Raw genomic sequence first — 144179 nt, 5'->3', positions numbered from 1 at the left:
TATCATTACAGAATCAGGATGGTTAATAAAATCTGGAAACAGGACAGTGAATGTGGAAAGCTCACCTTATCACATAAAAGTCAGTGTTTTGGGTCCTACTTATTGTTAAAGATGGAAAAAAAACCAAAAAACAAAACACCTGATTTGACAGAGACTGAAATGCCAACTGCCTGACACTCTGTTGAGCTCTGACAAATGAGAAACAAACAAAGAAACAAACAAAACAATGACAATATCAACAACAGAAAAAGGATCATACAGAACAAACTGGTGGTTGCCAAAGGGAAGGGGGTAGGGGATGAGCAAAATAGGTGAAGGGGATTAAGAGGTACAAACTTCCAGTAAAATGCAGAAGTCATGGGGATGAAAAGTACAGCATAGGGAATATAGTCAATAATATTATAATACATTTATCATGGTGAGCATATTATAAAGTATATAATTGTTGAATTACTATGTTGTACATCTAAAACTAATTTAATATTATGTCAACTGTACTTAAATAAAAATTTTTAAAGACCTGAAGAAAAAAGATATCTCTTGAGTCACAACATCTGGTGTTGTGACTACCACTTGACTAAGTTTAGTAGAGCCCACAAATGTCATGATACATTTCCCCGTTAAGGATCAAATAGGTAAATGAATTAGAGAATAATAGTATCTACCTACCTCTGTCTTTTTTAACTTTGTGAAGATGGCATTAATTTTTGCAGCTCTTCCAAGGATAAAGCAGTACTTTGGATTCACTGTCTTGGCTGGGGCCTGGAATTTCAGGGGATTTCAATTGGCTCTTTCTCCTACTCTGACTCTTAACCTCAACTCCAGGTAACCAATATGAGGGTTTTTCATACGTTAAATGTATGTATGCTATTTATAATCTGAAAGACTTTGGGATGTTCTTGGGTGCTATTCATCATTTAGCATCCATAAATCGCCACTTTCACCCAGGGGGCAGTGATTGTGATTACATTTCAGGTACCCTGACATCAGAAGCAGCTTAGATCCTAAAGCTAAAAAATTCTTAACATTTGGATATTCCTTCTCTCCCAACAATTAATTATTATGGTAAATCATCATAGTCCCATAAGAGAAGAAGTGGAGAAATATTTATTGTGTATACTTGCCACACCCTTACTCGGTCTTTCTTTAAAGAGTCTCATTCTTCACTTTAACTGGTAAGATTTGGGGTTGTAAACTGGCTTAGGTTAATAAATTTTTGCACTGAGTATCTCTTGTCAGCCTTCCAGCTGTTAATCTATCCATTCTCTAGGAACATCATAATCCATTAGTAATTACCATAAACTCCTGAAGGTCAAGGTAACTTTGTTACCCCTCTGTTCCCATTATAGTAATTTTAACTCTTCCTCTGTATATAATCACTGCCACCAAGTATGTGCCTTTCTAAAATCTTGTGCCCATTGAGACCAGGGAACAAAGTTCTATGATAGCATCTCTTACAGTTAATCATATTTTACTGAGGACACCAACGTTAAACCTTCCAAAGAAGCAGGTGCCACCTTTCCTAGCACCTTTCTCATTGCCTTGATGAATTGATGGTCTTCTGTGCCTTCCAGAGAACATAGGTAGTAGAATCTCTGGTCTCAAAGTAAATCCCATTTTAACATTCCCATTTTTACGATCTTTCTCAATTTTTTCTCAGTAGTCTGTCAGGCACCACATCTCCACCCATTTATTCTAATTAACCATGTTTAAAACCTAAAGGGCCATTAGATAGGTTATTGGAATCAGTGCGAAATACTGTACTAGAATGTTAAGACTAAACCTGTGAGAGAATGCTATCTGTCAATAAATTCTCTCCTATCCAGCATTTTGTCATCTCTTGCTTACCACCCTTAGCGGACACTTTGACACTGTACCCTTAGTTTCATTATCACATACTAGCCAAGAATAGCGACCCTGGTTAATGATCTGAGGGAAATGAGAGCACCTTAAGGACAGCAAATGTTTCGATAACTTACTTCAGATGGTACCTACAGAAAGTTTGAGGAATTTGATTAGGAAAAAAAAGATACCACCACAAGGTGGCAGGAATACACACAAGTTTACTCAGTGACTTTTTTTTTTTTTTCAACTTTCCACAGGGTGGGAGGAGATGGAATTCCCTCAGAACAGGAGTCTTTCTACTGAGATTTTCTTTCTTGTGTTCACTTTCTCTCTCTCTCTCTCTCTCTCTCTCTTCCATCCTCCCTCCCTTTCTTCCTTCTTTTCCCTCTCTCTCTTTCAGCCCTCTTTCGCACAGTTTCTACCCAAATCCAGCTGCCTAAAAAACATTTTCATATGAGTGCATTCTAAATCTGCATTGCTGAAGACAAATCTCCTAAGCAGCAGTATAGTCTAAATGGATTTAACTGATGAATATTATTGTGCAAACATATTGTTGCCCCTTCCTGAGTCTTCTTTTTTCTCATTTAGGGCATAGCTACATCTGAGCCATTTATTTAGAATAATCTGGTTGATAATGTCCACCACTCAGGTATATAAAATTGAATGGATTTTTTTCTCTTATGTTTTAGTTTAGTCCTTAGTAATATTCAACATTATCTTAATAATAGCTTAATGATAATAACATGGAGCTATTACAGATCACTTAGAAAATATTATAAAAGAATAACAATAATTCATAGTTCTATCCCCCAGAGAGAAACAGGTTAAAAATTTAGTTTCCTTCTAGCTCTTTGTAAATTATGTTTAATATGTTTCTGTATATGTATGTATGTATGTAGGTAGGTATGTGTGTTTTATATGTGATGCATGTTTATGGTCTCTTCCACCAAAAATTTGTATATACAAATACAAGTAATCTTATTTTTGAATAATATAGACTGACAGAAGAGTTGCAAAGATTAAGAGTTCCCATATACCCTGCACCCAGATTTCCTTATTGTTAAAATGAAATATTACTATGGTAATCTGTCAGAACTACTGAACCAATATTGATACTTGATTATTAACTGGTCCATTATTATTAATATTCTCTAAGTTTTTACTTAATATATTGTTTACTGTTGTCATATCTCATCTATGAATAATACCACGTTACAGTTAGCTACCATGCCTCTGGAGGCTCCTCAACTCAGACTTTCTTTTCATTTGCTTGATCCTTTTCAAAAGTACTGTTCAGGTGTTTTATAGAGTATTCCCAACTCGGGGTTTGTCTAATGACAAGCAGAAGGGGATGATATATTTTGAAATACATATTTTATCATTATAAAAAATTTATATAGTTTTAAAATTTGTTTTACCTGAATTCTACCAGGATATTGCCTGTTCAGAAACTTCACCCTCTTTTCTTGTGTTTTTTTTTCCTGTGAATCATCTGTGTATATCCTTTACTCATTTTGTAATCATTTTGTTTACTTAAGTAAAATTTATAAAAGCCTTCTGAATAATTTTAGGTTCATAAAAAAGTTCCAAAGATAATATAGAAACTTTTGCCATTCTTTCACTCATTTCCACATGCTGCTGACATCTTACATACCAGGATATATTAATCAAAAGTAATAAACAAATGTTAGTATATCGTTACTAAATTCCAGACTTCATTCAGATGTCATCCAATTTTCCATTAATGCTCTGTTTTGCTTCAAGAATGCAATATGACATTGCATTTAGTCATCATGTCTCTGTATCCTCTGATCTATGACAGTTTCTGTGTGTTCTAGTTCTCTCTCTCTCTCTCGCTCTCTGCCTTTCTTTCTCTCTCCTCACTCTTGTCTCTCAAAGACTTTGGGTCAAATAATCATTTATAGATGGTGTTTCATTTGAATCTCTCTATGAGGAAGTGAGGAAGTATAACGTTCATTACAAGACCATTTTTCTTATGTTTAATTAACTTCATATTAGGTTGTTATGTTTTGTTTTAGCAGTTTCAACTTAGTAAATTATACCTATAATTAATTACAAGACCATTTTTCTTATGTTTAATTAACTTCATATTAGGTTGTTATGTTTTGTTTTAGCAGTTTCAACTTAGTAAATTATACCTAGGAGACGTTCACTTTTCTTTTATCACTGTTTCTATACATGTCCACGCTGACTCTCTCTGTCTAATCCATTAGTGGCACCTTAATGGTACCTTGAACAGATTCTGTATCTTGCCAGCCACTCTGTTTTTCAAACACAGTCTGGCCTAAAGTTCAGTTTCCATCCTCATTTGAAGCTTACATCCTTCTTTCATTCCTTCATGAAGACTTGATCTGGATCTCTGGGTGCTGGTGTTGGGAACCTTAGTGCTATAATCTGATTATAAATTTTCTTTTCACTCCCTCTCCAAAACATAGTTGTTTGAATGCAAAGAGCAGAATTGTATGTGGCTCTTCACCTAATTGGCCATTTAATGGTGTTCTTTCTTCAGTATTACTGATTCTCGGGTCAACAGTGACTGATCATCAGTGTACTTGGTGTGGCTCAAATCAGCTCAAATGCGGATTCCCTCATGGGGAAACCATATGTTTTTTAGATAATTTTGTGGGGTTACTTTCTCTGGTTTCCTATACTCTCTGCTTGTCCTTTTACCTCCTTACCTCATCTCCTTCCTCTGAGACTCTGACTCAAAATCACTTGCTCTTCTGATCATCTCTCCCTCTATTTTTGCAGGTGATGTGGTGGTTGGTGTTAATACAGCTAATTTAGACATAAAGATCAATCATTAGCCATTGCCTAAGTAGATGTTCAACTGGAGAATGACACAGCACTGCTCTGTCTTCCTTCCCTTCCTTCTTTCTCATTGCCATACAGGCATAGGGAAAAAAATGGGAAGCAGCTCTGGGATAAACGTCAGGCTTTTAAAATTGGAGCTGAATGCCATCATGAATAATACCAGTGTTCTCTTTGTAAAGAAAGATACCATGAGCATGGAGCAAATAAATAGTGTCTGTCACAGACATGAATCTGGCATGTGTTCATCTGTGATACTCTAGTCCATGATAGGGGAAATCAAAGATCATACAATATGTTAAAAACAACTAGACAGAATGGAGCCTACAATGTTTTGTGAGACAGTTCATAATTAATCTATACAATGAACTTAGAATTTGAATGGTATAACACAGTAACAAAATTCACAGAGAACAGAATTGGAAGAATTATGTTCTGCCCTATATATTATGATTAATCAGCTGTTTCTTTTTAATAAACCTAATTAAATTTTCCCTCTTTAATTTCCCCACCTGTCTGTTCAGTAGATAAGTATCATATTCCATGTATTATCTAAAACTGCAAAGAAATAACAATAATGATAATAATCATTGATGTCAATATCATCATTTATTGGGGACTTCCATTTGAGCGAACTCCCATTAAAACAAGGAAATGCTAAGTGTGAAAAAATACATAGTGTGCATGTGAGAATATTAATTCATATGCTCACCTGTTTTCTAGTAATAGCCACTCATTTATTTTCCTACAATATTTTAGAAAACATTGGTTTGTCTTGAATATCAGTATTGTAGGTAATTTTAATTATACTGGCACTATTACAACTCACAGTAAAAAATATGGACTCTGGACCTTTAAGTGTGAAGGAATAAACTACCCATAATGATCCTTGAGGTTCAAGATATTTATTACCTCTCCTTTACAAAATCACAGTGCAAGATGACAAATGAGCACCATGCAAAGAAAACATATATTTGAAATAAACTTTTTAATTGAATTACTTCACGGTTCCGAATAAACCATTTCATTTGAAATACAATCTCAATTACCACAGCACTCAGTTACTAATATATCAGCAAAGAGTCAAGTAAGACAGTACATAGTATGATACTGAAAGTACTTAATTATTTTCATTTAATGATACTTCTGTAATGGGACCCTGTGGAACCTATTCCTCTTATCTCTGCCAACTGTTATATTGGTTCTAAATGAATGCACCAAGTGATACTATTTGATTTAATTTGTCAGGGGTAGTGGTGAACCCAACAGCTAAAATTATGGAGATACTCTTTGACATACGTGATCTGAAGACAAGTTGGCTGTGACATCTAATATACAGCTTCGGCTGATTTGGCTGGCTAAGTGCCTCTTCTGCCATCACCACTCCATTTGCTTCTCTCATAAAATGAAGTATTTAATTTGACATGATCACCTCAGCTAGAAGAGGATCTAATTCCCCATTTAGTGTCTCCAAATAAAAGTTCCCTTTCTGACTTCAGAGAATCTTGACTATGACTTGTAAGACACTCTTCAAATTAAATCTGAGATGGAATTATCAGTGACATCCATTAAAAAAATACATAATTGGTTCTCATTTCATTTTATTCTTCCCTGTGTAATCAGGTATAAAGAAGAAACGTATTTCAAGCCTGATTGATGATGATGATGATGATATGCTTCAATTAGTGTTTTTTGTCCCCAAAGCACCATTTTGTACTTTTCCACACTTTAGCATATTCACAGATGTATCCATTAGCATTGAAAGCAAATATGAGGAAATCTATCTGTCTGGATTGAATATGAAATTTGGCAAATTTATTGCTGCCATTAAAGTCAGTTTTCTTAAGCTATACCATCAGAGTGCCAGAAAAAAAAAACCAGTGTGTTCAAAAGGCACCACACTTAGAGTTCCCTATTTGTGCTACCCTCCTTTCTTACCCTCAATACATCCTTCACCTTATTGTTTCTGATGCTATTATCATAATCATACGAGCAGGAATTTTCTGCAAAGCTCTTTGGTGCAAACTCCGACACACAGCAGGGATAATTAATTTACTCTTGGGAATAATGGGCACAGGTCTCTGCCTACCACTAATTATTGGAAATTCATCATCATTTGCAAGACGAATATTTCTCCTTTTATCTCCATATTCTAGTCCCTATTCTTCCTTCTACACTCTCTGAGAACAAGCAGATTCAACCTTCTTTTTCATACAAAACTCCTCAAATATTTGAATGCAGCCAAAATGTCAAGACAGCATTTTTAAAAATTTTTGTCTGCAAAATCACAAAAGCATCTAGCTCATCTTTCATAGTTCTTACTCTTACTGCAAATAAGTTATTATTTGACTTTTAGGTACAGGAGTTCATTTATCCAGACACAGGAGATGCATCTTCACTTCAAAACTCATAAAGCTTAATTTAAAAAAAAATTGAAATGAGATTATCTCAAGGTACTGAATTTATGTGCTTTTATAGGATATTTCAAAAGCACACAGAGAAAAATTACTTTTATTTGGTAATTACATCATATTCAGAGTTTAAAACTATGAAATATTTGTATTCCAGGTAGTTGTTATTTGCATCAATCACCTATCAAGAGATATTATACTTGAGTATTTATTCATCCATAAAATGTTAATTTGCATTTAATTTGATGGAATGGCTAAAGCACATATACATATTTTAAAGGATACTGTCACTGATCACAAGTGATGACTGAATTTTACTATGTGTAGAATATTATATCACCAATACATGTTTCTATAAGAAATTTATTAAACAAAATAAAATGTAGAAGTGTTCCAAATTATACACATTTAGATAGTTACAAGAGAATTAATAATCACTCTGAAGATTTTCTCAGAGAAGAAAATGTATAACAAAAGATAACTCTACATAAACTGATAGAAAATTATACAATGATTTCATTCTTCATTTTTGAATGTGAATATTTTGTGATATTACTAGAAAATGTAATATTTTTGTGGACGTAGACAAAAGTCCAGACATTACTTATGTACAACAACACAAAAATAACATCTCTATACTTACATTATATTGGTATGAGAAGGTAAATGACTAAGCTCAAAGGAAGAGACCTCTTGTGATAAGGAAGAAAGCTAAGCCTGTGATAATGTTGTATAGAGTCCAGTTTCTGAATCAAATTTCTCATGTTTCTAGCAACATATGTAAATTTGGAATATATGTTGGAAGCTTGTGTCATCCTAATAACTTTAATTCAGTCAACTGAAAAGAAAGGCAATTTCAAAGCAAGATGTGTGTGTGTGTGTGTGTGTGTGTGTGTGTGTGTGTCTGCGTGCAGACATAGATAGCAAGGTATGATATATATGTGACTGTGTATGTAGATATAGATACAGACATATAAATGTAGATATAGGTATAAATATGCTCATCCTATTTTCCTATATATTAGCATAATTTTAGTCTAAATACTAAATACCTAAAGATACAGACTGGTTATATGAAACATCCTGAATTCTTTGGAGGTTTGTTATCTTTATAGAATAATCTCATTTGGGTATTTCATTTTTACAATAAAATTCACATACACACATTTTCAGACAATTTTCTAACATGTTTAATATTATAATTGTAATCACTCTCTAGTGTAAATGAAGATTAATTAATCAAACACATTAAAATGTTTCTAAAGACATTATGCTTCTCATGACAGTAATTATTGTTGAATTGGTGATCTTCAAATATTGGTAATGTCTTAATTCCTATAATATATTTGTAGAAAACAGACTAAAAATATTCATAACCTGTGGTCCATTTTATTGGGTGATTTTAGTTATATTTTAACACTTGAAATATTTTTAAACGCATATGGCTTTATTCTCTTACTTTTTCTTTTTCATTCTATGGCTATCAAGAAAACAGTTATTTTTGCCATCATAATGAGGATGCATTGCTTCCAAAATTTGACCACATGCTTAGCATATGAAAACAATAAACTTTAGTGGGAATATACTACAATAATACATATAAGTATATATTATAGAAAAATAGTATATCCAATTATACGGACCTAGAAAAAATATATCTATTAGGTAAAAATAGCAATCTAAATTGTTAGATATGAGGAAACTATTCCTAATATGAACCATGAATGTCACCAAGTTACACATCAAGATAAATGTGGAAATTACTGACAGAGTAGCTACATAAACACACTTTATATCGCAAGCCAGATTATAAGTGCTAACTTTTGAATATTAAGATGACAAGACAAGTAATATTGACACGTTTTGAAGAACAGAAAACTGAGGCTAGGAGATGTTAAGTAACTTGTCCAATGGCTCACTACTAGCAAATGATGGAGTCAAAATTTGAATCTGGGACTTCATTACTGCAGTATACAGAACACATTTTCCAAGACAGAGAGTGTGTGGAAGGTCTTCAGGGATATCAATGATTTTTCCAAGTACTACTAGGACTTCAGACCTCAGAGAACACAAAGAAGTAGTAGTGTTGGGTGTGGAAGGATTATTCTTGATGAAGACAAAGTGTTTTGTTTGTGAAGGAGTGAAAGCATCCATTGCATATGTGAGAAGTTTAACAGCATTGATATTCCTCTAACACCTAGACGTATATTTTTCCAATTAATCACATGGCAAAGTATATATCAGGTAGTGATAACAGAGATTTGACAAGTGTGGCATATTGTAAAAACACATAAATTATTTTCCACAAATCCTTATTCTGTATATTAAATGCCACCTTAAACAAAAGAAATGTTCAGAATGTTACTTACAATTTGACGTTTTAACATATAGCCAATGATATTTGTCTAGATGTTACTGTTATTACTACTGTCAGGCAAAGTATTACAATTCGAACCATCAGTCAGGTAGCCACCACAGACAGCTGATATGCTCCAAGGGCTTTGCCAAAGAAATTACAGAAGTAGTAGGACAGAAAAGATGCTAAGTGACCACACAGTTTTATCTAATAAATACTAAACACTATTTTAAGGATTATCAAAACCATATCATCCAATATTTGAACTTTACAGAACAGAGCTATTTTTTTCTCTCCTATCCACACATAAGGGCTTTGTAGGTACATCAGCATTTTAATATGAAATAAATTTTGCAATTCTACTATATTGCACTATTTTTTAAGTTTATTTATTTATTTTGAGAGGGGGAAGGGACAGAGAGAGAGGGAGAGAGAATCCCAAGCAGGCTCCACACTGTCAGCGCAGAGCCCAATTCAGGATTCGATTTCAAGAACCATGAGATCATGACCTGAGCCAAAATCAAGACTTGGATTCAATTGAGTGGGCCACCCAGATGCCCCTATACTGCACTATTTGTAAAGTTTAAAGATAAAAAAATGAAATGGTGTTTTTAGAGGCTTTGACTACATATGGGAAACTGAAAATCATTACTACTAAAGTAGTTTCAAAAATATCTGTCTCTCTCCATTATGAAACATGATATAAATGTTAGTTCCATTTATTTCTGTTTTCTTACTCAGATACATGTTTCATGGTTTCTGGAGCTAATATGTGTCTTTATCATTACAACTACAAAAAGTGATATCTTACATTTTGTCATTGCAACTACAAAAAAATGGTATCTTACATTTTATATTACTAAATTTAGTCATTTACTAATAGAATTCATATTTCAAACTTGACTAAAGATGGTGGAAATTATCTTTTGTACTTCTTACATTTGTATATATGTTCTTAATTTAACCTGAGGAAAACTTACACAAACTCAAATTACAGTAGCATCAAAAATGTTTCATTAAAAAGAATGAAATCTTGCCATTTGCATCAACATGCAAGGAGCTAGAATATAATGCTAAGTGAAAAAAGCCAGTCAGAGAAAGACAAATACCATATGATTTCACTCAAATGTGAAATTTAAGAAACAAAGGAACAAAGTGGGGAAGTGGGGAGGGGGGGGGGGAGAAAAACCAAAAACAGGCTCTTAACTATAGAGGATAAACAGATGGTTAGGTGGCTAGGGGGATGGGTAAAATTGGTGAAGAGGGTTAAAAGTACATTTATCTTGAAAAACAATGAGTAATATATGGAATTGTTGAATTACTTTACTGCATACCAGAAATTAAAAACACTGTGTTTTTTTTATATTGATAAATTTATAAATTTATAAAATATATTTATATTGATGCCTCTAAGTTATATTCTTTCAGCGTCATTTTTACCAGACAAAATATGAGAAGACAAGAAAGTCTTTTCACTTTCATGTTTAATTTTAATATTTTTATAAGCAAACAAGAGTCATAGAAGTCATTTGTTAGCTTAAGATGAACACTACAGCAACCTTTATAAAATGTCAATGTTAGCAGGAGAAAGTCAACATATGATACAGTTAAAGTGTGTGTGTGCATGCATGTGTGTGTATGTGTGTGTTCTTTTCACTTGAAAAAATGTGCCATTGACTTTTATAATTTTAATCCAAGCATACAAATAAAGCAGGAAAAAAAATAATATATTTTGAAAACAAGTTTATATTTGACAAGTGTCTTTTATATAATTTATTTGATTTTATCAAAACTAGATTATGTTTTGAAATTATTATAAGTAAATACCTTCTGCCCAATGAAAATCTAGCTACAGATTGTTATATTTTAAAGGCAAAGAATTTTTGGTGATATTTTTCTTTTAGAAGGTACTGTCAAAACTTAGTATCAAATACTACATATGTACATACCTCATAACATTTGTATGTATAACACACACAGACAAACTTTTAAATGACTTATTTATAAGTTATGCAGCAGGTGATTACACCTAGAACCTGTTATATTTAAGGTGATTAAAAAGATATAAGTATTATATTTAAACTGTATATCAGATCAGATTACATAGTTTACTCATGATTATCTTTAAATATTCTAAATAGAGAAACTATTACCTTGGTTAACAAAAGGATGAAGAGGATTTTCAGGGCAGTGAAAATTTTCTGTATGATACGATAATAACGGATACATGTCATTGTACGTTTGTCCAAACCCATAGGATGTAGTACCTATGTATGAACCCTATGTAAACTATGGACTGTAGGTGTTAATGAGGAGTATAGGTTCATCAGTTGAAACAAATGCACCACTCTGGTTGGAGATTTTCTTTTTTTTTTTTTTTTTTTCAATATATGAAATTTATTGTCAAATTGGTTTCCATACAACACCCAGTGCTCATCCCAAAAGGTGCCCTCCTCAATACCCATCACCCACCCTCCCCTCCCTCCCACCCCCCATCAACCCTCAGTTTGTTCTCAGTTTTTAACAGTCTCCTATGCTTTGGCACTCTCCCACTCTAACCTCTTTTTTTTTTCTTTTTCCCCTTCCCCTCCCCCATGGGTTTCTGTTAAGTTTCTCAGGATCCACATAAGAGTGAAACCATATGGTATCTGTCTTTCTCTGTATGGCTTATTTCACTTAGCATCACACTCTCCAGTTCCATCCACGTTGCTACAAAAGGCCATATTTCATTCTTTCTCATTGCCACGTAGTATTCCATTGTGTATATAAACAACAATTTCTTTATCCACTCATCAGTTGATGACATTTCGGCTCTTTCCATAATTTGGCTATTGTTGAGAGTGCTGCTATAAACATTGGGGTACGAGTGCCCCTATGCATCAGTACTCCTGTATCCCTTGGGTAAATTCCTAGCAGTGCTATTGCTGGGTCATAGGGTAGGTCTAGTTTTAATTTTCTGAGGGACCTCCACACTGCTTTCCAGAGCGGCTGCACCAGTTTGCATTCCCACCAACAGTGCAAGAGGGTTCCCGTTTCTCCACATCCTCTCCAGCATCTATAGTCTCCTGATTTGTTCATTTTGGCCACTCTGACTGGCGTGAGGTGATATCTGAGTGTGGCTTTGATTTGTATTTCCCTGATAAGGAGCGACTGGTTGGAGATTTTCATACAGGAGGCTATTCATCTGTCTGAGCAGTATATGGGGAATCTTGTCATTTCCACTTTCTGTAAACCAAAAACTACTCTAAACAATAAAGTCTTTTAAAAATTTTAAAGTAAAATGATGACTAAATCACACCTGATTTAAAAATAATACACATCATATTTTTGAGAGTCAAGATAAATGCTACAAGTAAGAGTAAACTGAATATTGACTTATTTTTTAAAACTCAACCAGAGTTGGGGCACCAGGGTGTCTCAGTTGGTTAAGCATCCAACTTTTGACTTCAGCTTAGATCATGATCTCACAGTTAGTAATTTCAAGGCCCCCATCAGGCTCTGTGCTGACAGTGTGAGGCCTGCTTGGGATTCTCTCTCTCTGCCCCTCCCCTGCTTGTGTTCTCTCTCTCTCTCTCAAAATAAATAAACTTAAAATAAAAATAAAAACAAGAAATGGGCGCTTGGGTGGATCAGTTGGTTAAAAGTCCAACTCTTGGTTTTGGCTCAGGACATGATCTCACAGTTTCATGAGTTCAAGCCTCTCGTTGGGCTCTGTGATGACAATGCAGAACCTGCTTGAGATTTTCTCTCTCTCTCTCCCTCTCTCTCTGCCCACCCTCCCCACTCACACTATCTCTGTCTCTTCCAAAATAAATAAAGAATTTAAAAAAATAAAAACAATAAAAACCAGAGTTTATTTTATTTTCAATAATAAAGAATATTGTATAAATCATCATCAGATCCAATTCACTTCAGACAGAAGGGTCTTGGTAATATTAAATATATTGCTATGTCTTTTCTTAATGTTCATTATACTTTCAATCCAAGTTCCATCCCAAAAAGGACAAATCCCATTCACTGGCATTATGCAATGTATTTTTTCAAACATCAAACGTAATTTTGCAATATGGAGTTTGTCAAAAATTCCATAGGTATCTACAAATTTGTTATAATAAAATTTGTTCTGCAGGTTAACTTGTTAATATAACATGTTTTGAAATCTATCATTTTAAACAACCCAGATGCCAGCTGTCAGTTAAGCATGCAACTCTTGATTTCAGCTCAGGACATGATCTCACATTTGTGAGATCAAGTCCAGCCATGAGTTCTGTGCTGACACCATGGAGCCTGCTTAGGATTCACTCTCTTCCTCTCTTTCTGCCCCTTTCTTGCACACTTGTGCACATGCACTCTGTCTCAAGTAAAACAACAAAAATAAAAAATAAAGAAATAAAAACAAATAACCAATAGAAAATTTGACAGAATACAAGAATATTTCACATAAGTCATACCTAAATAATCAATAAGCATTGAAAAGCTGGATAATACCATTAGCCATTATCAACACTGAAATTAAGCCAAAACATTTTACCATCATATATCAAATAACAGTAGCAGAAAGCATGTAAATTATGAACAAATAATAGCTATTATTATTTTTATGTGTATAAATGTTTCTGTCTGTCTCTAAATAGTGTCAGTTGTCCTACTAACTTATATTTTATAGTCTTTCACCATGTTAGGCTTCTTGTTTATTTCTAGAAATAACCTTATAAACTCTCCCTGGATTATGGCAGTGATCTTCCAAATATTTGCCTGGTGTCTGATCAGTCAATTGTCCACTGATGTCAGATTAATATGTAAAAAATGTTTTCCAAAATATATTCCATTGAATCTTGGTCTTTTTTGATGCACTGTGGGAGAAAAATGTTATGTAGTATAATTTCAGAGAGTACATTATTTTATATGGTTTTCTTGAAGATAGTTCCATATGAATTTTAGCAAAATACAGCTCCTCAGGAATATTGCAATTAAACTTTTTAACTGATAATTTAACAAGTTTATCTTAGCACCAATATCTTTGTTCCAACTAAGATAAATTATTACTATTTTAACTACTTTTCTGAGGAGGATGTTATAAACACAATGCAATTGCTCTATCTTGAATTAGTAATTTTGTCTCAGAGTGTGAAGCAGTGGTTTCTAACATATTTATAGGATTTCAAGGCAATGGAGTTACTGCCAAGTAGCCACAAATACAGATGAATAATAAATATTGTCTGTGTAACTGAATAGATCATTGTTTGCATATATAAATTAATTTCCAAATATATACCTGCTTATATTATTAATAACACACCATTATAGCATGCTATTACATATATAGCATTTTAATATTACATAAATGTTAAAATATAATTAAAATCACATGATACTCCATAGTACATTTCATTGTTATAAAGAGTAAAAACTACTTATGAGAATAAAAGGGCTAAGTTTTGTACATCAACTAACCATAAACTGAATGTCTGTTCCTTTATTAAACCACAAGATAATCCACTATTTCCATGACTGTAGACAAATCATTGAACTTTTCTGAAACCTCATTTATAAGGCTACTATGAGCAGTACATTTGTTAACATGGGTGAATATTTCTGCAGAGTCCATAGCATCCAGGACATAACAAAATGTTAGTTCTCAGGGCACCTGGGTGGCTCGGTTAGTTAAGCATCTGAGTCTTGATTTTGGCTCAGGTCATTATCTCACAGTTTGTGGGGTTGAGCCTCACCTCAGGCTCTGTGAGGACAGCGTAGAGGGAGCCTACTTGGATTTCTCTCTCGCCCTCTCTGCCCCTCCCCACTAATTCTCTCTCTCTCTCTCTCTCTCTCTTTCTCTCTCTCTTTGTCTCTCTCAAAATAAACATTAAAAAAATAGTAAAATGTTAGTTTTCTCATTGTTTCTTTTTGTTTCCCAACTGTAATTTTATTAGGTTATACACTTGTCTTTTTCATCTCTACATTCACAGCATATATAATTCATAATTCACTATATACTTTGGAATATTTAGGATTTCTCCAATCAGTATTTGCTAAAGTGAGCTGATTGTAAAATTGGGATAGCAGAGTCACAAAAAGCCATTATAGAAACAAAATATATAGCCAATAATCATGTTACTAAGATGTATATTTATGGAATTTTAATTTTTGTTTATTAAATAAAGATACATATTTCTTCTACTTTCCTTTATTTTTCTATTTTTATCATTGCTGCTGATGGAGTCCCAGCTGGCAAGAAATGTGATGTTCCATGTGCATTTGTTAAGATATTAGAAACAGGTACAAACCTCACCTGAGCACTCATATTATTCACACCTCCAGATTGACTCAGAGTATTAACATTACATCTTCACACTCTTAGCAGGAATCTATCTTTTAGTCTAAGACAAATGAATTTGCCTCTCTGAGAAAGTGAACTACATATATTCACCCTTCTCTGCCTGAGCTGATGGAAAGTTGTTTGATACAAACTATCTACCCAAAGGAAATCTAGGAGTTATGGGAGTATCATATAGTACATACCCCCAAAAGCAGATTGTCTCAGATAGGCTGACTTTTCTATTGCAGCAGATGGGCTAAAAATTGAAGATTTCTGTGAAAGTTCATAGTTTATTATCTTTACCATCAAAAATAACTAAGAACAAACATGTACTGCTAACATCAGAGTGATTAGTGTTCAGGACTCCTGACTGCAAACAATGCAATCCTCTCTGAGCTACTTAAGCAGAAATAAAATTCATTAAAAGATATTTGGCAGCTTCCAGAAACTCTGGTAAGGTCAACAAGGCAGACAGAGGCAGCAGCAATGCCCCATGTTTATTTCTGTTCCAAAACCTGATCATCATTATCATTTGGCTTCTATGGCATTCAGTAATTGGTATCAGAAACTATTGTTGCCAAAGGATACTCTATCACAGTGGTTGCCAAAAGACTGATTTCCTTTCAGGTATCTAAGAGTGCTTGACTGCCTTTCACTGGCGTAACTTTAATTAAACAAATGTGTTCTACTTGAAAGGGATTCTGTGAATGTAGTCTCTCTCATTCCGTTTGAGGAGGTAAGACTCATAGTGTGGAAAATTATCAAGATGTAGAGAGAGTATGTAAAACATATTAGGTAGCTTTAAATAACAGATGACCTCAACAGAGTAAAAACAAAGATTGCATAGTATGGATTTGATTTCTAGGAATACACGCTCTTTTACAAAACAATGAATGTTTCTTTAGAATGATGAATAATTTACTTCAATATTATATCCAGCTATTAAGTAATTAAGTATTTATCAATTGTGACACTGTAATAACTATTAGTGGCACAAAGATATATAGATACCATTCTGAACTATTGTCAACATAGCACAGAAAGCAGACACACAGTTTTAAGTTTATAAAAATAAGACAAGTCTATAATGATAGTATACACATGGGCAATCACAGGGGAAATTTATATGTTCATGGGAATACCAGAATTATCTTCAAAAATAAAACACTGGGGACATGGGATCTTGTAACAATGAAAACATAAATGTTCTTGAGGGGGAAAAGGGGACAGAAACTATGTTTTTTGCTTTTGTTTTTCAGGAGAAAGATACAGTTGAATTTGGAAAGAATTGTACTGTATCTAGAATGTTTTTACTCTGAAATATTCTTTATCAGATATTAATATAGTCACTCTTGCTTTCCCATTTTTAAGTCAATATTTTCATGGTGTACACGTTTTCATTGTTTTATTTCAACTACTTATGCTGTTGAATTTGAATTGAGATGTTTGTAAGCAACATACAGTTGTCTTGGTATTTTTATTCATCCTGACAATCTTCATCATTAGATGGGCTCCAAACAACAGATGCAGAGATTTAGAGAACCATGATAGAAAAAGACACAGGCATGCTTTCACCTCAAAATTCCAGTTCCTAATACCTATTACACAGTAAGTAGTTTCCAATGTTGCTCTATTTTATAATTCCTCCTTCTTAAAGCTTGAGAATGGCAGGAAATGACACAGAGCAAGAATATATTATTCATCCATCAAATTATTGTCAATGGCTACCATATGAAAGAATGTGATAACTGTTGGGGTAAAAGTGATAAATAATAAAAACCTATACTGCTGTCAGAAGGCTTACAATCTAATGGGCTATACTCTCAGCACAAGTTCTACAATGTAGGACTCATTTAATTATTTTAAATATATACTTCTATTTTCAAGACTGGTCCTAATAATGAGCAAAGAGATTGGGGTAGGCTTATCAGTCATCTCAGCTAGAGAGATGAAGAACTCGGAAGTTCGAAATGAAGAAGATAAACCATTTACTATTACAGGATATATTTTCTTTTTATCTCACTTTTTGGTTGTCAAATAGTCAAATGTCAAGATATTTTTTACTTCTTAAGTACTCTGATAAAATTCTATTGAAAACTTCCCCTGATTTAAACCATATGAAGTTTTACATTAAATGAGTTAAAATTTCAAAACCAAAATATCAAATATCTCAGTCATATGCTTTAAATTATATATATATATATATATATATATATATATATATATATATATATATATAAACCTACTTATAAAAATGTGTGTCTATTTTTAGTGTTTGTACTGAGTCTATACCTATATTAAGATTCTGAAAATATATGACCCATCCTGATATTTATAACAATTAAAATTATAATTTGAATGTTTTTCTCTAGTGCTTAGGAATGTTTGAATATTGTTTAAAAAATAATTAAAGCATAGAAAATATAATTTATGATTTTGATATTCTGATGCATTTATTGGTAAAAAGCTCAGGGTCTTTTGCTAATACTCTGCTCTGACTGTCCTCCACATAACAGACTCCATACTAATTCCTGGTCTTTGAAGCTATTTGCATGGATGTAAATCAAAAGTTTGTGCCAAAGATCGAATCCATTTTAGAAAATAGATCAGGTCAAGGCTCATTTAAAGTTAGAAAAACAAAACAAAACAACAGCAACAACAACAACAACAACAACAACAAAACCCTCCCCAAAGTCAGGACCTTCATTCTGTTCCTGGATGCAACCCAAGCACTGGAAGAGTAGCTTGCAAAGAAATACTTGATTACTATTCTTTAAATTAAATAATTTAGACTTTTAGGCTGATGTCTCATGTTACAGAAATATTTATCAGAAAAGTCTTATATTACCAATTACACTGTATTTTACAATGGAATTTAATCTTGAAAAGAAAATCAACCTATTTTCTTTGCATTTATAGCAAATGGAAGCACTACAATTTGTATACTAAAAGTTACCTGAACGTCTAATACTTGAAGGCACCACAGAGATAATCAGTATCCAACTGAGGTCCATCAATGAATTTCATAATTTTGATGATCATCCAAATTATATTTATTAAAAAAAAAACGCATTTGGAAAAGTATTGTAATTAGTCATCCTCATTCATTGATTTATGAATATTTACATATAACACATTTTATCTACAAAATAATTAGCATTTATATGTTCTATTTTATCCCTAAGCATACTATATAATCTCAGGGAACATCAAAGACCAATGTTATAAAGAGTTATAGTATAAGCCAACTAATCTTATAATGATACTTATTTCCCTGATAGACTTGCTATTTGTTTGTTATATTTTAGCTTTGACCAACATGTAAATTTTGACAAGAAAATTTTATTTTTTACAAAAATTTTTTTAATGTTTATTTATTTTTGAGACAGAGAGAGACAGAGCATGAACAGGAGAGGGGCAGAGAGAGAGGGAGACACAGAATCAGAAGCAGGCTCCAGGCTCTGAGCCATAAGCCCAGAGCCCGACACGGGGCTCGAACTCACAGACCGCGAGATCGTGACCTGAGCTGAAGTCGGACGCTTAACCGACTGAGCCACCTAGGCACTCCAACAAGAAAATTTTAAAACAAAATCTATATTTAATATATTCTTTAAAAACACAGTTTAAATATATTAATGATAAAGTCACTTAGAGAATAAAAGACTCAAGTACTACAGAAGGACAACATGCTCTACAGCTAAGTGAACAGCAATGAGAACTTTTTTTGGATTTAGTCATGACACCAGGAGGCTGAATGACAGTTTAATGGCTTTGGGGACCAACAGCCTTGACAGAGCCTCTGAGATCTGTCAATCAGGGATGAATGGACAGTGTAAAGATCTAAAGGCCATGGGAATAAAGAAAACAAAGTAGAGAGAGACTTGTCTCAGGAGAATGACAAAGGTTTCTGAAACACACAAATCAGTAAAAGAAGCAGCAGGTAGATAACTATAACAATTGCCTCATAATGAAGGCAGGGATAACCAACTAGGTTATTAAATGGTCCTAATTTATAGAGAGTCATCTACCACCACAGGAGAAAGTTTGTGTTTAAAATTCAGCAGGCTAAATTCCTAGGGAGTGAGATGTTTTTATTTCTATAGTTGAAAGTTACCGGGTTTTTGTATCCACTTTCAGAACAATTGTTCTTTTCCATTTGATACTTCACATCACTGAAAACAGTAGCTTCAATTGTAATTACAAAAGGAAAAAAAATTCTCACTACCGATCAAAGCTGAAAGAGCTAAGTTGGTTTCAAATGAACATTTTCCATGTACTCCATTACAGCTAAGTACTTGAATCCGCCCTTTATTGAAACAAATTTTTTCCATGTTTAAAGTTTCATTAAAAATTCTAGATATTGCATATATTTAATTTTAGCATTTATCAAATTATATAAAGGAAAATATAGCACAGACATAATAGAGTTTAGAAATTTACACAAGCTGGAAGGATTGCCTCTCACTAAAATTCTTTCATGCAAAAATGTCACAACATGGGTCCATTTCTGGGTTCTCTATTCTGTTCCATGATTTGAGTGTTTTTGTGCCAGTACCATACTGTCTTGATGATTACAACTTTGTAATACAGCTTGAAGTCCGGTATTATGATACCTCCAGCTTTGGTTTTTGTTTTCAAGATTGCTTTGGCTATTTGGGGTCTTTTGTGGTACCATAAAAATTTTAGGATTGTTTGTTCTAGTTCTGTGAAGAAAGCTGGTGTTATTTTGATAGGTACTGCATTGAAAATGTAGATTGCTTTGGGTAGTATTGACATTTTAACAATACCTATTCTTCTTATCCAGGAGCATGGAATATTTTTTTTCCATTTTTTTGTGCCCTCTTCAATTTCTTTCATAAGCTTTCTATATTTTTCAGTGTATAGGTTTTTCACCTCTTTGGATAGATTTATTCCTAGGTATTTTATGGGTTTTGGTGCAATTATTAATGGGGCTGATTCTTTGATTTCTCTGTTGCTTCATTATTGGTGTATAGGAATGCCACCAATTTCTGTGCATTGATTTTATATCCTGAAACGTTGCTGAATTCATGGGTCAGTTCTAGCAGTCTTTTGAGTTTCCTATATAGAGTATCATGTCATCTGTGAAGAGTGACAGTTTGACCTTCTCTTGGCTGATTTGGATACCTTTTATTTCTTCCTGTTGTCTGACTGCTGAGGCTAAGACTTCCAATACTACGTTGAATAACAGTGGTGAGAGTGGATATCCCTATCTTGTTCCTGACCTTAGGGGGAAAGCTCTTGGTTTTTCCCCATTGAGGATAATATTAGCGTTGGGTCTTTCATATATGCTTTTTATGATCTCGAGGTATGATGCTTCTATACCTACTTTTTTGGGGGCTTTTATCAAGAAAGGATGCTGTATTTTGTCAAATGTTTTCTCTGCATCTATTGAGAGGATCATGTGGTTCTTGTCCTTTCTTTTAGTGATGTGATGTATCACACTGATTGTTTTGCAGATATTGAACTAGCCCTGCATCCCAGGTATAAATCCCACTTGGTCGTGGCGAATAATTTTTTTTAATGTATTGTTGGATCCGGTTGGCTAGTATCTTGTTGAGGATTTTTGCATCCTTGTTCATTAGGGAAACTGGTCCATAGTTCTCCTATTTAGTAGGGTCTTTGTCTGGTTTTGGAATCAAGGTAATGCTGGCTTCATAGAAAGAGTTTGGAAGTTTTCTTTCCATCTCTATTTTTTGGAACAGCTTCAAGAGAATAGATGTTAACTCTTCTTTAAATGTGTGGTATAATCCTCCTGGAAATCCATCTGGCCCTGGCCTTCAAAATAAGGAACAAAGGAATTCACCCCAAAAGAAAGAACAGGAAGAAATGACAGGCAGGGACTTATTCAACACAGATACAAAAGAGATGTCTGAACCAGAATTTAGAATCACGATAATAAGAATACTAGCTGGAGTTGAAAATAGATTAGAATCTCTTTCTGCAGAAATAAAAGAAATAAAAGCTAGTCAGGATGAAATTAAAAACACTATAACTGAGGCACAATCTCAAATGGATGCCACGGTGGCAAGTGTGGATGAAGCAGAGCAATGAATCACAGATACAGAGGACAAACTTATGGAGAATAATGAAGCAGAAAAAAAAAGAGGGAGACTAAGGCAAAAGAGCATGATTTAAGAACTAGAGAAGTCAGGGACTCATTAAAAAACAACATCAGAAGCATAGGGGTCCCAGAAGATGAAGAGAAAAAGGGGTAGAAGGCTTATGTGAGCAAATCATAGCAGAAAACTTTCCTAACCTGAGGAAAGACACACACATCAAAATCTAGGAAGCACAGAGGACTCCCATTAGATTCAACAAAAATCGATCATCAACAAGACAAATCATAGTCAAATTCACAAAATACTCAGGCAAGGAGAGAATCATGAAAGCAGCAAGGGAAAAAAAAGTCCTTAACCTACAGGGAAGACAGATGAGGTTTGCAGCAGACCTATCCACAGAACCTTGGCAGGCCAGAAAGGAGTGGCAGGATATATTCAATGTGCTGAATCAGAGAAATATGCAGCCAAGAATTCTTTAACCAGCAAGGCTGTCATTCAGAATAGAAGGAGCGATAAAAAGTTTCCCAGACAAACAAATATTAAAGGAGTTCATGACCACTAAACCAGCCATGGAAGAAATTTTAAGGGGGACTCTCTGAGGGGAGATACGATGAAAAAAAAAAAAGACCAAAAGCAACAAAGGACCAGAGAATACCATCATAAACTACAACTCTACAACAAACATAATGGCAATAAATTCATAGCTTTCAGTACTCACTCTAAACGTCAATGGACTAAATGCTCCAATTAAAAGACACAGGGTGACAGAATGGAAAAGAAAACAAGATCCATCTATATGTTGTTTACAAGAGACCCACTTTAGACCTAAAGACACCTTCAGATTGAAAGAAAGAGGGTGGAGAACCATCTATCGTGCTAATGGTCACCAAAAGAAAGCCAGAGTATCTATCATGTTAATGGTCACCAAAAGAAAGCCAGAGTAGCCATGTTTATATCAGACAATCTGGACTTTAAAATAAAGACAGTAACAAGAGATGAAGAAGGACATTATATCATATTTAAGGGGTCTATCCACCAAGAAGACATAACAATTGTAACATTTATGCTCCACATGTAAGAGCACCCAAATACATAAATCAATTAATCACAAACAAAGAAACTCATTGATAATAATACCAAAATAGTAGGGGACTTCAACACACCATTTACAGCAATAAATCATCTAAACAGAAAATCAACAAGGAAACAATGGCTTTGAATGACACACTGGACCAGATGAACTTAACAGATTTATTCAGAACATTTCATCCTAATGCAGTGGAATACACATTCTTTTCCAGTGCACATGGAATGTTCTCAAGAATAGATCACATAGGGACACAAATCAGCCCTCAACAAGTACAAAAAGATCAAGATCATACCTTGCATATTTTCAGACAACAACAGTATGAAATTCAAAATCAACCACAAGGAAAAATGTGGTAAGATAACAAATACTTGGACACTAAAGACCATCCTACTAAAGTATGAACAGACTAAACAAGAAGTTAAAGAGGAAATTAAAAAGTACATGGAAGCCAATGAAAATGATAACACCACAGCCCAAAACCTCTGGGACACAGGAAAGGCAGTCATAAGAGGGAAGTACATAGCAATCCAGGTCTTCCTAAAGAAGGAAGAAAGGTCTCAGATATACAACCTAACCTTACACTTTAAAGAGCTGGAAAAAGAACAGCAGAAACCAGCAGAAGACAGGAAATAATAAAGATTAGAGCTGAAATCAATGCAATCAAAACCAAAATAAAAACAAGTCAAAACAAAAACAAAACAAAACAAACAAAAACAGAACAGACCAATGAAACCAGAAGCTAGTTCTTTGAAAAAATTAACAAAATTGATAAACCCCTAGCCAGTTTGATCAAAAAGAAAAAGGAAAGGATCCAAATAAATAAAATCAAGAATGGAAGAGGAGAGATCACAATCAATATAGCAGAAATACAAACACTAATAAGAGAATATTACGAGCAATTATATGCCAATAAAATGGGCAATCTGGAAGAAATGGAAAAATTGCTAGAAAATTATAAACTACCAAAACTGAAACAGGAAGAAATAGAAAATTTAAGCAGACCCATAACCAGTACAGAAATCGAATTAGTAATTAAAAATCTCCCAAACACATGATAGAGTATTCTTGGCTACAGATTTTTCCCATTTAGCACATTGAGTATATTATGCCACTTCCTTGTGGCTTGCCAAGTTTCTTTTGAAAAATCTCCAGTTAGCCTTATGGGTTTTCCCTTTTAAGTTAAGGACTTCTTTTGTCTTCTTGTTTTTAATACTTTTTTCTTTATCATTGTAGTTTGCAAATTTAATTACAATATGTCTTGGTGTGGGCAATATGTCTTGGTGTGGGCCTGATTTTGTTGATTTTGATGGTAGTTCTCTGTGTCTCCTGGACCTGGATGTCTGTTTCCTTCCCCAGATTATGGAACTTTTCTTCTCTTATTTCTTAAAATAATTTTCTTCCCCCTTTTCTCTTTTTTTTCTTCTTCTGGGACTCCTACAGTATGGATGCCATTATGTTTGATGGAGTCACTGAGTTCTCTAAGTCTATTCTTGTATTGCATAATTCTTCTCTCTTTTATTCAGCTTCTTTGCTTTTGATTACTTTGTATTCTAGGTTATTAATGCATTCTTCTGCTTCTTCCAGCCTGCTGTTCCTTGCATCATGCCTGTTTCCAATCTCACTTATTGCATTCTTCATTATCTGATTGATTCTCTTTTGAATCTACTATCTCTGTGCAAGGGTCTCACTGATGTCTTCTATTCTTTTGTCAAGCCCAGTTAGTATCCTTATGATTGTTCCTTTAATTCTACATCAGGCATTTTACTTATACTGGTTTCACTTATTTCTCTGACTGTGGCCTTATCTTGTTCTTTTATTTGGGATAAATTCCTCCATCATGGCATTTTATATAAGTGTCTGCCTTCTGTTTGTTAGAAAAGCCAGTTATATCTCATGCTTATTCTTTGATGTGGGCTCTTCTCTCCCTTTAGTCGTGGAGTTTGTTCTGTCAGTCTTTAGATTGATTACTGGGGTTTTTAGGATAATTTGACAGTTATCTAGTTGTGTTTGTGGGGGAGGTGAGTCTAGGCTCCTCCTACTCTGCTGCTATATTCCTATTCCTATCAGCACCATTTTTCTAATAGCATTTATTCATTTTGTGTCTCTATCATATTTTTATAATGGTCACAATATTTCAAACTTTTTTATTAATTTTTTTGTTATGCTGATTTGTAATCACTGAACTTTGATATTACTATAGCAAATGTTTGAGGCACCATAAATAATACCCATATTATGTGGCAAACTTAATAAATATCATGTGTTCTGACTGCTCCACTGACCTGCTGTTCCTCCATGTCTCTCCCTCTCCTCAACACTCTCTATTTCCTATGATGAAAAATATTGAAATTGAAACACTATAATGGCTGCTAACTCTTCAAGTGAAAGGAAGAGTCACATGGCTCTCACTTTAAGTCAAAGGCTGGAAATGATTACGTTTAGTGAGGAAGGCAGGTCAAAAGCCAAAACAGACCAAAAGCTAGAGTGCCAGCTCTAACTGTGACAGCCAAGTTTTTAATGCAAAGTAAAAGTCCCTTAAAGAAACTGAAAGTGCTATCTAGTGAACACAAGAATGATAAGAAAGCAAAACAGCCTAATTGCTGATATGGAGAAACATTTAGTGTTCTGGATAGAAGATCAAACCAACCACAACCTTCTCTTAAGCTGTATCCTAATCCAAAGAAAAATCCTAATTCTCTTCAATGCTATGAAATTTAAGAGAGATGAGGAAACTGCAGAAGAAAAGTCTGAAGTTAGCAGAGGTTGGTTCATAAGGTTTAAGGAAAGAAGATGTCTCCAGAACACAGAATTGAAAAGTGAAGCAGCAAGTGCTGATACAGAAGCTGCAGCAAGTTATCCAGAAGATCTAGGTAAAGTAACTAATGAAGGTGGCTACACTAAATGACAAATTCTCAACGTAAATAAAACAGCCTTCTATTGGAAGAAGATGCCACTTAGGACTTCGTAGCTAGAAAACAGAGGTCAATGTTTGGCTTCAAAGCTTTATTTTTCTATTTTTAATTTTTTTAATGTTTATTTATTTTTGAGAGAGAGAGAGAGAGTGAGTGCAGGGGAGAGGCAGAAAGAGAGGTAGACACAGAATCTGAATCAGGCTCCAGGCTCTGAGCTTTCAGCACAGAGCCCAGCACAGGGCTTGAACCCACAAACCATGAAATCATGACCTGAGCCAAAGTCAGACCCTTAACCGACTGAGCCACCCAGGCGCCCCTGGCTTCAAAGCTTTAAAGGACAGACTACCTCTCTTACTAGGGGCAAACACCACTGGTGACAAAGTTGAAGCCAATGCTCATTGACCATTCTGGAAATCCGAGGGCCCTTAATAATTATGCTTTATCTCCTCTGTCTTTACTCTAGAAATGGAACGACAAAGTCTGAATGATAGCACATCATTTTACAACATGGTTTACTAAATCTTTTAAGCCCACTGTTGAGACCTACTGTTTAGAAAAAATATTCCTCGTAAAACATTACTTCTCATTGAATATGCCACTGGCAATCCAAGAGTTCTGATGGAGATGTATGACAAAACTAATATTGTTTTCATCCCTGCTAACACAACACCCATTCTATAGCCCAGGGATCAAGAAGGAATTTCAACTTTTAAGTCTTATTATTTAAGAATTACATCTTTTAGGGGTGCCTGGGTGGCTCAGTCGGTAAAGCGTCTGACTTTGGCTCAGGTCATGATCTCATGGCTTGTGAGTTCGATCCCTGCATCGGGCTCTGTGCTGACAGCTCAGAGTTTACAGCCTGCTTCTGATTCTGTGTCCCTGTCTCGCTCTGCTCCTCTCCTGCTCATGCACTTACTTTCTTTCTTTCTTTCTTTCTTTCTTTCTTTCTCTCTCAGAATAAATAAAACATTTAAAAAAAATTTTTTAAAAGAATTACATTGTTTAAGGCTCTGTCACCAAAGATAGTGATTTCCTCTGATGGATCCTGGAAAAGTCAATTGAAAGCCCCTAAAAAGTCTTCACTCTTCCAGATGCCATTAAAAGCATCTGTGATTCATGGGCAGAGGTCAAAATACCAACATTAACAAGAGCTGGAACACATTGATTCCAACCCTTATGGTAACCTTGAGGGGTTCAAGATTTCAGTGAAGGAAGTCACAGCAAATGTGGCAGCATTAGCAAGAGAACTAGAGTTAATGGATGAAGAGTTGCTTCTTATTAAGAATCTGCTCCTGGTGAAGATTCTATGAAAATTGTTGAAATGACAGCAGTGGTAGGGTTTATGATGACTGATTCCAATTTTGAAAGAAGTTCTACTTTGGGTAAAATGCCATCAAACAGGATCACATGCTATGAGACACTGTTAGTGAACTACAGAATCAATGCAGCAAACTTCACTCAGGTAATGGTTAGCATTTTTTAGCAATAGACTATTTTTTAACTAAGGATGTATTCTGGCTTTTTGGACAAAATGGTATTGCACACTTAATGTAATTACAGTTACAGTTTACACTTAACTTTTATATGCACTGAAAAAAAAAATATATATCATTTGACTCACTTTATTACAATGTATGCTTTATTGTGAGGGCCTGAGACCGAACCTGCCTTTTTTCTGAGGTGTGCCTATACAAAGCTTAATAGGAAACTCAGAAAGTAATAAACACATTAGTGTTTTGGCTACTTCAGCTATTTAAATAATTAATCCATTCACAAATAAAAGGGGCAAAAATAGCACTGATACATCATTTTCTTTTATGAATTACTTACATTAATCTAATATTTTATAATCTTGATGTGTTCCCTTTGTCCTAGAATTGGCAAATTTTAGACATGCTTCCTAATATTCTTAGAAGCTTTTGATGATTGATTTTGTAGTAATACAAAAATAAATGATGCAAGATCCTCATGCTTTCAACAACAACAACAACAAAAGCCTAGTATTTAAAGTTAAACTGCAATTATGGGGTGCCTGGGGTGGCTCAGTTGGTTAATTGTCGACTCTTGATTTGGACTCAGGTCATGATCTCAGGGCCAAGAGATCAAGCCCCGTGTTGGGGCTCTGCACTGAGATGAAGCCTGTTTCAGATCCTTTCTCTGTCCCTCTCCCACTTGCATTCTCTCTCAAAATAAAGAAAATAGATTAAAAAAAATAAATCAAATTAAACTGCAATTACATCAATAATAAAATCATAAGTTAAATTACTTTAAAAAATTAATGTTTCCAGTAAGCCAAATTTCATACCCATCTTTTGAGTTATTTTGGGGGAGGGTATTTTTTACAGATAAATTTCCTGAATAATTTCTGGGTCAAGATATATAAACATTTTTATAAAAACAAACAAACAAAAATGTAATGTTTTCCAGTAACCAGTCATGTCTTGACTATGTACTACCCATATCCATAGTATGGACTGCTATTTCTCAGTCTCTTATCCCTGTTCTTTTAATTTTGGTATCCATTCACTATGGATGATTTTAGTTTAATGTTTCCTTCCCTCTTCTTTTTTTCTTTTCTCACTCTTATTCTTAGTGGCTTTATCAAACCTCAGCTCTCCCAAATACATTCTGAAAAATATGGTGTTTTAATTCAACTCTGATCCTACCTACACTGATCAAGAGGGCTACAGAAAAACAAAACTATAGTAACTGTTCTCACTCTAAATTAATGATCATAAGCTGCAAATGGATTGTTGATGGGATGGAATGATTATGAAACTCTTCCTCAGTCCATGTACTTGTACTATCCCAAAACATCTCACATTTTCTCCCCAAATGTTACTCTCACCTGGTGATACTCATCTCTGTCTCCCTGAGACAAATCAATCAAAAGAGAGCTTTCAAAATCTCAAACCACTACCCATGTCTCACCAGATAGGTCACCAATCATTTTTATTAGACTACAACATCCTCATTCATGGCACTTTCCATCACCTTATCCTGCTTTTTTCCCCTTCCTCACAGCATTTTCATCACCTTCCACCATAGTGAATTTACCTATTCGTGCTGTTTCTGGTTTGTCCCCATCCGCTCTATCTTCCTACTACCCAGAGTAGTGCCTAGTTCATAGTAGACCCTCAATAAATTTTTGTTGAAGTAATCATTTGTATAAATAACTTCCATATCTACACTTTAAGAACTCACTTATGTTCTAATTCTCAAGTTAGGACAGGCCGCAAAGGCAGATGAATATGTAAGAATGCTGAAAGGAAGTGAGAGATTTTGCCATGGGGATATTAAAGAGAAAAAAATAAATAGAGGATAGAATTAATATAGAATACCTAAAACATACCAGGCATGTTAAGGAATCATTTGCAGACTTTTTCAAGTGTGATTCAGTATGTGGAAAAATGTACTATAGTTCAGGTACAAAAAATGAATCTAAATTAAATTAATTACATTGATATTGAATATAATCAAAACAAGTTTCCTGAAGAATAGTCATTAATCATTTAATTTAGATCAGTAAGTGAAATTACTTTAAAGCAACTTTTACTTATTGTTTACTTAATATTACCACATAAATTTCATAAAATGTTGGCTATATTTTGGGAAATGGATCAAGACATAGTATCAAATAATTTTTTCTCTTAAAATATAAGCTGGAATCTGTTAAACTCTAAAATCCCCAACAATATGTAAGGAAAAGGAAAAATAGACTGATCTATACTCCTGTCTTTGTTTTTCTTCCTACCTATTTATAATATCTCTTGGAATTCTGATTAAACAATGTATCTTAAATTATTCTTAGGTCTTAATAGTGAAGGTTTTTAAATTCAGAGATATATAAATTAATTATCGTATTGACAATTGCAATAATCGGTTCACCAAAAACACTCCTACGTTAATTATTAAACATATGGTCTGTTGATTATTTTACTTACAATAACCAATAACAAACTTTAATTTATCCAAAAATTATTAAGATTGATATTATCAAAACTACATATTCTGAATCAGTAGGTCTGAGATAGGACTTGAGATTCTGTATAGTTAGTAGCTCTTTCGGGACACATATGGTCCATGGGCCATATGTGAGTAGCAAAGGCCTGTTACACATTGGGAGATGTTTTTCATTTTTTTGTTTTTTGTTTTTGGGTCTTTTTTAGAGAGAAAGGGAGTGCATGAGCGGGAGAGAGGGGCAGAGGGAGAGACAGAGAGAGAGAGAGAATCTTAAGCAGGCTCCACTCGCAGCTCTGAGCCCTGTGCAGGGTTCAATCCCAAGACCCTGGGATCATGACCTGAGCCGCTGAAATAAAGAGACAGTTGCTCGACCCACTGAGCCACCCAGCCACACAGAAAGGTGATTTGATATATCAGAAATTCATGAATAAATTTAATATATATGCATTATATTAATAAAATATGATGTATCACGAAAATTCATATTCACAAGTAGCAATTACTTCCAACTTTGAGGATATAAAAATGACATCTTTCCAACAGACATCATTTAGCTTCACTGCAGAAATTGTGATTTTAAAAAGATGTGCGGAAAAAACATGGTAATTACTGCAAATATCTAATATCACAGTAGGGTAAAATGTATTTCTATGATTATTTTTAGTTGAAACTAATAATAGGAAATTTGTTTCTCTAATAGTAATATTGACATTCTCTAGAGATATTTGAAAAATGTGGAAAGAGAACAATAACAGCATATATTTTTATACCTTTAGAAATTCCTTTAACATCAAGTGTATTAATTACTTAATTAATGCAACCTACAAAATAACTTCTGATCTTACTGAAGGTTTCACCTAGGCCACAGAATGTTTGTCAGATTGGGACAAAAATAAATCATTTATGTAAATGCACACACAGGATATTCACTCAAGATAAGAAAAATAAGACAGCAATATAATAAACCTTTATTGTGTTTAAAATTGTACTATAGATGTCCATCTTATGCTAAATAGTAGCATCTTATATTAGAATTTACATAAAAGAGGATATAATAATGCAATCATTTGTCAATTATTTTGAGTAGCAGCTGTGAGTTCTTTTCAGGGCTTAATATATAAATGGCAACTTTTTTTATCAGCATATGTCTGGTTTTAATTAGGCATACCTTATTTATGGGAATAAACGCATTTCTTTAAAAATATGTTAAGATCTAGTTCACAGAATAGCTCAATAGTCTATAAGTAACCACAGTTATTTTATTTTGCCTTTACAACACAAATTTTATACCTCTGTTTTGTAATTTTTTAAATATTATGACAATAGACTGTAAATAAGTCAATAGGTTATAATCTCCTTTGCATAGAATGTTAACATGTATTTTTACTATTACCAGAAGTATAATTTTAGCCAATAGAAATATATCAATAAATGATTGTACATTGAATGATGTTAATTTTCACTTTCTCCCCCTTTATTGTACAATGTTTAATGTTACTATTTGCCTCCCTTTGGAGAATACTTTATTTCTCTAAGCCATCTCCCAATTTATTAAATAACTTATCTTCTCAATCACCATGGCATCTCAGACAGTGTGCTATGCAAATTTTCTTTCAGGGCAATGCTACATCTTCAGCAGAATAAAAGTGTACTATATGTATCCTTTAAATTATAAAGCCTGTAAAAAGTGTGTTTTCTTATGAAAAAAATCATTAGTTAAATAATGATAATAATTATTCTTTGGTATCTGGCATAATATAAGAATTACTTATGTATCTCATTTTAATCTCCAGTTCATACTTACTCAATCAAAAAATATGCAAGTCAAAAGAATGAATTCCTTTATATTATTATATCAAGAAATATGGGATTAAATGCATTATAATAATTTTTTCCAAGTTCAAAAAAAGTCCTAACTCTATTCTATGATCAAGATAAGTGTTCAGGCACTTATTACATTAAAATTAGAATATTTATCACTGAGAATGTGTTAATCATCTCTCTTTTTACCTTCATTTTACAAATACATTAGCTGAGACAGATGGCTGAATTGATTTAGTGAATAATCATTCATAGTTATAGCAAAGCTAAAATTATATTAAATTCCAGACCTCTATTTATGCACTTTTTTTCTCATTAAACTTTAGAAGATAGAAATACATAGTTTATACTTACAGAATTTAGTGCAAAATTCTAAAATAATGAGCACAGATTGTTTTTAATCCTAGATTTTATTAGCTATTTGTACACCTGATTAAATGGTTTTCAAACTGTATCTCTTTTTAAAAAACACAGCAGGTGTCTTGTCTATAAAAGTATGCAAAACCATTCTGATGTAATGCCCAATAAGAAATAAGCACGCTTTAAATACTTTGAACATAATGGCCTGACAGTAAATGTTTTTTCTTGTAAGAATTCATCTTCCAGAAACTGTAGAGTGTTAACAAATTTAAAAGGAAATACATTTCGTGCTTGTCCTTCACTTTAATGGTATACTATTCTTACTTAATCACCACTATAAAAGAAATTAAAGTCTAAATAAAGTCAGGAAATGAGTTAACTTTATAGTTTGGTTCAACTGGGAAAACAGTTATACTTAGCCTTGTAGATATTATTAGATACAATCTATGAGGACATTTTCAAAACCTTGAACTAATATTCCAGTACCATCCTAACTCAATTCCACATAAAACACATATTTTATGACTTATATTTGTATTGAAAACTCTTATAAATTATAAAAAGGGTTAACTTTTATGGAAGAGAAGTTGGATATCCTCTTATATAAAATCATCTAAAACTTCACTCTATTTAGGAAAACAAGTTTATTCTCCTTTGACTAAACCTAAATTATGAACTATATATCTTAATGGGAAAATACTGCTTTAATAGCATATTTACTCACATAGAAATAAAAGAGGGCACTGCTAGATTCTCATTAAATTATTACTAACAATAAATGTTACTTCCAGAGCTTAGATAAAATGAACAGAAAACCAAACCACAGGTGTAGTTAAAAGCTAAAAGTCCTGGATAAAAATAATTATGAAGACTTAATATCATACAGAATTCCTATCTGGGGCGTATTTAAGATTTTTCTTAGTCTTCCAAGCTCTCTATATCTTGCATTTCTTTTCTCTCATTTTGAAGTAATTGAATAATGAACTGCCTTCTCATTTCCTTCCTTTCTTCCTCTTTTTTTCCTTTCTTATCCTTTAAACACTGTTATTCATTTTAATTTGTTTTTGTTGTAATTTTTGTTTTTGGTTCTTGTTTTCTCTAAAACATGCAAGACTTACTTTTGAGGTTAGATCATATGTAATGTGTCAATACTTAAAACAGGTAAAGACATCTCCTTGGAACATATTTATTTTACATGCAAATTTGAAATAAACATTTCTCAAAAGGTTGATGAAATAGAAGATTAAACTGCTTCAGCTAACCTAATATTTGAAACTAAGTAACTCATCATTTTATGTCAGCCACTGGTCTAAATTAACCATTACTGGTTTGGTTAACATTGAAGAAAAAACTGATTCAGAGATATAAGTAGGCACAAATAGCATTTTATGCTTGATTTTTTTTTAATTTCCTTAATAATACTTACTATTAAATCTTAAGAAAAAAATAAATTACTGTATCTTATGTTTTCTGTTTGGCAACAGGCAGTCTCTGGCTAATTTTTTGTAAGATTTCATTTTTTTGGACACTTTCAAGTTCACAGCAAAATTGAAAAGTAGGTACAGAAAGTTTTCATATAGCCCTTGCTCTCACACACCCATAGCCTTTCCCACTGTCAACATCCTCACCAGAATGATGCATTTGTTACAACGTATGAACCTATATTGTCATATCTTAATCCTGACTTTTGGAAAGCAATCTTCATGTTGGTAAGTATATCTATCACATCTTTTTGACACTCCTAGGCTAAATAAGGCTGCTCTGGATCAGTGAAATTAAAAGCACTAATAGTTAAGAATGAAGACTCAACCAAGTGGTATAAATGAATCTGGATCTGGGAAGTGACATGTTTTATAGGCTGAGACACATAACTTGCCCAGGAGACTGAATGAGTAAAGCTTCTGAAGTTGCTCCTGCTAAAGAGAAAGCCTGGCCATGACTCCCTTTCTTTAGTTAATCTGTCCCTGCTTTCATTTGGGAAATGGTATTAGGCTTATTCTTTCCTTTACCTGAAGCAAGTTCACTATCTTTAGCTGACATGTTATTTTGCTAGTTTCTCACTATATTAGCACTTCCACATCAGCTGAAGGAAAAATGGGCCTTAATGGTTTTCCCTCATGGAGGGAAAAATGAAGATATCTTTCAGCCACCTCTAGCTCTGTACTTTAGGATGTCCCACTGCCATTAAACAACAACTACGACAAAGAAAAACAACAATAACAAAGATGTCCTGTGCTTGTATCATCTAGCTAGCTTTTTAGAGAATCTTAGTCAGGTTGGGATTACTGCTGTAGCTATAAAAAGTATATTATTTGCCATATATATAGGCATATGTATACATATAGTTGTGTGTGTACATGTATAGACACACACTTTTTTCTTCTTATTCTTCTCATTCCTTCTCCTCTTCTTCCTCCTTTCTTTATTATTTTAATAGTAATTTTTTGATGTTTATTTATTTTGAGGAAGAGAAAGAGAGAGAGAGAGAGCATATATGCACAGGGGAGGGACAGAGAGACAGGGAGAGAGAATTCCAAGCAGGCTCCACGAGGTCAGTGCAGAGGCTAATACAGGGCTTGATCCTTTGATTGTAAGATCATGACCTCAGCCTAGATCAAGAATCAGATGCTTAACTGACTGAGCCACCCAGGCACCCCTTCCTTCTTTTAATGTTGCTTTATATTGAGGGTACAGGTAGGCATTTCAAGATACTTATCAAGGATTCAAAATAGAGTTAACTTCTTCATTTCTTTGCATTTCTTTCAATTTCAAGCAAAAAGAGAAAAAATTATTTCTTTACCTGAAGTAGGTTAAAAATAACCAATTTTGCTTGTTTGTTTTACATAAATTGGTTTATAAGATCATGTTGGCTTATTCTTAAGAGAACCACAAAAAAAATTGTGAATACCAAAAACATTTTAACAATGTTTTGAGGTACTGATAGTGTATAAAAGTAAAGCATATACAGACAAAATTAATTGCAGGTACTATATAAAAATGAAATAAGTAAAAACATTTGAGAATTTCACATTTAAGAAATATTTAGTCATTAATAATTTCAATGCTTTACACAGAAGTACATATGCTAATAGGCCTTAAGCTCACAAATATACTGGGATATTGATAAAATGGGTGATTATTGCTTTATTTTTTAAATCTGAACTTTAATTCATTTTCCTTTTTTAATATTTAATTTTCCTGTCTAAAATTCTATTTGGTTCCTTTGCCTCTAATTAACATGTGATTATCAATTATTTATTTATATATTTTTGTTTTTACTTTATAGCCATTGTACTATGAGATAATTTATTCTGAAATGCTTCTCAGTAAATTACGCTAGGTACTTTGTCTTAGTCACAATGTCCTAGTTTAAAAAATTCTTACTTTCTTAAATATCCATGACAATATTTTATGGCTTTGAAAATATGATTTTGTTATATTTATACCAGTATTTCTATGAATATGAGACTTCTAAATAAAAAAAGAACGTAATTTAAGGTGTTACTCCCTATGAATCATGACTGAACTAAATAAAAGGAATATTATTTTACCTTTTAAAAACTTTTAAGATTTAAAATTTTTTTCAATGTTTATTTATTTTTGAGAGACAGAGCACAAGCAGGGAAGGGGCAGAGAGAGGGAGACACAGAGTCCGAAACAGACTCCAGGATCTGAGCTATCAGCACAGAGCCCGATGAAACTTTTAAGATTTTTAGAATATATAGTTGCCAAATATATCAAATAAACATATGAAATAAATAAAAGATTTAAAGAATAGATGCATATTATCATAATATAGATATCCTAAATGCATACTTTCTGTTAAAAAATATATCATGCTTTATTGATCTATTTGCTACTTTATAAAACTTTCATTAGCCCACACTGGTTTGTTAAGACACAAATAAATCTGGTTGTAATCATCTAGTTAGCAATATTAGTTTACATTTAATAAACAGATATAGCCAATTATATTATGTGTTAAATTATATTATGTGTTATACCATAACACATAATTACACAATTATCTTTATTCAGAAGCTATATATTTAATTGAAAATTACGTGTGTGTTTCACTATTTTTTAAATTCTGCTCAAACTTAAGTGTCCAAATTCATAAAAGGTAAGAGAATATCGATCAGTTTAGTCACTTTTAGTTGTTTTATTGGTAGCCACTGCTCAATCTGACTCTCCACAAAGCAGTAAATAGAACTCTACAAATATTTTATACATATGAACCCACTTCTGTGTCTTTCACTCACCTTAAATCTCTATTCTTACAGTCAATGACAGAGTCATAACCCAGATTCGAAATTCAAAATGAAATTCAACAAGGCAAAGAAAATATCCAAGATCAGTTAAGTACATACATGTAATCCTGCTTTGTTCCCAGACTTTTACTAGTTTCAGGTCTCCTCTAGGGTCAGGCTTAAGTTTGCAAATTTCTATCAAGAAAAAAACTGCAGGTCAGATATGGCCTTTATAGTATGCCATATGAATGAGTTTTTACAATTAGGCCCTGGAGGAGAGTACCTATGTCATTCTTAAAACTTTTTCTCTTAATTTCAGTGTAATCAGTGTTATTAGCAGTGTTACATTAGGTATATTAGTTTCAGGTGTATAATATAGTGAGTCAACAATTCTATACATTACACAGTACTGATTCAACAATTGTATACATTATTCAGTACTATTCATAGTAAGTACACTCTTAATCCCCCTCACCTATTTCGCCGTCCCCCCCCACCCATATCCTCTCTGGTAACCACCACTTTGTTTTCTATATTTAAGAGTCTGCTTTTGTTTGTTTGTCTCTTTTCTTTTTTAATTTGTTTCTAAATTCCACATATGAGTGAAATCATATGGTATTTGTCTTTCTCTGACTGATTTATTGCACTTAGCATTCTACCCCTAGATCCCTCCATGTTGTTGCAAATGACAAGATTTCATTTTCTTTGTGGCTGAGTAATATTCCACAATATGTATGTATGCATATGTGTGTGTGTATAATATATGTTACATATATATGTGTGCGTATGTATATACATTCTTGTATTAATTAATTGTATAATTGTATTAATTGTATAATTCTTATATTAAGAAAAAAGTTCTTATGTAAAAAACATTATACCACAAGGAACTAGAAAAAGAAGACAGTTATCTGAAATTTAGGAGAGGAAGGAAATAACAAAAAAAATGAGAAATATATAAAACAGAGGCCAGAATAAACAATAACGTAACATTGAAAATAATGACCAGTTTTTCTAAAAAAATAAAATTGGCAATGCTTTAACTATAATAACTAAAGAAAAAAGAAGATTCAAAAACCAAAATGAGAAATGGAAGAGAAAACAATAAAATGGGACCAAAGATATATATAATAACAGATTAGTATAATTATATACTAACAAATCAGATAACTTAGGGAAAAAAAAAACATAATTCTTAAAAATAGACAAGTTACCAAGATTGAATCATGAATACTGAATCCAAGAAACAGGAAATCTTAGACCAATAACAAGAATGAAAGTTGAATTAAGAATCAAAAATCTCCCAATACAGAAAAGCCCAAGACTATATGGTTTCATCAGTGAATTCTATGGAAGATTAAAAACAAAAGTTAATGATAATCTTTATCACAATCTTACAAATAATGGAACAGAGGGAACACATTCAAAATCATTCTATGAGGCCAGTATTATTACCCTGATACCAAAGCAGGATCAAAGTCCCAGTGCAGCAGGCCTGTCCCCCAGAAGTCCAGCACAAACAAACCCCTGAGTGCAAACGGAAGACAAAAAGTGACAAGAGACAATCTCCAGAAATAAACAAAAAACAAGTAATAAGACGGCAATACATACATATCTATCAATAATTACTTTGAATGTAAATGGACTAAATGCTCCAATCAAAAGACAGAATCAGAATGGAGGGGGGGAAAAAAAAGACCCAAATATATGCTGCCTACAAGACAGTCATTTTAGACCTAAAAACACCAGCAGATTGAAAGTGGCAAGGTGGAGAAATATTTATCACACAAATGGATGTCAAAAGAAAGTTGGAGTAGCAATACTTAGATCAGACAAACTAGACTTTTTTGTTTTAGGATTATTTTTATCCTGATTTGGTATCAGAATATCTATGTCTTATCCACAGTCTCCACAGGGCATTTTATACCCCACAACCCAGTCCTCATGCCTTGGATTCTTCCCACAGTATTCTACTTGTTATTGTTCAATCTCTTTTCACACTTTACTGCCTTTGCTCATTTATTTTCCTACGGGAAACTTCTCAAGGTTAATGAGCAAAACACATTAATTTAAATTCTGCAAAATCAATTGATCACTACCCACTTTTTCAATGACTCTAGGAAGGATATATAGTTTGTGGTAAATAAAACAGAAAGAAGAAGGATTTAAACCAAGCCAGGAAAGATTAAGTTTGTATCACCTTCACATGGTTAATTATTTTCTAGGAAATATTTTTTGGTTTCATCATAGAATAGTAATAGCAACACAACATGACTGATTCTATTTAGGGAAAGTCATTGTAACTATGTGATAATTATTTATTCCTCCTATCTTAAAACAGTTTAATTTTATCCTGCCATTGTCCTTCTTCTGTATATAGTTCAACCTATGTTAGTATGTGTGTAAATCAATAGGGAAACATGAAAAATAATTACTTCATGTTAATTCCACTTACTAAATATTTGCCGCACGTTGAGCTCTGTGTGAATCATGTTCCTCCTACATTAGGCTTCTGAAAAAGCCAAAATTATCCACCACCTGTACAAAAACCACAGAGTGCATTTAGAGTGTTAAATTCTTTGCTGAATTTCATTTCACATATTTATTTTGCTTTTACCCTCATTGATTAACCTAAAAAATTTCATTTGTGTTTATTTTTGCCATAGCATGCATTTTTGTAAGTCATTTTAAATTCAGTTGAAATATAATCACGAAGAAATAAATAATATTATGGTTCTCCTTTATTCCCAGGCAATGTATTTGTACAGAATCTCCTAAATCATAGTACCTTGAAATGAATTGAGGCTACAACAACATTTGCAGCAGAAAAATAACTACTACTATAAAGCCTTAATTAGCTAGAACCTATAATTAGCCAGCATTCATTAAAGATTATTTGAATTCACACAAATGGTGTATATATAAGTAGCCATGTGCACTTAGTTTAGGAGAATATTTCTGCAAGACTATTTACTATAAAAAGATGAATACACATGGATATAAGCAATTGTAATTGTATTTATATGTAAGTGAGCACATGGTAAATGTACATAGAGAGACCAAGCAGCTAAGCCATTTTGTTATAATGGAAGGACATCTATATTACATAAAACACTGTATTCGTCGTCTGCCAAACTGTTTTTTGTTTGTTTCAGTTTGTCTGTTTTGTCATTCTGTGACAAAATTACAGGACGGCAATAATGGCATAGCAACCAAAAGCTTAAAGCCTTTCTCAGGAGAAAGGAGACACTACTTTGTGATAACAAATGCTTGTTCTATTTGTGATTTACCAAGTAAGACTGATGTGAAAAAAAATTTTTTTCTCAAAGTGACAAATATCTAAATTCCCTAAAACTATTCAAATATATCAAATGTTTATTAAATATTTAGTAGCATGTTAAACATTTTTTTATCAAAAATTTAGTGATAGTTTATTAGCACTTCTAAAAATGTTGACTTATCTATAAATTGGAATAGAAATAAATGTGAAGCCCATTAATTTCATAGCTGAGCATTATTTGCACTGGTTTTAGAGTCATCAAACACTCAGTAAATTATCTTTTATGAGACTTCGTTACTTTATTTATCTGATATTTTTTTAAATATTTTTTTAACCTTTATTTATTTTTGAGAGACCAAGACAGAGCATGAGTGGGGGAGGGGCAGAGAGAGAGGGAAACACAGAAGCCAAAGCAGGCTCCAGGCTCTGAGCTGTCAGCACAGAGCCATGTGGGACTCAAACTCACAAACCGTGAGATCACGACCTGAGCTGAATCAGATGCTTAACTGACTGAGCCACCCAGGCACCCCATATTATCTGATGATATTTAATTCTTCCTCATAAGGGTTTTCACAAATCCTGGTACCTTGAGTTTTTTAATGACCTTAAATATAATACTATCTACAACAAATAATTTAGACATTATAAAATTCTTTATAACTACTTGTTTTTATATCAAGGCAACTTGCGTATTCATCTTGTACAAATTATGTATATTCCTTTGTAATTCTACAGCAGTAGTTTATTTACTCTGAACAACTTGCATAATGATATCTATAATCATATGGATTCATCCATTTGAATTACATGTTCTTACCTCCAAGGGGTGTGGTTGGAAATTAATCTGTGCAAGTGGAACAAAGAATGTGTAGTATGACTTGGTCTATGCTTTCTGTTCTTGACTGTACCCTGTGCTAGCCAACTGAGATGGTTAATCTTATGGTAACTTGGGTAGGCCATATTACATGGGTATCTGGTCAAAAAAAATCTCTGGCTGTTGCTATGCAGGTGTTTCTTTTAGATAAGATTAACATTTAAATCAATAGACTTTGAGTAAAGCAGATTACCTCTGTAACACAGATGGGCCTCATCCAGTTAAAGGCATTAAGAGAAAGCCTGACTTTCTCTTAGCAGGAAGGAATTCTGCCAGCAGTCGGCCTGTGGGCTCAAACTGCAATATCAAGTCTTCCCTGGGTCTCCAGCCTGCCACCCTACCTTGCAGATCTTGGACTTACCAGCCTCCTCAATCACATAAAGGAACGGCCTTAAAATCAATCAATCAATATCCCACCGCCCTCCCTATTTCCTATTCGTGCTCTGGAAAACCCTTTCTAAAACAACAACAAAACTACATATATTCATTTTGAAAACATCTTACAAGGGAAAATGTTTGTCATTAAGGTAAACTTTGTCCATCTACTACACGCTAGGTATTGTGTTAGGGGCAGCCAAAAAACAAACAAACAAACAAGTAAAATATGGGTCATACTATGAGATGACTAGAAAACTGTATGGGGAAAAATATATGAGAACAAAGTATTTAAAATAAATAGTACTATATTTAATCAGAGATGATGGAATAAAGGAGAAGAAGGAACCCTGAACTATAAAAAAAAAAGTTGTTAAACAATGAACCATAAGGTAGGAAACATCTGGAAAGATGGAAAGAAAAAGCATAAAGGTTTACGAACACCATACAAAGATATTGAATTTTATCCTATGAATTAGGGAATTCATTGAAAGCTTTTAAGCTTAGGTATCAAATGTGTGGGTTTAGATTTTTATTTTGATCACTCTGCTATTATAGGTGATGAATTTGCACAGGGTGGGAACAGAAGACAGAAAATTACCTGGGAAGATGGCGGCGTAGGAGGACACTGGGCTCACCACATCCTGCAGATAACTTAGATTCCACCCACACCTGCCTAAATAACCCAGAAAACTGCCAGAAGACTAGCAGAAAGGATTCTCTGGAGCCAAGCATAGACGAGAGGCCCACGGAAGAGGGCAGGAAGGGCAGAGAGGCAGTGCGCACTACAGGGACTGGTGGGAGGGAGCCAGGGCAGAGGGGCAGCCTGCCAGCAAAGCAGAGCCCCCGAGTCTGGCTTGCAAAAGTGGAGGGGCCGGACGGAGTGTGTTCAGACAGCAAGCAGGACTTAACATCTGGAAGGTTATAACCTAACAGCTCTGCTCGGAGAGCGGGAGGGCTGGAGGACAACAGAAGAGTTGTTGAGCCCCGGACAACAGAGCGCAGCTTGGTGGGGAACAAAGGTGCTCACCAGCGCCATCTCCCTCGCCCATTCCCCAGCCAGTTTGCTTGCACCGCGCAAACACCCAACACTGTGCTTCTGCGGATCCATCCCTCCAGCAGGTCTGACTCCCTCCCAGTGCCACAAGGCCCCTCCCAAAGCAGATCTCCAAAGGAGAAGCGAGCTGAGCCTGCCCCTCCCGCCCCTGTGCACCTTGCCCATCCACCCCAGCTAATACGCCAGATCCCCAGCACCACAAGCCTGGCAGTGTGCAAGTAGCCCAGACAGGCCACGCCACCCCACAGTGAATCCCGCACTTAGGAGAGGAGAAGAGAAGGTACACACCAGTCTGACTGTGGCCCCAGCGGTGGGCTGGGAGCAGACTTTGGGTCTGACCGTGGCCCCGCCCACCAACGCAAGTTATTCAAGATAGCACACGGGAAATGCCCTGCAGTCCTGCACCACTCCAGGGACTATCCAAAATGACGAAAGGGAAGAATTCCCCTCAAAAGAATCTCCAGGAAATAATGACAGCTAACGAACTGACCAAAAAGGATTTAAACAATATAACAGAAAGTGAATTTAGAATAATAGTCATAAAATTAATCGCTGGGCTTGAAAACAGTATAAAGGACAGCAGAGAATCTATTGCTACAGAGATCAAGGGACTAAGGAAGAGCCAAGAGGAGCTAAAAAATGCTATTAATGAGCTGCAAAATAAAATGGAGATGACCACAGCTCGGATTGAAGAGGCAGAGGAGAGAATAGGTGAACTAGAAGATAAAATTATGGAAAAAGAAGAAGCTGAGAAAAAGAGAGATAAAAAAATCCAGGAGTATGAGGGGAAAATTAGAGAACTAAGTGATGCACTAAAGAGAAATAATCTACGCATAATTGGTATTCCAGAGGAGGAAGAGAGAGGAAAAGGTGCTGAAGGTGTACTTGAAGAAATAATAGCTGAGAACTTCCCTGATCCGGTGAAGGAAAAAGGCAATGAAATCCAAGAGGAACAGAGAACTCCCTTCAGACATAACTTGAATCGATCTTCTGCATGACATATCATAGTGAAACTGGCAATATAGAAGGATAAAGAGAAAATTCTGAAAGTAGCTAGGGATAAATGTGCTCTAACATATAAAGGGAGACCGATAAGACTAGTGACGGATCTCTCTACTGAAACTTGGCAGGCCAGAAAGGAATGGCAGGAAATCTTCAATGTGATGAACAGAAAAAATATGCAGCCGAGAATCCCCTATCCAGTAAATCTGTCATTTAGAATAGAAGGAGAGATAAAAGTCTTCCCAAACAAAAACTGAAAAATTCATCACCACTAAACCAGCCCTACAAGAGATCCTAAGGGGAATCCTGTGAGGCAAAGTACCAGAGACATCGCTACAAGCATGAAACCTACAGACATCACAATGACTCTAAACCCGTATCTTTCTATAACAACACTGAATGTAAATGGACGAAATACGCCAACCAAAAGACATAGGGTATCAGAATGGATAAAAAATCAAGACCCATCTATTTGCTGTCTACAAGAGACTCATTTTAGACCTGAGGACACTTTCAGATTGAAAGTTAGGGGATGGAGAACTATTTATCATGCTACTGGAAGTCAAAAGAAAGCTGGAGTAGCCATACTTATATCAGACAAACTAGACTTCAAATTAAAGGCTGTAACAAGAGATGAAGAAGGGCATTATATAATAATTACAAGGTCTATCCATCAAGAAGAAGTAACAATTATAAATGTCTATACGCCGAATACCGGAGCCCCCAAATATATAAAACAATTACTCACAAACATAAGCAACCTTATTGACAAGAATGTGGTAATTGCAGGGGACTTTAACACTCCACTTACAGAAATGGATAGATCATCTAGACACACAGTCAATAAAGAAACAAGGGCCCTGAATGACACATTGGATCAGAAGGACTTGACAGATATATTTAGAACTCTGCATCCCAAAGCAACAGAATATACTTTCTTCTCGAGTGCACATGGAACATTCTCCAAGATAGATCATATACTGGGTCACAAAACAGCCCTTCATAAGTTTACAAGAATTGAGATCATACCATACATACTTTCAGACCACAATGCTATGAAGCTTGAAATCAACCACAGGGAAAAGTCTGGAAAACCCCCAAAAGCATGGAAACTAAAGAACACCCTACTAAAGAATGAATGGGTCAACCAGGCAATTCGAGAAGAAATTAAAAAATATATGGAAACAAACGAAAATGAAAATACAACAATCCAAACGCTTTGGGATGCAGCGAAGGCAGTCCTGAGAGGAAAATACATTGCAATCCAGGCCTATCTCAAGAAACAAGAAAAATCCCAAATACAAAATCTAACAGCACACCTAAAGGAAATAGAAGCAGAGCAGCAAAGACACCCCAAACCCAGCAGAAGAAGAGAAATAATAAACATCAGAGCAGAAATAAACAATATAGAATCTAAAAAAACTGTAGAGCAGATCAATGAAACCAAGAGTTGGTTTTTTTGAAAAAATAAACAAAATTGATAAACCCCTAGCCAGACTTCTCAAAAAGAAAAGGGAGATGACCCAAATAGATAAAATCATGAACAAAAATGGAATTATTACAACCAATCCCTCAGAGATACAAGCAGTTATCAGGGAATACTATGAAAAATTATATGCCAACAAACCGGACAACCTGGAAGAAATGGACAAATTCCTAAACACCCACACACTTCCAAAACTCAAACATGAGGAAATAGAAAAATTGAACAGACCCATAACCAGTGAAGAAATTGAATCAATTATCAAAAATCTCCCAACAAATAAGAGTCCACGACCAGATGGCTTCCCTGGGGAATTCTACCAGACATTTAAAGCAGAGGTAATACCTATCCTTCTCAAGCTATTCCAAAAAAATAGAAAGGGAAGGAAAACTTCCAGACTCATTCTATGAAGCCAGTATTACTTTGATTCCTAAACCAGACAGACCCAGTGAAAAAAGAGAACTACAGGCCAATATCCCTGATGAATATGGATGCAAAAATTCTCAATAAGATACTAGCAAATCGAATTCAACAGCTTATAAAAAGAATTATTCACCATGATCAAGTGGGGTTCATTCCTGGGATGCAGGGCTGGTTCAACATTCGCAAATCAATCAATATGATACATCACATTAATAAAAGAAAAGATTAGAACCATATGATCCTGTCAATCGATGCAGAAAAAGCATTTGAAAAATTCAGCATCCTTTCTTAATAAAAACCCTCGAGAAAGTCGGGATACAAGGAACATACTTAAAGATCATAAAAGCCATTTATGAAAAGCCCACAGCTAATATCATCCTCAATGGGGAAAAACTGAGAGCTTTCCCCCTGAGATCAGGAACACGACAGGGATGTCCACTCTCACCGCTGTTGTTTTACATAGTGTTGGAAGTGCTAGCATCAGTAATCAGACAACAAAAGGAAATCAAAGGCATCAAAATTGGCAATTCACTTTTTGCAGATGACATGATATTATACATGGAAAATCCGATAGATTCTACCAAAAGTCTGCTAGAACTGATACATGAATTTAGCAAAGTTGCAGGATACAAAATCAATGTACAGAAATCAGTTGCATTCTTATACACTAATAATGAAGCAACAGAAAGACAAATAAAGAAACTGATCCCATTCACAACCGCACCAAGAAGCATAAAATACCTAGGAATAAATCTAACCAAAGATGTAAAAGATCTGTATGCTGAAAACTATAGAAAGCTTATGAAGGAAATTGAAGAAGATATAAAGAAATGGAAAAACATTCCGTGCTCATGGGTTGGAAGAATAAATATTGTCAAAATGTCAATACTACCCAAAGCTATCTACACATTCAATGCAATCCCAATCAAAATTGCACCAGCATTCTTCTCGAAGCTAGAACAAGCAATCCTAAAATTCATATGGAACCACAAAAGGCCCCGAATAGCCAAAGTAATTTTGAAGAAGAAGACCAAAGCAGGAGGCATCACAATCCCAGACTTTAGCCTCTACTACAAACCTGTCATCATCAAGACAGCATGGTATTGGCACAAAAACAGACACATAGACCAATGGAATAGAATAGAAACTCCAGAACTAGACCCACAAACGTATGGCCAACTCATCTTTGACAAAGCAGGAAAGAACATCCAATGGAAAAAAGACAGTCTCTTTAACAAATGGTGCTGGGAGAACTGGACAGCAACATGCAGATGAATGAAACTAGACCACTTTCTTACACCATTCACAAAAACAAACTCAAAATGGATGAAGGACCTGAATGTGAGACAGGAAACCATCAAAACACTAGAGGAGAAAGCAGGAAAAGACCTCTCTGGCCTCAGCCGTAGCAATTTCTTACTTGACACATCCCCAAAGGCAAGGGAATTAAAAGCAAAAGTGAATTACTGGGACCTTATGAAGATAAAAAGCTTCTGCACAGCAAAGGAAACAACCAACAAAACTAAAAGGCAACCAACGGAATGGGAAAAGATATTTGCAAATGACATATCGGACAAAGGGCTAGTATCCAAAATCCATCAAGAGCTCACCAAATTCCACACCAAAAAAACAGATAATCCAGTGAAGAAATGGGCAGAAAACATGAATAGACACTTCTCTAAAGAAGACATCTAGATGGCCAACAGGCACATGAAAAGATGCTCAACATCGCTCCTCATCAGGGAAATACAAATCAAAACCACACTCAGATATCACCTCACGCCAGTCAGAGTGGCCAAAAGGAACAAATCAGGAGACTATAGATGCTGGAGAGGATGTGGAGAAACGGGAACCCTCTTGCACTGTTGGTGGGAATGCAAACTGGTGCAGCCGCTCTGGAAAGCAGTGTGGCGGTTCCTCAGAAATTTAAAAATAGACCTACCCTATGACCCAGCAATAGCACTGCTAGGAATTTACCCAAGGGATACAGGAGTACTGATGCATAGGGGCACTTGTACCCCAATGTTTATAGCAGCACTCTCAACAATAGCCAAATTATGGAAAGAGCCTAAATGTCCATCAACTGATGAATGGATAAAGAAATTGTGGTTTATATACACAATGGAGTACTACATGGCAATGAGAAAGAATGAAATATGGCCCTTTGTAGCAACATGGATGGAATTGGAGAGTGTTATGCTAAGTGAAATAAGCGGTACAGAGAAAGACAGATACCATATGTTTTCACTCTTATGTGGATCCTGAGAAACTTAACAGAAACCCATGGAGGAGGGGAAGGGAAAAAAAAAAAAAAAAAGAGGTTAGAGTGGGAGAGTGCCAAAGCATAAGAGACTCTTAAAAACTGAGAACAAACTAAGGGTTGATGGCGGGTGGGAGGGAGGGGGTAGGTGATGGGCATTGAAGAGGGCATCTTTTGGAATGAGCACTGGGTATTATATGGAAACCAATTTGACAATAAATTTCATATATAAAAAAAAACAAAAAAAAGAAAATTACCAACAAGGTTATTGTACTAAGCTAGGGAAGAAATGATAAAGACTTGAGCTAATAGAGGTGGAATTAAAGGTACACATTTACAAATATTAATGAGATTGATTTGGGTGTGGAGACCCTCAGAGACTTCTATTGAGATTTCTAGCTTGGGTCAACGGTGAATATGGCTCCCTAAATAAGACATACCAGAAAAAAGAACAAATGCACAGGACAATATAATGATACACATTAAATGTTGCATTGAAGACATTAATTAAATAATTATATGCTATAAATTAATTTAGTTTGTCCAATAAGCTGTTACTAAGTATGTACCTTGGTTTTTGCAGTTCAAAGAGTAGACAAAAGAGTTTTTCTAGTCATGGACAAATGAGGGGATTTCTGCTTTATTCTATGAATAAGAAGTAAACACATTGTCTCTTTCTAGTGCTGTTAGAATTAAAATCCTTTTAATCAAAGAGAATGTCCTTTTCTTGGATATTCCCTTGGGCTTCTCATATACTAGGATATTTCCAACATATTTCCTCTTAAAACAAACCATCTTCATGTTTCATTTATTTCCTCATACTGATTAAAGAGATACTCATTATTAGAGAAATTACAGGTATTTTCCTCAATAACCTTCTCCTTTCTTGTGTGTATGATTATTTGGGGGAATATATCACAAAGTTAGGAAGATTCTTCCTTTTTTTCTAGGATTTTATTGTTCTTATTTTGCTTCTCCCCTTTGGTGAAGATATATGTATAATATTTTAAAAACATTAGAAGAAACTGAACTAGAAATAAACACGTCATGTTCAAATTATGGCTCCATATAGCTCTAAATTATGTAATATTGAAGAGATTTAATGTGAGGAAATGTGAAATATGTATTTATAGCCTATCTCACTTATTTTTTTGTAGGAATAAAGTTTGATGTATATGAATACTTTTAGAAGATGGATTTATACTTTGTAAATATTGATTACAATTTAGTGAGTTAAAGCTCTTCTTTAGTTGTGAAAAAAATTTAGGTATAAATCCAAATTTCTGATTATAGAATTCCTGCCCCCTTTCTGTAAATGCTTTAATTTTTTTCTTCTAATAGAAATAAGTAAATTCAACTCCTTTTGTTTGCAAGAAGAAACATATGCAGATTACTATAGTTAAGAGTAGTTTATCTAAAGGGTGTGTAGGGAAGTTCTTACAGTTGGTTACTGATGTAGGGGTATCCTATGATTCCATCCGACTACCAAGAAAATTCTTCTTTGTTTCCACTTCTTATCTGCTCCACCTCTCTTATCACTCTAGTCTCTGTTTCTCAATTACAGATTCCACAAAAAGCAGGATTTGTTTTACTGGGTAATCACTACTGTACACAGACAAATCCTTCAAGCAAAGTGTTTTTCCTCATAAGTGACTCTAAGCAGACTAAAGATGGATGACACTGGGAGGGCACCAACTCTAATTTAATCAACTTGGAACAAGTTGACAGAATCACAGTAATGAAGTGCAGGTCATTCTGAGACTAACCACTCCTGGCGGCTTGTTGATCAGATATCTTTACACAATGAAGACTTTCAGACAACTACTAGAAAAACAGTTCAGGCTATATATATTTCACAATTTTATGATAAAAACTTGGGATTTTTTATGGATTAATGATTATATAAATGTACTCAAATAAACAAATATTTCTATGAAAATAATTTGACAAGAACAACAAATGGTGCTGGAGAGAATAAAGCAGGGAGACACAAAATAAGAATCAAGAAAGGAGAGGGGAGCCTGGGTGGCTCAGTCGGTTAAGCGTTCAACTTTGGCTCAGGTCATGATCTCGCGGTTCGTGAGTTCGAGCCTGACTTTGGGGTTCACTCTCCAGTTTGGAGCCTGGAGCCTGCTTTGGATTCTGTGTCTCCCTCTCTCTGCCTCTCCCCTGCTCATACTCGGTCTCTCTCTCCCTCAAAATAAATAAACATTAAATAAAATTTTTTTAAAAAGATAGGAGAAAGATTTTATAAAATTTAGTACATGAATTTAAATTTTATCAAAATAGTCTTAACATGATGTATAAGCATATTTGCAAACAGTTTACCTCATGATAACCCAGGTCAAGAAAACTATAGAGAAAGCACGCATCAGGAAGAAAATCATACGGGGAAAAAAAGATCATTTTGTCTTTTTAATTCTGAAAACTACTGTGCCAAACAACTATTTATACTTTCAGGTGTTGGTAACAACTATTTGGTAGGCAGAATAATGCCCCCCACCAAACAAACAAACAAAACGCAAATGTTCATATGCTAATCCTTAAAACCTGTGAATATGTGAGATACAACAGCAAAGAGGAATTACAGTTGCACATGGTCAACACTGCTAATCAGCTGACTTTAAAATGGGGAGATTATCCTGGATATTCCAGGTGGGCTTGATACAATCACAAAGGTTCATAAAAGTAAAAGTGGAGGATGGAAGGAGAGAATCAGAGAAAGAGATGTGTTGATAGAAGCTGAGGAAGAGGGAGAAGATATGAGAACTTGACCCATTGCTGACTTTTACAGAGAAAAGGGGCCACACACCAAATGCAGGCAGCCTCTAGATGCTAAAAGAGATTCTTCTTAGAGGAAATTAAGGTTGCTAATAAACTGACATTAAAATAGGGTATCTTGGGGGCACCTGGGTGGCTCAGTCGGTTAAGTGGCCAACTTCGGCTCAGGTCACAATCTCACGGTCCGTGAGTTCGAGCCCCGCGTCGGGCTCTGTGCTGACAGCTCAGAGCCTGGAGCCTGTTTCAGATTCTATGTCTCCCTCTCTCTCTGCCCCTCCCCTGTTCATGCTCTGTCTCTCTCTGTCTCAAAAATAAATAAACGTTAAAAAAAAAATTAAAAAAAAATAGGGTATCTTGGATTATTCGGATTGTCCAGTGTAATTACAAGGGGCCTAGTGAAATGGAGCTAGAAGGTTGAAGTAAGAGAGAGAGAAGGGGAGCAAAGGTCCATGAGGAGAGAGGACGCTCCACTGATGGCTTTGGCTATGGAGGAGGAGGCAGGTAACAAAGGAACTTCAGGTTATCCATGGAAGAAAGCAGAATGTGAAAGGAGATGGATTCTCCCCTAGAACATCCAAATGGCGTGCACCCTGGCCAACACCTTGATTTTAGCCCAGTAAAACCTGCATTTAATTGTCAAAAGCTTGAAAAATGGTAAGATAATAAATTTATAATGTCTAAAGCCACTAAGTTTGTGATATTTTATCCCAGCCATGAGAGAAAACTAAAATAAGTCTAGTTTTTTCTAACAATTTTTAAACTAAGCAAATCCACAATTAGACTAAGACATAGTACTTGCCCTAAAGCTTTTAATCAAGGAAGATCAAGCTGTAATAATGAATTTGGGATGTATAGACTATAATTAGTGACAAGAATCATTTTCCTAAAACATCGTCAATTTATGTTATATTTATTTAAAGCGGTGATATCAGTATTGGTAATAGTCTTTTCCAATACTCAGGGCAAACAACCTGATGTATTGACCCTGATGGAAAACTTATTTAAAGAACAAAAACAAATCAACAAAACCAATGACAAGAAAAACAAAACAAATAATAATAATAACAATAATAATAATAAAAACCAATGGGCTCACTCTCCAATAGCATGGAAACATAATCTGAGGAAATTCTCAGACCACAGATAGCCCAGGTCCCATGTTAAAAAACCAAAAATACAACAAAAACATAGACAAAAAGCACTGTGAATACTAGATGGTATAAAAGGAGTCACTGTGGTCCTTAAGACACTAAGGTTTGTGTGGGCCCAATATAGTGAACCGTACGATGCTTTTCCATGAAAGTGAGCATGTCACTGATGAATAAGTTCAAATAGTGAATAAAACAAATTATGGAATTAAAGATATAGAAATGTTTTGTTGTCCAAACATTAGAAAAAATACACACCACAGAAAGTTAAGAATAAATGGATAATCAGAGTTTTAAAAATATATCCTTCGGAAAAATTAGGTAATTTATAAACAAACTATTTACTGAGTACAGTGAAAAGAACAATTCGTTAAATAACTTTAGTATCACACACTATCTTCAGATCTATTTAAGCAAGAAGCCAATATTTTATAAAGTAAACTGGAGAGAAATAAAACATTCTGGAGCAACAAATGTAAATATAACTTACTTTCAAGACTGTTCGAGCAAATCAAACATCCCTGCGGAGACTGCAGAAACAGGGCTGACCCCAAATACCCTGGTTATAAATGAAAGCCCAGGGACACCCTATTGATGTTCCACTTTTTTTCATTTTTTGTTTTTTACATAGCATTTATCACTACCATTTACTATTATTATGTATAAAGTTTTTGAGTTGTCTCTTACCCCTGGGACATAAGCTCAACAAAGTAAAGGAGCTTTCTTCTATTTTGTTATCTAACGGATCATGAAATGCCCACAACAGGTTTTGATAAATAACAATTTCTAAATAAATTATTTCACATAAAATGAATGAAAACCATGTAGGGCAGAGACATTTAAAACTTACTACTAATAAATCAATACAAAACAACAATCCTCAACCAAATCTTTTGATTTTATAGACTTCCCAGTTAAAAAAAATTACAAAATTCTTAGAGTTAATGGACAGATTAGATAATATCTGAGGATTAAAGTCAAGATTCTAGTGCTTAGAAAGCTCAAAGCCAGATAAGGATAAATACTTGCTAATAGTCACAATTTATGTTTGTATTTGTATAGAATAACCAGGATTTATGACAAATAGGAACAGAAACTTACAAGCTTTATTTTAAAAGGTCAAAAACTGTGAATGCTATTTTCTCCTTCAAAGTCAAATTAGGAGGTCACTTTCTTTCTAACCATTGTATGAAGCTGTTATATCTTTCATTTCGAGCCTTAATGTATAGCAATCCCACTAACTGAACATTTTTCTTCCTCCACCTAATTATTTAGATTCCTCCCTTCTTTAATATGCCCCGGAAATTTATGTCACAGAGGAGTCACTAATAGTTTATTCCTTAGATTACCCTAACATCCACTCAGTATTTTTCCAGTATTCAATTTAAACATAAATTCCATATTAAAAAAATGTCTTCTTTACTAACTTAATTGGAATGAATTTTAGCTCTATTAATGGACTAAAACTCCTTCATGGTACAGACATAATTGTTCTGCCTCTCTTTAGTTTGTAGACTTCACTGCACATTCTACCTGCTTAATATTCATCTTATGATGGCTGGTAATTGGGATAGGCAACCAGATTTGCAGAAGCTTAATATTGGTTGACATGTAATATTTTTTCAGCTCTACTGAGGTATAATTACAAACAACATTTTAAGATATTTAAAGCGAACTTCACAATGATATTTGTATACTCTGTGAAAGGATTCTTCCCTTCTAATTAATTAACACATCCATCCACCACCTCCCGTGTATGCATGTGTGTGTGTGTGTGTGTGTGTGTATAGATGAAAACATTTAAGTCCTACTCTCTTGGCAAATTTCAATTACACAGTACAGTGTTTTCAACTACAGTCACTATGCTATATATTAGATCCTCAGACCTTATACATGTTTTGTTTGTTTTGGTTCAAAGCAGTTAACTTTTGTCTTAAAGTATACAGATTCATGATATCTATTAAAGTAAAAGATATTGGAAAACAGTATTGCTAAATCATAAGTTCTTAAGCTTTAAGGTCTTCCCCTGCTCCCATGATTATTTATCCCCACATAACTCCACTTGACTCTGGCTTTTCTTCTTATAGTTTATGCTTGTTTAGGATGTTCAATAGGCTTTCCTAAAAGGATAGAGCACAGACATCGAGTTCTGGAATCAAATTGTGGTTGAGCTGCTTAGTAGATATGTGACACGATGCAACTGATTCAATTCTGTCAAAGAGAAATAAATCCAGGTATGAGTTAGTGTAAGGACAGATCTTAATCAGTAAGATATCATTGCAACAGGGAAGTGGGTCTAGCTTGAACTGAACTCAACCTCAGTTGGTACAGAGGTGACTGGGTGTTTTAAAGGGAGAATAAATGAGTACTGAGGGGGGAAGAGGGACTTGAGTCAGGAAAGTGAAAAATTACAAAGGGTGTGTAAGTGTAAATGCTAATTAGCCCAGCTGTGTGGGCTACACAGAGCCTGGGAGACAGAGGCCCTATCATTTCTGATGATGACATTTTAAAGTTATGGCTCAGTTCCTTGAGAAAGACACACCCGAGTTGCAAAGATACATATAAATCTCAAATTGACAGAGAAAGGAATCCTTTCTGGTAAATGTTCAAGAAAGGGTGGTAAAGGTCCATCCTCAGACATCAGCTAGGACAAATAGATTCTTTTGGCAGCCTTAAGAAAGTAAGGGAGGCTATGGTCATTCTAGGGATGCTGCCTTGAGCTACTAGAAACTATGTTAGAGGGGCACCTAGGTGGCTCAGTTAAGTACTCAACGCTAGATTTTGGCTCAGGTCATGATCTCACAGTTTGTGAGTTTGAGACCCTCATCCAGCTCTGCACTGTCAATGTGGAGCCTGCTTGGGATTCTCTCTCTCTCTCTCTCTCTCTCTCTCTCTCTCTCTCCTTCTCTCTCACTGCCTTCCCCCCACTAGTGCATGCGCGCACACACGTGTGTGCTGTCTCTCAAAATAAATAAACTTAAAAAAAAGAAACTATGTTAACATCTTTTAACTTGGGAGGGGTATGGATGAAATCATTTATGTTGAGTCTGTGAGTTTTATAGGCCAAGGTTGAGGCCCATACTAGAAGAAGGATCAGGAAAGTCTGGCTACAATTTGGTCAAGGTGAAAATCTTTGTCAAGTCCCACTATTGGAATAACTTTCTAGGCCCAAGAAGGAGCTACTCCTACCTGGGATGCCACATCAGCAAACTAAAACTTAGATAACTTTCTTATCCCTGCAAATGTTCCACTTGACCAGAAATGCAATATATTTGAAGCCAGTTTCCAAATACCAAGCCAACTCTAAGCTCTCTACTTATTTCCTTCTTTTTTTTTCTCACCCCAAACAACGTTAACTATGTGACCCCAGTCTATCAGATATTTTACATTTTTCTCTTCCTTGTTCTTTATTATTTACCCTCTCAAAAGCTTCTTAACTCCTATCCCATTTTGCAGTTCTCCCAATTGAGGCTACACACTTTATTAAGTGTTAAATAAAGTTTGTATCACCTAAATTGCTTTCTTTAATCATTTTTAACACCACCTAGAAAGTGGCAGTATATATTATTTTCCTATCTCATAAATGTTAAACACCCATTTCATCTGCCCTTTTTCTCCTTGTTTTGAATGCAGTTCTCTGAGAACGTAATGCTGGAGCTACAACTATTTTGAGACCATGAGGAAACAAATTAAAAGATGAAAAGCCAACCCCCGTTAAAAAACATAGTACTGTGGAAAGTCAGAGAGAGACTTGATTTTGATGACGTCACTGAAACATGAGTCCAAATCTATAACCATCTATTTCCTGTCTCCCTTTTCTTTTCAATAAACTTTTATTTTTTGAAAAGTCTTAGATTTACTGAAAAGTTGCAAATGTAGTACAGAGAATTCCTACATACCAGTCATCAAATTCCCCTTATTAACAACTTACTACTATTGTACATTTGCTACAAGTAAGAAATCAACAATGGAACAATAATATTATCAAAGCACCATACTTTATTCGAATTTCTCTAGTTTTTTTTTCTCTAATATTCCTTTTTTACTATTACAGGATTTTATAAAGTAACTCTTGTGGGAAACAGAACACCACAATGACCATAGGCGCATTTTCTTCAGGTTCCAAGAGCTCTGAGAAAATTCGAGATAGAGATCCTAAGCTTAAAAATAACCTGAAAGGACTTGAGTGAATTGCCCTTGGGAACTGTGGTCTGTTCTTTAGTATGCAGATAGGGATATTTTGCTTAAAGGAAGCCAGCTGTATATAGCACAGTGCATACCTTCTTTGTCTTTGCTTCTATTGTAAAGATTCTTACCGGAACATATGTATCTGCAAGACTGCTCTTGTACACAACATAGGTACAATAGTTAAATCAGATGTACACTGCTGACATGCTTTGTTAAACTTTTGTTGTTAATCGTTGCTGATCTGTTTTTCCTAAAAATGTATATAAGAAGATGTACAATAAACCTTGGTACCTCGGGCTATTAGCTCAGGGTCCCCTGTGCCTCACTATACTGTCATCTCTTTTTCTCAGTTCCTTTGCCACCCCAGGTCCGCGGCACATTGAGGTCAACAAACTGTAAAGTTACTTCCTCCCCACCTTCCCACATTATACTCTTTGGAAACAAGTCATAACCAAGTCATAAGCTCACCTCATAACCAAGGAAAGAGTGGGTGGGACAGAATTTTAGCTCCATTTCCTGGAGGGAGGAACACTTATATAAATGATTAAATTCTCCTGTAAGGCTGGTCCTTGGACATCTAAGCCAGAGAGGGTGAAGTGGGGCTAGTCCAACAAAGATAGGGGACAGGTCCCTGTCCTGAAGAGGGAGGGATGAGGAAGGGCCCAGGCATAGCCTGCAGGTAGAGGGGCCAGCTCTGGTAGGCTTGGTAGGCTTGAGGGTGAGGCAGAGACTGGAGGACCAAGGGTCTGGGTGGGGATCTACTCTAGGGACCAGGCTTAAAACTCCATCCTAGGTGGTTCTTCACTCCAACTATGGTAGTAAAGGCTCTATAAGCCTGTTCTTCAGAGCAGAGGTTTTATGTCTGAGGGCCACCCAGTTTTCTTACCCCTGACTGGGGGTTGATGGTACTTTACCCCAGTAGGGCTAGGTTTGGCGCCCAAAGCACACTAGGAGGAAGTGACCCACGGTGAAGAGGGCTCTGTGCTGCGACTAAGGATTTGGGTTAGTGCAGATTCTGGGCAGACCTGAACATGCTCAGCCTTTCCCTCTCCCAGTGTGCTTTTTTAACTGACTTTCATCCGGGGTTCTGTTTTGAGTTTCCACCTGCCTTGGGACTACTATCACTGCCCCTTATTCATCTGAAAGCTGAAAGTACCTTTTTACCAACCTTTCCCTTTCTCTCACCTCCAGCTCCTCACTATGACTTTTCTGTTTCGACGAGTTTGACATTTTCTTTAAATTCCATATATACGTGACCATGCAGTATTTGTCTTTTTCTGTCTGGCTGATTTCAGTTAGCATAATGACCTCAAGGTCCATCCATGTTGTTGCAAATGTTAGGTTTTTCTTATTTTGTTATGACTGAATAAAAAACTGTGTATACTGCCATATCTTCTTTATGCATTCATCCACTGATAGACACACAGGGTGTTTCCATGACTTAGCTATTGTAAACAGTGAACATAGGAGTGAAGATGTTTCTTGGACATACTGATTTTGTTTCCTTTAGGTGTACACCCTGACACGGACTTAGAGGATCACACAGTATTCCTATTTTTAATTTTTTGAGGGACCTGTGTACTGTTTTCCAGAATGGCTGCACCAATTTACATTACCACCAACAGTGCACAAGGGTTCACTTTTTTCCATATCCTTGAAAACATCTGTTATTTCTTGTCTCTTTGATTACAGCCACTTGTATTTCCCTGATGATAATGATGCTGAGCACCTTTTCATGTCTTCAAGCCATTTGTATGTCTTCTTTGGTAAAATATCTATCCAGTCTCTCTGCCCACTTTTTAGATGGATTATTTGGAGGGTTTTTTTTATATTGATTTGTGTGAGTTCTGTATATATTTTGGATATTAACCCCTTATCAGATATATCATTTGCAAATACTTCCTCCCATTTTATGGGCTGCCTTTTCATTTTATCGATGATGTCCTTTGCCAAACAGAAATTTTTACTTTGATGTAGTCTCATTTATTTATTTTTGTTTTTGTTACCTTTTGGGTTCAAACAAACAAACAAAAAATCACTGCCAAGATCTGTGCCAAGGAGCTTAACACCTGTTTTCTTCTAGGAGTTTTACAGTTTCAGGTCTTAAATTTCAGTCTTTATTTTGAATTGGTTTCTGTGTATGGAGTAAGCCAGAGGTTCATCCTTGTACTTGCAGTGGTCCAATTTTCCCAACAATATTTATTTTCCTGTTGCATATTCCTGGCTCCTTTGTGGGAAATTGACATGTATGACTGGGTTTATTTCTGAGCTTTCTATTCTGTTCATTGGTCTGTATGTCTGTTGTTATGCAATACCATGCTTTTAAAATTACCATAGCTTTGTAATATATTTTGGAATTTGGGAGTGTGATGCCTCTAGCTTTGTTCCTCTTTCTCAGGACTGTTTTGGCTATTTGGAGTCTTTTGTGGTTCCATACAGAATTGTTTTCCATTTCTTTGAAAAATGCCATCAGGATTTTGACAAGGATTACACTGAATCTGTAGATGGCTTTGTGTTATATGAACATTTTAACAGTATTAATTCTTCTAATCCACGAGCACAGAATCTCTTTCCATTTATTTGTGTTTTCTTCAACTTATTTCATCAGTGTACTGTATAGTTCTCAGGGTACAGGTCTTCGATTTCCTTGGTTAAATTTGTTCCTAAGATTTTATTCTTCTTTTTTTTTTTTAGATTTTTTTTAGATTTTATTCTTTTTGATGCATTTGTAAACAGGAGTGTTTTTTTTTTTAATTTGTCTTTCTGATAGTTTGTTGTTAGTGTATATATACATAACTAATTTTTGCATATTGATTGTGTATCCTTCACTTTCACTGAATTTGTTTTCTAGTTCAAACAGTTTTTTGGTGGAATTTTGAGGGATTTCTATATATGTATACATGTAATCTGCAAGGAGATAGTTTTATTTCTTATTTTCCAATCTGGAAATATTTTCCATCTCGTCCTGGACTTTTATTTGTTGGGAGATTGAATTGATTACCGATTCAATCTCCTTACTAGTAATCAGTCTGTTCACATTTTCTAATATTCATGACTCATTCTTGGTAGTTTGTATGATTCTAGGAGTTTATCCATTTTTTTATTTTCTTACCTCATTTATATGGTTAGGACCCCCAGTACTATGTTAAATAAAAGTGGCAAGAAGGGGATTCCTTGTCTACTTCCTGATCTTAGAGGAAAAGTTCTCAGCTCTTTACCACTGAGTATGATATTAACTGAGAGCTTGTCCTATATGCCCTTTATTGTGTTGAGGTCTGTTCTCTCTATACGTAGTTTGTTGAGAGTTTTCATCATGAGTGGATGTTGAATATTGTCAAATGCTCTTCTGCATCAATTGAGATGATTATATACTTGTTATCCTTCATTTTGTTAAAGCAGTGTATCACATATACTGATTTGCAGATATTGTACAATTCTTGAATCTTTGGAATAAATCTCATTTGATCATGGTGTATGATCCTTTAATTTATTGTTTATACTGGTTTGCTAATATTTTGTTGAGTGCTTTGCATTTGTATCCTTCAAGGACACTGGCCTGTAATTTCCTTTTCTTGTAGTGTCCTCGCCTAGTTTTAGTATAAGGGTAATGCTGGCTTTGCAAAATGAGTTTGGAAGTGGTCCCCTTTTTTTTCTTTTTTCAGAAGAGTTTAAGAAGGATTGGTATTAATTCTTCTTTAAGTGTTTGGTAGAATTCACCAGGTAAGCCATCTCATCCTAGACTTTTATTTGTTGGGAGGTTTTGATTATTGATTCAATCTCCTTACTAGTAATCAGTCTGTTCAGATTTTCTAATTTTCATGACTCATTCTTGGTAGTTTGTATTATTCTAGGAGTTTATCCATTTCTTCTACGTTGTCCAGTTTGTTGGCATATAATTGTTCATAGCAGTCTCATGATCCTTTGCACTTGTGTGGTATCAGTTGTAATGTCTCCTGTTTTATTTATAATTTCATTAATTTTTGTCTTTCGTTTTCTTGGTGAGTCTAGCAAAAGGTTTGTCTATTTTGCTTATCATTTTAAATTGTTATATATATATATATATATATATATATATATATATATATATATATGTGATTTCTGAAACAGTGCTTGCAAGTTATTACCATTTAGAGTGAGTTAAGGGGTTTGGGTGCCTGAGTGGCTCAGTCAGGTGTTTGATGTCAACTCAGGCCATGATCTTGTGTTTATGAGTTCAAGCCCCCACGACATGCACTATGCTGACAGCTCAGACCCTGGAGCCTGCTTCAGATTCTGTGTCTTCCTCTCTCTGCCCCTCCCCTGCTCACACTGTGTCTCTGTCTCTCTCTCAAAAGCAAATAAACATTAATTTTTTTAAGAAAGGCTTTATGTTTTATCCTTTAAAACTTGCTTCAGATAAAGTTCTTCCAAGGGCTCATGGATGCACAGGAAGATTAAGAGTCATAGAAATATTCGGATCTCATAGGTAAACACAGAAGAAGGCCCCACAAGTCAGTAAGTAATAGTACATAGTGAATATGAATAAAACATTCTATGTTTTGTTTTGGGTTATTTTTCAAGTATACTATATAATTTTATGTAATTCAGTTTATATTTGTGTGAAATGGGAGAACTGAATGATATAGCAAAAGATTATTATACCTCTAACAGTTCTTATATCAACAATAAGATATCACCCATGCCATTTCATACTTAGATTAATTTACTCATGTAATTTGATTTTTGATACACAATTATGTTAACAATTTGCTTTTTATAATTCTGATAGGATTATCTCATTTCTGGAACAGAAGTTTTTATTTTATTCCCTTTGTTTTACCAGAAACTGTTTGTCTATTTGTCTGTTTCTATCATTTATCTATCTAAAACTGGAAAACTTACTTACTAATGCAATACTTCTAGAGCTATGAGTATCCATCATTACCTGATAATGCTTTTATAATTTCTTCATGGGAAATCTTCAATGCCACACATTCCTAAAGTTTATGCTAAGTTCCTTCCAAGTCTCTGGGATTTACCATTCCCACACAAAATGATGTTTTATTCATTGGTGCAGTGGTTCAACATGCTTGAAACTCTCAAGTTATTTGATCAGGTTGAACGAAAAAAAAAAAAATTGTTAAAGATTATCATCACTCTGTGTAGATTGCCTTTTCTATTGTTATTTTTCCAGAGAGTTATTTTGATGCCCATATTCATCTCCTCTTTTCAACAGTCTTTGAGTAAGTGTCCTTCTGTCTCTTTCTCTTGAATTTAACAACTCTTGTATTTTCTATATCAAACTATGTTCCTTCTATTTATTGAATATATTACAAAGAAAGTACACAGAAGTATATATTATAAGCATATTTGCACAATTTGTGAAAATAGCGAACAAGTTAACAATAGTCAGGCCAGATTTTTCTTACTAATATGTCACTTTTTAAAGCTATTCATCTTATGGAGTAAGTAAAATTCATTTTTAAATCTCCCAGTTAGAAGTACAATCCAGCCCATGAGCCAAAGAACTAAATTGGTAGAATATGTTCTGATATGGTAACGGGAAATCAGAATGAACTGCAGGTTCTTGACAGCACAGCAGCATTTACTCCTTAGGATGGGAAAGAAATGATCATCTGCCTACGAGTGGGCTGAAATCCACAGCCAGGCCACTCTGGTGCACTGACTAACTTTAGCTAATCTTTCACCCAGGGGTGATTTTTGATGCTGGACAGTTTTACTATGATAAACAAATCTGGTTACCAAATGATCAGAAGCTAAAGTAATATATTTCCTGAGTATTGTAAGATTTTTCCTTCATTAGAAGCTGACATTATCATAGTAATGTCTTTAATATAATTATAGTTAAAATAAGCATGGATTTTTGTCACTATTACTCATAATATACACACTTTCTACTCTCAAAACTTATTTAGTCTGAATTTCATGCCTACTTAAAGTAAGTATAATGATATTTTGGTGATGTAAAACAAAATTAATGTTAAACAATAGTAGTAATTTTAAAAATGCAATAATAACTGGAGCACCTGGTTAGTTCAGTTGGTTGAGTGTCCAGCTCTTGGTTTTGGCTCAGGTTGTGATCTCAGGGTTCGTGAGTTCAAGCCCTGTGCTGACAGTGTGGAGCCTGTTTGAGATTCTCCCTCTCCCTCTCCCTCTCCTTCTCTCTCTGCCCTCCCTTGCTCATCCTCTCTCTCTCTCTCAAAATAAATACATAAACTTAAAAATTAAAAAAAGAAAACACATAACTGAAAAAACTGACAATGTATAGTGGGTTCCATTGCAATTAAATCTGTCACAGAAAATACCATCCAGTTACTAATATATTTTCCCTTTGTGTGTTTGTGTGTGTTTATGTATATGAAACAAAATTCAAATATATAAAAATCATACATATTTAAGATATATTCATATGCATTTATATGAATCTAAGTATACACACACACACACACACACACACAGAAAAGATAATTATGTCAACCATTGTATCAGATATTCTGTCAGTATATGTTAAATTCATTTAGTTACCCATCATTTAACCACTATTCATATTTCCAGAATTGTTCACAGTGCTATTTACCAAAGAAATGAATGCATGTTTGTGAATGATTGAATAGTTACCTAGGTTAATGAAGTTAAGCTACTCTCTTGTTAACAATTTCATAGACTAACTTTTCTGAGAAGTCTCCCACAAAAAGAATACATTGTGATGATAAATATACTTTAGTACAAAAGGCATCAAAATTGGCAAAGATGAAGTCAAGCTTTCACTTTTTGCAGATGACATAATATTATACATGGAAACACCAACAGACTCCACCAAAAGTCTGCTAGAACTGATACATGAATTCAGCAAAGTCACAGGATACAAAATTAATGTACAGAAATCAGTTGCATTCTTATACACTAATAATGAAGCAACAGAAAGACAAATAAAGAAACTGATCCCATTCACAACTGCACCAAGAAGCATAAAATACCTAGGAAGAAACCTAACCAAAGATGTAAAAGATCTGTATGCTGAAAACTATAGAAAGCGTATGAAGGAAATTGAAGAAGATACAGAGAAATGGAAAAACATTCCGCGCTCATGGATTGGAAAAATAAATATTGTTAAAATGTCAATACTACCCAAAGCTATTACACATTCAATGCAATCCCAATCAAAATTGCACCAGCATTCTTCTTGAAGCTAGAACAAGCAATCCTAAAATTTGTATGGAACCACAAAAGACTCTGAGTAGCCAAAGTAATATTGAAGAAGAAGACCAAAGTGGGAAGCATCACAATCCCAGACTTTAACCTCTACTACAAAGCTGTCATCATCAAGACAACATGGTATTGGCACAAAAACAGACACATAGACCAATGGAATAGAATAGAAACCCCAGAACTAGACCCACAAACGTATGGCCAACTAATCTTCGACAAAGCAGGAAAGAATATACAATGGAATAAAGACAGTCTCTTCAGCAAGTGGTGCTGGGAAAACTGGACAGCAACGTGAAGAATGAAACTAGACCAGTTTCTTATACCATTCACAAAAATAAACTCAAAATGAATAAAGAACCCAAATGTGGGACAGGAAACCATCAAAACCCTAGAGGAGAAAGCAGGAAAAAAACCTCTCTGACCCCAGCCACAGAAATTTCTTACTTGACACATCCCCAAAGGCAAGGAAATTAAAAGCAAAATGAACTCTTGGGACCTCATGAAGATAAAAAGCTTCTGTACTGCAAAGGAAACAATCAACAAAACTAAAAGGCAACCAATGGAATGGGAAAGATACTTGCAAATGACATACTGGACAAAGGTCTAGTATCCACAATCTATAAAGAACTCATCAAACTCCACAACCAAAAAACAAATAACCCAGTGAAGAAATGGGCAGAAAACATGAATAGACACTTCTCTAAAGAAGACATCCAGACGGCCAACAGGCACATGAAAAGACGCTCAACGTCACTCCTCATCAGGGAAATACAAATCAAAACCACACTCAGATATCACCTCAGGCCAGTCAGAGTGGCTAAAATGAACAAATCAGGGGACTATAGATGCTGGAGAGGATGTGGAGAAATGGGAGCCCTCTTTCACTGTTAGTGGGAATGCAAACTGGTGCAGCCATTCTGGAAAACAGTGCAGAGGTTCCTCAAAAAATTAAAAATAGACCTACCCTATGACCCAGCAATAGCACTGCTAGGAATTTACCCAAGGGATACAGGAGTACTGATGCATAGGGGCACTTGTACCCCAATGTTTATAGCAACATTTTCAACAATAGCCAAATTGTGGAAAGAGCCTAAATGTCCATCAACTGACGAATGGATAAAGAAATTGTGGTTTATATACACAATGGAATACTACTTGGCAATGAGAAAGAATGAAATCTGGCCTTTTGTAGCATCATGGATGGAACTGGAAAGTGTTATGCTAAGTGAAATAAGTCATAAAGAGAAAGACAGATACCATATGTTTTCACTCTTATGTGGATCCTGAGAAACTTAACAGAAGACCATTGGGGAGGGGAAGGGAAAAAAAAAGTTAGAGAGGGAGAGAACCAAACCATAAGAGACTCAAAATCTGAGAATAAACTGAGGGTTGATGGGGAGTGGGAGGAAGGGTAGGAAGGGTGATGGGTATTAAGGAGGGCATCTGTTGGGAGGAGCACTGGGTGTTGCATGGAAACCAATTTGACAATAAATTTCATATACATATATATATATATATATATATATATATATATATATACACATACACACACATATACATATATACATATATACATATATATATATATATATATATATACACACACACACTTTAGTACAAAGCTTTATACTTTAGTACAAAGATATTAAGTCCTAGAGAAATAATGGATATACATATTTCTTTAAGGTATAAGACATAAGTAGCTCTATTAGTTGTTTAGAACCTTAAGGGATGCTTAAGGGATTCTTAAGCAAAGAGAATGGTGTATATTATTGGGCAGTTATATAAGAAAAACAAGAAGAGTATAGAGGGAGGGACTTTATGTCTTGAAAGAATATTGAGGTATCCTGGAAAAAAATAGGAAATTAGATTTATTATATATGTATTTCAATAAAATATGAGAAGAATGAGGAAATTTCAACAAGTGCCACCCAGTGCAGCACTGGGTGTTGCATGGAAACCAATTTGACAGTAAATTTCATATATATATATATACACATACTTTAGTACAAAGATGAAGTTGTAAGAATTTCAGAGAAATTCCCATGATCCAAAATTGAAAAGATAATTGCAGACCAGAAACATATACAGTATTTTTATCCTTGCCAATATGTGTAACCATGACCCTGTTCCTTAAGTATATGTAGAGGGATACAAAACTATGTCATTAATGAAAGTGAGAATCACAAAAATCCACTTACTTTCAATCAGGGAAACAGGAAAGCTTACTTGAGTTAAATAACAACTCTACATGAGATGCTCTACTCTGACTACATGAGATGCTCTGACTCTACTTTGACTTTAGGTGGTTTTTAGGTTTGAATTTTAAAAGAAATATGATTCAAATAACCACATGCAACAAAATACACATTAATGTCAATCTTTGCTCATAACACTTAAATGTTCCCACAAAATTTGAAAGTAAAATCTCTTTGATGGCATACATCCCCAACTCAGGCAACAATGATTCCCACAGACAAAGCTCCACTGAATATGAACTGCTGATTCTAAATTACAATGCACAAAAGGAAATAATTTATCATGAGAGCAAACAGAAAGAATTAGTATCAAGGGTACATTAGAAACTTAGGGTAGGTAGAAAATTAATTATTAAAAATACAGCAAAAAGGAATGCAAGCATGTTTACCATGATTAAAGAGGTAGAATGTCAAATAAACAAAGTACTATCAAAGTAGTCTAGAAATATTTAAGAAAGATCCAGTTAGAAATAGGAACTAGAAGAAATGTCAATATAATTAAAATATAAGCTTAGTGTTGTGTATAAAACAAATGAGAACAGCCACTTACAGAATTTGTGTACTGGAGAATATGTTTTAAATGACGTGTGTGTGTGTGTGTGTGTGTGTGTGTGTGTGTGTGTGTGTATACACCTGTAATATAAATATAGGTGAGATAATAGTTCAAAGAAATATACAGAAGAAATGAAGGAGCGTAAGAAATATGGAGAATACATTAAAATGACTGAACACAGGAATTAAGAAGGGAATAGAAAATAATTAAGAATTTGGGATATCAATCCTTTAATAATATATTCTAAGTTTAAAAGAATATTGCCATACTGATTAATAACAATATTTGAGGAATGGTATGTTATAAAAGAAGATATTAAGTCCTAGAGAAATAATGGATATACATATTTCTTTAAGGTATAAGACATAAGTAGCTCTATTAGTTGTTTAGAACCTTAAGGGATGCTTAAGGGATTCTTAAGCAAAGAGAATGGTGTATATTATTGGGCAGTTATATAAGAAAAACAAGAAGAGTATAGAGGGAGGGACTTTATGTCTTGAAAGAATATTGAGTTATCCTGGAAAAAAATAGGAAATTAGATTTATTATATATGTATTTCAATAAAATATGAGAAGAATGAGGAAATTTCAACAAGTGCCAATCCATTCAGCTCTTGAGCTTGTCTCTCATGGAAACTCCATAGGTTATAATAGGAGATACAATGTGTTTTCATTCCTGAATTAATTTCAATAACTAGTTATGTCTCAGGGGCATCCAAAGCCATTAATGGCTATGTTATTATATACTATTTAGAATAAACTGTAAGTTTATTCAAATTTTCTGTCTGGAATAATATTTGATCTTCAAAATTCTAATCAATTTACTATCAATCATGTACCTTTTAATTTGTCTTAAATACTGTGTTTATTCATTTCCTGTGAGAGAGAGTGTGTGAGCAGGGGAGGGGCAGAGAGAGAGGGAGACACAGACTCCAAAGCAGGCTCCAGGCTCTGAGCTGTCAGCACAGAACTCGATGCAGGGCTTGAACCCATGAACTGCGAAATCAAGACCTAAGCTGAAGTCGGATGCTTAACTAACTGAGCCACCAAGGTGCCCCTTAAATATACTGTATTTAAGTTTAAATACATCTCTTCTCTCTAACTAAATGGGACTAGGAAAATATTTCCTTCATTTGTACCATTCATGTGGGTCTTCATTTACATTAAGCCTTTAATTGTATCTGTCTTCCTGAGCACAAAATACTGAAGTGTATAGTCAGCAGTCATAAGTCATCCATTCTTAGCAAGTACCCATTAGTGTATAGGTACAGCTGCTTGATAAGGGCAAGATAGTAATGGTTCTTAGCATGTTCTTTGATTTTTGATCAAAGGCAGTAAGACTGTCCAAATATCCTGTGTCCTTATTTTGGCTCTTGACTTGCCATACAATATTTGTAATTCTACATTTTATACTTAAAAGTTAGGTATTGGGGCACCTGTGTAGCTCAGTTGGGTAAGTGTCCTACTCTTGATTTTGGCTCAGGTCATGATTTTACAGTCGTGATATTGAGCCCCATGTCAGCCTCTGTACTGGGAGTGGAGCCTGCTTAAGATTCTCTCTCTCTCTCTCTCTCTCTCTCTCTCTCTCTCTCAAAAAAAAAAACAAAAAAACCAGAATACAATAAAAGTTAGGTATTTAGTTCAATAGTATTATTTAGCTTGTCAGTGTTAGCCCTCCCTCAACAATTTTTCTAAATATTCACACAATCTTAAGTCATTATAAGAAAAGGCAGATATTATTTAATCTAGATTGGCAAAGGGGTGGCCATTTGCTTATTTTTCTATAGTTTACTAATGAGATACCATATGTGAGTTCTGGTTCCGCAATCTATTTCATCTCATTCTATTTATGTATATTTACTGGGTAAATTATTGAGGGACTTGTTAGATGACTGGGAACAAGTTAACCCTTTTTTAAAAAAAATATTAATTTTGAGAGAGAGAGAGAGAGAGAGAGAGAGAGAGATCAAGCAGTAGAGGGGCAGAGAGAGAGGGAGAGAGAGAATCCCAAGCAGGCTTTGTGCTGTCAGTGTAGAGCCAGATGTCGGGCTTCAACCCATAACTGTGAGATCACGACCTGAGCCAAAGCCAAGAGTCGAATGCTCAACTGCCTGTGCTACCCAGGTGCCCCAAGTTAACCCCTTCTTAAGGAGAGAAAAGAAGGAAAATAAAAAGTCTGAGGTACAACCTGAATTTTTTTTTTTTTAATTTGAGAGAGATAGCATGTAAGGTGGGCGGTGAGAGTAGTGGGGGGAGAGAGAGAGAGAGAGAGAGAGAGTGAGAGAGAGAGAGAGAGAAAGAGAGGTAATCTTAACCAGGCTTCATGCTCAATGCAGAGCCTGATGCAGGCTCATCCCAGGACCCTGGAATCAACCCTGGGCAGAAATCAAAAGTCAGATGCTTAACTGACTTGAGCCACCCAAGTACCACCAACCTAAAATTTTAGAGTTGTGTTTAATGAAATGTGTTTTTGCAATAAAATATGCTCATTAAAACTCTTCTCCTCTCCTTAATCCCATTGATCAAGCAAAGTGGTTCTGATTTTTTAATGTTAATTATTTATTCTTGTGAGAGAGATAGAGAACAAGGGAGGAAGGGGCAAAGAGAGAGGGAGACACAGAATCTGAAGCAGGCTCCAGCCTCTGAGCTGTCAGCACAGAGCCCAATGCGGGGCTCAAACTCGTCAACCACAAGATATGACCTGAGCCGAAGTCGGACACTCAACCAACTGAGCCACCCAGGCACCCCAGTTCTGATTTTATATAATCTATAAATTGGGCTTAACCAGGAGGAATTAAATTGACAAAAATGAAGTGTTCTCATATTGTAATCATGTTTGAAAACAACAGTCTATAAAAATTGCAGAGTATTTGCCATAAGATAGCTTAGCAGTCAGATTTGGTATTTGCAGAGCCAATGCACACAAAATTTGTTTACATACTGTGGAATGAGAGTAATAAACTCTTTAGTTGCTGTGTATGGCTAATTGTATGCTTATTATCAAATTGCATATAGAAGAGAAGCAACAGTATTTATTCACTTTACAAAGAATCCAGTCCTCAATTTTACTTGTCAGTTTGTATATATTTCAATTCTCTTCATCTATTATTTTGTCAATTGTCATGTGTTAGGCAAATGTATGTACTAAGAAAAATATTATGTTGATACATGTTTTATCACTGCCCAATATAACAGCTTTTGATCTGAGAAATATAGTCTATTTTGATACAAATATTTTACACACTGGTATCCAAAAATAATAAAACACATTAAATTCTTGACAGATTATTAATTACTTGGGCTTATCTTCCACCTAGTAAAATATTTGTAGCAAGAAAATATTTCTATATTTTACATAATAAGTGCTTCCCAATTTTCCACTTTGCTTTAATTACTCCTTCGAAGATAAGAGCTTTCAGAGAGTGCTTGACTTAGAGTAAAGCACATCAAGGGTAATGGAACCACAAAGATGGCTGAAGTTAAACCACAAAAACATTACAGGTTTAATTACATGGGTAGTTTGAAAGTATAATACAATGGAGGGTATTACACAATAAAACTGAGTTGAAGACAAGTAATTGAAAACTCAGATTGCAGCATTATCCTAAAATTTGTTCTTTCATTGTGCCTCCATCTAAAACACATCCCATGTCTCCATACCCTCTTTCATTCACCATCTTGAAATCTATCATCATCATATGCCACCATGTTTCCACACCATAAAAAGACTTTAGTTCTCTTGTAATCTCCATTTCCATTACTTCTTTCCACTTAATGTCCACTCTTCATTTTCTCATTGTACTTTCCCCCACTATGTGACTATGTGAGCCTACCTATATTCACACATGTTCATATGTTAAGTTTTACAAGTGATATATATGAAAAAATATAGTTTTCAATCATTTACGATTGAAAAATGAAACACCGAGAGAATAGCCTACACTTCTGACAGCAGAGGAAAAAATGACACTCAGTGCCTCTCAAGGAATAGACTTCAGGAATAGAAGAATAATATATATAATTTCCTAGGAATGAAGCCTATCATGGAAATGCAAACGAGATTTGAGAATGAGGCCTATTAAATCAGTTAGGACTAAGTCCCATGTGACCTGGATATTAAGAGTCATAGGAATAAAAGAATCAGAATTATCAGCTAGATTTTAGGTTGTGTGTGTGTGTGTGTGTGTGTACAATAATGTAATTCAAATTTAGTACCAGAATATATAATTGTAATTGGGAATTGCAGATCAGTAATTCTAGCATTAATCCACTCTTTCATAAAACATTTTCACTAAATTCATGTATACTTCTAATTAATCTATATGAATTGGAGGTAATTGTGAAACTTTTTAGTTACCTTAAATTTCTATATATTTTGAAAACCCTAATTCAAGACATAATTGATTACATTATAAGATGCCCCACATCTACTAAACTTGCACAGCAATTTTCATACAATTGAATGCATTGCATTTCTTCTTTAGGTTCTATACTGAGGAGGTGTAATCTGCTAATATATATCACATGGAAACACCCCCTCCAAAAGTAGGTCCCTTACATGACCTGCAAATATTTTATCAGTAAGTATTCCACTAGGTTCTATTCTTTAGTAACATTAAATATTTGGATCTAGGCAAATTATATACATGAACATAAAATAGATAATTTGAGAAAAGAGAAAAAACTGAGAGGAAAAAAGAGGAAGAAAGCATCATGGCCTTGAAGTCAAAAGAGAAATAAGGACAATTTAAGTCAGAACAGGAAAAAGGATTGGAATGGACATTTGGAAGGGTACCAAGATAAAAGCAAAGACTAGGCATAGAAAAGGAATGAGGCTGGAATGAGAAAGAGGTTTTTGTGCCAGAAGGAAAGCAGATATTGGGTTCTGAGCCAGATCAGGCTGTGAGGGTGATGGCGACTGTTACAGGATTGAGTTATGGCTGGAAGGGGGAACAGAATGTGCCTGGCCAGGAGCAGACGTTGGAACAAAACAGCAGCATGTGAAGTGAGAGGAATGTGTTCAGAGCTGTTGGAGGTTGTGGTTATTTAATCATAACTTTGTACCTTCTGCTGCCAGAAGACTGATGGAACTCCCTCCCACAGAGGTCAAACAAATGGTTTTTTCAACTCACTTAGTCAATTACCCACCCCGTGAATAGAAGGTCAGGATGCTGACTAACCACAATTTAAGACAAATGAGATGCATTAAATGTGCAGTTACTCACAAGGTTCCTGTGACCTAACTGTTTTAGGGATTTAGGGATATTCTTTGCTAAGATCAGACTAACAGTATGATTAGTATGTTAAAATACTTGTTTTAATATTCCTACATCCTTGCAAAGGATATTACACAAACTATTAAGAAATGCATAAACTACTAAATGATAAATACTTTAAGGAGATCAAATAGTTCATTATTAAGATATCTTAATAGAAATAGTTAACTAGTGTTTGAGTCCCAAAGATGTGAAACTGAATCCCAGGTCTGTTATTTACTATTTGAACTGAAAACTTAACGATTGTCTCAGAGCCTCAGTGTTCTACTATTAATATTTAAATACTAAAATGAACCCGACAGGGTGTGGGTAATGACAAACTGTGACCAAATATAGCTTAGCACAATACCTGGCCCACATAATAAACATCAGTTACAGAAAATATTTGATAAAGTCTCCTCATATGCACTCTCTTCCTAAAGCTCTCCAACTTTCCCACTTTTACCAAACACATTTTCTTTCCTTTTTCTTAATTTGAGTATAGTTGACACACAATATTGCATTAGTTTCAGTTTATGCATTATTCTATGTTCACTATAAGTATAGCTATTACAATAACATTGACTATATTCCTTATGCTGTGACTTCTATTCCTGTGACTTATTCATTCCATAACTGGAAGCCCCAAACACATTTTTCTCAAACTATGAAACCACCTACTTAAAAACCACCACCTTCTCCTGAATATAGATTTCTTTATTCTGCTGTTCAAAATGAGATACAATCAAACAGTGGTACTTACTGGTGAGTAAAGAACTGCTTCCTTCACAAGAATTTTCAAATCATGCTTGTGGCATTTTCTTACACAGGTCCCCTCTTCTGGACATACTCATTGTTCCTGTTTTCTGTAATTCTTTAAGTTTATTTATTTTGAGAGAGAGAGAAAGAGAGTATGAATGGGGTAGAGGCAGAGAGAGAGAGGGAGAGAGAATTTCAAGCAGGCTCTGCACTGACACAGTGCAGAGCCCAATGTAGGGCTTGAACTCATGAACTGTGAGAGTGTCACCTGAGCTGAAATGAAAAGTCACATGCTTAACTGACTGAGCCACTCAGGCACCCCTGTTTTCTGTGATTCTAATATGATAAAGCTTTCAAGTGTAAAAACAAATCATACTTTCTTTCTCACCATAGTTGATAGGTCTTATATTCAATAGCCTTTTATATTTAGTACTTCACTGATATGCATTATGCTTTGTTCCATACCTCATTTTGCCTTGTCTACCTAAATATCATATAAAAATCTTAATGAAATGTGTCCAGTCTTATAAGTCTTTGCATCATCCACTGAGAAGAAGAATGACTTATCAGTATTGGGAAGGTGAACTTTTCCCTCTACCCTCTTAGGGTTTTTTGTTGGGCCTGAGAATTAAATTGTAATAAAACAGATAAATAGCTTTTTCAGAAGTGGGAGTCTTGGAAGATGGTGGCGTAGGAGGACGCTGGGCTCACCGCACGTCCTGCTGATCACTTAGATTCCACCTACACCTGCCTAAATAACCCAGAAAACCGCCAGAGGATTAGCAGAACGGAGTCTCCAGAGTCAAGCGCAGACGAGAGGCCCACGGAAGAGGGTAGGAAGGGCGGCGAGGCGGTGCGCACTCCACGGACTGGCGGGAGGGAGCCGGGGCAGAGGGGCGGCTCGCTGGCCAAGGAGAGCCCCCGAGTCTGGCTGGCAAAAGCAGAGGGGCCGGAGGGCCTGTGTTCCAACAGCAAGCGCGACTTAGCTTCTGGGAGGTCATAAGTTAACAGCTCTGCTCAGAAAGCGGGAAGGCTGGAGGACAAAGGGAAGGAGAGCTGCTGAGCCCCCAGACGACAGAGCTCAGTTTGGTGGGGAACAAAGGCGCTCGCCAGCGCCATCTCCCCCGCCCATCCCCCAGCCAAAATCCCAAGGAGAACCAGTTCCTGCCAGGGAACTTGCTCTCTCCGAGCAAACACCCAACTCTGTGCTTCCACGGAGCCACCCCTCCGGCAGCGGGTCTGACTTCCTCCGGCTGCCACAGGGCCCCTCCTGAAGTGGATCACCTAAGGAGAAGCGAGCTAAGCCTGCCCCTCCTGCCCCCGTGCACCTTGCCTACCCACCCCAGCTAATACTCCAGATCCCCAGCACCACAAGCCTGGCAGTGTGCAAGTAGCCCAGACTGGCCACACCACCCCACAGTGAATCCCGCCCCTAGGAGAGGGGAAGAGAAGGCACACACCAGTCTGACTGTGGCCCCAGTGGTGGGCTGGGGGCAGACATCAGGTGGACTGCGGCCCCCCCCACCAACTCCAGTTATACACCACAGCACAGGGGAAGTGCCCTGCAGGTCCTCACCACTCCAGGGACTATCCAAAATGACCAAACGGAAGAATTCCCCTCAGAAGAATCTCCAGGAAATAACAACAGCTAATGAACTGATCAAAAAGGATTTAAATAATATAACAGAAAGTGAATTTAGAATAATAGTCATAAAATTAATCGCTGGGCTTGAAAACAGTATAGAGACAGCAGAGAATCTCTTGTTACAGAGATCAAGGGACTAAGGAACAGTCACGAGGAGCTGAAAAGTGCTTTAAATGAAATGCAAAACAAAATGGAAACAACGACAGCTCGGATTGAAGAGGCAGAGGAGAGAATAGGTGAACTAGAAGATAAAGTTATGGAAAAAGAGGAAGCTGAGAGAAAGAGAGATAAAAAAATCCAGGAGTATGAGGGGAAAATTAGAGAACTAAGTGATACACTAAAAAGAAATAATATATGCATAATTGGTATCCCAGAGGAGGAAGAGAGAGGGAAAGGTGCTGAAGGGGTACTTGAACAAATTATAGCTGAGAACTTCCCTGAACTGGGGAAGGAAAAAGGCATTGAAATCCAAGAGGCACAGAGAACCCCCTTCAGACGTAACTTGAATCGATCTTCTGCACGACATATCATAGTGCAACAGGCAAAATACAAGGATAAAGAGAAAATTCTGAAAGCAGCAAGGGATAAACGTGCCCTCACATATAAAGGGAGACCTATAAGACTCGTGACTGATCTCTCTTTTGACACTTGGCAGGCCAGAAAGGCTTGGCACGATATCTTCAGTGTGCTAAACAGAAAAAATATGCAGCCGAGAATCCTTTATCCAGCAAGTGTGTCATTTAGAATAGAAGGAGAGATAAAGGTCTTCCCAAACAAACAAAAACTGAAGGAATTTGTCACCACTAAACCAGCCCTACAAGAGATCCTAAGGGGGATCCTGTGAGACAAAGTACCAGAGACATCACTACAAGCATAAAACATACAGACATCGCAATGACTCTAAACCCGTATCTTTCTATAATAACACTGAATGTAAATGGATTAAATGCGCCAACCAAAAGACATAGGGTATCAGAATGGATAAAAAACAAGACCCATCTATTTGCTGTCTACAAGAGACTCATTTTAGACCTGAGGACACCTTTAGATTGAGAGTGAGGGGATGGAGAACTATTTATCATGCTACTGGAAGCCAAAAGAAAGCTGGAGTAGCCATACTTATATCAGACAAACCAGACTTCAAATTAAAGGCCGTAACAAGAGATGAAGAAGGGCATTATATAATAATTACAGGGTCTATCCATCAGGAAGAGCTAACAATTATAAATGTCTATACGCCGAATACCGGAGCCCCCAAATATATAAAAAAATTACTCATAAACATAAGCAACCTTATTGATAAGAATGTGGTCATTGCAGGGGACTTTAACACCCCACTTACAGAAATGGATAGATCATCTAGACACACGGTCAATAAAGAAACAAGGGCCCTGAATGATACATTGGATAAGATGGACTTGACGGTTATATTTAGAACTCTGCATCCCAAAGCAACAGAATATACTTTCTTCTCGAGTGCACATGGAACATTCTCCAAGATAGATCATATACTGGGTCACAAAACAGCCCTTCATAAGTTTACAAGAATTGAAATTATACCATGCATACTTTCAGACCACAATGCTATGAAGCTTGAAATCAACCACAGGAAAAAGTCTGGAAAACCTCCAAAAGCATGGAGGTTAAAGAACACCCTACTAACGAATGAGTGGGTCAACCAGGCAATTAGAGAAGAAATTAAAAAATACATGGAAACAAACGAAAATGAAAATACAACAATCCAAACACTTTGGGATGCAGCGAAGGCAGTCCTGAGAGGAAAATACATCGCAATCCAGGCCTATCTCAAGAAACAAGAAAAATCCCAAATACAAAATCTAACAGCACACCTAAAGGAAATAGAAGCAGAACAGCAAAGGAAGCCTAAACCCAGCAGAAGAAGAGAAATAATAAACATCAGAGCAGAAATAAACAATATAGAATCTAAAAAAACTGTCGAGCAGATCAACGAAACCAAGAGTTGGTTTTTTGAAAAAATAAACAAAATTGACAAACCTCTAGCCAGGCTTCTCAAAAAGAAAAGGGAGATGACCCAAATAGATAAAATCATGAATGAAAATGGAATGATTACAACCAATCCCTCAGAGATACAAACAATTATCAGGGAATACTATGAAAAATTATATGCCAGCAAATTGGACAACCTGGAAGAAATGGACAAATTCCTAAACACCCACACTCTTCCAAAACTCAATCAGGAGGAAATAGAAAGCTTGAACAGACCCATAACCAGCAAAGAAATTGAATCGGTTATCAAAAATCTCCCAACAAATAAGAGTCCAGGACCAGATGGCTTCCCAGGGGAGTTCTACCAGACGTTTAAAGCAGAGATAATACCTATCCTTCTCAAGCTATTCCAAGAAATAGAAAGGGAAGGAAAACTTCCAGACTCATTCTATGAAGCCAGTATGACTTTGATTCCTAAACCAGACAGAGACCCAGTACAAAAAGAGAACTACAGGCCAATATCCCTGATGAATATGGATGCAAAAATTCTCAATAAGATACTAGCAAATCGAATTCAACGGCATATAAAAAGAATTATTCACCATGATCAAGTGGGATTCATTCCTGGGATGCAGGGCTGGTTCAACATTCGCAAATCAATCAACATGATACATCACATTAACAAAAAAAAAGAGAAGAACCATATGATCGTGTCAATCGATGCAGAAAAGGCATTTGACAAAATCCAGCACCCTTTCTTAATAAAAACCCTTGAGAAAGTCGGGATAGAAGGAACATACTTAAACATCATAAAAGCCATTTATGAAAAGCCCACAGCTAACATCATCCTCAACGGGGAAAAACTGAGAGCTTTTTCCCTGAGATCAGGAACACGACAGGGATGCCCACTCTCACCGCTGTTGTTTAACATAGTGCTGGAAGTTCTAGCATCAGCAATCAGACAACAAAAGGAAATCAAAGGCATCAAAATTGGCAAAGATGAAGTCAAGCTTTCGCTTTTTGCAGAAGACATGATATTATACATGGAAAATCCGACAGACTCCACCAAAAGTCTGCTAGAACTGTTACATGAATTCAGCAAAGTTGCAGGATACAAAATCAATGTACAGAAATCAGTTGCATTCTTATACACTAACAATGAAGCAACAGAAAGACAAATAAAGAAACTGATCCCATTCACAATTGCACCAAGAAGCATAAAATACCTAGGAATAAATCTAACCAAAGATGTAAAAGATCTGTATGCTGAAAACTACAGAAAGCTTATGAAGGAAATTGAAGAAGATATAAAGAAATGGAAAGACATTCCCTGCTCATGGATTAGAAGAATAAATATTGTCAAAATGTCAATACTACCCAAAGCTATCTACACATTCAATGCAATCCCAATCAAAATTGCACCAGCATTCTTCTTGAAACTAGAACAAGCAATCCTAAAATTCATATGGAACCACAAAAGGCCCCGAATAGCCAAAGTAATTTTGAAGAAGAAGACCAAAGCAGGAGGCATCACAATCCCAGACTTTAGCCTCTACTACAAAGCTGTCATCATCAAGACAGCATGGTATTGGCACAAAAACAGACACATAGACCAATGGAATAGAATAGAAACCCCAGAACTAGACCCACAAACGTATGGCCAACTCATCTTTGACAAAGCAGGAAAGAACATCCAATGGAAAAAAGACAGTCTCTTTAACAAATGGTGCTGGGAGAACTGGACAGCAACATGCAGAAGGTTGAAACTAGACCACTTTCTCACACCATTCACAAAAATAAACTCAAAATGGATAAGGACCTGAATGTGAGACAGGAAACCATCAAAACACTAGAGGAGAAAGCAGGAAAAGACCTCTCTGACCTCAGCCGTAGCAATCTCTTACTCGACACATCCCCAAAGGCAAGGGAATTAAATGCAAAAGTGAATTACTGGGACCTTATGAAGATAAAAAGCTTCTGCACAGCAAAGGAAACAACCAACAAAACTAAAAGGCAACCAACGGAATGGGAAAAGATATGTGCAAATGACCTATCGGACAAAGGGCTAGTATCCAAAATCTATAAAGAGCTCACCAAACTCCACACCTGAAAAACAAATAATCCAGTGAAGAAATGGGCAGAAAACATGAATAGACACTTCTCTAAAGAAGACATCCGGATGGCCAATAGGCACATGAAAAGATGTTCAACGTCGCTCCTCATCAGGGAAATACAAATCAAAACCACACTCAGATATCACCTCACGCCAGTCAGAGTGGCCAAAATGAAGAAATCACGAGACTATAGATGCTGGAGAGGATGTGGAGAAACGGGAACCCTCTTGCACTGTTGGTGGGAATGCAAATTGGTACAGCCGCTCTGGAAAGCAGTGTGGAGGTTCCTCAGAAAATTAAAAATAGACCTACCCTATGACCCAGCAATAGCACTGCTAGGAATTTATCCAAGGGATACAGGAGTACTGATGCATAGGGGCACTTGTACCCCAATGTTTATAGCAGCACTCTCAACAATAGCCAAATTATGGAAAGAGCCTAAATGTCCATCAACTGATGAATGGATAAAGAAATTGTGGTTTATATACACAATGGAATACTATGTGGCAATGAGAAAAAATGAAATATGGCCTTTTGTAGCAACGTGGATGGAACTGGAGAGTGTGATGCTAAGTGAAATAAGCCATACAGAGAAAGACAGATACCATATGGTTTCACTCTTATGTGGATCCTGAGAAATGTAACAGAAGCCCATGGGGGAGGGGAAGGAAAAAAAAAAAAGAGGTTAGAGTGGGAGAGAGCCAAAGCATAAGAGACTGTTAAAAACTGAGAACAAACTGAGGGTTGATGGGGGGTGGGAGGGAGGGTAGGGTGGGTGATGGGTATTGAGGAGGGCACCTTTTGGGATGAGCACTGGGTGTTGTATGGAAACCAATTTGACAATAAATTTCATATATTAAAAAAAACAGATAAATAGAAGGAAAGCAAGGAAATGTATGTAAATTTATGTGACAAGGGAGCCTTTCTAAGGAATGAAGACCCAAGGTGAAGACTACAAGCTTTTACATTATGTTGAACAAAGAGAGGCAACTGCAGAAAAGTCACCGAATTAGGTGGAGAAACTAAAGGAAAATAAGAATTATTTTAGCAAGTTCTATTTGTACAGGATTTTCTTGGTCTCAACTTCTTGTCCTTGAGGAGAAAGTTACTTTCCTTCTGGTATAGGGAGGCCATTTTTCACTACAAAATTCCATCTGTGTTTAAGAAACAGAAGGAGAGCTACAGTGTTTTTCTTGCATTTACTGTTTTTTAAAAGCTTTTAACTCAAAATAGTCAACATACCAGAACAGCATATTTGGGGGTGGTATATTCTGCAATCTTTCACATGTAAAGTAAGTCCAATAAAAACTGAATGGTTGTTTAATTTGAGAAATATATATTACAAGATCATAGCACCATAAATTACTTTTTAATTTTGAGGTGCTCTGATGAGTGAAGAAAATACAAAACAAATACCATCCAGTCATTATTATTAGTCAAGGTGGTCTCCATGATATCGATACAACTTTCTTTGGACAAAGCCAGATTGTAGTAGCTCTGCATCTTGTTCTAGATCTTGTTGACAATGAATCTACAAAGACTGAGAGGAAGGAAAAAAAAAGCTTACTGAAATATATCAAATTTACTTATTACATCATTACTGAGAAATATCTCAGTTCAAAAATCCCAAATAGTTTTGTTTCTTACCTCCTTGTTCTTGAATCTCAGGGAATACTTGCAGTACAAATTAGTACAAGAACAGGTAGTTAAAATAAAAAGAAAAGACAGATAAATGGAACCAGATGAACTGCAAGAAACATCAAGATACCTTCCCAAGTTTAGCACTCTCAAGTTTAGGCCAATGCTCCAGAACCTCTATGTGTCCCAAGACTCCCAACATTCAGGGTACCATTTGCACAAGAGAGAGATGAGGGAGATGGATGATTCTCTACTATAATGGTATCTACCAGAAAATGGAAGAGGAAATAAGATGTATCAACTTGATCTTTAAGATAATCAGCTATGAGGTAACAGATGAGGTAACAGCTATGAGGTATGAGATTCAAAGGCCAATAATTACATGGCAGCTCATATTCCAAGACCAAAATCAGATATGAGAACAGAATTTGTGGTGAGAATATTCTGCTCCATAAGAGAAGGTAAAAGTATCAACCCACTATTTAGTACTTCACTTGATAGCTCTACTGAAATACTGATAAATGCTCAGATAATTTTTCTTAGGTAAACTTTCAGTCTTACAGAATTTTCCCAGTCTGAACTCATAATCTACCATACTCAAACCTACCATACTCAAAACATGATGGTTCATGGTAGTTTTTGTTTTCTTCCTCCTGCAAGAACATATTTTCTGAAATTTTCTGCAATAACAATGTATGCCATGTCTTTTGAAAACAGATTTATCAATAATTTGAGCTGACTGTATTCCTCAATATTAAACATCAAACAAACACATTTGCTTCTTCATGAGGGCCCACACATTAAGATCAGGAAAAACAATCATCCTCCTGGTAACATTCCAGTGGCTACATGGTGATAACGAACACATTCCTGAGCATAAGTGCTGAACACATGGAGGAAACCCACCTTAGGCACTGGTAAGTTGAGGAGAAATCACAGACTCTCTGTTCATCTTTTTTTGTCATCGCTTCTATTGTTTATATTCCTGAACTGTATTCCATTTTATATTCCTAATCTATTGCTCTTCTTCAAACTATAAATTAATAGACCCTCAGAGTAGCTGATCCAATCGTTGTATAAAGAAGACTTAAATAATTTTTTCTTAGCTCTGATTTTTTTAATTTATTTGAGAGAGAGACAGAGAGAGAGGGAGAGAGAGAATCCCAAGCAGTCTCTACAGATGCTTAACAAACTGAGCCACCTAGGTGCCCCATCTTAGCTCTGTTTTTTGTATCTTGCCAAAATTTGAAACAATGTTGGATGCATAAAGGGATTATTTGATAAGCAGTAAATTAAATAAATGCATGAAAAGCATCATAGATGGCAATTCAACAGTGAGCAGAATGAACAGAATATAACACACATTAAGCCAGTAAATATATACATACATAATATTTCATATAGAGATGTGCTATGAAGAAAATAATCAGGGTCAAGAGCAGTGGGAGTAAATGGAATTGGATGGGACTGTTTTGGAAGAGGATTTAGAGACTTCTCAAGGAATATCTTTGAACAGAGACCAACTGGATGAGGAGTGACCCATATGAAGATATAGGGAGAGAAGTCCAGGAAAAAATACAACCACCATGCTTAAAGACACTGCGGCAGGAAGGAATTAGCATACTTGAAGGACAAAAAGGAGACTGTGGCTGAACTGTAATTAACAAGGACAATGTTATGGGATGACGCTGTAGAAGAAGACAGCAGGTAGACCACCAAAAATAAACAAACAAATAAATACATAGATAAATAAAGGCAGAACCTGGTAGGGAGACTGGCTTTCACTTTAGATGTGATGGAAATCTACTGAGGGATTTCAGAAATGGAGGAGATGTGATCTGGATTACCTTGAGGGAGGAGGAAGGAACAAGCATCTTGTTCTAATTGCAAGAGTGGTTGCAAGCTGAACAATTAGGATGTTACATTATTAACAGAGATGAAAGATTACGATTCCTTGAAACCAGTGTTTGTGGTAGAAATGTCAAGAAGTGTCTGACTTTTGGATACGCTTTTTTTTTCTATTATTTTCATTTCAAGTTTTTATTTAAATTCCAGAGAGTTAACATATAGTGTAATAATAGTTTCAGGAATAGAATTTAGTGAATATCACTTACATATAATACCCAGTGCTCGTCACATGTGCCCTCCTTAACACCTATCACCCATTTAACCCATTGTCTGCCTATCTGCCTTCCAGCCACCCTGCTTGTTTTCTATAATTAAAAGTCTATTACTCAGTTTGCTTCTCTCTTTTTTTTCCCCTTCCTCTATGTTCATCTGTTTTGTTTCTTAAATTCCACATTTGATTGAAATCATATGGTATTTGTATTTCTCTAGCTTATTTTGCTTAGCATAATATACTCTAATTCCATCGATGTCCTTGTAATGGCAAGACTTCATGATTTTTGATGGCTGAGTAATATTCCATTGTGTGTGTGTGTGTGTGTGTATATGTGTGTGTGTGTGTGTGTGTGTGTGTGTGTACATTCACACACCACACCTTTATCCATTCATCAGTAGATGGACATTTAGGCTCTTTCCATAATTTGGCTTTTGTTGATAGTGCTGGTATAAACATCCAGGTGCATATATCCCTTAGGATTAGTATTTTTGTATCCTTTGGGTAATTACCAAGTAGTGCTGATCACAGGGGAGTTCTATTTTTAACTTCTTGAGGCACCTCAATACTGTTTTCCAGACTGGCTGCACCAATTTGTATTTCCACCGACAGTGTAAGAGGGTTCCCCTTTCTCTGCATCCTCTCCAACACCTGTTGTTTTTTGTGTTGTTAACTTTAGTCATTCAGACAGGTGTGAAGTGATATCTTATTGTAGTTTTGATCTGTATTTCCCTGATGATGAGTGATGTTGAGCATCTTTTTATGTGTCTGTTAGCCAGGCATATATATGCAATTATCCAAATAGATACCTCAACTCACAATGTTCTAACCTGAACTTTCCCTGGAAACATGCCTTCCTTCCTATTTCTCTTAATTAATCATACTACCATTCTGTAAATTCCTAAATCTCAAATCTATGGATGCATTTGATTCTCTACCAGTATACTACCAAACTAGTTATGAAAGTTATAGTGATAAAATCTCAAAATAGTTTTATGAAATTTTTTAATTGCCACATTTACTGCTTTTGCAAAAACACATGTCATTTCTTCCCTGGAATATTCCTTTAGCCCTCGCTCGGTGCCCATACCTGTTCTCCAACTTGCTAACTGAATGGTCCTACTAAAACTCAAATATTTTGATTTGTGTCATTCATAATGTTTTCAACAGTTTCTTAATACTATCTAGGTCTAACTATCTTTCATTTGCACATAAAACTCGTTATTTTCAGGTTTTGCTAACATACTTCATGATCACATGTCATCATACACACATGCCCAATCTTAGCATAAGCGCACACGTACGTGCGCGCGTGCACACACACACACACCCACACACACACACATCTCACATTGAAATCCAGTGGAAATACAGTTGATTCTTGAACAGCATGGGCTGGAACTGCACAGGTCCACTTATACACAGATTTTCTTGATAGAATATAGTACCATAAATGTATTTTTCTTCCTTATGATTTTAATAACATTTTCTTTTCTCTAGTTTACTTTATTATAAGAATATGGTAAATAATACCTATAACATACAAAAAATGTGTTAATGGACTATTTATGCTATCAGTAAGTCTTTGGTTGACAGAAGACTATTACTAGTTAAGCTTTTAGTGACTGAAAACTTATACACAGATTTTCCACTATGTGGGGAAGTCCGTGCCTCTAACCCCCACATTGTTTAAGGGTCAATTATAGTTACATTAAATTTTATGCATATACAGCACAGTTTGTAACCACTACTTGTTTTGATCCCTCTTGCATAGACCACTTTTTTTAAATCACTTCCTCTAAACACTTAATTGGCTCAAGACTCGCTTTGTATGAAATTGTACTTTGTACAGTTAGAATTATCTCCTATATTCTTATTGACTCAAAATCAATCCACACTTCTTTATTTATACTTCTAGCCCTGTCTTATAAATAATAGTTTTATTTCTCTCTCTTCCAATTAAAAAGAAAACAGTTTCTTTCCCAATACCCTGGCTATTAATTATTAGGCTCATTGCCTCAACAAATCAAATACTCCATTCTCAAACTATAAAATTAGGTGATGTAAAAAAAATGAACAGTTAGTTATTCAGCGTTTTGGTTGTTACAAGTTTCACAGTTGGCGGTACTGGTTCTACAGCAGCATGGGCTTATTGAGCAGTGAGCACAGCACCAGGTCTAGGACAAGGCATTCCATTCCACACTCCTCAAACTCAAATAAATGGTTTTTTTTGGTTACTTCCTATAATATGTGGCATTTCATGTGCTTTCAAACATTTTGGTCTATTTTACATACGTTCATATGTTTTTCTAGGTAATTTAGCTAAATTTTACCTAGGGAAAAAAAAAAAAAAAAAGAACCTTGACTGAAATGCTTTTATATACTCAGCACCTAATAATATGTTTACATCATTGAAGCTTAATTTCTGTTTGTTGGCTGTGTAAATGAAAAAATACTTTTCTTCCTTAAAGATGAACATTGTAATAAACATCCATCAAGTGCTTATTTTGTGTGAAGCTCTTTACAACATACTTTGTGTAAATGAATGTATCCAGTCCTATCCATCCCTGTGAGGCAGATATTGCTTCTGCTTTACTGTGAAGAATATTGCAGTACAGAAAAGTCAGTTACGTGGTCAGAGTCACACCTACTATGTAGGATTTGTACTTGGACATCTGTCTCCAAAACCCAAATCCATTCCATTGTCTTATTTTCCCCTTAAGGCAGGATAAGAAGTATGTTTTGTTTGTATTTATCGAGATCATTATTAGTTTAAACAAAAAGAAAGGAGTACTCTGAATTTTTAACATTAGAATACATTTTTTCCTACTGCCTTTTGCCCAAGCTAAAAGGAAATATAAAATATATAATGGTTTCTCCATATTTAGCAGCGAAGTGAAAATAATTTTAATGAAAGTCTTCCCAACTGTGTGGTTTGCTTGTTAATCAGCATGATCTGTAAATGAATCAGTTTGTATTAATAACAACATTAGAGAGAATATATGCCTTCAATTTTAAAAGTCTAGAATCCTATCAACCCCAGTGAAATGAGCATGTTTTGTAACTTTGCATGTTATACTAGAAGTATAAATATTTAAGCATATCATAGTTTATTATATAAAAATATGTACATTTGATACATACTTATACATGTGTATATACATAAACTAGTATAAATGGATATATATTTTATTTCCACATGCATTAGATTTTTAGATCCTGTATCTTTATATAGCCAAAGTTGAAGCCAAAATAAGAATTATGTTGGCTTGGTAGATGCAGAATACTGATGAAGAACTATCTTTTGAATTTTTTCCTAAATGCTCTTATATTAAGCCTTAGAACTGCAAGAACAGAGAGTTCCAAAGCTTTGGAACCATGACAAAGACATCTTCCCCTGAATTTTACATCATTTATTTCAGCTAACTACAAAATGTCAGAAATGAAAAGGACACCACCAGAAATTTCTTCAGATCTTAACTTTTCACCCCAATTATGGCCTTGAGAATAAAGTGTAAAAAATTTCAAAGAGCACAAAACTAAAAGTAAAAAGAAACTGGCCAATTTACAAAAGACTCGCTTTCAATTGTATATATTAGAGAAAGCATTATCTTCTAAAAATCAATATTCTACAACCATAACTTTTTCTTGACCTATCAAAAAGTTGAGGCTACAGAGGTTATAACTCTGTGAAATAAACACCCAATATTTATCCTACATATTGTTAAGTATACCTCCCTGAGTATAAGCATGCAATGTTTACCCACCTATCCACATATATTTATTCATTATTAAAGAACTGTTGAGGTAATATCAGATCTTGAAGTCTGTGGTGGGCAAAAACTTTGAATATTATGCATATGAACATGTATGTATATTATCTAAAACATACATATTACTGGGTGTCAATGATCTACACTGAAGTCATTGGCAATGACGGAGATAAATCATTTCTTGAATGAACCATTAAAAATATATGTTCAGAACTTAATGTGCATTAGACGCTAATAATTTTGAAATATTTTTTATTCACATGTGAAGAACAATGAATTTTGGTGGCTCCAAAGGAGAGGCAGGATTCAATTTGGTAGCTTTCTTTTCTAAGTCTACTGGAAGGAACAGAAAGCTGGAAAGGGAAGAGGTATTGCATGGGAGAACAATGCAATAAAATAGAATACAAATGTAATAGTAACGGTAAATAAAATAGGAATGAAATTAATATCTGAATTAATTTAACCCAAATTCTTTATCATACTAATAGTTACATAGAATGCTTTTGTTTTTCTCAAACACATTTTCTTCTATATTCTCTGGGTTTCTGCTCTGATTTATTCCTTTGCTTTTCAGGTCTACTGCCTAGCTTTCACTCTGAGATTTCATTCCCTGTCTTCATTGGTCATCTATTCTCTGAAATCCAGGTATTCTAACACTTTGATTTTTTTTTTTAAAAAAAAATCTTGGAGCATTAAAGAGTTCTCCAAGAGAAAGAAAAGGAAGGTACTCATGGAAAATAAATAAAAATCTAAAAATAGATATCTATGACATCCTCATCCTTGATTGATAATCTGGCAGAAATATTTGTAAAAAAATGAAAACTTGGATTCTCCAAGACTTAATATTAAAAACATATAAAGCATCAGCTCAAAAGGGTAACTAGAGTGTCAAATAGAATACAGAAACAGGAAATCCAACTAAAGACTTGGTATAGTACATTTTTAAAGCATCGAGAGACAGTTTTGAAGACTTGTAGAAATGAAAAATAATTTATTAATAATTAAGAATTGCCCTTTTTAAGAGCAACACTGGATATATGAACAATCAGTGGGTTAATATTTACCATGTTTTGAAGGTAAATCATTTATTACTTTTGATATGGAATAGTCACAATAAAATGAACATACACGGGGCATAAAACATCCTGCAATTATTAAACAATGAACATCACTTAGAGTATATGGCCTATTTAGAATAAAATGAAATTGCAACTCACAAAAAAACGGACATATTAAAAATATATTATTTCTGAAAATAGTAATAATCACCCCAATGTTAAAGAAAAAAAAACTTAGAAGAGAAAGGCTTATAGATCACTTAGAACTCAATTAGTGTAATAGAACATGTAGGAAACAGCTAAAGGGAAAAAATTAACTTGGAAGACACTTTTCAGAAATAAAGTTTGAAAACTATGATCTGTCTTTAACTCCAAAAGATTAACTCCAAAAATATTTAACTGCAAAATATTAAGACTATACTCCTCAAAATAAGAAATAATAAACAGACATAAATGAATGAAAGAACTAACAATTGAAAGTAAACCACAAAATCTTCTTAAATGGTTCATCTAAGATATAGTACTTCCCAAAGAGATTTCATTTTAATCAAAATTAACATACTGTTTCATCAAAAAATTTTTTTCGGAAAAATTCATATACTAAAAATTTCTCATATACCATGAGTGAACACACTATAACTTTTACTCAATTGCAAAATATTTTGGTATTTAACTAACAAAATTAACAGTAATCTGAAAAACATTGACCCTTCTCTTATTTCAAAGCTTTAGCTACTCTAATGAAGTATCTATTTATCCATCCATCCATTTATTATCTATGTTTTCCACCCAGTTGAGGAAAACTCAATTAAATCCTTAAAATGCAAACATAAAACAAAAACCAAACAAATGGAATTGATAAGAACTCAACTAGAAACTGGGCAGCTCATCATAAGTTTCAAAATGAGGTTCAAATAATATTCCAGTTTTCTAAATCTAATACTTTAGTTGCAAATTTACTGTGTAGACCTTAGTTATAACTCTAATCTTTTGTATTAACATTCTCCTCACTATATTTCTCCCCGTAACAGAAACAAACACATATGTGTTGGCAAAATCTTCAACATATAATTTAGTACACACTGGAGCAATTATTTGTCTGAAATTCTTTCATCCACATGTCAGAATGTTGTCTGTATTATTTTATTTTGTTAAATTCCAGACTTGCTATTACTCCTGAGTAATAAAAGGAGGAAAAAGGTTAACTTAACTTGAAAATAAATTTCTAGAAGAATAAAAGAAAAACATATTAATTTAAAATCAGAAATATATATGTGGGAAAATTTGTTATATTGCAACATGAGTGTATTTACATATTTTAATAATTAATTTTCATATTTGACCATTAGATTTCTAGGGATATATATATTTGTGTTTGAATATATACTGTATTTATGGGAGGTAAAAATACATATTTATTCACAAATATGTATGTTCAAACACACACACAAATATGTTTTATATATATGTATATATATGTCATATATACACAGGAGTAAAAAATGTTTCCAGGAAGAATAAAACAAAAATTAATATATGGACTAATGACCTTGTACTAGTATTTGTTATTTACTGCATTTGAAAAAAAATACAAATCCATATGTATTATCTGGCAATCAAACATCTATCTCAGTAATTACATATTAGCCATGACAGCCCTATTTCCATTGACATTAAGGTATATATATTTTCCAACATAGTCAATTTACCTTAGATCAATTTAACTAATTCTTTTTAAAATAACCATCCTAACTCATGATTTTGGAATTCCTCATTTGCTTTAACTAGTATCAAGCCTGTTATTCAGATCCCCAGAACTTCACCATCATGGCTCATATGGGATCACGTGACTCATGAGGGAGGTGGACGGCCATTCAATTTTTGATAGATTAGAACTAATTCTGTCTACTTCAAAGGCATTTCTATGGTTTATTTCCTTATTATCTTCATCTTACCTACAGCTTCTACTTGGTCTAGGGAACTGTACTCTATTTTCTTTTGATAGACTTGTTATTTTTAAGTCTTCCTTCAAGAAATGATCTACACTTACAATCTTACACACTTCAGTCTACTGAGCACTATTGCTTTCATTCCTCCACCAGTTGATAATACCCTAACTCTAACATGTGCACAACTGAGCCAATAAAAACACAATTTTTATAGGCATGCATATAAAATATTAAATTCAATAGACAACAGGCAATATTGGAAGATCAATTTGGTTATAAACAAGTAGAAAAATAATTTGTTTAGCACAATATATTTAAAAATTGCCAAGATTTTTTAACAGATTATAAAGCTATTTTTAAATGGCATCCTATTAGTGAAATTATTTGAGGGTATATTGAGAAAAATAACTTTCAAAAATCACCAAGTGCCATAGAATGAATTAAAATGTACAGTTTTATTCCCTAAAGGTCAGCTGTGACATTAAATTTTCAAACTTTTGGATATGAGTCACTTTCTATTAGCATTCATCTGGAATTCTTTCATTGATTTTATTTTGCTATGGCATGGCACCCTGTGTCTGCTGGTGCTAACGCTTATCTAAGATCAGCATTTTTAATATGGGCTTTTTTAGTGTTTGCTTGTATTTTTTTTAATTTTCTTAGTGCTGCAACACAATTGTTTATAATTTAATTTATTCATATTGTCTTCTTTAACTTACTATAGATTTAACCCTTCATTGTGCAAATAATGCCATAGGGTTCTTTTGAAAGAGTTTACATTTTATTACTTTTAATAGAAAATCATGCATGTTATCATCAACTTATTGGAAGATGTGAAATTGAAGAATCCTGGATCTTGCTCTGCAATGTAGTTTAATTTTTACTGAATTTTCATGATGTACTTATATATATATCTATAATGATCCATTATAGACAGATAAAAATTAAAAAATTGTAATTTAACAAGCCATTAAATACCATAAGAGAAATTATGGAAAATAACCAGCTCCTCTGATACATTTAGTAAAATATCTTTTTTTTCTTATAACATACCAACATTGGATACATTTCAATGTTAATATTTAAGATAACACATAGTATGCCTATAAATGCTAAAAAACAGTGGTCTATTTTTGTTTCTACGATCTCTTTTGCACCTTCCAGTGTTATATATACTTTTAGAATACACCAAGAGGTCCAATAAAGGTTCCAGGAGAATTGTTACAAGTCTAAGGTGAATGATTAGGAACATCCACGGCATATGTGATGAAGTATGCTCACATGCACTGTTTCAAAGATTGAAAAGTGTCTTTCGGCTCTTACACTGCCTCACCCCAAACAATACCCTCAATCCATAACAGAAACCTAAAAGTAGGGGATGGGAATGGGGAGGCAGCATTCTATGTTACCAAAGGAAACAGATATTAAAATTTTATTAAATCAGTACATGCATTTTATAAGTAATTCTAAGCCAATTTTACATTAGTTTATATCATATTGTTCTTCCACATTAAACAATAGTTACGAGATTTATTGTTCATATGCTACTGTGACAAAACTAAAAAAAAAACCTGACAAATGGATTAGCAAAATGTTGCCTATTGATTATTTTAAAAATTATTGTTGAATTAATATTACAATAAACAAATTATTCAAAAGTTGCCTTTAAAGACATATACTGATTAAGTTGAATTTACTGTGATTACTGCCAAAATATCATTTTATTTTACGTAAAGTTTTTTTTTTTTTTTGAGGGAAAGAGCGTGAGAGGGGGAGGGGCAGAGACAGAGTGGGGGCAGAAGATCTTGCTGTTGTCAGTGTGAGCCCAACGGCAACATGGAACTCGAACTCACAAACCATGAGATCATGACCTGAGCCGAAGTCAGATGCTCAACATTCTGAACCATACAGGTGCCCGACAAAATGTCATTTTAAATAAATCTCACCTTCACTTGGCATTCATCATCCCTTTACTCAGCAGATATTTACTACATACATTTAAGTGTACAGTGATACTACAGGCACTCTTTGATTATTTGCTTATATGCAAATATTTTTATTAAATATTTTCAGAATAAGAATACCCTGATGACTGTCTAAGGTGTTCAGAATTCTAGGTTTTCAAAATTCAGAAGGAAAATGATCACTGTAATTTTATATATTTTCACCTTAAACATCTAGGTACCTACCAGCCTAGCAGATCTCACTAGTGTCTGAAAATAATCTATAATAGTTGTAAGAAGAAATTCCTACGAAGTTTTGAACAAATATATGAATTTAAATCTCTTAGAGTAATACTGTAATATAGTAAAAGCTTGTTAGGAGAAAAAAGACAACATTAGTCTGCATAAGATATTCTATCTTGGTCCTCTCTCCTGCAAATCTCAATATTTACTCCAACCAAACCTAAAGCTATCATCGAGAATCAGTATAGATACCTCTGTCTTGTCTCTTCTTTCTATGATGAGTCCTAAATTGGAACGCATTTCAGATAATTAAGTAATGTGTAATTCAACCTTCCCTAGTCTTTTGCTTCTCAGTAATTTCCATGTCTTGCCTCAAATAACCTTAACAATATGTATATTTTTTGTCATCATTTAGGACATTCTTTGATTGGAGGTGATCTGTGATATATGTATGTGTGTGTGTGTGTGTATGTATATATATACACACACACACACACATATACATACATATATATATATATGTATGTATATATATAAAATTATAATAATTAATAACATTGAGTTAGGCACCAAATCCATGCTTAATAAAGAGTTGGATGAATGATATTTTAAAAATAGTTAATTGTAATTAATTTGACAATGAACACCTTTTAAGATTCATACTGGAATTATAATAATACAATAACCCATTAATTTGAGAATATCACAATCTAAAATAAAGGCAGTAAAAAATATCATGAAATTTACTGTTGTTATGGATCGAATTGTGTTGCCCCACCTCAAAAATTCATATGTTGAAATCCTAATGTCTAGTACCTCAAATGTGGTTGTATTTGTAGATAGAGCCTCTAAAGAGGTAATTAGGTTAAATGAGGTCTTAGGAATGGGGCCCTAGCCAATGGGACTGGTGTTCTAATAAGAGGAAGGGACACCAGGGATGCAAATGCACAGAAAAAAGACGATGGTCAGACCTGGCAAGAAGACTGTCATCTACAAGCCAAGGAGAGACCACCTAAGAGAAACTGAACCTGCTAACACCTTTATACTGGACTCCAGCCTCCAAAGCTGTGAGAAAATAAGCTTCTGGTGTTTAATTCACTCAGTCTGCGGTATTTAATTATGAGAACACTAGCAAAAAAAATACAACTGTCAATATACAATATCTTCTATGCAGTCTGGCTTCTGTGAACATGAATGATTATTATTTCTTTAATGAAAATATAACAAAGTCTGTGTTGTCTAATTACTACCACTTTATGTTATTTTACAATAGCACAACAAACATTTTCTAATTCCATATTAGAACTACTACAGTGCTTTCCTAATTAATGCAAAATCTCTTATTACTTAAGAGTATGCTGTGTTATGGAGAAGTTAATACAACATTTCTTCTATGAAATTGCTAAATGGAGAAATAATAAACTCATCTGAATTTCAGTTTAAGAGATTAAACAATAAGAGAAATTTTTAAAGGAAAACTGAAGCATGCCCCACTTTGAAATCAAGAAGATAATATCTCAAAATGTTAGCAAGAAAAAATATTAGCAGTAGTTAACTATAATTTTTAAATTCAAAACTCAAAGGGCATTCGCAGTTCTAACTACTACGTATCTTAATAAAATTCATATCCTCCCTGGCAATCAAATATCTTTTATTTCTTACTAAATAGTCAATCATTTCCACATCATATAACATTTGTTAAAATTTCATATTGCAAGTTTCAATTTTATCTTGTTATGAGTATCTGAAAATTTTGATGGCCTATTAAAAATTTGTATTATATATATATATATATATATATATATATATATGATTTTTTTTCCATTTCAAATTTTCATGTTTAAAGAAGTTGTGTTTATAAAACATTTGGTCTATGATCTAGCGAATAGGAAATTGGACCAACAACTACTGGAGTTGATACGTAGGCCCACCTCTTATACTTACTAGCTTTGTAGGTTAGAACAAGTCATTTAACATCTTTGAGGCCATTTATTCTTCTATAAAGTACCCTAGCTGTGTCTAAAGAACACTTGATTACACTAGATGTACTAGACAGGTGTTAGTAAAATCTATCATTGAAATACAAGCTATTTTAGAGTGATTAAAATATTTTTGAATTAAAGTGAAAGGAACAACACACATATACTTCTATTGATTTGATAAGGATTTCTGTAGCACTTTTATTATATTCTTAAATGTTCCAAGATAAAAAATTCTTTCTTTGCCTGATATGCCCTAGGTGAAATAGTTTAGCTATTCATAGCATGGTCCCCGTTTTAAAAAGATAACAGCAGATCACTACATGCATGCTTGTCCTAAAGTCGCAGGTCTTTATTCAGGATAACTTGAGTAGTCATAGCATAAACTCTTCATGAGGCTCACTCTCCAAAAAAGTGAGCTACTGAAAAAAAGCTTCTCATCTATTTCATGTGAGATATAAAAAGTCACACACACACACACATACACACACACACACACACACACACAGCAAATAAGCACATCCATAGTCCCAAAGTGAGGTGCTAGATAACCAACAGAAGACTTACAAAGAGGAATATGAAAAATTGATTATGTGATCCTTAGCTTACAGAACTGTGAAACAGAATATATTGAATATTGATTGTTCAATAGATTAATAATCTTTTCTTGTCTTTTTTCTTTTTATAACATGTTTTTTTAATCCTGTGAGGTTTTTGCTTCTCTTTTATTGAGATATAATTAAGATATAATATTCTATTACTTTGAAGTATACAATGCAATTATTTGGTATTATTTGGTATATGTGTATATCATCAAATTATTAGAGACTTGTCCTGGTACCATTGCATATTCTTAAGTCCTTTATCATAAGTAAATCAACCATTAATGTGTGACTTAATTTTGGAGTCCATTCTTTTCAAGTAAGATTGTCACTATTCTGTATATCTCCTTACTTCCCCTTGAGGGAGAAGGTATAGGGGTGCTGTAATCATTAATTTTATGTGCCAACTTGTCGGGGATAGGGGATGACCAGACAGCTGATAAAAAAATATTTCTGGGTGTGTGAATGGGGGTGTTTCTAGAAAAGATTAACATTTGAATAGGTAGATGGAATAAAGAAGATTGCCCTCACCAATACAGGTGGCCATTATCCAATCCACTGAGGGCCTCAATAGAACAGAAAATCATAAGCAGGTCAAATATGCTCTCTGCTTGAGCTAAGACATCCATCATGCTGCCCTCAGAGTTCAGTGCTCCTGGCCCTTCAACTCAGGCTAGAATTTACATCATTGGCTACTCTGCTTCTCAGGCCTTCAAGTTTGTACTGGATCGATACCATTGGCTTTCCTGAGCCACCAGCTTGCAGAAAGCATATCATGGGATGGCTCAGCCTCCATAATTGTGAGATATAATCATTCATTATAAATATATTTTTATATATGTATATACATATATATGCAAATATTGGTTCTGCTTCTCTGGAGAACTTTAGCACAAGTGCTTTCTACTTATTGACAATCAAATGAAAGGACTTTCAAGGAACCGCCGGAAAATTTATGTCAGGCCCACAGTTTTAGTGGATGTTGCCTTGAAAATCTACAGGCAGGGGCGCCTAGGTGGCGCAGTTGGTTAAGCGTCTGACTTCAGCTCAGGTCACGATCTCGCGGTCTGTGAGTTCGAGCCCCGCGTCAGGCTCTGGGCTGATGGCTCGGAGCCTGGAGCCTGTTTCCGATTCTGTGTCTCCCTCTCTCTCTGCCCCTCCCCCGTTCATGCTCTGTCTCTCTCTGTCCCAAAAATAAATAAAAAACGTTGAAAAAAAAAAAAAAAAAAAAAAAAAGAAAATCTACAGGCAAACAGTGGACTCAAATGATCCAGGAAGGCTTACTTAGTAGGTAAGACTCAAACTGTACCTTGACCTCTGACTGGGAAAAGCTAAAGATGCCATAAAAGAATACAACTGAAGTTTCCTTAGATCTTATTAAAACACCAGACATAAGTGGGTTTATAACACCAGCGTAAGGTGGACTACTGGATATCCAGAAGTTGAATGAGGAATCATAAGCTCCCAACTAGTTGAGAGACATTGCTCATATCAAATTGCAATTGGGAGACCTGAGTTAGAGACATTTGACAAACCCAAAAAAGTATCCTAAGGGACTAAGATTGATTGAGATGCAATTCAGAAGGAAGTATCACATGTGTCCTTGCACAAAGAAATTTTCTACACTTATATCTCTGTTCTTCTTTTTGTGCCATATCTGTAGAGACCAGGGGCAGCCTCATGAAGGAAGAGGAGAAATACATAAAGCTGAAGAAAACAGAGTGAAATCCACTATCCAAGTTCAGTTTCATTCCTTCTACTCCAGTTTCAGTGCAGCTTTTCCAGTGGAGCCATGAGGGGGAAAAGCTTTTCATTGGCTATGATTGTGACATTGTAATGTTAACTAATTGCTTATTTTTTTACATGTTTATTTTTGAGAGAGAGAGAGAGACAGACAGACAGAGAGAGAGCGAGAGCACACAAGCAGGGAAGGGGCAGAGAGAGAGAGAGGGTAACAGAGGACCCCAAGTGGGCTCCATGCTGACAGCAGAGAGCCCAATGTGGGGCTCAAACTCACAAACCGCGAGATCATGACCTGAGCTGAAGCTCCAGGCTTACCCACTTAACCGACTGAATCCCCAAGGCCCCCCCAGTAACTAATTGTTTAATGAGCATACAATTGGAGCTCAAATGCCTGGAAGTTATTCTATAACTTAAGAGAGTCAGTGGAAAAGATTACATAACTCCATCTAGTGGCAAGGAAAAAACTGGCTCAGAGAGTAACTTTTTTTTTTTTTTTTAACGTTTATTTATTATTTTTGAGACAGGGAGAGACAGCATGAACAGGGGAGGGTCAGAGAGACAGACACAGAATCCGAAACAGGCTCCAGGTTCTGAGCTGTCAGCACAGACACCGACACGGGGCTCGAACTCACGGACCACGAGATCATGACCTGAGCCGAAATCAGATGCTTAACTGACTGAGCCACCCAGGCACCCCTCAGAGAGTAACTTTAAAAGCAAAGTTAAAATTTTCATGTGTCAATAGAGTCCTTTTAATGACTTTGTTATATTTATACTAAACCATGGTGCCGTAAGTTCTTTCTTTTCTCTTAAAAATTATTTTTTTTAAATTTTGTTTTATTTGCTTGTTTGTCTTCTGGTTCCTGCAGAGAATAAGGAAGTTGGACTAAGAGAAAGCTATGGAAGAAAAGTAAGGCAACTTGCAGTGCATTTGCCTACTTTGGTTGCAACCTTAACAAGGTCTAAAAAGACGCCAGCAATTATTTGGGGGAACCACTACTAGCAGTAGGAGGAAAAAAAAGGAGATGTAGATACTTTAATAGTTTTTCTTTCTCATTTGTCTAACCAGTTTTTCTATTGAAATAAGTGTAACAATAAATTACAACAAAAGCAAACTCATCCATTGGAAGAGTACACCTCAATAAATTTTAATGTATATTTACATCCAGGTAACTATCACCACAGTAAAGATACACAATGTAGCCATCTGTTACTGGTGGTGATTCTCTCGTGCCCACCCATGGCTAACTAGCTCTGTGTTACTATAAATGAGACTTGCCTTTGTAAGTGTATATGGAAAAGATACAGTAGATACTTTTGTATTTGGTGTTTGTCACTCAGCCTCATGATTTTGAGAGTCATTTTGTAATTTCACCTATTGATAGATCATTCTTTTTATTGGTATTATTATATTACATATAGACCAACATTTGACCATTTACATGTCGATAGGCATTTTTGCTGTTTATAATTTTCAGCTATTATGAAAAAAAACTGCAACAAAATGTTTGTACAGTTATTTGAAAGAATATATATTTCCATTTATCTTAGGTAAATATTCAAGAGTAGAATTACTAGACTTGTTGTAAGTATATGTTTAATTTTATAAGGAAATGCCAAAACATTTTTCAAAGTGGCTATCCTGTTTTAGATTTCCAACAGCAATGTATGAGAGTTTTAGTTAATGTACATGCTTACCAACATTTGGTTTTCTGCCTTTTTAAATTTTAGCTATTCTACCAGTGTAGAGCAGTATCTAATTGTGGTTTTAATTTGCATTTCCCTAAGGACTAATTATGGTAGGCAGCGTTCCAGTACTTACTTGCCATTAGCATATGTTCTTTGGTGTACAAATTCTTTGCCCATTTTAAATTGGGTAGTTTGTCTTCTTATTATAGAGTTATAAGAGTTCCTTACATATTTCAGATATAAGTCATTTGTCAGAAATCAGTATTGAAAATATTCTTTCCCAGTCTATGCTTTTCTTTTCATTTTTAATGGCATTTATTAAAAAAAAGTTTTTAATTTTGTGAAAGCCCAACTTATCATTTTTTCCCCAACTGGTCATATGTTTTGCCTATCTTCAGATCACAGACTTTCTTGTATTATCACAGACTTTCTATGTATTAATCTAGAAATATCATAGATTTAGCTTTCATTTTCCAGGTTTATAAGCCATTTCAATTCAATTTTTGTTCATAATGTGAAGTAACAAAGTTTTTTTTTCTCCCATATGGATATCAAGTTGCTCATCAACATGGTTGAAAAAATTAGCTATTCCCTCCATTGAATTACCATGGCAACATATTATTCATACATGATGAGTCCATCTGTGGACTCTCTAATCCATCCTATTGATCTACATGTATATCCTCAAGCTATATCACAGTGTCTTAATTGGTATAGCTCTATTATAAGTTTTAATCACATAGTGTAAATCTTCCAGCTATGTTCTTTTCCACATTGTTCTGGATATTCCAAGTCCTTTACAATTCCATATATATTTTAGAATCAGCTTGCATACTTCTACAAAAAGATAGTCTGTTGGGGTTGTAATTAGAACAATGCTGAATTCATTCAGCAATTCAGGATGAATTAACATCTTAACAATATCAAGTTGGCCAACCCATGAATAACTCATATCTTTCCAAATATTAATCTGGGGGCTTTTAAATGTCTCATAGCCATGTTTTGTAGTTATCAGTGCCAAGGTCATACACTCATTTTGTTAAAATTCATCCCTAAGCATTTAATTTTTGGGATGCTAGTTTGAATGGTATTTTTTATTTTGATTCCATTTCCTAATTGTTTCCAATCATTATTTTCTAGTATATAAAAATACAAATAATTTATAAATGACTTTTCTAGTCGCACTTATTAGTTCTATTAATAGTTTTAGGTTACTCAGGATTTGGCTTATATACAATACCACATGCAGATAAAGAAGTGTTTATTTCTTATTTTTTGTCCAGTGTGTATTTTATTTATTTCATTGCCTTGTTGCTCTAGGGAGAATCTCTAGGATCATGTTGAATTGGAGTGGTGACAGAGTGCATTCTTGCCTTGTACCCAGTTTTTTCAGTTTTCTCACCCTTCCTTCCTCCTTCCATACCTCTTGTTTTCTTCTACCCTTCTTTCCTTTCCTCATTCCTCCCTTCTTCTCCTTCCTTTTTCTTTCTCCCTCCTTTGCCACTCCCCTATATTTCTCTTTCTTTCTCCTTCCCTGTGATATTCATTGTTAGATTGAAAATTTCCCTTTATTGCTGGTTGTATGACAGTTTCCATCAGGATTAGGTGATAAATTTACTCAAACTTATTTTTGTCTCTGGTAATCTTATTTTCTCTTTTGTTCTATTTATTGGTGAATTATATTGATAGAGTTTTGAATGCTGAAACAGTGATCCATTACTGGAGTAAATTCCATACGATTATGATGTTTTTGAATATATTCTAAATATGTTTTATTTAAATTATTTTCTAAATATGTTTTCGGATTCTTTTTCTTCATATACACACATATGTACAGAGAGAGAAAGAGAGTCATGTTTTGTTGTGGAAAGGCATCTTTTGGTATCAATGCTAAAATGCATAGTGGTATATAGTTTTGTTTTATTTTTCCCACAATGCCCTTATCTGATCTTGTTATCAGGAAAACGTCAACTTCAGAAAATGAGTGGTAATGCCATTTTAAATCCTTTATTTCTAAAAACATTTGTGTAACACCTGTCAAAGTGGCTAAAAATAAAAACACAAAAAACATGTGTTGGTGGGGATGTGGAGAAAAGGAACACTCCCACACTGTTGGTGTGAATGCAAACTGGTATTGTCACTGTGGAAGACTGTGGAAGTTCCCCAAAAAATTAAAAATAGAACTACCCTATAATCCAGTAATTACACTACCGGGTATTTACCTAAAAAATACAAAACCACTAATTTGAAATGACATATACACCCCTATGTTTGTCACAGCAATATTTACAATGGCCAAATTATGGAAGCAGCCCAAGTGTCCATCAATAGATGAATGGATAAAGACATTATTCAGCTGTAAAAAAGAATGAAATTTTGCCATTTGCAACAACATGGATAGAGCTAGAGATATAATGCTAAGTAAAATCGGTTAATCAGAGAAAGACACATACCATATGATTTCACTCATACATGGAATTTAAGAAATAAATGAACAAAGGAAAAAGAAAGAGAGACAGAGAAACCAAGGAACAGACAACTATAGAGAACAATCTAATGGCTACCAGAGGGGAGGTGGGCAGGGGAATGGCTGAAGTAGGTGATGGGGATGAAAGAGTACACTCATCATGATAAGCACTGAGCATTGTACACAATTGTTGAATGACTATATTGCACACCTGAAACTAATATAACACTGGATGTTAACTATACTGGAATTAAAATAAAAAAAACTGAATGAATGAATGAATCACTTAATGACTGAATAACAGAAAGCAAGCAAGCAAGCAAGCAAACACTTAGAACATGCTAAGGAGTCAGTAGATGCAGGCTACTGTCATTGCTCTCATTAAAGAATTATTGACTTACATTATGACCTAATAAAAAATAAGTTACAGTGAAAAAAGTTTTTTAATATAAAAAATTTAAAAAAAAAGTCTGTGTAGAATTGATATTACTCTTTTCCCTAAAATTCTGAAAGGATTTGACAGAGAAGCCATTTGAATCAGGGGTTTTCTGGTTGGGAAGGTTTTTAAATACAAATTTATTTTCTTTAATAGATATAGCCTATTCAGATATTTTATTTCTTTTTAAGTCAGTTTCAGTAATTTGTAATCTTTAAAGAAACCATATTTCATCTCCAAATTGAATGTATCACATAAAATTGTTCATATTTTCTTTCTTTCCTAAAATGGCTTTAACTCTGTAGTAATGTGCCCACCTTTATCCAAGATATGGGCCATTTGAATAATCTTTTTTTTTAATTGCATAATCAACCTAGGTAGGTGTTCATCAACTTATGAAACTTTTCATAAAACCACTTTTGATTCACTGATTTTCTCTTTTGTTCGCCTATTTTCTATCTGATTGTTTGTTATATTCATCTTCATTGTATCTGTCTCCCTACATGTTTTGGGTTTAATTTGCACTTCTTTGCTGGGACCTTTTGATGAAAATTTAGGTAAAATATTTTAGACATTTTTAATATAAATATTTAAAACTATACACTAAACTCAAAGTATTGTTTTAGCTACATCCCCCAAATTTGGATGAGATATGGTTTATTCACTCATTCATTTGTTTACATTTATTTACTTATTTATTTAATTTCCTGCCAAAGCACAGCATGTTTTGTTGTGAAAAGGCATCTTTTGGTAGCAATGCTAAAAGTGGCTGCTGTTTAAGAGCCCTTTACCAAGATGAGGTCTAAGACAAAAGGATATGTTTTATTTAAATTTTGTAAATTTCCCATTTTGTTGTTGTTTTTTTTTAATCTGGAGATATTTAATAGGGTTTTATTGAATTAATTTCAAATGTGGTCACAGAACATGCTTTATAGGATTTCATTTCTTCAATATTAAAAAAAAATGTTTGGGGCGCCTGGGTGGCTCGGTTGGTTAAGCGTCCGACTTCGGCTCAGGTCATGATCTCACGGTCTGTGAGTTCGAGCCCCGCATCGGGCTCTGTGCTGACAGCTCAGAGCCTGGAGCCCGTTTCAGATTCTGTGTCTCCCTCTCTCTCTGCCCCTCCCCTGTTCATGCTCTGTCTCCCTCCGTCTCAAAAATAAATAAACGTTAAAAAAATTTTTTTTAAATAAAAAAAAATGTTTATAGGGGTTAATATAATATTGATTACATTTCCTCAGCCATTAAAAAATATAGTTTTGACATCTTTTGTATCCTTTGTTTTAGTTGATATTGTTGTTATCAGTAAAATTTAATTTTCCCCCATGTCCAAACATTTATCAGTCTCACTTAGGAACTGGTAAATGCAGTTATTTAAAAATTAATTCACATCAGCTAAAAAAAAAAGTCATCAAAGAAATCTAACATACACAGATCTTTTTCTCTTGATTTTTGATCTTATATGGCATTATTTCCCCCTAAATTGTTACAAGGTAAAGAATGTGTACAGTATGGCAGAAGTATATTTGAGTTCTCTTCTCTAAGTCCTTACAGTCAATACTAAGTGACAAGGTAATTAATAAATAATCTTGAATGTCAACTAGTAAATATATACTATTTTATAAATCTCAATTGAGTAATTGCATTATCATATCAGGATGTAAATAAGTTTCTCACCTTTAAGGCTTTGACTCCCTCTGCTTGTCTACATTAGTTTGTTCAACATTCTACCATGTTTTAAATTTGCATGTAATATGCATTTCTGAAGACATCAAAATTATATTTTAGAAGAATTTACTGCACTGTAGATGAAATTCTTTTCCAAAACATTTCTATGAGATGGTCATAAAATTGTTTCTAAACATTTACTTAAACAAAAATAGCAACATATAGCAAAACACAGAAGTGGTATGCAAATGATGTTAATTCAAAATGAAAAGTAAAATGATTTATGATATAGATATTCTTTTTCTCCAATAACACAAATGATTGGTTATACATAAGACAAATATATTCTGCATCAATTAATGATTATAAAAACTTGGTCATAGTATACTTATAGAGTAAGTATGTAAACTTAGTAAAATTCTATTACAAGTCAAATAAACAAAAAGACAGTTTCTTCAATAAATGGTGCTGGGAAAACTGGATACCTATATACAAAAAAAAAGAAAAGAAAAGAAAAGAAACTGGATTATTCACTCACACCATCCACAAAAATAAGCTCAGAAAAGATCAAATACCTAAATGTGGGACTGAAACCATAAAACTCCTAGAAGAAAACACAGGCAGCAATCTCTGACAGAAGCCTTAGCAACCTATTTCTAGATATTTCTCCTCAGGCAAGGGAAACAAAAGCAAAAATAAACTACTGAACTATATCAAAATAAAAAGCTTTTGCACATCAAAGGAAACCATCAAAAAAATAAAAAGGCAACATACTGAATAGGAGAAGATATTTGCAAATGATAGGACTAATAAGTTAATATCTAAAATATATTTAAAAACATACAACTCAATATGAAAAAACAATCTATTTAAAAATGGGCAGAGGAACTGAATTGACATTTCTTCAAAGAAAACATATAGATGGCCAACAGATACATGAAAAGACGCTTAACATCATTTTCTTTGTTTGTTTATTTATTTAGAGAGCTCACATGTGTGAGCAGGGGAGGGGCAGAACAAGAGGGAGAAAGAGAGTCCTAAGCAGGCTCAGTGCTGTCAGCATGGGGCCAACACCAGACTAAATCTCACCAACTGTGAGGTCATGACCTGAGCCTAAATCAAGAGTCAGCCACTTAACTCATTGAGCCACTCAGATGCCTGCTCAACATCATTAATCATCAGGGCAATTCATATCAAAACCACTTCACACCTGTCAGAATGGCTAGAATCAAAAAGACAAGAATTACAACTGTTGGCAAGGATGTAGAGAAAAAGAAACCTTCATATTCCGTTGGTGGAAATGTAAATTGGTACACCCACTGTGGAAAATAGTATGGAGGTTTCTAAAAAATTAAAAATAGAAATACTGTATAATACAGTAATTCCACTACTAGGCATTTACCCAAAGAAAACAAAAACACTAATTTGAAATGACACATGGACACCAATATTTACTGCAGCATTATTTACAAATAGCCAAGATATGGAGCCGTCCAAGTGTCCATTGATAGATTAAAGGACAAAGAAGATGTGACACACACACACACACACACACACACATTGGGATATTACTCAGCCATAAGAAAATATGAGATCTAGCCATTTGTGACAACACTGATGGACCTAGATGGTATTATGCTAAGTGAAAGAAGTTAAGTCCAAGAAAAAGAAGTATCATATGATTTCACTTATACGTGGAATCTAAAAAGGAAAAGACCAAACAAAAAACACAGAAACACAAAATAGCTTAAATATTATCAACATACTATGCAGTTTAGAAAAATGATTACTTTTTCATTATTCTTCCTCTTATTTTCATGGTTAACATGTCTTCATTGAGAATCACACAGCTGATGCAACCTAAATCAGTAAAATAAGTATTCTTTAAGGGGTCAAAAACAAAAATACATTTTTTTCTAAGTCAAATTCACATTAGGGATTTTCTGTGAAAATGCTGCTAATAAACTCAAAGAGAAGTTAAAAAAATAAATCAGAAACAGACCCATAAATATAGAGACCCATAAATACAGACCCATAAATACTAGTAGTTTCGAGAGGGGAGGGGGTAAGGGGACGAGTAAAATAAGTGAAGGGGTATGGGAAGTACAGGCTTCCAGTTACTAAGTCATAGGAATGAAAGGTACAACATAGGGAAGGTAATCAATGATACTGCAGTATTGTTGTATGATCACAGACGGTAGCAGCACTTGTGGTGAACACAGCATAACATATAGAATTGCTATATCACTGTATTGTACACATGAAACTAATATAACATTGTGTTTAAGCTATACTTCAATTTGAAAAAAAAAAAGATAATCTGGGGGGGGGATCATATTTGCAAAATCCTTGCTGCCATGTAAGGTAACATATCCATGGCTTTTAGGGGTTAGAGATGGGCATCTTTAAAAGGGCCAGTATTCTCCCCACCACAGCAGTCTCTTTACTTTCCACATGAACTTCATCTCTTTGGCTGTTTACTTTGTTTTCTGACAGAATTCATTATCTTACTTTCTCAGATCTCAGAAATACACATACATTTTATTTATACAAAGGTATTTTTAATTTTCAACTCTGATTCATCTTTTTTTATAACTGCAAGGAAACACAATTATTTCTGAAGATACTAATTTTACTTGCTTTAATTTTTTTCCTATTTTCTGCATTAACTCATTTCCAAGGAATTTGTCTGTTTATCCTATGACTTACTTTCAGACTACTAATTTTCATTCAATATTAGTAATTAGGTTCCATATTCATATTTCTAATTCAGGACACAGATGAACAGAATTGGTATCTTGAGTTTGGCATTCTAATCACATTCAAAAATCCCTGTTTCTAACTTGGGTACAGATTCTGATGACAAAAGCCCCAGCACCATTCAGGGGGTGGGGACTAGTAATTGGGAAGACTTTTTCTTAAGGAGGTGTGGGGATTTACCTGTTAGTGGCTCACTGTGATAACCTAAGTTACTTGTGAGCATAGTGCAGCATCTTTTTGGAATCCCAATGCCCACTGTGGTGCCCCTCATAGATCATTCACCCTATTCAGGGAGCCATTCTTTCAGTTTTAATCAAGGGGGAAAATGCTGCATCAGACTTTTGAATGGTATAGTGTTTTCAGGGTTCTTCATTCACTTAAACTTTACTTTCCCTGCTTCCAGATCTTGGATTCCCCTCCAGTTTTGCTGGGAAAATTCATATTTTCTTGGTTCTTTACTTTTTCCATTTTAGGCTATGGGTTAGTTGGCTTTGCAGAATCGTAGTCAATGATATGTGCCACCATTTGCCTTACATCCTTCAGAAATTCCTAAGTATTCTAATCTGCTGATGGCAAACTCCCTATACTTACCCCGCAATGTTATAATTTTTATCTGCATATAAAAATAAACAAAGTGAACAGATAGACAAGAGGTTGACGTAATTGTGAGAACTCTAAATAATACAGCTCAATGAAAAGTAAACACTGTAAAAACAGTATGGCTACAGTTAATTTTTGAATCTTTGAAAAGGAATACTTAGAAAATTCTAATTAGCAAAGAAAATTAAACATGCAATGTATTGGCAAAATTATGTGCCCTAGGAAAGTAAAATCTATCCTATAAAATTATTCAACAGAATAATCCAAAAGTTAAGACATCACTTTTAAAGTAAGTGCTCTGATGAATTAGTCAAACAGTTTTGGAAAATTTCATTTAAAATTCTAATATGAAGTTGGCAAATTTAAAAATTATTATTTTTTACTAGTCTGAAATTCAATACCTTATTTTAAATATTTTATATTTCTTGCATGTATATAATTATAATGAACATTAAGAAGAAATTAGATACTGTAAAATCATTAAGTTGATTTTGTTTAATTCTATCCCATCTTCTAAAAGAAGTCTAATATTTTTTTAACTTGATTCTAGCATCCATCAAAAGAAGTTGTTCAATGCTAGAATAAGAAGAAACAATTCTATTTCATAACTGAGTGCTTCTGTGCAATAGTCAGTGTATACCTCAGTCTCGTACAAAAATGGTAACTCATTCCTTTCTCATTAGTCTTTTTGTGGAGCATGGAACACTGATTTTGTGGAATTAGGTATCTGTTTCCATCTGTAAAAAATGACAATTTAAATTCATATTTTCTTTGATAACTAATTCTAAAATTACCTTCTTGATATAGACATGCAATACTTCTTTTATTTCTAAATGCACATAAGGGACATGAGAATACAATGAGTTCAACTTCATAGTAAAATCTAGTGTCTTTTGGCTCAAGTACATATTGGTGCCTTGGGGATAGTAGGTATTCAAGACACATTTACTGTTGTTAATTCTTTAATCCTTGATGACAGTATGTCTGGTTAAAGTAAAAATTATATTGCAGAATTAAATGAAAAGATGCATTTAATGCTTGTAAAAGAGAAATAACTTAGACTGATTAGTTTGACGTAGTGAAAAAGAAGCCATCTGGATTCAAAACTACGTATGACACAACCTTTCCTCTAATAGAACAAGAAGGGCTAGAGAAATGTAATGACTACCTTAAAACAATGTGACTACTTATTGCAAAAATTAGGACTTTTTAATTAGTTCCAAGATTTTGAAACCAGACCTTCTGAGTTCTAATTTTACTTCTACCAACTGCTAATTTGTGATCATGGGTGTGTGATTTAACCTCATTATAACTCAGGTTCCTCATTTGTAAAACAAAAGTAAACTAACACATAAGACTGTTGTAAAGATGAAGGACATTAATGTTAAATCACTGTGACAATGCTTAAAACATACTATAGGAGTATTTTTTTTCAAATTAACATATATGCATACCATTTTTTCAAATTAATTAATTGATCTTCTATTCACCTGTGTAAAATGCTAGATAGTACTAAGTTTTTATTTTAATTTCAGTTAGTTAACATACAGTGCTATATTAGTTGCAGGTGTATAATACAGTGATTCAACAATTTCATGCAACACCCAGTGCTCATCATGAGTACAGCCCTTAATACCCATCACCTACTTTACCTATATCCTGCCCACCTCCATCCAATTCAGCAACCCTTAGTTTGTTCTCTATAGTTAAGAGTCTGTTTCTTGGTTGGTCTCTCCCTCTCTTTTTTTTTTTTTTCCTTTGCTCATTTGTTTTGTTTCTTAAATTCCATATATGAGTGAAATTATATGGTATATTTCTTTTTCTCACTGACTTATTTCACTTATTTGAGATGTATTTAAATATATATTTGGTATCCAAATGTATAGAATTCATGAAGACATGAAGACGTTAAAAAGTCTTTATGTACTATAATAAAATACGTATATTCTATAAAACTGGTATTTGGAATTTTGACTTTCAGATATATGAAAAATATATGTATGGTGTAAGCATGAAAGTTTAAGGCAGAAGGGAGAAAGAAGAAAGAAGGAGACTAAATTATGATCTATGGTGAATCAAAAATACTTAATGCCTCTGTAGCTTAAGGGTTAAATTTTAAATTGTTCCACAGAGACTTTTGCTATAATATTTGTTCCAATGCAATATATTGTCTCATACTTAATTTTTAAAAGCAAACGCTTTGTAAAGAGATTGTCAATATTATCTGATATTAGTATAGCCACTCCGGCTTTCTTATGGTTTCTGTTTGCATATGTTAACCTTAAAAAATAAAACTTCCAGGGAGTTAAGGTGGCAGGGAGGACCCTGGCCTCATTTCATCCCTCAAACACAGCTAGATCAACATCAAATCATTCTGAACACCTAGGAAATCAGTCTGAGGATTAAGAGAACACTCTGTATAATTTGAGGAAAATAACTGTCAGGCTTATTTTTAACAAACAAATCAAAGAACACCTAGTTAAAGGTCCAAGCACTCCCCACAGCAAGCAGAGAGAAACTCTGCAGAGGACTGACCTAGGGGAAAGAGCAGCCAAATCACAACAGCATAGTGCATACAGCATACACCAGAAATACTTCCTGAAGCACCAGGCTGTGGAGAGTGTACAACCCCTTCTTAATATAGCATTACTCTCAGGAGCAGAAAACATAACAAGCTTTCATAACACACAAAAGACAGAAACCTAGACAAGATAACAAGATGGAGAAATTCTCCCCCAAAGAAAGATCAAGAAGAAACTACACTCAAGGATTTGTTCAAAACAGATATAAGTAATATATCTGAACAAGAATTTAGAACAACAGTCATAATAATACTATCTGGACCTGGAAAAAGTATAGAAAACACCAGAGAAAGCATTGCTGTAGAGATATGAGACCTGAAAACTAGTCAGATCAAAATAAAAAATATTATAACTGAGACACAAAACCTACAGGGTTGTAATCAAATGAGGATGGAAGAATCAGAGGACTGAATAGGTGGTATAAAAAAATAAAATTATGGAAAATAATGAAGCTGAAAAGGATAGGGAAAGAAAACTATTAGATCGTGAATATAGACTTAGGACCTCAGCAATTCTATAAAGTTCAATAATATCCACACCATGGGCATCTCAGAAGAAGAATGGGAAAAAGGGATAGAAGGTTTATTTGAACAAATTATAGCTGAGAACTTCCCTAATCTAGGGAAGGAAACAGGCATTCATTCCAGTCCAGAAGGCACAGAGACTCTCCTAAAAATCAACAAAAACAGGTCAAAACCAAGATATATCATAATAAAACTTGCAAAATACAAACATAAAGAGAGACTTCTGAAAGCAGCTAGGGACAAAATGTCCTTAACCTACAAGGGTAGACACATAAGGTTAGTAGCAGACCTGTCCACAAAAAATTGCAGGCCAGAAGTGGCATGATATATTCAACATGCTAAATGGGAAAAATATGCAACCAAAAATACTTTATCCAGCAAGGCTGTCATTTTAGAATAGAAGGAAAGATAAAGAGTTTTCAAGACAAGCAAAAACTAAAGTAGTTCATGAACAATTCTGCAAGAATTATTAAAGGGGAGCCTTTGAACGGGAAAGAGAGACGAAAAGTAACAAAGACTAGAAAGGAACAGAGACAATCTTTAGGAACACTGACTTTATAGGTAATACAATGGCACTAAATTCATATCCTTCAATAATTATTCTGAATGTAAATGGACTAAATTCTGCCATCAAAAGACACAAGGTATAGGAATGGATACAAACAAACCAACAAACAAACACCAAAATTCATTGACATGCTACTTATAAGAGATTCATTTGAGACCCAAAGACACCTCCAGATTGAAATGGAGGGGGAGGAAAACCATTTATCATGCTAATGGATGTCAAAAGACAGTGCAAGTAGCCATTCTTATATCAGACAAACCAGATTTTTTTTTGAAGGAGAGAGAGAGGGCAAAAGTGAGCAATGGGCAGAGACAGAGAGAAAATCCCATGGTGGGGGGGGGGGGGGTGGTGGTGCAGAGAGAGAATGAGAGAGAGAAGGTAAGAGAGAGAAGCAGGGCTTACCTGAAGTAGGGCTTGAGCTCACCCAAAGTGGGGCTCAAGCTCACCCAATGCAGGGCTTGAATTCATGACCTGAGGTCATGAGATCATGACCTGAGCCAAAGCCGAATGCTTAACTGACTGAGCCACTCAGGTGCCCCAAGAAAAACTAGATTTAAACCAAAGAGATGAGAGATGAAGAAGGGCATTATATCATAATAAAGGGGTCTATCCAACAAGAAGATCTAATAATTGTAAATAATTATGCCTCCAACTTGAGAACAGCCAAGTATATAAATCATTTAACAGCAAACCTAAAGAAACTCATTGATCATAATACAATAATAGCAGGGGACTTTAACAGCCCACTTACAACAATAGACAGATCACCTAAGCAGAAGATCAACAAGAAAATGATGGCTCTGAATGATACACTGGACCAGATGGACTTAACAGATATATTCACCACACTTTACCCTAAAGCAGCAGAATACACATTATTTTCAAGTGTACATGGAACATTCTAGGGAATAGATCACATACTGGGTCACAAATCAGTCCTCAATCAATACAAAAAGACTGAGATCATATCATGAATATTTTCAGAACACAACACTATGAAACTTGAAATCAACCACAAGAAAAAATATGAAAAGATCACAAATACTTGGAGTTTGAAGAACATCCTACTAAATAATTAATGGGTTAACCAGGAAATTAAAGAAGAAATAAAAAAAAAATACATGGAAGCCAATGAAAATGAAAACATGACAGTTCAAAACCTTTAGGATACAGCAAAGGTGGTCATAAGAAGGAAGTATAGAGCATTACAGGACTTCTTCAAGAAGGAAGAAAAGTCTCAAATATAAAACCTAAACTTACACCAAGAGGAGCTGGAGAAAGAACAATTGCAATCCAAAACCAGAAGAAGGAGGGAAATAATAAAGATTAGAGCAGAATTCAATGACATTGAAATTTAAAAAAAACAAACTAGGAGTTCAATGAAATGGAGCAAGTTCTTTGAAAGAATTAACAAAATGGATAACCCCCTAGCCAAACTTACCTCAAAGAAAAAAGGAAAGGAAAGCACCCAAATGAATAAAATCACAAATGAAAAAGGAGACATCTCAACCAACACCAAAGAAATACAAACAATTTTAAGAGAATACTGTGAGCAATTATATGCCAACAAATTTGGCAATCAGGAAGAAATGGATAAATTCCTAGAAACATATAAACTACCAAAACTGAAACAGGAAGAAACAGAAAATTTGAACAGGCCCATAACCAGTAAAGGAAGTGGATTAGCAATAAAAAAAAAAATCTCCCAACAAACAAGAGTCCAGGGCTGAATGGGTTCTCAGGGTAAATCAGGTAAACATATAAAGAAGAATTAATACCTGTTATTTCGAAACAGTTAAAAAAAATGGAAGGAAGATTTCCAAACTCATCCTATGAGCCAGCATTACCTTGATTCCAAAACCAGACTCCACTAAAACTATTTGTGATGAACACAGATTCAAAAATTCTCAACAAAATACTAGCAAATCAAATCCAACAGTACATTAAAAGAATTATTCACTGGGGCATGTGGGTGGCTCACTTAAGCATCTGACTTCAGCTCAGGTCATGATCTTCCAGTTTGTGAGTTCAAGCCCCACACTGGGCTCTCTGCTGTCCACGCAGAGCCTGCTTGGAATTCTCTGTCTCCCTCTCTCTCTTCTACCCCACTCATGCTCTAGCTCTCAAAAACAAAAACAAAAACAAAAACAAAAAACATAAAATTTTTCGAAGAATTATTCACCATTATCAAGTGAGATTTATTCCTTGGCTGCAGGGTGGTTTAAGATCCACAAATCAATCAACATGATACACATTAATAAAAGAACAATATGATCCTCTCAATATATTCAGAAAAAACATCTGACAAAATACAGAATCCATTCTTGATAAAAACCCTCAAGAAAGTAGAGATAGAAGGAACATACTCAACATCATAAAGACTATATAGGAAAGAACCACAGCTATTATCATCCTCAATGGAGAAAGCTAGGGAGAAAAGGTAAAGAACACAACAGGAGTGTCCACTTTCACCACTGTTGTTCAACCTAGTACTAGAAGTCCTAACCTGAGTAGACAACAAAAATAAATAAAAGGCATCCAATTGTCAAGGAAGAAGTAAAACTTTCACTCTTTGCAGGCAACATGATAGTCTATGTGGAAAACCCAAAAGACTCCACCAAAAAATTGCTAGAACTAATACCTGAGTTCAGCAAAGTTGTGGGATATAAAATCAATATACAGAAATATGTTGCATTTCAATACACCAATAATGAAGGAGCAGGAAGAAAAATTAAGAAACCGGTCCCATTTATAATTGCATCAAAAACCTAAGACACTAGGAAAAAAACCTAGCCAAAGTGGTAATAGATCTATACTCTGAAAATTATAGAACACTTATAAAATAAATTGAATAATACACAAAGAAATGGGAAAAAAAAACATTCTATCCTCATAGATTGGAAGAACAAATACTGTTAAACATTCTATACTACCCAAAGCAACCTACACATTCAAAGCAATTCCTATCAAAATACCTCCAGCATTTTTCACAGGGATAGAATAATCCTAAAATTTGTATGGAACCAGAAAAGACCCTGAATAGCTAAAGTAATGTTGGAAAAGAAAAAAAAAGCAGGAGGCTTTTTCCACACTCAAGCTGTATTACAAAGCTATAATCATTAAGACAGTGTGGTACTGGCAAAAAACAAAAAACAAAAAACAAAAACACAACAACAACAAACAAACAAAAAAACACCAGGTACTCAGATCAATGGAACAGAATAGAGAACCCAGAAATGGACCCACAAACATATGGCCAACTAATCTTTGACAAAGAAGGAGAGAATATCCAATGGAAAAAAAGACAGTCTCTTCAACAAATGGTGTTGGGAAAACTGGACAGCATGCATACAAGAATGAAACTGGACCACTTTCTTACACCACAAAAATAAATTCAAAATGGATGAAAGACCTAAATGTGAGACAGGAAACCATCAAAATCCTAGAGAAAAATACAGACAGCAACCTCTTTGAGCTCATATGTAGCAACTTTTTACAAGACACGTCTCTGGAGGCAATGGAAACAAAAGCAAACATGAACGACTGGGACTTCATCAAGATAAAAAGCTTCTGCACAGTGAAGGAAACAAAACTAAAAGACAATCGACAGGATGGGAGAAGATATTTGCAAATGACATATAGGATAAAGGGCTAGTATCCAAAATCTATAAAGAACTTATCAAACTCAACACCCCCAAAATATATAATCCAGTGAAGAAATGGGCAGAAGACATGAATAGACATTTCTCCAAAGAAGACATCCAGATGGCCAACCGACACATGAATAAATGCTCAACATCATTCATCTTCAGGAAAATACAAATCAAAACCACAATGAGTACCACCTGACATCTCAGGAAACCACAAATGCTGGCAAGGATGCGAAGAAAGGAGAACCCTCTTACACTGTCAGTGGTAACGCAAACTGATGCAGCCACTCTGGAAAATAGTGTGGAAATCACTCAGAAAGTTAAATATAAAGCTACCCTATGACCCAGCAACTGCACTACTAGCTATTCACCCAAAGGATACAAAAATACTGATTAGAAGGGGTACATGCAACCTGATGTTTACAGCAGCACTGTCCGCAATAGCCAAAGATATGGAAAGAGCACAAATTTCCATTGACTGATGAATGGGTAGAGTAGAATTGGTATATATTATACTGCTTGGCAATCAAAAAGAATGAAATCTTGCCATTTGCAATGATGTGAATGGAACTAGAGTGTATTATGCTAAGTGAAATAAGTCAGAGAAAGACAAAAACCATATGATTTCACTGGAAATTTAAGGTGGAATTTAAGAAACAAAACATATGAACATAGGGAAGGAAAGGGAGGTAAAAATAAAATAAGATAAAAACAGGGAGGCAAACCATAAGTGACTTTTAACTAGAGAAAATAAACTGAGGGTTGTTGGTGGGGAGCTGGGCAGGGGATGGGCTAAATGGGTGATGGGTATTAAAGAAGACACTTGTGTTGAGCACTGAGTATCGTATATAATTGATGAAACACTAAATTCTGCTCCTGAAACCAATACTACACTATATGTTACCTAACTTTAGATAAAATATTGGAAGAAAAATATAAACTGCCAGTTATTTTACCAGAAAAAAATGGGCTTATTTGGGAATAGCAGAGATTTGCAATTTTGGACAAGTAAGCTACAACAAAACTATAGGCAGGTCTGGAAAACAAAGAAGACAAACACTCTTATAGAGAAAAAGGAGACACTGGAAAGGGAGTTATAAACAAAAAGTTTGTTGGCATAAATTGGGAGTTTAAAGTATAGTGGCTTTTCATTGGCTGAATTATGACATTCTCTCATTGGCTGGGCATTGCTGGGGAGGAGGAAACCTTTCTTCCTACTGGTGAGATGGTAAAGTAGCTAAGTAGTATGGACTTGCAAGGTGCATTTCTTCCTGTTGGATCTGCAATTGACAATGAGTAGTAGAATGTGAGAACTTTCTTGCTGGCCTCTTAACTCCATTCTAAATGAGGTTTCCCTTTATTAATTTTCACACATGATATATATTTATATATTGTCACTTTAAACCTAATTGTACATTTGAATTTAAAGTGCGTGTCCTGTGGAGAGCCTGTAGTTGGATCTTGTAGTTGGATGTATTCAGTCTGAATATCTGCCTTTAATTAGATTGTTTTATTCATTCAAAGTGTGATTTCTATTGATATAGTTGTATATGTCTGCCATATACTGTAACAGCTATTATTTTATATAATTGTAGGTTGTTTACAAAACTTACATAAAAATTGAGAACTGGGTCTTATTTATAGTTTATTATATTAACCTGCTTATGTATCACTTTTTATTCTTTTCCTTTGTTTCTGTGGATTTGAGTTACCATCTGGTATCACTTCCTCATTCCAAAACAGTTTTGCACCTACCTATGTCCTTCATGCTTCTGTTGACAAATATATTTCTATATATTGTACATCCAACAATATAATCATATACACAATGCTGCACATAATTGCTTTTTAAATAAGGTAAAAGAGGGAAAAAGAAACAGGCATATTACATTTTATTTTAAATTACATAATTACTTTTACTGGTGTTCACTGTTTGGTATGGATTTGAATTTCCCTCTGTGTTTATTTCTTCAGCCTGAAAAGTTTCCTGTAATATGCACTTTAAGGGACCTCTGGAGCTCACTAAGTTTGCTATTGTTTGCTTGTTCATTTGTTTGGTGAATTGGCTGGACTATTTTTGTTGCATCTGTTTCCTCTGTCTTGCAAATCTTCTGATGTTGCTTCTCAGCGGACACACGCCTGAGCATACCCAATGTCCTCTGTGTTGATAATGGTTTTAACTGAGCTTTATTTGAAAGTCTCATTCCCTAATCTCTGTTAGGCTGTCTGCCTGTGTTGGCATCACACTCTGCTGTTAGGCTCCACTAACTGCTGGCTGACTGTTCTATTGTTTTTGATAATAATTTAGAGCATAAATTATTACACAGTCTGATCCAACTCCACTTGGGCTTCTTTGCAGAAACTGTTTTTGAAGCTTTCTTTGACAGTTTTTTTTTCCTCACGCCAGGAAGGATCGTCTTAGCTCTCTTTACCTTGATATTTTTGGTAAATTAAACTGATTTAAAGAATATTCTCATGAAGATATCCACCTTCCTTAATTGCTCATCATTAACATTTCTCTTGTTTTTAAGAGATTCTAGGCTGAAGCCACCCCATACTCTGTTCAAAATAAAGTCAGTTTTTTGGAGGAGAGAACTTTGGTGTTCTCTGTTCTAATGGCTTAAATCTTTCACTGGGGAAAATTTTTGAGCCACTGCTCTAGCGACGGAGTTAGGGACACATGACTGCTTCTCTTATAATAGCATACCTGGGATAGGAAAAGTTCCTTTTAATACTTCCTTTAAGGCACCTCTGGGGCTCACAGTTTTGCTCTTGTTTGCTTGTTCATTTGTTTACTGAATTGGCTGGACTATTTCTGTGTTATCTGTTTCCTCTGTCTTGGAAATCCTCTGATGTTGCTTCTCAGTGGACACAGGACTGAACATACCCAATGTCCTCTGTGTTAACAGCCTCTTCTCTTCTCAGCTGGACACCCCCTGTTGTGGTACACCCATCCTACGAATGAGCTGGAGTGAGGGCAATTAAAGAAGTCTTGTCATCTTTCCTCCCCTGGTGTACAGTGGCAGGCTTTTGCATTGGGGCAAGTTGAAGAAGGAGCCCTCTTCACTTTTCCTGGGATTTGGCTGAAGCAACAAGGAGCTGGTGGGGATGGGAAATGCTCCCTACTTCTGGGGAGATTGTACAGCCTTCAACAGGGGTTCAGCATGAAGTCAAAGACCAGACCACAGCTCAGGTCCTGTGGTATTTCCTTTTTCTCCATGACAGTTATATTTTCCTGAATAAGTGTTTGTTTATTTGCTTTATGTGCTTAGAATAATTACCAGAGATTTTAATTTTTTTCATATTAGTTTCTTCAGTTGAGTTTATTCTACTGAGAAGTGATTCCACAGACCTCCTCACAGCACCATTCAGGAAATGGAATGTGATTTGTATATAACTAATTCTAGCCATCACATAAAAGCATAACATGAAACAAAGGCCAATAAAAAATGTAGATAATTCTAGGCAAACTCATTACAAAATAAGCAAATAAACTAAATCTTTTTGTGACCTACAAGATAATTCTGAAAATTGTTTTTGTGACTCACAATGACAGTAAGAGGACTGACAGCTTCTTCTTTTAGGGTTTTATCCTCTCCATTTTCCCTTTACTTACACTACATACAGCATTTAAAATCTTGTTGCCATAGTTACTGATATTAAAGCACATACACAAAAGAATCAGACCTGGAACTTTGTCTAAGATAACCAAATATATTATACTCAAAATAAAAGGAAAATCATTATAGTGAAGGATACTTATATAGAACAGTTTTCCCCTCTGACATTGTACTGTATTTCTTCCCTGAGAAGGTACATGGTTGAACGATGTAGTGCCCCTAAGGTTGCAAGATTTGAAGAAATTTTAAATGTTTTCTTAAGTAATTTTTAGAAACCAAAAATGGCATGATATTTACAAATGCATGGTGTATAAGGTAAATGATGAGGACATGAGAAATATATTGCATGATAATGTGAAGTTTATTTCTCCCAAACACTAATTATAATATGTTCTTTTTCTCATTAATATGTGAAGATAACATCCTGATGAGTATTTTTGTTAGTAATCACATTTACTTGTCAACTCAATGGTATGCGATTTACATTGCACTAAAGAAAAATAAAATAAAATATATAAACAGCATTTTAAAAGCTAGATTACTGTATGAGATTTTGCCCAGTATGAGAGTCATTCCATAAGGTCATTTTGAATTAAATGAAAAGGTAATAGCTGACCTGATATGGGATTTGATGCTACTCTTAACAGTACGATGCCACATATTATATTGCCGTAGATGCATCATTTAAAGGGTTTTAAATTGCTCTCTTTTCATTTTTATTTTGTCAAAAGAGCATACAAAGTAGAAATGGTTTTTAAAAAAACAACTTGAGCACTTTTACTTTTTTATAGAACCAATTCCACAGCAATAAGCCACATCACAGAACACATTAAGGCTTTGCAGCTGAATCAGCCCATTTAATTTTCTTCCACGTGAACCCCACACATTAAATATAAAAGGTTTGAGTTTATCATATTTTCAATACACTGGTAATTCATCAATATCTTTATAAATATAGATACAGATATCACACACCAACACACACATACATACATACACAGGAGAGTGGTGCCAAATCTGGGAAACCGGAGATAATACTTTATATCTTGGACTCTCACTACTCTCTGGTTCTTTTTATACATAATATTTACCATGTGGCTTAAATGTTAATTAATTTGTCAAAGGAAATTTGGAAATTTTAGCAATTTAACATGCTTACTATTTAGGACCAAAACTAATAATTGAAGAATAAAGAAAACCGCTTTAAATTTTCAGATTATCTGGAACTAGCACTGACTTATTTCCAACAATGCTCAATTTTAGATCTTTTATCCTGCCTGCTCTACCAAATCCTTTTCTCAAGCCAATTGGTTATCAATAGAAATACAAAGGCTTCAACTACTTCATGAGACATGTTTGATTTTCTCCTGCCCATCCCCTGCCGCACACACATACATGTGGGAAACAGTCCAAATCTCAGCAAGAGTACTCTCCACACAGGCACTCATACCAAAAATTTAAGAGTGACTTTCTCTCCCTCTCCCTTTCCCTCTTCTCCTCCAATCAATCACCAATTGCTTGATTACACCCCTGAAATATTTTTCAAATCTATTATTCATCTAGAGGGCCATGACACTAGTAAGCCAATATTTTCTCACACTAAACCTCAGCCACTATGGAAAACAATATGGAGTGTTCTAAAAAAATTAGAACTACCATAAGATCCAGCCATTCCACTTGTAAGAATATATCCAAAGGAAAGAAAAGCAAGTTATCTAAGAGATATTTGCACTCACATGTTTTTCAGCATTATTCAGAGTAGCGAAGATGTGGAAACTACCTAAGTGCCCATCAATGGAAGAAAGGATAAAAAAGATTATCCATATATATGTGTATACACACACACACACACACACACACACACACACACACACGTACAATATTCTTCAGCCATGAGAAATGACATTATGCCATTTGTGACAACATAGTTGGACCTTGAGGGTATTAGATTAAATGAGATAATTCAGACAAAGAAAGTCAAATACTGCATGGTATCACTTATATGTGAAAAAAAAATGAACTAAACTAAAAACTAAAATCAAACAAACAAAAAAACTCATAAAAATAGAGAATACAATAGTGGTTACCAGAGGCTGGGAGGTGGAAGAATAGGAGAGATGCCAAGGGTATATTACTTGCTACTCGTAGATAAGTAAGTCCTGCAGATCTAACACACAGTAGAGTGATTATAGGTAACAATATTGCATTATAAACATCAAACTTGCTAAGAGACTTCATCTTAATTATTCCCATCACAAAACAGAATAATTATGTGACCTGATAGAGGTGCCAACACTATAATAGCAATCATGCTGCAATATATAAATGTATCAAATCAACACACTTTAACCCTGTAAGATGTCAAATATATTTTTTTTAAAAGAACACTTCTGTAATAGCCTGTTATCACCTGCTCTGCCCTCTCTTGAAAACTTTCATTTTATTGATCACTAAATATCAGATTTATTTTTTAAAATGTTATTTGGATAATGACAATTTCCTATTTAAAACTTTACAATGGCTTTTCTCTTGGACTATAAAACCTTGCATGAACTGGCTTATGGACTTCATATACAAACTTATTTCACTCTGTTTCCATAGCCAGCTACTTTCATTTCCTCAAAAATATAGGCTTTTTCATGTCCCCAGGATTACAACATCTCTGCCAAAGCATGCTTTCTGCTCTTCTTTTCATGGATTAATTTCTCCTCCTCTTCACTCCTTAAAATCACTTTCCCAGAAAGTCTTTCATTAACCCCACATTAAGGAAAGTCACCTTGTCAAAGCTAAAATCTAATGATACCACTTCTAAAATAAATCCTTGTTTGCTGTTCTAAAAGACTCCCAACTTCTTAAAGCCAGGATTAAGTCTCTCCTATTAATCATTTAATCCCCAGCAACCTAGCTAACTACCTGACAATGAATAAAATTCAATAGTTTCTAGAATAAATAAGTCAATCAATCAATTAATAGCAGATTAGTGGGGGATACAAGTGGTATTAGAAATGAAATAAAAATTTTACAGAATGGATATATAGAGTTCTTCCAATGCCCATCCATCAAAATTACTATTATTTAAACATTGTTTTCATTAATCTACTTTGCTGAGAGCACTAATGTTGAATACAAGTAACAGGGAATACAAAGCTCTTTTGTTAGATTTCATGAGAAACAGATGAACCGATATTAGGACAAACAACTTAAAGCGAGGTAAATAACCTCCATCCCACCACTATCAACCTCATTGATATTTCATTCTGAAGAACCTCTAGAGGTTCTGGGATAAAGAAGTATAAGCAGTGTTGACAACTTAATTGGAATTTCAAACACAGCAAATCAATTCAGGGAGCATTTTATTGAACACCTGGATAAGCAAAGTCCTGTGATCGTATGTGTGAAGGCAGAAAGGTGAATCAAGCACGCCTATGGCTGATTGTCAAGGCAGCTATAATGGGGTTCTCTGATTCAATCAACAGTGCTTCTCATTGTGGCTCTTTTTTGCTATATGTTGATTCTCTTAGAACTTCCTCCATCATTGGTATACTTGACTATATCATTTTAAATATCCCTATGAGAAGTCACTACGGAGTGATGGAGGGACTACAGTATAGCAGAGTCCATTTAGTCCTAGGGCTCTTACACGCAAGGCTTATGATTTCTAAACTGAATTTTTAAATTTTTATTTATTTATTTTTGAGAGAGCAAAAGCATACATGCGAGAGGGGCAGGGGTAGAGGGAGAGGGTGAGGGAGAGAGGGAATAATAAGCAGGCTCCACACCCAGCATGGAACCCAATGTGGGGCTCGATCCCATGACTGTGAGATCATTATCTGAGCCAAAATCAAGAGCTGGAGGCTCAACTGACTTAGCCACCCAGACGCCCCCCTGAATTGAATTTTCTTAATGTACACAATGAAGACTACTACTTATCTTTAAGGTCACACTTAGCAACATAATCCAAAGTTTTTTTCATGCTGTTGTTACATTTAATCCATGTAAGAATCTCTGGCTATTCAATCCTAACTACCTTGTCCCTAATATTGTGCCTAAGCTGACAGAAGGAGAATACAGCATTATGTACTGTCCTCTTCTACCCCAAATCCCATGGATTTTCATTAGTCCTGAAACACTGTAGACACTGGAACTGTGTGAAGATTAAACAGTAAGGGAAACTACATTTTTATTTATTTTGGGAGACACAACTCCATTCTTTTATATTTTATATTTCACTTCTTCTGAATTCTAAGCAAGACACATGTTCCAGAAGTTTTCTTGCCCTGAATAATTCATTTTCAGTTCCCTGTTATACTCTTTCATGGGTGATTTTTGATGAAACTAATTTTGATTAGGCAGTTGAAACAAGATGTGTTCTTTTCTATTCTCAGAAATTTTACTATCCTCTTCTCCAAATATATAGAAATATCAGTACAGTATATTTCTCATCCTTACAAGTTTTTCTCTAGCTTCTGTAAGTATTATTTACATTTTATGATATTCATTTGTTTTATTTTTTCTCAGAGTTGTTTACCCAAGGTTATTCCTTTGTTCTTTAAAATAATAACAATGCTAATTATGGTAGTACCTCCTATTTAAGAAATGGATAGAATCTCTCCAGAATAACTCTATGTTTTTACTATACATAAACTCGAATATCACAAGAAAGTCTTTATTAAGTGCAAACCCTGTTTTACAAAGGGACAACATGACACTCAGAAAAATTAGGAAAATTGTCTAAGAATACAGAGCTAGTAAAGAGTAGTGGGTTAAATCCAATGGAATATAATTTCAGTGATTGGGATATTAATTATGATGACATGAGTACATTATCACTGCTACTTAGAGAAATTGTTCTTATAATTTTTATAGTGAGAATACTCTTAGATCATGTAGCCAATTACATTTATGAAGTTTTAGTAATGTGTGTATAACAAAACTACAATTAAAGTGACTTATTAGCCTTAGGGAAGTGACTTTCTTAAGAAAGCAACCATCTTAAGTGATGAGAGCAGATCAAAGGGCAATTACAAATGAAGAAGCCTTGACTGGAACATTTTCCTACCTTCATCCCAGTGCTGTTCCCCTGACTTCATAAAACACAATCTCCCAAGTGTCATAATTGGTTACTTTTTTCCTCACTATTTACCACTCTCTGTACATAACTGGACTCCATGAAAAATTTCCTCTACTAAACTGTTTTCGCTACTCCCATCTTTAAAACGTGTTCTCGGGGCGCCTGGGTGGCGCAGTCGGTTAAGCGTCCGACTTCGGCCAGGTCACGATCTCGCGGTCCGTGAGTTCGAGCCCCGCGTCGGGCTCTGGGCTGATGGCTCGGAGCCTGGAGCCTGTTTCCGATTCTGTGTCTCCCTCTCTCTGCCCCTCCCCCGTTCATGCTCTGTCTCTCTCTGTCCCAAAAATAAATAAAAAATGTTGGAAAAAAAAAAAAAAATTTAAAACGTGTTCTCAGTTCAGAACCACATAAAAGATAAAATGATACTAATGAACATTAGTATGCTAATATTAGGCACGAGTTTGCTGAATTATATTAATTTTTAACAAAATATTCCATCTTTAAAGGATTAATAATTTAAAGCAATTTTAAGGGTGTAGTCAATATATTTTTAATAATTGATTCATTTATGAGAGAATTCCAAGGACTGGCACTGGCAACCCCAGATGGATTTTTGACCAAGCCCTACCTCCACTGCCATCTCTATTAATTCATAGAATACAATCAACTGCCTTTTTGTTGTTCCTGTTCATGATGTCTCTCACATTTCAGGAACACCTGCAAGTAGAGACAATGACAGGTAGAAACAGTGACAACTTTTAAATTTCTTTTTTCCTGGATTACTTTTCAAGGGTGTGGAATAGTGAATAGCCCTGGAAGTGTCTCCTTCCAGAGCAGAAGGCAGAATTGTCTGCTCCTGAGTTTAATAAAGATAAGGTCTCCATTTATGGAATATATTGGACAGTTTGCTTGCAGTTCATTATGAAAGATTAAAGTTTCATAATCTTGAACTTTCCCATCTGGGACACAAACCTGCTATGTGTGTACTGCATCATGAGCTGGGAAGGTAGATTGGGAGATATGGAAAGGAACTGATATGATTATTATTATTCTTGCTATATCTAAATAACAAAGTCTATTCTCTCTGATACAGATGTCTCATGTTTTCTGTCAGCAGACATAAAACTGTGGTAGGCTAACTTGCAAGTCTGCAATTAGGTTAATCTCAGATCCTTCATCATTCTTGACATCATTCTGTTTAGTAATCAATCCCATGATTATGACAAAGCCTAGAGGATGGCTACACCTGCAGCTTCCATCTGTGTGTTTCCTTTACTTCAGTTTTCTGTATAAGTAACACTCCAATTAGAATGAAAAGTTAGCTATTTCTTATGACTGTTACATTATAAAGAAATTTAATTAGCAATGGTGGAAGATTAATGAAATTAACTCATACAATTGAAAACCTTGCCAAATTTAAACTGAGAAGTTGATATTACACAATTGATGCATTCCTTTTTATATTTTGAATGTAAGACTTTTTCAAATAAATTATCTTAATCTATAGTAATGACTTTCAAATTATCTTCTATATTTGCCAAAGTACCTTGGCAATACTTACAGGTATAGTATTACAAGTATACATTACAGTATAGTTATAATACTTACAGGTGCAAGTTTTCAAAGTGAAAATCTAAGCAGACTACAGGGAACAAGTTATTCTCCACTTATATACCATTTACCATTATTTCCACTAAAATGGAAGATACACTGGGGGTAGAAATAATTTGCTCCTATTTAAATTACAAAAGCCTTCAAAGTTTCTTCCAGTTGGACTCATACAGGAAAATACTGAAGCAAAACCTAAAGACCCATCTTCATGGCACTCTTTGACTGTGCAATGTGTCATAAAAGTAACAGGAGACTGTGACAAAACTCCATTCCACTCCTGAATTTGGCATAAAAGTAGAAGAAAGCTAATCCAGTGAATGAGTTGCTGATTTTTTTTTTCTTCTATCAAGGCAAAGCATTTGCAATCACTAATGAATATTGGTGCCACAGGATCTACTCTTATCAGTGGTGGACACATGGCATTCAACTGGTAAAAACAAATGTTTATCTCTGATACAACAGTTACTTGGAGAGACTGTTACCTATTAGAAAATCCAGCCTGACTCTGTGGCCAGTAGCCTGAAACAGATGGTCAGATACTGCTACAGCCTCAATGTGAACATATGTTAAACTATGTTTCTGACTTCCTTTTGTTATTTTCATTTATGTGCTTTCTACCCTCTTGCATTCCTGTGTTTTACTAATGCTCTGAATGCTGACTCTTCTTGCTCGTCAGGTTCAATTATACTATAATTTTAGTGAACTAGTGTAATTTTCTGTGGAATATCTTGCTAAAAGTCAAAGACAAGAAATTAATGCAAAGTTGGGCCTAAAATCCACACATTTCTGTCTTTACAAATCCGTATGTTTAACAGATTAGAGTCTGTTAACATAATCCTAATATTAAAAAGACAATAATTTGAAATCTGAAAGACTATGGTCAATCATTCACTTGCTCATTCTATCATGAATTTAATTGAAAAGAAACTGAACTGGGCCTGAGGATGAAGAAATACATAATACAGAAAAATGTGACTGCTTTCATGATCTTAAGTCTAAGACAAATAAAAATGTGATATGTGAGAGTTAAACAAGGCATTTCTATCAAATCCTTTAAATCCATGTTAAAAGTCTGACTTTCACCTGAGAGCAAGTAGCGAGTAAAAAAAAAAAAAATATAAGCAGATGTTTATTTTTAAAACACTTCCACTGCTATGTCAAAAATGGATATTCTTCATGTAGCTGGTATAGCAATTTATTTGAAAATTGACAGCATTTTAAACTGAGGTATAAACACTAGTTATAAAACAGATTCCAGACATGTTTAAAAGTAGAATAAAATAAATTTAACTTTTAAAAATCAGATGGTAGATTCACGAGAGTGGGAGATGCTAAGAATGACTTAATCTGAAACAGTATCATGGGAAACTGGTTTGAAAAAGTATCATCTCATGAATTAAGGTTTAAGAGACAGAATGAATTTGCGGGGGTGGGGGAGATAATGAGTTTATTTTTTATATTGGTTATTATAGTTCCTAAGAAGTGTCATATGTGGATATAAAATGAGAATTTTGAAATATGGATATAAATTTCAGTAGGCATCATAGGTGTGTAATTTGAATTTTAGTTTATCAGTAAATTGATGAGAAATGAATCCACGGGGATGAATAAGTTAGCCCACAACCTGTATATGAGGTATTGATTACTGTATAACAAATTACCTCAAGGTTTAGTGGCTTAAAACATTTATTATTTCACAATTTTTGTGGACTAGGAATGTGAAATGGCTTAGCTGATGCATATGGTTCTGGATGTCTCACAAGCATACATTTTTCCCAAGTCTCCACTGGGAAGGATTGACTTCCTAACTCATTCACGTGGGTGTTGGCAGGATCCAGCTACTCATACGCTGTTGAACCAAATCCTCAGTTCTTCATGAGATGTTGACTGTAAGTGTCTCTCAGTTTCCTGACACATTTTCCTCTATATGCCATATATCACAACATGGCAGCTTGCTTCATCAGAGTGGTCAAATGAGATGGCAAGAGAGAATACCAGCAAGAGAGAAAGAAAGTGTGCAAACAAGATAGGAGTCACTGTTACTTCTAAATTCCTACTAGAAGAGATAACCCATTAATTTCTATATTCTATTCATTAGAACCAAGTCACTAGGCCCAGCTTACATATAATAGGAGGAGCTTATGCAATGGCATGAATACTAAGAGGAATTATCATTGGGAGTGATGTCCCACACTGTCTGCCACAGCCCCAAGGAGTGGGAAGGAGAAAGAGTAGGAGACTCATAGCAGACTTGAGAAACATATTTAATGTTACAATTTTAAAATTAACTGGTACAAAGCTAAAGTAACATCTGAAGGATATCTCAGCAATATTTAACTTTAACTTTTATTTATTTAACTTCATATTTCTTAATTTATCCCAAATATATGGAAATTCCATATCCCTTTACTCAGACCTCATTTTACTGATTCATGTTCAGCAAATATCTGTTTATTAACATATTTATGAAAAATGCTACAATTTATATTGATTCAATTTATATCCAGAATAGGAAATACCACTCTACAATTAATAACAAAAAGTTATATTTCTGGTGACTATTAAACCACTCGTTTCTTATCTCTTCTCCAGTTGAATATTTTGAATATAATTTGATATTTAAATTTTTTGACTTATTAGAATACAGAGTTGTAAATATAAGTTTCTAAAGGCTCTTTCCTTAGTCTATTATAGTTTTATTTCAACATTATTTACAGTTTTATTTCTTTATGCTATTACAGTTTTATTTCAAACTTATATAGCTAATATTGATGAATTAAATCCAATGACATATAAATCACAAAGCACTGCCGGATGACTGACACCATGTATAAGAAACCTACCAGGGAACCACAGGCTAAGGACACAGATTGAACTGGAAAAAATAACACTTAACTATAAGAAGTATGTCTAATTATATACAATGATTAATGTGATTCACTCAGTTGTACGATTTATTTCTTGTTCATGATTTTGTGGCCTGAAAGCAGTACTGTTCTGCTACAGTATCAGGCAATCATAGCAAAAATTGCCTAGCACAACACTGATTAGCAAATATTAACAATGTATTCTTAAGTACATTTATAACAATTCAGTTTAATGGGCAATTGATTTCTCAGTATTAATGTGATATTTTGAAATGATCTCTTAATTTCCTTTTCAGTTACCCTATTGTTATGGAAACACAATAGATTTTGGCATGTTGGTTTTAGTATCCTGCAACTTTAGTGGATTCAGTTATTAGTACTAACAGCTGTCCTGTAGAGTCTTTTGGGTTTTCTACGTATAAAATCATGCCCTATGCAAGCAGAGATAAATTTATTTCTTCCTTTCCAATTTCGGTGCATTTATTTCTTTTTCTTGCTTACTGTTCTAGCTAGTGCCTCCATTATTATGTTGAATAGAAGTGGTAAAAGTGCGCATCCATGTAACTCTGGATCTCAAAGGAAAAGATTTCAGTTTTTCACGGCTGAATATGCTGTTAGCTAGGAGACTGTCATATGTGGAGGTAAATTCCTTCACGTAATTTGTTAACAGTTTTTTTTTAGCATGAAAGGATGCTGAATTTTCTCAAATGTGTTTTTCAGCATCTACTGAAATGATCATATGATTTTATTGTTTCTGTTAATGTGGTGTATCATATTAATTTATTTGCACATATTGAACCATCCCTGCCTCCCAGGAATAAATCCACTTGGTCATGGTATATGATCTTTCTAATGTACTGCTGAATATGGTTTGTCAATATTTTATTAAGGATTTTTACATGTCTGTTCATTTTGGGCACTGGCCTATAGTTTTCTTTTCTTGTAGTGTCTTTTTCAAGCTTTGGTTTCAAGGTAATGCTGGCATCATAAAATCAGTTTGAGAGTAGCCCTTCCTCTTCAGATTTTTGGAATAGTTTGACCAGTATTGTTATTATTTCTTTAAAGATTGGTAGAAATCACCAGTGAAGCTTTTTGGTGTTGGGATTTCCTTTGTTGCAAGTATTTAATTACAAATCCAATCTCCTTACTCACTATTGGTCTGTTCAGGATCCCGTTTAAAAGAGCACCAAAAGAGCTGTGCACTCTGGTCCCACAGCCGGGCCATGTGCGCAGCTGCACTCCCTGCCACCAACCTGCAGTTGCAGCCCCCAGCGCTCCAGGAATGCCTTTCCCAAGGGCCTGCTGGCCAGGGACGAGCCTGTGAGCCTGGGTTCCTGGGGGCCAACATGCTGCTGACCAAAAATGCGGTGTCGCTCCGAGGTACAACTATCCAGGACTATGCCCAGAACAAGCATCAGCAGCACCCCTGCCAGGGGCCTGGTCAATATTTGCTTCCCATGCAAGCGGTGCTGGCATCAGGAAATGCCAGGAAGGAAGAGATCCTGAATTCCTTCAAGTTCCTCAGACCTCAGAACAGGTTCGAGCCCAAATTCATGCTTTCTGAGAAGTGCGAGGAGAGTGGTGCACAAGGGCACCCCCTCTTCAACTTCCTACAAGAGGCTCTTCCGGCCCCCAGTAATGATGCCACTGCTCATGACCAGCCCCAAGTTCATCACCTGGTTTCCAGTGTGATGTAATGATGTCACCTGGAACTTGGAGAAGTTCTGCTGTCCCACAGACTCAGCTGTGCCTAGGGAGCCCCCCCCCATCCCTGCTGCTTTCAGTCACAGCGCTCTCCCCTCTGAGGATTTCATCCATGAATGTGTTTACTTGAAATATGCATGGAGGAATGCCTGATGTCCAGGAAAATTCCTTAAGATGGGCGCTTCTTGTCCATCCTAGCTCCCCACTCCTCAAACCAAGGCTCCTCACTAATAAAGCACTGGTTGTCAGGAAAAATAAAAAAGAATAAGATACTTGGGGAACCTTAACCAAGGAGTAACCAAGGAGTTGAAAAAACCTCTAAACTTGGAAGGACAAAGCACCAATAAACAAACAAACAAACAAAAAACTTAAAGAGACATAATAAATGGAAAGACATCCTGTATTTATGGATTGACAGACTTAATATTATTATAATGTCCATATTACCCAAGGCAATCTATAGAGTCAATGCTATCAAATGCCTATTCAAAATCTCAATGGCATTTTTCAAAGATAGTCCTAAAATTGATATGGAATCACAAAAGACCCCAAGTAGCCAATGAAATCTTGACAAAAACAAAGCTGGAGGCATCATATTCCCTGATTTCAAAATATATTACAAAACTACAGTAATTTTAAAAAGTGTGGTACTGGCATAGATAAATATGTACATCAATGGAACAGAATAGAGAGTCCAGCAATAACCAATACATATGCAGTCACCTGATCTTTGACAAGGCTGCCAAAAATACACAGTGGTTAAAAACACAGTTTCTTCAACCAATATTCTTGGGAAAACTGGACATTCACACACACAAAAATGAAATCAGACCCTTATTTACACCATAAACAGAAATCAATCAATATAAAGACTACCATGTAAGATCTGAAACTATAAAACTCTTAAAAGGAAACATAAGAGAAAATCTTGACATTAGTCTTGGCAATCATTTCTTAGATCTGACACCAAAGTGTTAGGTAGAAGCTGGATGTGAACAGTGGAAGGAACACCCCAGGCAGAGTCTCAAGTCCTTGAATGGGAATGAGACAGAAGGTAGAGGGAAGGACAGTGATGGAAGAAAAAAAAAAAAAAAAAAAAAAAGCTACACACTAGAAGCCCAGCATAGCTCCTACCAGCCCAGAGAGAACCAATAATATCCAATCCCAAAACAACCTTGGGTCTGGTTCCACCGTGGGGAACCTGCCTGCTCTCCCACCTTGAGATTGTACTTTTGCTTTAATAAAGTGTTTCGTGCTTACTAATTTCCTTCTGGCTGTCTTTATTCTGAGCACGGATACCCCACCTGAATCTTCTCGTGGGGAATCCAAAGACCAAGACCTCCATTCACAACACAGACACTCCCCAGTTCCTGAAAAAAGCATAGGCAATGAAAGCAAAAACAGACAAGTAAAACTACAGCAAAATAAAAAGCTCTGTACCACAAAGGAGACAACAAAATAAAAAGGCATCCTATGGAATGGAAGACAGTATCTGCAAACCATACATCTGACAGGGTATTAATATCTAAAATATATAAGCAACTTAGACAACTCGATATCAAAAACAAATAAGAAAATAAATAACAAAATAACAAAATAGAAAAATGGACAAAGACCTGAACAGATATTTCACCAAAGGCAAACAAGTGGCCAAATAGCTGACAGGAGTACGAAAAGATGCTCAGCATCAGTCATCAGGGAAATGTAAATCAGAACCACAATGAGATATCACCTCACAACTGTCAGTCGTGCTATTATCCAAAAGACAAAAGATAAACAATGTTGACTAGGATGTGGAGAAACTGGAACTCTTATTCACTGTTGTCAGGAATGTAAATTGGTGCAGCTGCTATGAAAAACAGTATGGGGGTTCCTCCAAAAATTAAAAATAGAACTACCAAATGATCCAGCACTCCCACTTCTGAGTATGTATCTAAATGAAATAAAATCAGGATTTTGAAGAGATATCTGCACTGTCATGTTAACTGCAGTATTATTCACAATATCAAAATTAGGAAACAATTTTAGCATCCACTGATAAATGCATGGATAAAGAAAATGTGGTATAAACAATGGAATAGTATTCAGCCTTGAAAAAAGAAGGAAATCCTGCCATTTTTGGCAACATAGATGAATCTAGAGGATATTATGCTAAGTGAAGTAAGCTAGTCACAAAAAGAGGAGAAAATGCTACATAATTCCACTTAAATGAGTTATCTAAAGTAGTCAAACTCATAGAGAGTAGAATAGTGGCTTCCAGGGGGTGGGGCAGAGGGAAATGGAGTTGCTGCTCAATGGATATAAAGTTTTAGTTATACAAATGGATAAGTTCTGAAAATCTATGTAAAACTCAGTGCCTATATATAGCTAACAATATTGCATCGTGCACTGAAAAATTCTGTTAAGAGGATAGATCTCACAGTAAGTGTTTGTAGTACACACACATACACAAAGGGCATAAGAAAACATTGAGAGGCAATGGATATATTTATTACCTTTATTATAACGATTGTCTCAAGGATGTATGCATGTAACAAGCTCATTAAGCTAGATACATTAAATATGTATAGTTTTTGGTATATCAACTATACCACAACAGAACTTTTTTTAAGTAATGATATCTTAGCAAATTTTTGACAGTACACAGAAAAATTTATCAATTAAAATATTATTTTAAAGTCATGTAGCTGGAAAGATTTCAAGAACAATTGAAAGATTATCATTACATATTTGGTACCTAAATGAGTTTAAAATTCCTGTCAAGTAAATAAGCATTTTTAAAAAATCTTATATGCAGGGCGCCTGTGTGGCTCAGTCAGTTAAGTGTCCAACTTCGGCTCAGGTCATGACCTCATGATTTGTGAGTTCGAACCCCATACTGAGCTCTGTGCTGACAGCTCAGAGCCTGTCTGGAGTCTGCTTCAGATTCTGTGTCTCTCCCTCTCTCTCTTATCAAATAAGATATAATAAATAAATACCATGTGGCAAGAGGGCTTTCATGAGAAATACAAACTAAATATGATGAAAAATAATAAAAATTTATGCTAAAAAAGAAACCAATAATTCAGTAGCATAGTTCAAACTTTAAAAATATAAAGACACTATATGAAATCTCTTTTATGTAATCCATTAAAAATGTATTCAATAACTATACTGGTGATTAGTCAAATTCGTAGAAAATATGAAAAGGACAGAAAAATAGGCTAATGGAGCACACTCTCAATAAAGCAGCTCTTGGGAGACAGTAAATTTATACTATGTTCTATTTCATTTTGGTTACTTAAAAAATTTTTTTTAATGTTTATTCATTTTTGAAACACAGAGAGAGACAGAGCACAAGCAGGGGTGGGCCGGAGGGGGATGGGCACAGAATCTGAAGCAGGTTCCAGGCTCTGAGCTGTCAGCGCAGAGCCCAACATGGGGCTCAAACTCACAAACTGTGAGATCGTGACCTGAACTGAAGTCAGACACTTAACCAACTGAGCCACCCAGGCACCCCTCATTTTAGTTATTTTAAAATAATCAAAACAATTTCAAGTATAAAGGAAGTCATATATGAAATAACTCAAAGAAAAGTCATTCAGTATAGTTGCTGCTATAAAATGGTTATTCTATAGAATAATCCATCTCAGATTTGGTATTCAAATTATTTTACTGTTATTTGAACTATATTTTAAGGGCAATATACATTATGAAGATCATTTTGGTTATGTAATATGTAGTCACTCTTGGATGCTTGAAAACATTAAGAAAACATTAAATAAGCCCTTAATAAACACTGGATCTAAAATCAAATTTTATTTTATTTTTTTCAATATATGAAGTTTATTGTCAAATTGGTTTCCATACAACACCCAGTGCTCATCCCAAAAGGTGCCCTCCTCAATACCCATCACCCACCCTCCCCTCCCTCCCACCCCCCATCAACCCTCAGCTTGTTCTCAGTTTTTAAGAGTCTCTTATGCTTTGGCTCTCTCCCACTCTAATTCTTTTAAAATTTGATTTTATTTAGAGTGGATAAAATCAAATTTTAAAAGAATGGAGTCAATTATATGCAAAAATATTTGCAAATATATGCAAAAATATATGATAAAAATATATGCAAAAATATTAATAGAATGGTTTTACCTATGAATAAAAAAAAAAAATACTAGAACAGTTTGAAACCCTTCAGTGACCCACCTAGATACCTCAAGTCCTGTGCCTTAGTTGTGCTTGGCAACATCAACAGCTCTTTGCCTAGAAGCATTCTCCAAAGCCTTAAGTCCTCTGCCCACATGCACTGCACATAGGTAGTAGTGTTGAAAAAAATCACACCTTCAAGAGCATCTCTCAATTTATGTCTGATAGGAGTTTTTATGTACATACACCAGCTCCCTTAAGAAAATTTTGAGGCACGTGTTTTTACATCATTTTCCAGAATTTCTCTCTCGAAATGAAGTTCCAGACACTAAAGCTAGTAACAAGTTGGAGAGTATATCCTCTCCTTATTAAGTTCTCCACTCCCACACTGATGTTCCCTGCACCTCCCAAATAACTACTTCCATTCAGTTTCTTTGCTCTGGACCTGATTCTGGGAGAAGCCACATCTACATACAAATAACGTAAGTATGATTGTACTCAATCATACAACTTTCAATAATAAAGAATCTATATTAAGCAGCTCTGGGTTGTATATGAATATATTTTGACAAAAGGCAAAGTTTGATGAGTGGGACTAGTGCACGTCATAACTATATAGAATAACACTGATATAAACAGCAGAAGCCATCAGATAAAAATATCTTCCATTCCTATGAACAAGGTGGCATTCCTCACTCTGTGTAAATTCAATCTTCACTCATGCTACAGAGCCTATTTTCTGTTCTCATCTCTAGAGCCTCCAGGTCCACTTTATTCTACACATTCTCTCTGATTTATTTCTATGCCATCAGTTATCACTTACGGGCTTTCAGATGTCTATCTCCAGTCCCTAGATCTTGGCCAATATTCAGATCCATATAGTAAATTCCTAAAAACCAGACGTGTGCAATTAGATATTCCATAAGCACCTCAAATTCAAAATGTCCAATACTCCAATCATTACAATTCACACCATGGGCCCTGTTTCTTCTCCTGTGCATAACATCAAGTTTTCCAAGCAAGAAACTTAAATTGTATTATTGGTATGATTCTCTTCTTTACCTCCATCTCCAACTAATTTAAAGCTATGTAATTCTAGGGGTGTCTGGGTGGCTCAGTTATTTAAGCATCTGACTTTGGCTTAGGTCATGATCTCACACTCATGGGTTTGAGCCCCACGTGGGGCTCTGTGCTGACAGTGCAGAGCGTGGAACCTGCTTCAGATTCTGTGTCACCCTCTATCTCTCTGCCCCTCCCCCCACTCATTCTCTCTCTCTCTCTCTCAAAAATAAACATTAAAAAAATAATAAAGTTATGTAATTCTATTTTCTAAACACTGCTCCATGCATAATTCCCACCTTACCACATCTCGCTGAGTTTAAGCTATCATTGCCAGTCTGGATTTTTGTCTCAAGATTTTTGGCTGCCTAAAATTCATTTCTCCACACTTCTCCATTTCTCCATCTCAGGCTAATTTATTTTCATATTTCAAATTCTAAATTACATATATTTATTATATATATATATTTATTATTTATATATATTCATTATATATATTCATCTTCAACAAAACTGTTTCAAGTGTCAACTCGGTGTCAAGATTTATTGCAGATACTAAGAATAAATACATCACTGAATAATAAAGATGGAATTTATGCTCTACTGGTTCTCAAACAAAAGCTTAGGAAGAAGTAAGTGACATCAGGTGTTATGGAGGAAAATAAATTAGGGTAAGGTGAATAAAACATCACGGGGAGATAGAGTGGCCAGGGAAACCACTCTGATGAGATATATATCCAAGCAGAAACCTGCTTGAACTAAGGGAGTGAACTATACAATTATTTAGGGGGAGCAGTTTCCAAGATGATAGAACAGCCAGAGTAAGGATGCCCTCAGGTAAAAGTAGGTTGTAGTAGTCTAGGAAAAGCAGAGATCAGTTTATTATGTCTCACTATCCTGACATTTTTGGTCTGATTTATACGACTCTCCTCTGAGCTTTTACAGCACACTGCCCTCTATCACATAAACTGATACATTTTATGTAATCATCTGCTTGGTGACTGTTTTTCAACTCATTTTTTTTGTTTGTTTTAAAGTTTTTATTTAAATTCCAGCTAGTTAACATACAGTGTAATATTAATGGTTTTTTTTTTTTCAACTCTTAAACAGACATTTAAACGACAGAGTCCTTGCCTTTTTCTCTGTGCCTGGTGCACACTGTCTATAACAAAAAGGCTCAAAATTATATATTTTATCAAAAAGGAAATTATAAGCAGGCATTCATATATAAACATACAAACACATATATTTGTGTCTGTATGTATATATATTCTTTCCTCCCCCCCAAATATTTTTTATTCTTGTTTACATTTGTGTTTCCAATTATGAATTTAAAAAAAAAAATGCTTAGCAAGCAGTTACAGAACGGGGTGAACTGGCCACAAAGCACGGTGACTCCCAAGGCTGGGTCACTTCCCACCCTCCCCTTCTGAATGTTACACCCGTCCAGCCTGCCGCCTGGGTCAGGTCAACCCACCTGGGCTCCTGGCTCTTCTCACTCTCAGAATCTGGCACAGGCACAGGCGAGCGGGTCCAGAGTGGCTCTGCGAACGACCATGGTGACTAGCAGGCCAGGCGTCCTTGACATCCCCACTGCGGCTGCAGGCGTGGTTCAGGCTGTTCACCACGCACATGCGCCGGCGCAGCGCCCACCTACCAACGACCTCCATAGGTGGCGTAGCTTGCGTGGTTTGCGTAGGTTTCGTGGTGGCTCCAGCTGACTGAGCGCAGTTTCAGATGCGCGGTCCCTACCTTCTGGCTTGTCCACCCGCTTGTGCGGGTCATCCGTTAAGATATTTCTTTAAAATATACATAATATATATTAAAATATACATTAAATGCATACAACATGAAAGATATATATAATTAAGTCCATCTATATTAGATGTATGGACACACATCCTACCAGTTCTGATTCTCTCCTTGGAGAACACTGCATGACACGTATTTTGAAACTGAAGGTAGTTCTGGAGAACACAGTCTTAAGGATGAGTTTTCTGAATTGAGTCCAAGGTTTTTGGAATTGGTTCTCAACTCTGATTAGATTTAAAGATGTTTATCACCTGAGTTTCAGTGGTAAAGAAGGCACTGAAAGTCCATGGTGTGATGTAGCAGTAGAGATAGGCAAAATATCATCACTGCATATTCTTTTTTTAAAATACCATTTTAATGAAGCATTTTCAAGATTTTTTTTTTTTTTTTTTTTTTTTTTTTTTTTTTTTTTTGCTTTTGGATAAATACACGCACATTTAAATCTTGACTGTCTTGTCAGAGTGGCCAAAATGAAGAAATCAGGAGACTATAGATGCTGGAGAGGATGTGGAGAAACGGGAACCCTCTTGCACTGTTGGTGGGAATGCAAATTGGTGCAGCCGCTCTGGAAAGCAGTGTGGAGGTTCCTCAGAAAATTAAAAATAGACCTACCCTGGGGCGCCTGGGTGGCGCAGTCGGTTAAGCGTTGGACTTCAGCCACGTCACGATCTCGCGGTCCGTGAGTTCGAGCCCCGCGACAGGCTCTGGGCTGATGGCTCGGAGCCTGGAGCCTGTTTCCGATTCTGTGTCTCCCTCTCTCTCTGCCCCTCCCCCGTTCATGCTCTGTCTCTCTCTGTCCCAAAAAAAAAAAAAAAAGTTGAAAAAAAAAAAACTAGACCTACCCTATGACCCAGCAATAGTATGACCCAGCAATAGCACTGCTAGGAATTTATCCAAGGGATACAGGAGTACTGATGCATAGGGGCACTTGTACCCCAATGTTTATAGCAGCACTCTCAACAATAGCCAAATTATGGAAAGAGCCTAAATGTCCATCAACTGATGAATGGATAAAGAAATTGTGGTTTATATACACAATGGAATACTATGTGGCAATGAGAAAGAATGAAATATGGCCTTTTGTAGCAACGTGGATGGAACTGGAGAGTGTGATGCTAAGTGAAATAAGCCATACAGAGAAAGACAGATACCATATGGTTTCACTCTTATGTGGATCCTGAGAAACGTAACAGAAACCCATGGGGGAGGGGAAGGAAAAAAAAAAAAAAAGAGGTTAGAGTGGGAGAGAGCCAAAGCATAAGAGACTGTTAAAAACTGAGAACAAACTGAGGGTTGATGGGGGGTTGATGGGTATTGAGGAGGGCACCTTTTGGGATGTGCACTGGGTGTTGTATGGAAACCAATTTGACAGTAAATTTCATATATTAAAAAATAAAAAAAATAATAAAAAAAATAAAATAAAATAAAATAAAATAAATTAAAAAAATAAATCTTGACTGTCTTCATTGAATTATCTTTTAAAGTGTTAAAGGTTGGGGCACATGGGTGGCTCAGTCGGTTAAGGGACCGGCTTCGGCTCAGGGCTCAGGTCTCAAGTCATGACTTCGGCTCAGGTAATGATCTCACGGTTAATGGGTTTGAGCCCAGTCAGGCCCTGTGCAGATAGCTCAGAGCCTGCAGCTGCTTTAGATTCTGCGTCTGCCTCTCTCTCTCTCTCTCAAAATTAAATAAACATTAAAAACATTTAAAACAAATAAAAAAATAAAAGGTTAAAGACCTATTTCTTTTCCATAGTTAACATGAGTATTTTCATTTAATTTTTTATATTGAAGTACAACATACATTCAGAAAAAAAATGAGAAGTGTGTATATATATATATATATATATATATATATATATATATATTTTAATGAAAAAAATAGACCCACCTATGTAAATATTACCTAGGCTAAGACTATGACAGTATCTCAAACACCTCCTTTCATGACGTTCCTGATTACTACTATCTCCCTCTTCTCCCAAAGTAATCAGTATCATGACTTCTAATGCCTGTTTGAATCATATACAAAAGGAATTATACAATTATTCTTTTTTTACAAGGGGCTTCTTGGGTTAATGATATGATTGTAGGGCATATCCATGTTGTTATGCATAGATACAACAGATTTTCATTTCATTCCAAAATTTCTTTACACAAATATATCCCAATTTATTTATGCATTCTACAAATGGACATGTGAGTTATTTGGGGGGGGGAGTATTCTGAAAGATAGCTCAAGAACATTCTTGTGCATGTCTTTTAGAACACAGTGATTGATTTTTTTGTCAGATGTATTATCAGAGTGAAATTACTCACTCATAAAATAAGTACATATATGTTTAGTATAATATGTGAAAGACTATGAAGATTATACTAGTTACATTCTTGGGAGAAGTATATGAAAATTCCATTTGCTTCACATTCTTGACAACACTTGGTACTGTCAGTTTTCTTTTGTTTTAGCTTTTAAATGTTTCCCTCAATTTTAGCCATTCTGGTTAGTGTGTAGAACTCTCACATTGTGGTTTTAATTTGCAATGCCCCTGTGACTAATGAGGTTAGAAACCATTTCACAGATTTGTTAGTCATTTAGATATTTATTTTGTCCCTCTTTTCTTATTGTTTTATACTCCTCCATATATCCTGGATTCTAGTTTATTAAAAAATAGATTCTCCCATTCTGTGGTTCCTCTTTCCACTATTTTAACATCTTTAACTTTTTTTTAATTTTTTTTAACATTTATTTATTTTTGAGACAGAGGGGGAGACAGAGCATGAACGGGGGAGGGTCAGAGAGAGAGGAAGACACAGAATCGGAAACAGGCTCCAGGCTCTGAGCTGTCAGCACAGAGCCCAACGGGGGGCTCGAACTCACGGACCGCGAGATCATGACCTGAACCGAAGTCAGACGCTCAACCGACTGAGCCACCCAGGCGCCCCTATTTTAACATCTTTAAATGAACAGAAATTCTTAAATTTATTATAATCTGATTTAACGATCTTTCCTCTTATGGGTAGCGACTTTTGTGTCATATTTAAGAAATCTTTACATCCCTCAAAGTCACAGAGATATTCAGCTATGCTATCATCTAGTAGCTTTATTGTTTTTGCTTTCACATCCAGGTTGATAGTGTTACTATGCATATGATTTACGGTAGTGATCAACCTTCCATTTCAATTTTTCTTCTTTCTTTTCTTTTTTGTTCCCAATATTGATATTCAATTGACTCAGCACCATGCATTTAAAAGGGGATGTGTGAACTTGTGTGTGTGTGTGTGTGTGTGTGTGTGTGTGTGTGTGTTTTCTTTTGTGTCATAATTGAATAGTCTTAAGTGAATACTTACAAAAGTAAGGTTCTGGTTGACCATGTATTTGATACTTTACAACAATTTTATCAAACTAACCAGTATAATGAGGTTGGCTGATAATTGGGCTGGAATACATTGGAAAAGAAAAAAAATGAACTCAGGGTTTTAAATTCTCAGTTCAAGCTCAGCAAATATGACCTAAAAATTTTTATATCTGAAGGAAGCCTTTATCCCCTGGAGCCCCAGAGCTGAGGTTTCTGAAAACCAAATCCAAAGTCTCATCATACAAGTGACTGAATTACAACCTAATTTGAAACCCCAACCATGCAGGGTATCATCTGTTAGATCAAGGGCATTGATTAGGAAAGAATGAGATTCTGAAAGCTGGAATAAGGACATTGGCAGATCCTGATGAACCTGGGGACACTGAACTTCTAAATACTGCTGAGTCTCCTTTGCTGGTAGAAGCTGCTCCTCCAGCCCAGTATGAATCCGTTAACCCTCTTCTACCTGAAGAACTTGTAATGGCCTCCCCTAAGGTAGGTGCCTAGCAAGACATGCAGATTTCCTTCAGGACCTACCCTCACCACTCTTCTTTGCTTCTAGACCTAAATATTAATAGACTCAAGTCTAAGAAGGTCCTAGAATGTAAACTACAAAGATTGACTTTTGAAGAGGTGCACATAATTCAAAATAACTGCATGGCTTTTCTAAATTATAATAACATGTAGCTGTGGAACATATATAAGAATGGACATTAAGAATGAGATAATGGCAGGAGGAACATAAAGTTTGATCAGGCTGAATTTATTAATATGGACCCACAAGTTATTTTAAAATACAAATAAAATAATCCCATTCCTTGAGCCCTCAAAGTTGTTTCACTGCACTTAGAAGAAAATCTAAAAAATTAGTTTTCCATTGCTTAAAACGGCTCTGTTAAGCCTCATTTTGTACCACTACCTATCTCTGTATTCCTTACTAATATGGTCCATATTCAATTTCTTGAACACAGCAAGCTGCCCCCTGACTAAATTTGCATAATCCCAAATTCTCTCCTCAACTACTTCCTGTTGTCAATGTCTCAGCATCAAAGTTAGAATAAACACACATTCCATCCACTGTTATCACTCCCTACAGTTTTATTTTCTTTTAAATAGTTATGATTATCATAAATGAAAGTACATTCATAAAGTCACTATCTGCATCTCTTTTAGAAAACCCCAGTACCCAAATTTAAAGTCCACGAGACAAGTAGCATAGTGCTTGACACAAATTTGCTGCTCAAAAAATATGGGTTTAAAAATGAGCACAACTTATACATGGAAGAATAACATGAAAACTCTAAAATATTTCATAATAGTGTCTTAAAATGTTATACATTTTATATGTTTCAAAACTCTGGATATTTATAATATACTGAAAAAAATATTATAAAAATATTCACATTCACAAATAACATACCTACATTATGTAAACAATACAGGCAAATTCTTTTAGATGCAGAGGATAATATATTTTAGAATGGGATTAAAATGATTTCTTCAAATCACAACATCAGTAACTGTTTAACAAGCCCAACATTGGCCACCTTAACACATACTGACATACACACAAACTTGCACAATTCAGTTACTTAAAAATACTTTCTTTAGTAGAAAATATTGATTTCTCTAGGTTTTTAGCTAGATTTAAGTAGTCCTTTTTTTTTAATTTTAACGACTTTGTAGCATAGATTCAGACATCTATCTTTCCTAGGATACTGACACCTCCTTGAATCTTTGATAATTGCATATTAGACAGAAAAAAAGCATAATATAAAAACTGGACTAGATAGTTTTTTTTTAAAATAATTACGTTTTTTAGGAGGCCCTGTTAAAAATAAACTTCAACAACAAAAAATAAAAACAATCGAACAAACCAAGGTTTGTGGATAGTAAAAAGAGGAAGCAATGCTAAACAGCACCTTTTTTCACTAAAATACAATAAAAAAGATCATGGGTCACCACATTTGAATGGTCTGATATTGGAGATGTCCAAAGCACAAGGCTTGAGGGACCATTGCATATTAACCTGGGTAAAGCCAAGGGTGTAAATGAATGAAAGTAATTTTTTTATTTATGTCTGTATGAATTTACTTACTTGATAACTAAATTATGAGAAGCTCACAAGTTTAGAGCTATTGCCACTCTTACTAGTTTTGATCAAGTCAATATAAATAGGAAACTATGTAAGTGTCTATAATTATTGCCATATATGTGTGTGTGTGTGTGTGTGTGTGTGTGTGTGTGTGTGTGTATTCTAAACACAACACTAAACAGTATTAACTGGGGGCATTCAAAAAGCCCACCCACCTCATTACATGCTTTATTGCCAAAGAGGTGGCTTGAAACAAACAGAAACTTAAAAAGTAGTCTTCTTAAAAAATCAGAACTTCCAAGTTCTTTCTAAAACACAGAAGCTTGGGGCGCCTGGGTGGCTCAGTCGGTTGGGCGACCGACTTCGGCTCGGGTCATGATCTCACAGTCCCCGCATCGGGCTCTGTGCTGACAGCTCGGAGCCTGGAGCCTGTTTCAGATTCTGTGTCTCCCTCTCTCTCTGACCCTCCCCCGTTCATGCTCTGTCTCTCTATGTCTCAAAAATAAATAAACGTCAAATAAAAAAAATTAAAAAAAAAATAAAACACAGAAGCTTGCATGTTTAACATTAAATTTATTATAGAGAAAATTTTCCAAAATAAGATGCATATTTTATTAAAATATTTAAAATATTTAAAGTTTTATTGAGGACCAGAAACTAAATCTAACATATCTATTCTCATAACATGTTCAGTTCTGACTCAATTGTTTAGCAATTGAAAATAATTCACTTTTATCACTTAGTTTCTGTTAGTTGGGACCTCCAAGTCAAGGTATTGACTTGAAGTCTAGGACAACAAATAATGTTTCCCTAGAACCACCCAGAGCACCCATAACAGGTGGTTATGGAGTAGTACTTTAAAAATAGAATAAAATATCCAAATATTCTGATTGATTTACAAGCTATTGAATGACTAACTTGTGAACTATTATTAAAACACTGTTTATCATATTTGATGGGTACTACTAGTTACAAAGAAACTTATTTTAGATTTATTCAAAGGTTATTAACATTAGGATTAAGTCAGAGTGTATATCTCCTGATAGGTGATAGAAAGAAAGAAAGAAAGAAAGAAAGAAAGAAAGAAAGAAAGAAAGAAAGAAAGAGGAAATGTAGACAATGTCAAACCTTAAAAAGTCAGCCCATCACAGTAAGTCTGGTATATTATAAATACTGTGATTGCAACAGTGCCAAGTGCAATGCAAACACTTTGCTGATTGATTGACTGAAGTGGGTCGAAGTATTTTTTGTTAAATAAAGAACATATTGATTTCATTATTAAAATTTGGTTCGGGGACCCCCGGGTTGTTCAGCCAGTTAAGCGTTAAATTCTTGATTTCAGCTCAGGTCATGATATCACGGTTTCATGAGTTCAAGCCCTGCTTTGGACTCTACGCAGAGCCTGACTGGGATTCTCTCTCTCTCTCTCTCTCTCTCCCTTCTCACTCTCCCCAATCATGCTCTCTCTGTCTCTCTCAGAATAAATAAATAAACTTAAAAAAATAAGAATAAATAAATAAATTTTTTTTTGTAGCAGAATTATCTGGGTAGGTATCAAGTCAGTGAGTCTCTGATGATCTGTAGACCTGTGCTCTGATGCACGTCAAATTTTAGTGCCACTCAATTATAACGTCATTACCTATGCATGGTTTATTTCAACCTCCAGTGAGATACATTTAGACTCAGATTTCTCTTTTTTCTCTGCCCAAAGTAAGAACTTGAAAAAAATGAGTCACATATGATATCACTGAAGAGAAACAATTCCTTAGGAGTAAGTTAGATTATGGGGCGCCTGGGTGGCTCAAGTTAAGCGTCCAACTTCTGCTCAGGTCAGGATCTCATGGTTCGTGGGTTCAAGCCTCATGTAGGGCTCTATGCTGACAGATCAGAGCCTGGAGCCTGCTTCAAATTCTCAGTCTCCCTCTCTCTTTCTTCCCCTTCCCTGCTTGCACTGTCTCTCTCTGTCTCTCAAAAATGAATAGACATTAAAAAAATTTTTTTTAAAGGAGTAAGTTAGATTTTCACATGACACCAGTACTCAGAAATGGTTTGTTACTAAACACTCATCTAATTTTTGTTTAGGAAAAAAAAATCCTTATCTGGAAGAATCCATAGAGTCAATAAATTTACATTATATGAGTTTGAATACAAACTTAAATCTAAAAAGAACTGCATGCTTACTAATGTTGCACTAGAAGATCTGAACTAAAATAGGGTTGATGAACAAAAAACACAATTAATTTAAAAGCTGTTTTGACTACTACTTGTCTACAGATAAACTTGAAAAAGAAGACCTTTCAGTTATTCTATGCATGACATTTTCCGGTAGTGGAAGGTGTCAATAGAATTATGACTATAATAATTTAGAACTCTGGTAAGATCATGTTCCTTTAAAGAGGGTCTTCAAACAGCAATTGGAAAAAGGAGAATTATTAAAGAGTGTACACCTGAGCATTCAGTTCAGTTCAGGTATAACAATAATTCCTCCTATGTAAAATAATCAGTTAAATTGAGAATCCTTATGCAAACAAACCAACTAATCAACAACAATGGAGAGGATGACTGTAACTACTGCAAAACACTCATTAACCATAAGAATTAATTCCAAGGAGGAAAGCAATAACTATTGCCTCCAAAAGAAAAGCATATAAAATTCTTTTTCAGAAGGAAAGGAAATTATTTCTTAATAACATCTAGAGATGTTTCCCCTTTCAGGAGAGTCAGACTTAATAAGTGAAGGAGAGAAAGAATATTTCTAGTTTCTCTGTATTTAAAATGGCTCAGTTAAAAATAAAATGAAATAAAATGGCTCAGTTAAATACTGCAAGTCAACACATGTCTTTTGATATTTTTGATTTTGTCTATTTTGAGGTACTAAAAGTAAAATTGAAGCAAAGGGCATGTATTTTAAGATAAACATCATTATTCAGTACTCAACTGATAAAGAAAAAATTAACTTGTTTCACCTTTCAATATTATTTAATTCAGCAAGCATTGATTTTTCTATGCTGTACAAATCTGGATCCTTGGTGTTACCAGAGGTACAAAAATGAATAACATGTAGTCCCTAGCTTCAATGAGCTCATAGTCCATTGAATAAAACAGATTCATAAACTGCCATACAAAATATCAGTAGTAATTTTATAAAAAATGGAATAAGGCTCTCAAACTTTAGCAGGCGTCAGAATTATCTGGAGGTATTGTCAAAACATAGACTGATTGGTCTCGCTCTCAGAAATTCTGATTTAGTAGGTGTAGTATAAGGCCTGGATAATTTCAACTTCTAACATTGTCCCAAATTATACTTATGTTGCTGATCTTGGAATGATACTTCTAAAATCACTGCTTTAAGACTACGACAGACCGAAATATTTATTTTTACTTTTAGTTGTTCAACGAAGGAAGAATTCTCAGGAGACATGAACTTGCTGTTTGATAATTCATTTAAATTTGATAGGAGGATGAAAATGTAAATAATTATATGGAACGGAAATAAATTAAAGCCATAAATAAGATAGAATATTGGATTATGTGTAGACGAGTGGTTAGACTATGAACAGATGTAGTTGACTACTAGTAAGGAGAGATATGCAACGTAGATTTACTGAACATTTATATATGACTAGATAAATAAAATCTGTGTGTAATAAAACAGGCTACACGACCAGAATAGCTAAAATTAAATAATATCAACTTATGATGCTTATTGGTTGTAACCGAAACTTTTATTTCTGTTGTATAAAATATTACATTATTTTTGGAAAATGCTTTACCATTTTTTATAATATTAACCATACACTCAGACCATGATTCATCCATTTTACTCCTAGATATAGTGCCAAGAGTAATGAAAACATATGCTGACAAAAAGACAAATACATTAATGTTCAAGGAAGATTGAATTACATTAGTCTAAATGACTAATCTAAAATGACACAAAATCTTTCAATGAGTGAATGAGTAAAGAAAATGACCTGCATATACAAATACGGGTGAATCTCAAAAACATACTGAGTGAAAAAAGGCAAATGCAAAAGAGTACTTAATAGAGAATTCCATTTTTTTTTTTTTCGGTTCTAGCAATAAAGCTAATCTATGATGGTTGAAACCATATCGTTGTTTTTCCAGAATCTGGGGTAAGAATAAGTGAATAGAAATATGCATAAGGAAATTTTCTGGGTTATGGAAATATTCCATTAGTTGATTAGATGGTCACAGAAGTAATCTAACTAAGATGCAACAGACAGGGTTTATTGAATGACTGGGTATTGTTGGTAATGGTGGAAAAGAAAAAAAAATATGGTGACATATTTTAAGCCTAGATAAATGAATGTATGATGATGGTAGTAAGTGAAATAGAAAAACAACAATAGAAAAGTAGCATTTATAGGTATATTAATTTTCTATGGTTGTGTAATAAATTACCATAATTGTAGTAGTTTAAAACACACATTTATTATTTCACAGTTTCTGTAATTCAGGAGTCCAGGCAAGACCACTGGTTGTCTCCTTCAGGGCTCACAAGGCTGCCATCGAGGCATCAGACAGACTGCCTTCTTATTTAGAGGCTTCACTGATGAAAAATCCCCCTCTAAGCTTTCTCAGGTTGTTTGAAGAATTTATTTTCTCATTGCTATAAGACATATAGCAGCTTGCTACTGCAAGACAAGTAATGGGAAGAGACAGGGAGAAGGAGATGGGAAGCAAGTGAGAGAGCAAGAGCCGGACAGAGAGATGCTAGTCGGATGAGTACCACAATCACAGCAATATTTTGAAATCATGTAAATATAATCGTAAGCATCTTACCACCTTTGCAATATTTCATTGTTTAGAGCAAGTCACATGTCTTCCTGCTCTGAAGGGGAAGGATTATACAGGAGTGTGAATACCAGGATACAAAAATCATGGAGGTCACCTTAAAGTCTCTCCTCCACTGTAAAGTAAATAAAAGTTATTTTACATTTGTTGAATTTGTGATTCTTTCCTGTGTCTACGTCAATAACATAGTTGAAACAGTTTTCCTTGGCAAGATGGTGGAGTACATCTTGACTATTCACATCACACACATTTTTGGATTGACATCTAATCTTTCTGTTGAGTTTCTCTCCATAAGATATGTATAATGAAAAAAAAATATTACAAGGGGATTTGTATCTTTTTAGTGATATCAACATGATACACTTTGCTACCAATATGTACAAAAACCTTTATTCTGATGATATTCTGCATGCTTTGAGAGAAAAAAGAGCCACAGTTGTTGCATGACTGAAATAGCTTCAGGCAGAAATGGAACCAATTGTGAAGACATTTGAAGATCCAGAAACTACAAGGCAGATGCAGTCAACCAGAGATGGGCAGATGCTGTTTAAGTACCTGGTGGGCAGGCATGGTTTTAGGTAGGAAAATTTAGATATACTCTAGAGTTATGTAAAATCCAATATGAATATGGGAATTACTCTGGAGCACCAGAATATCTTTACTTCTTTAGAATGTTGGTTCCAGCAACAGCCAGAAATGTTTTGAGTTCACTCAGGGGAAAACTGGCCTCTGAAATCTTAATTCAGAGTAGGGATGCAGCTATGGAAGACCTTCCATGGTTAAAAGAGACCATAGGTAATAATTCTGAGTTTTCCACTTCGGTATCTTCAGCAGCAAACAAGGTTCATCCACTGTCCTCTGTTTTCTTCAACTAATCAAGGGGCATGATAACATTATTGATCTCTTCTTTTGCCAGCCATCATATCTTAATGCAATTTAGATGATATGCCCACATATTCCTCCCTATTAGGCTACAGCCATCATAACGAACAAAGATGTTCAAAAATGCCAGCAGCTGCTAAAAGATCTGGTTAAAGTTATTGAACACAGTCTTACACATATAAAGACCCAGTTACAGAATTTCTTGAATGCTTTTATGTTAACTTTGACTTTGATGGAGCTCAGAAAATTCCACATACTGAGGGAATGTGAATCAGTACTTGTGAATGACTTCTAGGTAACTTAAGGAT

At 35.0% G+C, this 144179-nt stretch overlaps 1 long non-coding RNA gene and 1 pseudogene across 1 annotated transcript; one reads left to right on the top strand and one right to left on the bottom strand.

Annotated features, from left to right (window-relative positions):
* Positions 1-38702: 38702 nt before the first annotated feature.
* On the bottom strand, positions 38703-132494 carry LOC122199335. Its single transcript, XR_006193467.1, has 3 exons — positions 132387-132494; positions 120175-120263; positions 38703-38774 (listed from the first exon to the last, which is right to left on the bottom strand). It is a non-coding gene; the product is annotated as an uncharacterized LOC122199335 (long non-coding RNA).
* Positions 132495-143201: 10707 nt separating this feature from the next.
* LOC122199326 overlaps positions 143202-144179 on the top strand; it is a 1302-nt pseudogene continuing 324 nt past the window's right edge.

This window comes from Panthera leo, chromosome A1 (assembly GCF_018350215.1).
Source record: "Panthera leo isolate Ple1 chromosome A1, P.leo_Ple1_pat1.1, whole genome shotgun sequence".
NCBI classification, from domain to species: domain Eukaryota; kingdom Metazoa; phylum Chordata; class Mammalia; order Carnivora; family Felidae; genus Panthera; species Panthera leo.
The sequence above is the reverse complement of the archived record's forward strand: the minus strand, read 5'-3'. Positions and strand labels throughout refer to the sequence as shown.